This window comes from Scomber scombrus, chromosome 1 (assembly GCF_963691925.1).
Source record: "Scomber scombrus chromosome 1, fScoSco1.1, whole genome shotgun sequence".
Classification (NCBI taxonomy): domain Eukaryota; kingdom Metazoa; phylum Chordata; class Actinopteri; order Scombriformes; family Scombridae; genus Scomber; species Scomber scombrus.
In genome coordinates, this window is record NC_084970.1 from 13,776,282 (window position 1) to 13,898,877 (window position 122,596).

General features: G+C 39.9%; 5 protein-coding genes and 1 pseudogene across 11 annotated transcripts in view; 3 read left to right on the plus strand and 3 right to left on the minus strand.

The window, feature by feature from the left end:
* Positions 1–4,298, minus strand: part of gnpnat1 (glucosamine-phosphate N-acetyltransferase 1) — a 5,961-nt gene extending 1,663 nt beyond the window's left edge. The window contains exons 1-7 of one of the 2 annotated variants that reach the window (XR_009925315.1): positions 4,014–4,298; positions 2,204–2,367; positions 1,978–2,040; positions 1,699–1,826; positions 1,329–1,390; positions 691–1,152; positions 1–215 (exon numbers count right to left, since the gene is read on the minus strand). The exon at positions 1–215 is cut by the window's left edge and continues 1,663 nt beyond it. Coding sequence is in view for 1 of the 2 variants with exons in the window: in XM_062420924.1 (XP_062276908.1) it covers positions 1,005–1,152; positions 1,329–1,390; positions 1,699–1,826; positions 1,978–2,040; positions 2,204–2,357 (555 nt within the window). In the remaining variant the exon portion in view is untranslated. Of the gene's footprint in view, positions 216–253; positions 1,153–1,328; positions 1,391–1,698; positions 1,827–1,977; positions 2,041–2,203; positions 2,368–4,013 lie in introns of those variants that run through there. The other variant, XM_062420924.1, reaches the window with a different exon arrangement.
* Positions 4,299–6,501: 2,203 nt separating this feature from the next.
* On the minus strand, positions 6,502–18,307 carry LOC133982037 (E3 ubiquitin-protein ligase AMFR-like). The gene is made up of 14 exons (XM_062420936.1): positions 18,164–18,307; positions 17,337–17,643; positions 17,143–17,235; positions 16,844–17,008; positions 12,869–13,021; positions 12,055–12,095; positions 11,287–11,419; positions 11,036–11,169; positions 10,808–10,918; positions 10,181–10,380; positions 9,980–10,083; positions 9,338–9,472; positions 8,802–8,995; positions 6,502–8,587 (listed from the first exon to the last, which is right to left on the minus strand). The coding sequence occupies exons 2-14, from the start codon at positions 17,589–17,591 to the stop codon at positions 8,437–8,439; spliced, it is 1,869 nt and encodes a 622-aa protein (XP_062276920.1). The 5' UTR covers positions 17,592–17,643; positions 18,164–18,307; the 3' UTR covers positions 6,502–8,436.
* A 5,469-nt stretch (positions 18,308–23,776) lies between these two features.
* LOC133979724 (leukotriene B4 receptor 1-like) lies at positions 23,777–24,687 on the plus strand (annotated as a pseudogene).
* Positions 24,688–26,118: 1,431 nt separating this feature from the next.
* On the plus strand, positions 26,119–27,825 carry si:dkey-148a17.6 (uncharacterized protein LOC108190685 homolog). The gene has a single exon (XM_062418373.1). The coding sequence runs from the start codon at positions 26,119–26,121 to the stop codon at positions 27,199–27,201; it is 1,083 nt and encodes a 360-aa protein (XP_062274357.1). The 3' UTR covers positions 27,202–27,825.
* A 3,448-nt stretch (positions 27,826–31,273) lies between these two features.
* On the plus strand, positions 31,274–54,117 carry esrp2 (epithelial splicing regulatory protein 2). 6 transcript variants are annotated; one of them, XM_062420986.1, is made up of 17 exons: positions 31,274–31,406; positions 31,591–31,743; positions 32,208–32,336; positions 39,743–39,856; positions 40,260–40,374; positions 40,650–40,745; positions 41,396–41,450; positions 41,943–42,053; positions 42,671–42,803; positions 43,201–43,243; positions 45,074–45,375; positions 46,347–46,580; positions 47,119–47,317; positions 48,520–48,724; positions 48,872–49,067; positions 50,500–50,600; positions 52,539–54,117. In XM_062420986.1, exons 2-16 carry the CDS (start codon positions 31,612–31,614, stop codon positions 50,584–50,586), a joined length of 2,151 nt encoding a protein of 716 aa, XP_062276970.1. In that variant the 5' UTR covers positions 31,274–31,406; positions 31,591–31,611; the 3' UTR covers positions 50,587–50,600; positions 52,539–54,117. The 6 variants fall into 6 exon arrangements, with proteins under 6 accessions (XP_062276970.1, XP_062276985.1, XP_062276944.1 ...); XM_062421001.1 differs by lacking the exon at positions 50,500–50,600; XM_062420960.1 differs by lacking the exons at positions 50,500–50,600; positions 52,539–54,117 and having other exon boundaries at positions 48,872–50,492.
* Positions 54,118–54,500: 383 nt separating this feature from the next.
* On the minus strand, positions 54,501–117,134 carry nfatc3a (nuclear factor of activated T cells 3a). Its single transcript, XM_062421037.1, has 10 exons — positions 116,656–117,134; positions 95,851–97,030; positions 91,185–91,347; positions 78,055–78,254; positions 77,383–77,555; positions 76,656–76,796; positions 71,899–71,954; positions 71,595–71,721; positions 68,408–69,490; positions 54,501–57,839 (listed from the first exon to the last, which is right to left on the minus strand). Exons 1-10 carry the CDS (start codon positions 116,744–116,746, stop codon positions 57,763–57,765), a joined length of 3,291 nt encoding a protein of 1,096 aa, XP_062277021.1. The 5' UTR covers positions 116,747–117,134; the 3' UTR covers positions 54,501–57,762.
* Between the last annotated feature and the right edge of the window lie 5,462 nt (positions 117,135–122,596).

The window sequence follows — 122,596 nt, forward strand, 5'->3', positions numbered from 1 at the left end:
CATTAAATCCATCAAGCATAGTTGTTATTGGAGTAAACTTGAGCTGTCATCTATTGTACATTTTTTCAATTGTTTAGATGCTTTTGTAATTTAACTTCATTTGGTATCATCTTGATTTCTCAAGCAGTTATATTTACTACAGCTGCAGGTATAATTTGTATTTTCTCTGTCAGAACACAGCAGTTGACTAATTCACAATGTAACAAAAATTGGCGCTTTTCCACTATACAGTTCTAGCACGACTCGACTCGTTTTTTTTGCATTTCCATCAGGGATAGTACCTGGTACTTTTTTAGTACCTGTTCTGGTGAGGTTCCAAGCGAGCCGAGCCGATACTAAATGTGACGTAAACAGACTGCCGGCCACTGATTGGTCAGAAAAAGTTGTGGCTGGACGAGTCATGAGCTGTCCCACACAAGAATCAAACCCGGCATTTTTAAATACAACATTTTAAATGCAACAGCGTTAAAGTCATTCGGCAATTTTCTTGGTTTGTGTGTGACAAAAAGCCCCATACAGCAGCAAGTACACCGCTGCCTCAATGTGCTCCATTGTTTATGTGTTTTGTGTCGCGGAGCCGTGCTATGACAACCCCGCCCACGTTGAGTAGGTACTTTTTTGTAATGGAAAAGGTCGAGTCGAGCCGAGTAGTGCTAGAACTGTATAGTGGAAAAGCGCCAAAAGTAAGACATTACATTTACAGTATCTGACATTGCTTTCTTCCGATGGTTGGGGAAGAGGACAGCAGAGCTCCACCTTGGTGAGATAGCCTTGGTTACCAAAGGGGCGGAGAGCTTCAACATATTTTTATGTTTACTAAAGTGCTCTGAAATCCAGATGAGTATACAGGAACTGTTTGACAGACATAATCCAAACCACAAACTGATCCTTGGGCAGCTCTCCAAGTTCTTAAGACACTTTTGTCAATGCGAGTTCTGATGTCAGTGGGTGTATAAAGGTGTGGTCCATGTCCTCAAAACTGCGATTTAAAACCGCTTTTGTCCTCAGTCGAAGAACCGGCACTGCATGTATGCCTCATCCGAAGTGTTATAGCCAAACTTTTGGTAGAAAGCCACATTTTTGGGTGCACATTCCAGTGTGATCTTATAGCAATTCAGTTTTTTGCTGAGAAGAGTGAGTGTTGAAACTAACCTACAGGGAGAAGAGAGAGAAAGGAAGAAATCAGCACAAATCACAAGAAGTCACTGCTTCAAATAATTTCATGTCTGTGTTGGGAATTTAGGAGCTTACATAAGGTCCCACTTGTTAGAATTAAAAACGAGCTATAACAAAATGTCTTTGTTTTAGGCTCACACAAGTCTACTCACAGTTTACCCAGCTGCTTCCCCCTGCACACGTCACTGACTACTACCTCCTCCACCCGGCCTCTCTGCAAACAAAACAGAATAAAGAGGGTCTTCATTTCAGGCTGTTGAGTAATATAATTAATTTCAATCAATTTCAGTATCAATACATATGTATGTTTACCGTGCAATATTATAAAACGATCAATGTAACTTCCTTTTTCTTTTTTTTTTGGTTTATGGTGGTGAACTTATAATTACCCTGCTACCTAATAAACACCATATTAATGAGTAACTACTTTATGGGATTTGTCTTCTCAAAAGAACATGGAGAGAAATTACAGTTGCATTCATTGTTAAATACACACAAACTACCAGCTGGAATGTAATATACCTTAGCACACGAGTGAATGAATTTGTGCTCTGTGATCAACGTGGCAGTGGCAACAATCTGTCTCAGTTCTGTGTCTTCCACCACCACTACGTAGTAGTCTCCTGTCTTCTTCATATGCTCAAACTTCTCTGAAAGCCAACAGACAAAAACATCTTTGTTGATCTGTATTTATATTGGTTTGTATTTAACATTTTGTTTTTAATGGAACTGTTAAATGGTAAATGCTCTAAATCTCAGTTTTGTCTTTTATCAAATTAGCACCATGCAACCATAACTTACTTGTGAACTGCTCCTGTGGGACTTCACCTGCCTGAGTTAGTTGAGATAAAACCTTGAAGAATCCTGCAACACAAAAACAACACAAGTGTAAATGAAGATGATTAGAGTTTTTTTATTGTGAATTCTTGATTTCCTCCTGACAGCTTTTGTGGTCATGTTTTTATCTTCACATTCTGTCAAAAAATATATGTACTGGAATATGTTAGTCGTCCTGTCTATAACTCACCCCTGCTGTAGTCTGCCACACAGAGCGGCCTGAGCACCAGGCCTTCCCCTGGGCTGGAGGGGGAGATGTGAGGAGAGAAGGACACAGTGTTGCTACTCCAGTCCAGCTCCTGAAGCAGGGAGGGCTCAAAAAGCGGAGTCTCATCCTGCTGCATTCCACAATCTCTGCCAAGGAAACACACAGGCGGATAGACAGGTAAGATCACCGGCGCATACACATATAAATGAAAGCAAACTACTGAAAGTATGACACAGGGAAGATTGTATCTGTACAGTGAGGTAATAATGTCCTCAACCTGGATCGGGAGTGCCCTTGTTCTTATAGTCACACAGAACTTTGACCTGACAAATACAAATTCACTTCATTAAAAGTTAACTGCCATAATTCATTGGTTGACATGCAGGGGCTCACCCACATATGAATCATGATGCAACCCCGCCTTAAAAAACAGTGTATTATGGTGTTGCAATTCTTAACCATTCATTAACGATTTTCTTTCCAGGATATAGTCCGGGTCCAACCAGGAGATGTAATGTGACAAGGTAACATAGTGCTGCTGTTAATACAGGATGGTTTGTAACACATGAACCTGGCCAAAGTTGCATCCGCATGCAGCATAACACAATTACAATTCACTGCTGTTATCACTTCCCCGATCACCAAGCCACACAAATAAGAATAAAACTTTGTGAAGAATACAACTGTTTCATTTCATATGTATTTAGTTTAAACAGAAAAGGGTTAAGGGGGGAATAGGAATAGGGGGGGGATATTTATTTTTTCATGTCTCTTCAGATAAAGCCTAGACATTGAAACTATGGTGAAGGAGGTCAGTTATGTCATGTTGCTGGTTTGGTGTCAATATGAAAATCCACAGATCATTTTCACTGTTTATTTTTGCTGAGAACCGCGCAAAGGAAACAGGCTCAGCATAGACACCGTAGATGACGCATGACTGCCCAACCTGTGAACAGGTAGGAAAGAAGAGCAAGGCAAACGGCGGGTAAGCGGTGTGGCTCGAATAGTCCCGACGTCTGGTCTACACAACACACACATACTCTATTACAAATGACAGAGGTCTGCTAAAAATACGCGCCAAGTCTACTTTTGACCCGAGACAGAGTAGCTCGAGTCGGCCACGAAGTCAGACACAGGAACGGCATAGAGCACCCGGTCAATTTTCAAAATAAAACACCCTGTGCCAACGAGGGACATGAGTCTATCCGAAAATACTTAGCTGGCACATTTACATATTTGTCAGGTGTGTCAGAGAGCGAGAAACGAGCACACACCCACACACACAGGTGGAGGCTTGGGCTATAGGTTAGCCTAGGCCACTCAAATGTCAAACTGATAAGATTATTACGAATCCATGACAAAGAGCAGCGAAAGAGCTGAAAAATGAGCCCCTGGTGTAAGCAACCAGGCCCCTACTCGCGCGAAGTTTGACAACTAGCAAAGCTTCCGTATCCAAACTATCACTTTTCTTTATCTGAAAGTATTGAAAAAAACAGAATCATTATTTATGTGTCCCTTAACTTTCCCACTCCGGGTCGGAGGCTAACTTCAGTGTCATGGTAACGGTTGGTTTCACATATAACGTCCAGTAACCGAGGTAACGTTAGCCATATAACTTCATTATGTAAAAGTATTTCCTCTTGTCTCGTAAAAGATACATGAGATTGCCTTCAGTCACTCAAGCAAACTTTTAGCGGCCCAGCTAGCGTCAGAGCTCTCATTAACTTGTCACTTTACTTTAAATATTTAGCCTTCCATGCTAAGCAGTTAGCCGGATAGCTATACTACTCACCGGTAAAACACCACGCACAAACAGAAGGTCCAGCTGAATTTCCCAGAGTGAGATAACGTACTGTGACAGTCGTTTTATGGTCTGTCTTTCAGTGAGGTTGGGCTTCATCATCTGTCTGAACAGCGTCGGCGTTTTCTGCTGCTGTTTCCGCCTTGTAGCTGATGTGAGTCACACATGCGCAGTCGCGTCCGCCATCGTGGGCCATCTTGGACAGCTACTTACGGCAACACCACTTGGACAAACTACTGTTATAGGTTGGATAGATGTATTTCATACACGTTTCAGCAGTTGGATGCGAGTCCGCGCAAAGTATAGAAACAATAAAAGTTCAACACAAGTTTGTTCCATGTGTATGTAACCGAGGAAGTATTAATACACGAGCCGTTTTTCGCGCATGCGCAATGTCGGTACTCAACTTCGCATGTGTGATTCACATCGGGTAGCGACCATAGGTAGGCTGACCAAACGTCCTCTTTTCCCCGGACATGTCCACTTTTTACGTCCCGTCCGGGGCGTTCGGGTTTTTTTTATTAATTGATGATAATGTCCGGTTTTCCTTCTGTGTGTGTATATGTGTGTGCCCCCTGTACCCCGGTTGTCATTGTTTGGGTTAGCGTGTGTGACGTAATCCCCGAGAGGTTGCCCTGTGTCCAAAACTCACAACAAGAAAGCAGCAGACACCGGCGGTGCAGCTGAAGCGTTCAAGATGCCAAAGCGCAAATGCACGTTCACAGATGAACTGCGAAAAAAAATCCCAGTTTACTACCCGGTCGGGACTGGCTGAGTGCACCGTGTGCGAAGCTGGTACATATGTGTCTGTGTCCAATAAAGGTGCCGGGGACCTCACAGTTCATATGGACACGGAGAAACATGAAAAAGCAGTGCGAAGTGAGAGTAGTTCAGCAAAGTTGACTGAGTTCTTTGTGAAACCCGGAAAAACAGAGGATGCTGTAAATGCAGCGGAGGGTGCGTTGGCATTTCATACTGTGAAACACCACCACAGCTACAGGTTTTTCTAATACAGAAGAGGTATTATTTAGAACATTATTTCATATCATTTATTTGTCCACTGAGACTTGAAAAGAGAGTTATTATTTTACAAGTTGATTTTTCTAACACAGAAGAGACATTATTTCTATCATTATTTTATTCCAGAGATTCTACATTTATTTTACATTTTTATATATATATATTTTACAATTGAGGCATAATAAAGAAAGTTCAGTTACCTATGGGAAGCCTATCTGAATTTTGTCTTTGGGAGATATTATTTTGTAATATATCAAAATATTCTATCCATACATATAAACTTTAAATATATTAAAATTATAAGGAATCTTTGAGTAAACTGCGAGTATCATTTAAGTAGGCTATCTCGTGACCGGGCTGAGTGTCCTCTTTTTTGGAAATCAAAATATGGTCACCACATCGGGTGACGTGGCAGAGATGCTCGAGGTGATACTGTTCTACTGGAAAATGATGTTCACTCACAACTTCACACCGCATAGCTCCACCTTGTGGAACAATAGTCTGTCAAAGAAGATGTCCAAAATGGTAAACATAATTTTAAAATATCATATACATACGAATAAATGGAAGAACAGCAAACCCTCCATAGTCTGTTAAAAATGAAATCAAAAACTACATGACATCTTTAAAGGTACTTACGGAAGAAAAACAGTCCATAAATGATTTATATGAAATTATGTCAAAGTCTCTTGTTCTTTAAGTTACAATCCTGTTTTGTTTTAATACGCTTAAAGCATTTTTGTTAAAATGTCAACCCCTATGTTTATGTACTTTTATTTTGTTTATTATTTTTGTCATGTTATCTTGTCCTGTTGCTAATTGCAAATGTTGTTTGTTGAGATGTATACAATGATTCTACAAGCTTAAATGGAAATTTATATGTATACATATACTTTTATGGGTTGTAGGCTTGTAATGTTTCAGTATGCAAGTTAAATGTTTCCTCCAAGGAGTTTTGTAAATTGAAATGTGAAATAAAGTTGGAAAAAAAAAAAGATGCTCGAGGTGACAGGTGCGGCCAAGTGACGCCAGACAACTAGTCCCTGTATGTATTATATGCTCTGCCTCTATATTTACATGTATTGAAAATTTATAGATTTGCCTTTGTTATTTTAGTAAAATATCTTTTTACCGTACTTAACAAAATCCATTCCCCAATATATAAAGAGTGTCTGTTTTGTGAAATGTATATTTTAGTTTATAAGTGGCTAAATATAACAATTATTTCCTTCTCGTATAACTCAGTCCAGCACAAATACATTTATTGGCCTAATAAACTCAAAGGTCAAGAGTACTGGATATTTACACAACCTATTAGGCTGGGTTCTCCAACAGTATTGATTTTAGGAAGGGTATTAGCAGGTGCACAGCAGTATCTGTGTTTGAAAAATAGAGACTGGAGGGTTTTTCCATCTACACAAAAACAAACAAACAAAAAAAACAAGCAAGAGTCCATTCAGTGTTTTGTTAAAAAGCTGTAGAAGCTCTGTTTATTGAGTGAGTCTTTTGTATTAACATATTTTACAAAAACTAGATTTACAGAAATTATCCATAACTGAACCATTCTTGATTTAGGCACAAAATACAGGAAAGCTCAGTCCAAAAAGTTTTTCAGTTTTGATTAAATAATGGTTATGAAAGATAAGCCATGAATATGAAAATATATCATGGATTTTAAACGTTGTTAAATAACTGAATGTCAAACTGAGAATGAAAACTGTCGGATTTCTCTTTTTACATTTTGACTAATTGAAATCTAAATCCTATATTGTATCTTCTTACAACACCCCCAAACAAAGTTTGAGCATTAAAGTAACACACAGTAAAGATCACAACACTTCAGCTTTGAGTGGAAGTTTGTGGGCTGTTCTTTGGGATAAAGTGAAAGGATACAAAAGCACTTGCTAGATTCATGCACATCTCTCCTTGCACTGTAATCACAAGAAATCAAACACTTATAATACAGTCTCCATCTTTGTGTCCGTTGATATGTCTCAACCAGCTACAGATTCAGTGAAATTTGTATACCCCCCAAAAAACTTCATAGGCCGGGTCAATGCTGCACATTGCCGTACATTATTGAAATAAGATCTTTGAGCAGAGAATGATTATGTTCCTCACTGGTATGATTTTTCAATTAGAACTCCTCAATGTGAGCAGAAAAAGGCCGCACAAAAAAACCCAAAAAAATTCTCCATTAAGATTCTCAGTCATCCAGTTCAAAGAATATATAGAAGTATTATGTCGAAAGCAACTGGATTCAATGTTAATACTTGACAATGTTTTGCTTCTCATGCCAGACGTTTCATCACTACTACTGGAATGAGTGGCAAAGACAGTCCAGTGAGTCCAGCTGCCGCAAATGTAACTATTTCTATAAACCCTAAACATTTGTAAATGTTGGAAACTGATGACCTAGGACTCCAATACTAATGTATTCCCAGTAGAAAACAATGTTTTCTTATTCAGAAAGAAGTGCTCATGAGCAGAGGGTAATTTAAGAAAAGACTGAGAGGATGAGACCCATTGTACTTGAACAGAACATAATACGTCCCCTTTGTTGCCCTCACATCTCAAGGGAACATTATTAGAGAACAAAAATGTACATGCCCACCCCCCTTGTTAAATAACAAAATGCTAACTGTTTGCCATGGGTGATATTACATAAATACAGCACCCACATGGGTCAAAAACACTTTGTTTGCAGCATTATTTTGATCGAACATTCATGTTTGACAGAAAGGCTGAAAACAATACTAAAGTGACGTTCTCTTACTCCAATGTAAGAAGTAAAAATGTGTTGTCATTTTGCCTATGCTTAATTCACAGTTGAAACTCATAAAATAATAAAACACAAATACATCAGATGAGTTTCTCCATCCACAAGAAAGAGCTTCCCCCCACAAGTAAAACAAATGGAAAAAAAAGTCACATAAAAGGAAAAACAAATAAGGACGCAAAATAACTTTACTAACAGCGAAAACTTTAAACCCCTCTGATAAAAGACTTGAATCTTATGAATGCAAAGCATGCTCATTTTTGACAGCCAGTCCTTATCATTGCTTACTCTCTACTGAAGCTGGTGGTTGCAATGTGTGGCACGTAAATAGAGGGCACTGCAACCTTGCATTTCTTGACTTGCACTCATTGATTTATGTAATGCTCCAGGTAGTCAGGCTGGAATCAGTAATGCAGAGAACGTTCACAATTGCTCCATCTTATTATTTAGGCAGCCCAAAACAGTCCAAGGCCATGTTTGCGATGTGTTTTAATTATTGTTTTGAATAGGTGATGACCACTGACTGTACACCAAATGGGGGAAGATTTAAAAATCTCTGTCGTGCCTCTTGGGAAGATGACATGGTAGACTCTTTTGCTAATGCCAATCTGTGTATCAGGGTGCAGGGTCTTGTTGCAAGCGTCTCTCTGCAGCTGCTGCCATGGTTCTACGTCTCAGCACAGTAGAGTCTAATTCTGGGACCATGTCCTCCTCCAGTCCAGGCAAATCCTCATCCTGATCCTCTGGACTCTTGTTTAGATATCTCCTACAAATAACCAAAGACAAACATTTAAAAAGGTGTGATCATAGCAACAGAAAGTGAAAGATATTGGGAAAACACACCCAGAAATGAACACAAACCACAAAAAAGAATACAAAAATATATATAAGCAAGACAAAAAACAATTCCTGTTGAATATAAAACACATCAGAGCACCCTTATCTATTAGGCAGAAAACTTCAACTGGCATTGTACCAACCTGCGTGCATGCTGGATCATTTCCTCTTTCCTCTGCTTTAACATCTTCTGCCTCTCCTCAGCCGACTTAGAGAAACGACCACCTCTGACCTCCATGTTGTCTGGCTCACCGAGGCTTTCCTCAGCTGCTCCACTGGGCCCTGCCTGCTCTCCCTCTGGTCCAGCGGCCCCCTGTAAAGGGGAGCGCTCAATTGCCTGAAGAATGAACACAACCATAGTATCAAAATGACAGATTGTTATATCCGCCCGGCTTAAGCCCAGGGGGATCATGCCTTTGGTAGTATGTGTGTGCATATGCCTGTGTGTATCTGTCCTGAGCTCATCTTGCATACTACTGGACCCATCAGCCTAATATTTTTGGTGCATTTATGACTGTATGTTTAAGAAACTCTCTTGGTTGTGGTGATTTACAATATTTGAAAAAAGTGTTTATAACACTATTCCCTATGAGTGTTACTAAAAAAAAATCCCACATTTCACAGGCACCAATTGAAAAAAGAAAAAAAAATATACACATGAACCCTCAATTTAACAAACCTGTGTAGGGAAAGGCACCTGGATGCGTCCCTCCAGGATGTTGTCAGTGGTGACCTCCACAGAGCGGGTCAGCTGCAGGTCCTGCATTACCAGGTAGGAGGGCACCTGTGGGAACATCTCCTGGATCTGATGGGCCTGATGACATGAAGGTATGTCAAAATCAAACAGAGCAATAAGAAAAGGATTTAGAGAAAGACAGTTTGATAAGGAAAAGAGCAGAATATAATTAGTAGAAGTTCACATAAGAAGTTTTATAATATAAGCAAGTCTCAAACGTATACTATTAGTAAATGAGGAGTACAAAACTGTTTGTACAAAGCTTTTTGCTTAAATATACATGCCATTTTCTGTAACAACCTGTTTCTGCTAAATGTCTTGGTTAAATAAAGAGTTATCACTAAGTCAACAGACATTTACGAGGAATACAAATACCATATGAGCAACATGATGAAATTCAGAGCATTTGGACCATGTTACACACACACAGGCTATAGTCCGAGGGAACTGACACTGGCTACTACTAAACTCCAAGCAATGTCTAGAGTCTAGACAAAACTATTCCATTTCTGCCGTCAAATTGATATCATCGCATCATCTCAGAAAAAAAAACAAGAATTTCATCAGCTGTAAACACAAACTCACCATGGCCATGAGCTGAGAGTTGTTGGCTTGAGCGATCCCTAAGATATTGGTAGTATGCATCACTTCCACTGAGAAGCTGGGCAGCCAGCTGGCAATACGGGATCCTGTTGAAAAATTCATGGATATAATTCATTATCAGGAACAGACTCTGTGTAAAGTAACTCTGCCTTTAGACTGTCTTCAGATTTGCAATAGACTTACCATCAAAGTGGAAGAAATGGTTGTGTTGGTTGATATGTGGTCTAGCATCAGCAGCAGCTCCTACAGGACCAATGTTGTCTTCCAAGCCCCCACCCTGCTGCTGGCCTCTCGTCTGGCTGCTGCTGTCCCCACTGATGTTCAGGGATGTACGACATGTGGGACAGGAGGTGTCCTGCTCTAGCCAGGAGCGCAAACAAGAGCTGGAAATTCACAATGACACACATTCACACACACACACATAAGTTACAAATGTTATGTCAAATTATATTATATTGATGATATTATATGGTTATCATTATATATTAATATTTATATCATTTGTGCTGGGTGCTTCTTAGGCTGCCCTTTTTTTTCTTCTTTGGCTTAACTTGTGCTCAGACTCATACTGTAAATGCCTTGTGAATTTCAAACAGTAAAATGCAGGATGTTGGGCAACAACCAAACAAATTATACTGAATTCAAGCACAGCATGTTTAGCTATCTAGTTTCTGGGAAGGAAAGATAAACTCGTACTTGACTGTAGAGATGACTACAAGTTACAGGTCAAGGGCACATCTAAATCCGTCCCTGTGTACACTGAATTATGCATATAAACAACTCTTGCTGAATGATAAAACCACTCTTTACTTGTGGAAGAGGTGACCGCAGGGAAGTTTGCGTGCTGTCAACATGGTATCCCAACAGATGGCACAATCATCATCATTAGCTGCCAATTCCTCTGCAGTAGCAACAGCAAATCTGCATGAGAAAGTTAACATTACATACAATGGTGAACAAGTAAAGATTGGATGGCAACGAGTAGAAATAACAGATCTTTCATTAGAAACAACAAAAGAGCCCCACACCCGCAATTACCTGGCTTCCATGTTGTTGATGACACGAAGGTAGTTCTTGTGTCTGCGGACGCGGCGTTGGACCTCATGAAAGAGATACCGCAACTGCATGAAGATGACCAAGCTTGCCATGGACAGCCAGATGTTACCAAAAAGCTAGTGAGAGAAATATTATGGACAGAAAAATGTGGAAGTTTAGGAAAAAGAAACAGGAACAGACTTCATTCTTATAACAACACATGCCTGCCTACACCTGTCCACTCTGTGTCTTACCAGCATGTGGATATGGTGCATGAGATCCAAAAAGAGCATAGCCAGTTCCATGATGAAGTCTGTGTAGTAGACATAGGTTCCCTTACTCTCCCATGTCCCTGGGTGGTTCAGATCCCACAGATGGATGGAGTACCTGAGGGCGGAAACAGAGTTCTTTAAGGCCATGAAACACAGGTTAGATTTAGCATGGTGGCTGATGTAGCCCTCTTTTTGAATGAGAATTGGAAAACTAAATAAATAAATGAAACGAAGATAATGCTAAAAGTATATATGGTACAATAACAGCAGAAAGAGATAGCAAAACATTGACAAAAGGAACTAAATCTATCTGGATAAACATAATGAAAGAGTAGTGGAAATAGTGCTTTGCTGCTTAGCTCTTTATCTGTGTAATTACAAAAGCCAAACATAAACTGAGGTAACAATGTAAAATATATACATTTTTTACTTAAAAAGTCAAGTTAGTCGGCACAAAAAATATTTTGCCATGTACAAAGCAACATGATTGCACCTGAAAAAGTTTAAAACATTAGACTAAGTGTCTATGAGTGCCTCTGCTGATAAGAGCTGTTTCTGCTGTTTGTACAATCCTAACCACTCTCTGTGGGACAAAGGAGGCCTTCACATTGACGCTAATGAAACCAGAGGAAAACAAATGGCATTGCTAACATTAGCCCCTGATTCTAAATCTGCAGAGGCGATGTCATCTGTGCTGCTGCGGTGTGTGCACATGTATGCATGCCTTAAGGAAGCTTTAAAGGGACTTACCGCATAATGACATGCCCTGTGCGTACAGTCACCAGCAGACACTAAAGACAGAAGTACACATATTAACATGATATAGTTCTTGCAGTCTAATTTCCATATAAACCAATGCCAAATGTGACATTACAGTTGTGGCTTAAATAGTTAATATCTGACATAAATTATAAAGAATTGTGTTGTTATTTAAATGATAACATGATTGTTTGTGTGGTAAATCTTTTAAAATATGCATATCCCTTTAAAAGACAGTCTGCCTCCAAAAAAGCAACATCATTATTATTATTTAGCTTTTTTCTTGCTATAATGGCTAATTTTCTGCTGTAAAAAAGGCATGTCGTGTACAACATGGTGGACAAGTACAACCACTCAAAGTGAGTGTTCACAAAGACAGCAGTGATACAGCTAAATATAATCACTCACTGAAAAAAATTTCATGCAATGGAGGAACTTCATCGAACATGACTTGGCATTCCCTGCATGGTTTGAGAATGCAGTGCATCTTGAGTCTTTGTTGTTACCCAAAAAAAGTAATAATGCTGCGCACATAATATATCAAGAATATGAACCAGGATGCAGTAAGAACCAGAACTGATGAGAAAAACTGAAATCACAAAATCAATTTAAACCATTTGAGCCCCATTAAACACATTAGCTATTAAATAAAATTATACAACTTTAGGAAATACTAAGAGCTAAGAGAGAATGATAAAAAAAAGAGTCCATAATCATATGTGGTGCACAGTTGTCAAAATGCTTCTTTTTCTTTCTTTACAAAGCAAGCCTCCATTTTTATACAATTGTAGTTCCAGGATCTCACCTCGGCTGCCATAAAGGAGAGAGTGTGCATGCCATGAGAAGCTCCCAGCAGACCACAAACCACAGCCAGGCCACAGCAGTCCAGTAGCAGGGAAACCAGCAGACACAGCACTCGCACATGACTGTTCATGGGAGTGGAGGGGGAGAATGACAGCTGTAACAGAGAAAATGTAAGTTAGAAGTGGATTGTGCCTCACTCAAAGTGTCTCTTTCTTGGTCTTCTAGGAGAGCTTATGTTAGTTCAGGATCGGTTGCTCATGTGGCCCTGGCAACAAATAAAGTTGATTATTTGGGATCTTAAAGTGGACTTATGTAGGTAAATCATTTAGAGTATTTCACTATAATGCTCATCACTGTGAGTGAGAATTACATTTTTCATAATAGTGAAAAACCTGGCAAGAAGATGACAACATCTGGATGCAAATGTTAAGAAAATTGAATAGCAAAAGCTAAATAAAAAAAGAAATACATTTTAAAAAGGGAGAATACTGTTTAAAAAAACAAAAAAAACAAAAACACTAAATGTGTTCATTTTACAAGAGCATAAACCACTAATGTCCCCACACCTATCCATGCTCTAAATGGAAAACTAATTGACACAGTACAGCACTATAAATACTTAGGATTTATGTTAGACAGCAGATTGTCCTACAGAACTCAACTAAAAATTCAAATTGGATTCTTGTATGAGAGCAGAGCTTGTTTCTCTTTTCAAGACATAAAACAAATAAGGCTGAAGAACAATAGTAATAATAAATCTACTTTGTACATCTGCTCACAGACAGGCAATCATGCACTACTGGCCGCTGAAATAAGAATGTTTCAGTATTGGACTCAATTAGGGCCGGGACTCGATTAAAAAAAATTAATCTAATTAATTAGAGGCTTTATAATAAATTAATCGTATTTTAACCGCATATAAATATTTGACCTGAGAACAGTGAGAAGTAATTTTTTTTACATGGATTTTTAGTATCATTGAATAATGAATGAATACATAAGCTTAAGCAACACAAATATTGTTTATTTTTGTTCAAGTCCAACAGACCAGTGCAATTTCTGCCATTAAGTGTAGCAATAGCATATTTAGAAATATAGTACATTTCAGAAATTAGCTAGCTACCACACTAGCGTCCATGCTAGCTGCTATATGTTTTGCATTGAGGTGATACTTGAGGCTCGATGTGCTGCGGTGATATGCGAATTCCTTGTTGCATAGCTTGCACACAACCATGCTCTTATCCACACTCCCATCCACGGGGCCAACCAAAGCGGTCTCATCAGCTACTTTCATGTTCACTGTGGTTTGTTGTTGTCTGAACTACGCTTGTTAGAAAGCCCACATTGTTTTGAGTGATATTTACCTGTTTATAGTCTGTTTGCATTATAGGTTTCATTTGTCCTACGTTATTGAATGCAGCTGAGTTTTACCAACGTTCTTGAACGCACCACACCTGTGCAATTCTCCTTCTCCATGCGCTAGAGAGCTGACGTTTTTTCCCTTGCCTTTTTGCATCTTGCATCCTTATTGCCCTGATTTCCTGCTGTGTGTGAATGTATAAGGACCACAGCTGTAATAAAGCAGATAACTCCGTACATCTGTATCCGTGTTCTTTAATCGGGACACACTCACCATACCTTGCCACTCTAAACCAGTTAACTTCCTGGAGACCCCCACTATCTCCTTTTTAAAGCTAGTTGGTGCTCCAGTATAATCGGTCCGCCTGAAACTCATCCAGTGAGAAACGTTCCGCGGTGCAAAAATAAGTGTGATTAAAATGCGTCCATTTTTTTAACGCGGTAATTATTGTGTAATTAATTAATCTTAATTAACGCGTTAAAGTCCCGGCCCTAAACTCAATATCACATTCAAAGGACAATTCTACTGTAGCAACTGGGAGCATGAATCAAACTTTACACAACTCGTTTAAATCATAAACCCCTCACACACAACCCCTTTAAATCCATGTATGCGTAAAACACTGCTTTGGTCTATTAACTGACAGTTAACTCTGTCTGGTGTATAGAATACATCTAAGGACCTTATTACAAACATTAAAACAGCTCAGATGAAAAAAATAAAAGGAGATTTTATCAATTCTATGATACGTAAATACCACAAGTTTTCCCCCACACACTGACAACATGTTAAACCTATCATCATGAGCAGATTAATCTGGATGTGTGATCTTCACCCCAAAGCTAGAACCCACAGAAATAGGGACACATGAAGGAAGACAGCTGTGCTAACACAACCGACAGACTTAACCGTTCAACGAACTAAGAACAAAGAAATACACACATGCACATGTATAGTCAAAGCTGAGAGACCGATACAAAGTCAAACAGACAAATATAAAGCCATGTGTAGCACAAGATGTTCATATTCACACGCTAAAAGGTAAATATTTTACAGTAGAGCACACAGAAATAACCTTCTGATACATTAATACAGTCAGGCATTACATCACCATAACAACTTAGTGTCCATTTTAAATGTCATTGCTTGCAAGGAGGTGACTATTATGATATTTAGTTCTCTCCAACGTGCAAAAGCACAATCTGATACAGGGACGTTTCAATGTAGCGCCTGAAACTGTATCAGTGGCCTAACATGCCACTAAGTACTATTAATAGATCCAGAGCTTAAAAGAGTACAGTCACTCCCAGACTTTTGGGGACATTCACCACACCTTTAAAAAGACCCCTTTATAAAATATGAAGGTGCATTCATCAGGTGTCATCAAATGCCAGACTTTTTTCTACCTTACATTTTCTCTCAGTCCTTATGAAAAAAACAAGACCACCAAGAATGAAGATCTAGACCTATCATGTTTCCTGTATAGACTAAAAATGAACAGGTTTCATACAAGGTTGTTTAGATTATCTAGTAAACTCTATAGTGACTCATTACAAATAAATATAAGCGTTATAGCAATAATAACATTTGGTGCAAATGTTACATTTTTCCCAATAAGCCCTAGAGTTATTTGTGTTTGTTGTGATGATCCCTTTACTTGCTCAGTGACATACTGGTAATTTCCAGCGTCCTCAAGTGTTACTCAAATTTCATTACATCTCCTACTTGGATGAACTTAAGAATGGTAATGTGGTATTCACTTTGGAACTGACATTAGTGAAGTATTGTGTAGCCTACTGTAACAACTACGAGCTAAAAGACCTTGGAGGCTCTACAACCAAAAAGCAAATGATAACCATGACAACAGTGTCCTTTTCTTGACTTCAGGAGTTTCCTTTCATGGAGGACAAGCTTCTAAAAGAGTCTCATGGTCTGTCGCTTAAAATGACCAAACTCTAAATCATCTTTACATTTAGTGACCCATCCAGCAATATTATGTGTTTAAGGCTGCAACTAACAATTAATGTCATTATCGATTCTGTTGTTTTCTAGATTAATCGATTAGTTGTCTGATTGCTTGTTATGGTCTAAAAATTATGAAAAATATATATTGCTACTTTCTAAAGCCCAAGATCACGTCCTCAGATGTCTTGATTTAACCAAAAGACATTCAGTTTAATGTCACAGAGGACTAAAGAAACCAGAAAATATAGCTTCCAGGTAGCTGTAATCAGAAATTTTATTTTTTTGTTCTTTATATAAAAACAGATGAATCAATGATCAAAATGGTGAAATAATTATTAATTTATTGGTTGACAACAAATCAATTAATTGCTGCAGTGGCACATATATTTCAGATATATTCAAATTGATTAATTTTTATACAACCCATGAAAGATTCTAGACATTTGTTTTGTATTGTAAGCCGGTTGGTTGGTCTGGTCCAATATCATTAGCCGATAAAAGCAGATTCATAATGCTGATAATTTAGTACGCTTGGTTTATTGTCCAACCCTAGATTACCATGCAAGGTCAACCTAAACAAAAATCTGGCTTTTGGATACAAGAAGAGGTTCAAAAGGGGGGGAAAAAGTTGGTGTAGTTTATAATACTTACATATTCAAATCTGTCCTTGCAGAGCTGCACCATGAGGTGAAGAAAGACCAGGGCAGAGAACCACAAACACCACATGACCACCTCCTCCACTGTCTGTACGTTCAGTACGCCAAAGATGAAAATGAATTTGTAGAATATGAAGTTCCAAAACTTATCTTTTAGGTGCTGGGGGGGGGGGGGGGAGAGAAAACAAGATGAAGACAATGTTGGGTGGGCTCCCGATGGACATTTAATTTGGGCCTTTTTTAGGGAGGCTAAAATGTGAATAAAAAGTGGAAGCATTCATGTTCAGGTCTTACCTGCTTCTCACTGACTCTAAGTGGGCCAAACACCACATACTGAATCATTTTAGCGATCAGCATCAACGAGCAGCAGAAGGTGTTGACTAACACCTAGAGAGACACAAAAGAATAGCATGACAATAAATGTTTTGGTAATGACAACATCAACATCATATCAAGAAATGCAAAGTCCTATACTGAAAGACACTCACCCATACAAAAAGACTGTCAGTGACCAAGTACCACAAAACAGTGGTTGCCAATTCTGTGTTACTAATATCATTGTTTAGATGTTCAAGGTCCACTTCAGAGGGGGCTGGTGTGTCATCAGTTTCCAGGGCCCCAAATCCAGGGTCAGTCACAGTAGTGTAGGCGCTGAAGATGCTGCCAGCAAGCAAAGCCACACTCAGTGCTGTGTACGTCTGCAGGCTGGGCCAGGGAAACCTCTCCAGAAACAGCAGAGGCATCACTCTTAGCTTGTGAAAACGGTGTTAGTCCCGATCCAACAACTCAACAAACCTGTTAGGGCAGAAGTTTGTTAGCTAATATTGTCCAAACTTGACTAACCTCAGCGTAAACATAACAAACACTGCGTTGATTATAGAGGTTGTTTACTTGGGTTAATAACCAAGTGTTATGTGACATCGGGATGATTTGGAAATAAGTTAGCCAGCTGGGACACGACTTCGAGAGTTTTTTGGTAGTTTCCAGGATGTTAGCTGTCTATTCTCAGCTTCCTAGCGAGGCTAACTTAACGATAGCTCAATATAGTTGGTGAAGATGCAAATTACTCACGCATTATACTATTTAGCTCAATGTAATGATTACAATACACATATAAAAGGTAAAAACTGTAGGCCACCGACCAAACTGGCTAGTTCAGCTAACGCTAAATGAAAGCTCACGCCCCTAACATTAGCCATTTACCTGCCTACGTTTCCTAACACTGAGCTAGCTTTCAGGTTAGCTCATATTAGCTACGTAGCTAGCCACTATTAGCCACCAGTAGACACCAACCGCGTATTAAACCGGCACTTACTGCTTCTCAAAATATCTGTTATACTCAATATCCAGCGTCCCCTGTTGTATACAGTGGTGTACTTTTAATGCTGTTGCATGGCGAACATCGTAATTGACAACATCGTCTTGTTTATTTCACCGAGGAGGCAGCAGGCTGGGGGAGGCTTCCTCTGTTGCGCACTGTAACAACGTCATCGTTACAACTTTAAAGTCATAGTGATGAAAAATATCCTTTCATATTTTTCTGCACAGACAACGAACAATAAATGATCTAAAATATATGTTTTTTCTTGAATATGTAACGTTAATTAAAGCTTTATGGAAACTATGTGGGTGACCCTCTCAGTGTTTTTAATCACCTGACCTGCATCAGACTGCTTCTCTGCTTGTTCATACATGCATGAATCTATGAGGGGCCGTCAGGGACATAATTCAGAATTCCCTCTCACATACACATATGAAACCAAAAATACTCACATACTATACTGAAATTCATACACAGATACAAGTGAAATGCTTTCACATACACAACTGAAATGCTCTCACACAAACAACTGAAAAATTATATGCTTACACACAGTACTGAAACACTCACACACACTACTGAAACACTCTTACACACTACTGAAATGCTCTCACACACACTACTGAAACGCTCTCAGTATGTATACACAGTATACATATTGTCGTCATCAGAGTTTCATAACTCTTTCAAATGCGACAACAATCGGGCAGCAACTAACTGCTGCTAACCGGTGACATGCTGGACATCGCTATTCACCTCCTGCCAGCGTAGCACGTCACTACCCACAGCAGCTCCAGTCAGGAGAGGAGGCACACTGCGTTATTAAGCGCAGCAGTGCTTCAGCACATGGACATCATCACAAGAAAAAGAAGGTAATTATAAATTGTTGGGAGTTTTGAATTTACTTTAGATAACGTTACATTTCAGTATCTGAATACTTGTGTAATTGCAGCCGTTTTTTGAATTTATTTTGAAATTCATGCTTTTATTTTGAAATGATACAAACCAGAAGCGGTTCCTGTTAGCTCCGTAAACTTCACACTTAGACTGAAGAGCACCTGTAGCAGACTAGCAGTGGTATTACCTTGCAAGTTTGTTTTATCTTTTTTATTATCACTCCAAGTTTTGTGGTGTTTGCTACAGCTATGTGAACGTGGTTTATGTTGAAGATTTGTCAAATACTGCAGTTGCAAATTGCAATATGATTTGCGGTAAGTGTGCGATAAGTTTTACATTAATTTTCTTTGTAAAACATAACATGATTATGGGGTGATTTTTTGCAGGGATCTATAATATACAAAGATGTTTTCTTAGTCTGTAGAATATGATGAGTAGGCCTGGACATCTCTGTAGCACTATTTTTAATAATAATATTAAAGTAATATTTAATTTAAAATAGTACTTTGAAACAAATTTTGTCTTCAACAAATATTACACTTACTGTGATTGTGATTACATTTTAATTTAGCCCCATAGATATCTGTCTTCTGATGCATAATGGTACAGATTTGCATGATGCTCTACTGCTGTGATCCATGGCAGCATGTCTTAACTTGCACTGGCTGTTTTCATTTAGTCTAATGGTTACATTCTTATTTCAGAACTACGTCACAGCAGCACGGCAACCATGGCATGAGTGGTCAAGATGGAGGCTGAAATATGTTTATTAGGAACCTAGTTAAATTCTGAAAAATAAATACAATTGTTTTGTATTCTTCTTACAGATTCTGTGACGGACTGAAAAGTTCTGTGGTTCTGTAGAAAATTTGAAGGCCCGAAGTTCCTGCGGTGGAAACAGGGCTATTCAGACAGCTTTTGCTATGAGCCAAGCACACTGACTGCTGACCAGGTGGATGATCCCTTCAGCATTAGTCTGTTCCCAGAAAGGAGCAACAAGAGAGCTGCTGAGATGGTGGTTTCCTTCTGGAGAGACTATCTCTGCATAAGATAATTGAAAGTACAACGTACAGGAAACTGATGCATCAATTTATATATTAATACTACTATTTTTTTGTTTTATTTAAAAACAAAACATACATATATTAGAAAATGACTGAAGCCATCAACACAACCATGAAAGACCATCCACCACCTAACCAGCTTGTGGTTGCTGTCAAAATGCCTGCAAGGAGATATTACAGGAAAAAAATCACACAAAAAAAAAAATCCTCTTCATTGTCTCTTAGCTCAAAGAATAAAGTTTGGATTTGAGACACAACTATTATAGGTCAAACATGCATTGTGGTTTAAACCTCCTGTTGTGGTTTTCGTTTATAAAGCATAAAGTATAAATTATCTCCCAACTTCATTCTAATTTATTACCACAGGTTTTACACATATTTTTGGTCAATTATGGTCAACAGACCTCATTTAAATGAAACTATACCTCATTTTTGAGTTAACGCCTGTTGTCATCCTAGAAGAAGTCTTCCTTTTTAACTAAAATTGTCATATTCACCACTGAATTGTTATATTTCACAATATTATGAGAGGGTTTCAGTTGTATATGTGAGAGCGTTTCAGTAGTGTGCGTGAGAGTGTTTCAGTAGTGTGTGTGAGAGCGTTTCAGTAGTGTGTGAGAGAGCGTTTCAGTAGTGTGTGTGAGTACGTTTCAGTAATGGGTAAGAGCGTTTCAGTAGTGTGTGTGAGAGCGTTTCAGTAGTGTGTATGAGAGCATTTCAGTAGTGTGTGTGAGAGCGTTTCAGTAGTGTGTGTGAGGGCGTTTCAATAGTGTGTGTGAGAGCGTTTCAGTAGTGTGTAAGAGCGTTTCAGTAGTGTGTGTGAGAGCGTTTCAGTAGTGTGTGTGAGAGCGTTTCAGTACTGTGTGTGAGAGCATTTCAGTACCGTGTGTGAGAGCATTTCAGTAGTGTGTGAGAGGTAATTCTGAATTATGTCCCTAACGGCCCCTCATATGATTCTTCCAGTAACTGACTGAACTGAATTACATGCACTTACACTTATGTATACTTGTATACATAGATATGCTGACTCAAGTAACTAAGGAGACGCTACTTTAGAGGAATATGAATATTATGTTATACTGCACTTGTTGCTTTAGTTAAGTATTAAAGGACCCAACTGTGACCTGATCTCTTCCACTGCTGGTCAGCTTTTTCGTGCTGCTGAAGAATGTAGGTTACTGTAGTACAGTAGTCCTTCAATAAATATCATCAATTACCTTTTTCCCCACAACAGATAATTAGGGCCCGAGCACTGACCAGTGTGAAAATATTGTTATTGCCCGGATTATCATTATTATTATTATTTACGTCCTTAGTCTCCGTAATGAATTGCTTTTTTACATACATACCTCAAAACTCATGAAATTTCATATGCCTGGGGTTGCTGTATTTCTACATTCAAAAACGTAGCTGTTTCCAACTTTGGAACAATCAGATTTAAATGAGCTCCACATGGTGTGTCTTTTGCACATCATAAACATGACTTATGATTGGTGGCTGTGCGTGTCATTTAGTGGCTGTTTTCTACCTTCACATAGTGGACACAGACAGTGACAATTAACCCCATCACACAAAGTTCAATTAAAGGCGCAGGAGCAAAGACATCTACATGCCAGCTGTGACCGCCCTGCGACTTCGACATGCACCGACATGCATGTACGGCACGTATCGTGGTGTGGGGGCACACTGGGAAGTGTGAGGGCCCGTAGACGCTGCTTGCAACTTTAATTTGACTTGTAATTGCCGGAAAGACACAGCTTGGATAACATTAATGGTTGTATGTGTTGTAGGTCCAGTGCTTTTATTATGCATGCTGTCTCGCTTACTGGGACACTTAAAATGGATGTAGCTGATACATTTACAATACATAGTTACACCTGTGACTTTGCTGCCTTGATAAGTCAAGATGCCTGCTGTGAGTGGTTTAGGACTTAAAAGAGAGATGTGGATGAAATTGTTGGGTTGATATATTAGATTTCTTTATCTATTTCTATCTATTTTTCAGTGCCTTGTCTTATTTTGTTCTGATGGACTATTACTCCACTGCTCACCCTGAAATGATTACATATCTGTCAAGTTAACTTTTTTTTTCACTCAACATTAAATTACATAAATAAGACTTGAAAAAAGTGCCACAGCAAATGTTTTTGTCAGCCATCAAAGGCAGAACACCTGCTGTGACGTCACTAACAGGGTTGTGGGCTGATAGGAAACATGCTTGGAGGTTTCACATCTCAGAAAGCAGTGCAGGGGCAACTTGTGATTCAGTGTTGATTTCCTCTTTAATAGGCACAGCGAAAGTGCAGTGAAAGGTTTGTAAATCATTCAGTAGTCTGTTTTAGCCATATACTCAGCTACCCAGGGAAATTCATAAATAACTTGAATAAATTAGGTTTAAATTTATTTTTCAGAAAAGCAAACAGCATTCCAGTGTAAATAATGTACAATGTGAACAATAGCCTAGACGGAGCTCACAGACACAAATTTCTGCCCTAAAGAACAGACATCATCAAAATGAAAGTGAAAGTATAAACAGCTTTTATGCCTTAATCTTTAATCTTTACCTAAATGAATGGGAAATCACAGGGAAAACACTTCACACATATTCAAATCAATTTTATGTTTTTTCTCAATTTGCTAAATGCATTGCGACTGTGAATATGGAGCATTATCAGCAATGGCATAAGACATTGGCAGGAAGTGGTCACCCAGTCACCTTTGTCCTTGCTATTTTTATTTGTGGTATTTGTCTTACAGTGCAAAGGAAGGAGCTTATTAGAAGTATACCAATACTTAAAACATCCTTCGAACATTTCCTTTCACAAAGTTAAAGACAATGTAGGACAATAGGTTGTTCAACATACTGTATTTTATATAAATTATTCCATTCAGCATACTGGGATCAGGAGTTGTTCTGACTGTGTCAGTTATGGTTACATGATATGGTAATAATTAACCATTCAAATAGTTGCCATCCATGCAATAGTTGGAGTTTACAAGTCCAAAATGAAGGTGTGTGAGAGTGTTATGAATGCAAATGTAAAGGTTGTAATGTATGCATTCTGGAGTAGGAGTTGGCAGAAATGGAAGAGACACTAGATGACAACCTTCATAAAACTACTAAAGTAAAACAGCACATTCTGTCAGGATACTGAGACATCAGTGAAGCCCGTGATTTGGATTAGATAGAAACTTTATAAGGGAAACGTGAAAGATCTTTGACTTCTTGACTTCTTGCCATTGAATCATTGCAAGGCAATCAAATCTATTTATGTACTTAGATGTTCTGATCTATTCTGTTTTCTAAAAGACAGTGTTATTAAACCGAAAGCTCCAGACATCCCTTGAATACCTCCAGCTCACAAAACAACCTGCAATAGGCTTAATTAGGTGTTTCCAATAGGTTGACACGTTTCCTGGGCTTGTCCTTCCCGATAGTGATTGACATGTGATACATCCAAAAATCACACTGAAGTCTCATTTGACTCTCAACTGGTCCTGTGAGAAACCATCTTCCTGTTCAATTTATCCATAAAGGGAAGTTAAGACTTGCTTGTACAGCATTTTTTTTCTCTTCATGCAGACACCTGTGTCAGCATACACTTGCATCATGAATCACTCAACTGAGCTTTCTTCTGTAGACAATATGGATCTTAAAGAGTTCGATGGTGGGACAGCAGTGGCTTGTGTCATCCTGGGCCCATCCTTCCTGATTGGGGCTCCTGGGAACCTGCTGGCGATCTGGAATATCCTGAGACACGCCAAGCAGCGCTCCCACACTTTGGTGCTTCTTCTGCACTTGGCAGCTGCAGATCTGCTGGTCCTCATCACCCTGCCTCTGTGGATCTACTCTCTGGTGTACACCTGGGTGTTTGGAGAGACATTCTGCAAAGTCTTAGTGTACATTGTCATTGTGTGCATGTTCAGCAGCATCTTCTTCATCATCCTTATGAGTGTGGAGCGTTATCTAGCCATTTGTCACCCATTTTTGATGATGTGTGGGAATATCACAAGCTATATGAACCATTGTCCTGTGTTTTTATGGCTCCTTGTTTTGCTTCTAGGACTGTCTTCATTACTGATCCAGCCTTTGGATGAAACTGATGGAGCTGATCAGTGCTTTTACAGGGAGTATAGCTCTGCGACCCAAGCAATCATCCTTTTATGCCTGGAGACACTGGGAGGCTTTGTTGTCCCTTTTATCATTCTTAGTATATGTTACTGTCTAGTAGCTGCGCAGCTCAGAAAAATGGATTTCAAATCCAAACAGAAATCTATGGTTCTTGTCCACGCTGTGGTGATAGCCTTTGCTCTGTGCTGGTTGCCTTACCATATTATCAACATTGCTGATCTGGGTTGCATCTTAGTGACAGGCACAGAACATGAGTGTTATACGTATTCTTTGCAAGGAATTTACGAGGGAGTCTCGAGGAATCCAGCCTGGTCAAGCTGTTCCAGGAAATGGCCACTCAGACTAACAAACTCAGGGAGCTGGTAATACAACATCAGATCGGCAAGAGGGCAGCAAATACACAGGTAGAGCTGATGTCTTTGTGAAAACAAAAGTGAAATATTGAAACAGTGCTGAGGTGAAAATGTAAATAAAGTAAACAAAAGGAACAGGGAGGCAAATAAATCTTGTTTATTCTCACTCAGCTTTACCTCAGTGAAATACTTACAAAAACCTTTTATGTTGTAAAATAGTTGTGACAACAGAGATTTAGTTATGTGTTACAATTCATATCATTCACACACCGTTCCTTCCCACCCTTGTTTCATTTTACCTTGGATGTCAATGCAAGTAAATGTATGATCATTATGGTATTGTTATGCTGATAATAAGCTATTGTTGTAGTTTAAAATATTGAGAAGTTTAAAATGTTTTGCTTCAGTATTGTGTGTTGTGTTTTGTAGATGATATAGACCTGTAACAATTAGATTAATCAACCAGTCAATCTACAGAAAATTTATCTTTTAACACTTTTGATAATCAGTTTATTGTATAAGTCAACATTTGATGGTTACAGCATCTCACATGTGACATTTCTTTGCTTTTAATTGTCTAACATTATTTTAAATGGACTATTTATCCGTTGTTAATTGTCGGGCTGACAAAAAAAGCAATGTGAATGCAATACTTTGGTTTCTCATAAATTAGGACAGATGTTTTTCACTGTTTGGTGACCTTTTCTAGACCAAATGATTTATCAAAAAAGACATGACAGATAAATCAATAATGGAAATAGTTATTTGTTGTGGCCCTATGTTATTTTATCAGTGTTGATTAAAACTTGGTATTGTGTAACATGTGATTTATGTGATTTATTATTTCTTGTCTTTCTGTGTCTGCCTTCACAAAACTTGTAAACAGTTAAATAGCATTCACCCCAAAAAGATTCATCTCCTGGAACAAAGGGTTAGGGTTATTATTATGTTCTTCCAGGTTCCTAAAAGTGCCTCTTTTCATAATAGATCTTTGACCCTCTGTGAATATAGTAAAATCAAATTTAATTTTCACAATTTCAGCCATTTTGACTTTGAAGTACCTTAATGATAAGAATGTTGATGGACAATCCCATTTCAGTTTATTTAAAGAATTTAAAACCTGGAAATTGCACATTTTGTTCTTTTTCCATCTAACATGAATTCACAGTTTGATATAAGTTCCACAAATTTTCTTCAGATGCATATGTTCATTAAATTTCCTGGTAACATTATTGTATGCATTATGTTGTCATTCATTTATTCTACTTGGTAGATATTTCTTTAACTTATTTTAATTCATTTTCCAAACCACTCAGTTTTTACCCTAAACTATAACCTGAGATGAAAAATGAACTCATGGAGCATGTATGAATCACCTCCCTGACTCTCAAATAGCCATGTGAGGAAACCACGTCTATTCTTAAAGGGAAGTAAAGACTTGCTTGTACAGCACTTTGTTTTTCTTTTAATGCAGACACCACTGTCAGCACATACACTTGCACCATGAACCACTCAGCTGAGCTGTCTTCTTCAGAGGAAATGGCTCCTGAGGAGTTTGACGGTGGGACAGCAGTGGCTTGTGTGATCCTGGGTCTATCCTTCCTGGTTGGGGCTCCGGGGAACCTGTTGGTGATCTGGACTATCCTGAGACATGTCAAGCAGCGTTCCCACACTGTGGTGCTCATCCTGCATCTGTCTATTGCAGACCTGCTCGTTCTTATCACCCTGCCTTTGTGGATCTACTCCCTGGCCCAATCATGGGTGTTTGGGGAAGCCTCCTGCAAAGCCATGGTGTACATGATCAACGCCTGTATGTACAGCAGCGTATTTTTCATTACTCTCATGAGTGTGGAGCGTTTTGTTGCGGTGCGTTATCCCTTTGCCTCAGCTGACTGGAAGAGGAAAAAAGCACTGAGTAAAGTACTGCTGGCCTTGTGGACTGCAGCCTTCTTGTTCAGCATACCTGTCATCCCAACCCAGATTGTAGGTAATGATTCTGGTGAGGAGCATTGTCTGTACAGGCTGTACACCTCGCCGACCCAGGAGTGGGTGTGTGTGCTGCTCGAGACACTGGTTGGCTATGTCTTACCCTTCTCCATCCTAGTGGTCTGCTACGGCTGCCTGTGCAGCCGGATTACTCAGATGACCTTCAAGTCCAAGCGCAAGTCTACAGTCCTGATCGCCAGTGTGGTCGTGGTGTTTGCCATTTGTTGGACGCCTCATCACATAGGAAATATCCTCTCACTCATCATCCTGGCCCTTGAGGACTCCCCCAATGTAGCAGAGAGGTTGGAGAGTGCCAGGGTTACCATGACCTTCATCGCTGGAGCCATGGTCTTCATCAGCAGCACTGTTAACCCCCTTCTCTACATGTTTGCAGCTCGCTCCTTCCGGAGCTCCCTGCGGGACACCGGCATCCAGAAGCTCTTCCGCCATATCTCCAGCACCTCCCCAGGTGAGGGCAACAGAGAGTTGACCTTTGTGTCCAAGAGACAGAGCAATCAGACCAACAGTTCTCAGTGTGTTACTGAATCAAAAGACCAAATGGACATATTAATAAAAATGTGTGAAAATAACCCATCCTAATACTGAAAATCAATTGTGTTTGCATGTATATATACAGTATATTCTTGTGTAAATTGTATGTATTTTTGGTTTTATTGAGAATATTATTTTGTATCAAATTACAACACAGATGAATGTGATGTCAGAGTTTATCTGTGAGGTATTTGTTCAAGTCTGTAAAATGTGTTTTTTTAAAGATGATAATACATAATCTATTTATAAATATATCTACTTTACTCTTACTTTACAACATATAGTGTTGATAAGTTGTACAACAAATAATAACATGCACAAGACATGTCTCCATGAAAGGTTTTTGTAAAAATACAGTTGATGCCAAAAAAGAGAATTTGGATATATTTGGTTATTGACTGTTCTCTAGATCAAGTGTGGGTATGTATTATTAGAGAGAGCACAGTATGTCGAACCTACTATTTAGATTTAGTGGTATATATGATCTATACTTTCGTGTCATTGTCTGTCATGATGGAAATGAGACTGTTTCAATCTTGCTGTTGATTGTGGAATCATTAAGTCAGCTAAAAAAACTAAAAAAAATATGTTCAACTCACAGAATGCATTTTTGTATCTTTTATAAAATGTTTAAAAAATACTACTGCTGTAAAATGTTTTTCACCCATGACAAATTAGCTATGGTAACAATTGTCTTGGTTATCTCACTACAGACAACAGTCATGCTTTCAACTTCCTCTCGATGGGAAGATTGCAAAATGAAAAGCTGCGTGTTCCCTCTGTTGAGCAGCAAAAAGCGGAATTATGTCTTAATGTTTGTCACAGTCTTATAAAACTCAAATCTGCACATGTAAGCGAGAGAGTTTCGTGTCAGCTTATTCGCTGATATTTTTAAATGCATAAGTCAGTAAGGTATTTATCAAATACTACTATCATGGCATACTGAGTTTGCATGTTGCCATATAAACACAATAGTCTTCAGTAATTGACACAACCTGTAGAAAAGCAGTATCAGCACTTTCAACTACAAGTGATTATTTCACTTTTCCATTGAATGGCTTAATTCTTTTTTTTATATATCCACGCACATCTTTTATCATCATTGCCTGGCTTCCTATTCCTTACAAACATTTATGATCTGAGTGTTGACACTGAAGATTTGCACTGGACCCTTTGAGGTTTTAGTGTCATGTTATGCTCAAAAGCATTTGCGGAAGAAAAACAAACTATTCCAGCAGACTATTTTCATACATCTCACAAATTTGACCCAATGTTTAATCCATGAATGGATCACTGTGAATGGATCTTGTGACAATACGAGAATTTGACAGAGTAATTCCCAAGTGGGTTCCTAATAGGTGTGCTGCTGCTAACATTCCACTTTTTGGCAGACAGTGTTATGGATTATCACACAATACTTTGTAATTTGTGGTTATGTTTGTTTCTTTTAACATATATGTTATACCATTAACTACTATCACATTGCCATAGCTATGCAATCGATTTGAATGTATGTGCATGTAGGTCTTAATATGCATAGGCAAGGCAGTTCAAATGTCCAGCAGTCTTAAAAATCTAGAAGAAATGTCCATAGAGTTGACATTCCCACGGTATGTCATTTATATGTCGTATGTTAAATACTAGGAGATGGCTCATTGTGATAATGATTCAGAGTATTGAATAAATGCATTGTGACACTGCAGTTCACCTTGTTGAAGACTTTGCATGTTAGTGACTAACTCACTAAGTGGAAAATTACAGAGAGCAAAGGGTGTGACAAAAAAATTACGTGTCAGACGAGATCACACAAGAAACCATAGCTGACTCTGGGACATGCTAAACTTCTCACAGAATGAGGAAGCACTGTGTATATGAGACAACATCAGCAATGTGGTATGAGCTAAATGTGCCCACTGCCTTTCATAATGCGTATATTCAAACAAAAGGCTTATTAACTTTTTCAAAGTCATATGCTCTATTAACACATTGTCTTTTATGGTTATTGAATGGGTTTTAGATTTTGTTAAATATTTTAAAATGTGGTAAATATATGAATATATTGAGGAATAGAAAATGAACCACAAACTTGAAAAGGCCATTTAGAATAGTTTATATCAGTAACATGCCGCTTTGTTATATTCACCCAAAAGAAAATATGATGTAAATGTATTTGAGAAAAGCAATAAATACTTCTCCTTACATGAAGATGTGCATATTGATAACATTATCTTGCAATGTAAATCGGCAATTTTCTGCATTTAGAAAACTGTAATCAATTATTTGTCAAAGCCCTAGCTAGGATGAGACCTGTTAAGAGGATAATTGAACCACAAATCTTAGCCTGAAGTTCACTGAGAAGTTTTGGTTGTCATTTTTGCTTCTACCTCAGGGGATGAACTGCAAATATCTCACACAATGCATAAAGTAACCACTTGCGGTTGCACCAAAGCAAGTTTTTACGGGTACAGTGGTGGATTGCAGTGGCTGCTACCTCAATTGTACAACTTTTACAAATTACACCTGTTGAAATGAGGACTAAGGTTATCAGTATAGTGCCACAGACAGACAACATGTGTAAATATGCCATAAGTGATGTCATGAAGATACATTTTTTTTTTGCTATTGTTGTGGTGGTAGAATGTCATTATGTGTCTAGGATTTCAGTCTAAGTATTTGCCAGTGTGTCCTTCACTACTCAGATTGGTTCAGCTGAGAAGAGACACTGGGAATTACTTTTAAGATTGGGGGTTTTAAATGAGTGAAGGGAGGTGAAGAGACAAAACCATTGAAATTCACTAATGCTCACAGTGAGCAGAGATGGGAGTTTCAGGAGCAACAAAACATGGTATTCTGGGAACAGTGCCAAAGACTAGAGAAACCTCCACCAGGCTAGTAAGGACCTGTGAAAACTCTATGTTGTATTGTTTCTCCTTTGAAATGCCTTTTTTTCTATATGAAGGCTGCTGTCTCTCTCTCTCTCTCTCTCTCTCTCTCTCTCTCTCTCTCTCTCTCTCTCTCTCTCTCTCTCTCTCTCTCTCTCTCTCTCTCTCACACCCACACCCACACACACACACACACACACGTGTGTACAGTGGCCCTAGTTATGCACCATATAGAGTGAGTGTAACAAATTGTTTTACAGGAATGACAAAGGATTACTAGAGAAAACAAAGAAGATATACTGAATGAATGTGTGTGTGCTGATTCCACTGTACCTCATTTGTTTCTGACTATATTGTTTTTCTCTGTCTTTGCTCCCTTCCCTTCCTTCTTTAATTTCCTTCTAACTCTTACCCCAAACTGTCACCCTGTTAACAAAACTATAGAAACTTTGCCAGGTAGATTTAATTTAAAAGGCAAATCGTCCGAATGGCAGTACTATCTCTTGCAACTTCAAACTCTTGGTGAATATTACCTTTATGTAGTGCAGACGTACAATATTGTATGAGCATCATATCAGTGGTCAGTGTCCTGACCATCATAGTTTTTCCTACATGCAAGTTCTGTCAAAAAGTATTTACAATCAATAGAAGATGGAGAAGTAGTCACACACGCAGTAGCCTACTATAAACATGCAAAAAATATTTTGTGCAAAATTTTTACTGATCCTTTACGTTGTACAGCAGTCAAAAACGTGGGACAAGAGTTTAAGGGCAGGCAACACATATTAATAGGCTACAGAAATGTCACGTTTCACTCCCACACATCAGTTCAATATTTTCAGAAACTCTGATTTCAACTCTTTTTTAGAAAATCATGTACACACTGTCACATTTCTGAAGACAATTCTTTGACAGAGATTTAATTTTAGCATGGTTGAACTAATATAAGACTTCTTTGGATGGGAACATAAAACATAAAAAACTTGCGCCATAAATGCAGGCGTCTATGTGAGAGTGGCACATTCAGCATTTCATTTATTCTTCTGTATCACTTCGAAATACACAGTATATGCCTCGTGGAGGTATCACAGCTCTGTTTTGTGAGACTGCTTGCTGATTCAACCGTCCTGACCAATGAGATTACAGCACACACCCGAACGTCCCGCCCTCACCTTTGCAAACCAGTCAATCGGCGACGCCTCTGGGAGTCAGAGGCCGAGCCACACAGGTAACTCAGAAAAAAATAGAAGGGGGAGGGAAAAAAACTCCAGGGCTTGTTATGGAGTGCGTGTGAAAGAAACACGGATTTCCACCCTTCTCTACCAGTTAAACCAGTATCTCTGGATAGAGCACACTCAAGTACTTCAACAGGTAGAGTTTCTGACCGCAAAACTCTTTCGTAGCTCTTCTGAAAATAATCCCCCCCTTCTCTCTCTCTGTCTCTCCCTCCGTTTACCTCAATTGAGTTTCCAGACCTTTTGTTCGCTCTTCTTATCACTTGGAAAAAGGTGAACCCTCGTGTTATTTTTATTTTGAATCTTTGCTTTAATTGTAGTTTTTACCCTTGTGGTCCCTGATGGCTTCGCACAGTGATACTCTGGTGGTGTTCTTTGGGGCAACAGCTGGTGCAAATGGGGGTAAACTGGGTTCGGATGAGAGGGAAATAATTCTCTTGGTGTGGCAAATTGTGGATCTACATGAGAAAAAGGTACGGACCTTTCTGACCCGCTCGTTGTACGGTTTCTTATTTACCTTGTGGCACAGTGTCTACCTGTAGTGGAACAATATATTGTATGACATTTAAACCAACATGGTGTGTGCTCTCTGCTGAAACCGTCTGTAGCCTGCTTTTCTCTCACGTTAGCTTAGCGCCGCATCAATCCTCTTGTCTTGTTAGCTCACCTTTTTACAGGTGTGCGACCAATTTTTTTTAAACAAGCAGGTGAAGGAGTGTAATTTCACCAAATGGAGAGTACACACACCTTTTTGGTTTGGCATGTCAGCTTCTCCATATATGAACAACGCTTTATTGACAATTAAAAGCTCTGTGCAACTACATTGTCAACTGTTTGTTTGACTTTATCAAGAGTTTATTTCCTGAATGTTGGGGTTGTAGTTTGTTAATTTTTCCACGCTGTATTCTGCGCCATGAAATGCTGAATCCTTCCGCAGGTGGGGAAGCTTCATAGATGTCTTGTCAAGCCTGATACTTTGGAGCTGACAGACCAGTGTAAAGAAGAGACTGGGCTGACTCTGGACGACCTTATCAAAGCTGAACCCTTGGACAAAGCTCTGCAACAGGTGAGTCTCTCAGGATATTTCATAATGAGGGGGGGATGTCAATCACCAAGGTGAATCTTTAAATGTTTTTTCCACTAAGGAACCTTTGACTTAAAAAAGGCCTTTTCACACCAAGTTTGAAATCCCTCACTGGGGCTCTTAATTCATACAGTACATACATGATGAGAAATTCCCAAGCTAATTAATTTGAGACAACTTTCCACAGTTTTTTCGCCCAGAGCGAGATGTGACATGACAAGTCTGACTTGGTATTAAGCTGAGGAGTGTCAAATTTCCCTGTTGACCTTTTAAGAAAAATCGTCTTCCACCTGGTTGAGATATGTCATTGGCTTTGCCCTGACGGTTTAACTGTGCTGACAGTTTGTTAAAGCTCAGGAGCCGGGGGGGGGGGGGGGGGGGGGGGTAGAAGAGCCCGGGGTGTGTGGAGATAAGAGTCGTCGCAGGTCTAGTCTTGTCTTGGCCTGATGCACGCTGAAGACATCTGGAAGGCGGAATGTTTACCTGGGACCGCACCTCTGTTTTAGGCTGGAGGACAGAGAGGAGGGGAGGCTTTCAGATCTTGGGCCTCATCCACAGCAGCTTGTTACAGCACTTCTTTATGACCAGGACATGAATTTGTTCTCTGGTTTCCCTCCTGTCAGTAGGTGTGTTTTGACAAAAGCGCTTATGTTGCCAAACATGTTTTTCAGCCATCCTTGCAGGATTGTTTGCACCCGGTGCACCTCTCCCACCCCTCCAGTATTTTGTAGTTTTAAAAACCACCAGTCATTATCATGTTGGAGCAGTGTGTTAGGGCTGATATTATTGCTGCTGTGTTCTGAATACCATGTATTCATACGAAGAGTGGTTGGGGTAGTCTGTTAAAAATGGGGTTGCATTCTTTTAAATTCTCTCTCAGGTTTTATAGCAATGAAGCAGCCATAGTTATGTCACTCAAACAAGAGACTTAACATTTCATGTGAGTCTAACTACTGAAGTATTTTGTGCCTCAAACAGGCCTGGTAAGACTTCAGTTCCACTGGAGGTTAGTTTGTGTGCTGAACCTTCAAATATTAACCTAAGCAATCAGTTGGTTCTTTTCATGGCTTTGTCTCTCGGTTACTCTCTCTTACTATGGGCCATTCTAAGTTTGATTTTTATTCTTGTTGAAGCACGAAAGAAAACGAAAATGGCCATTTTTCTAGATAATTTGGCTGTTGCTGTTTTTTTTTTTTTTTAGATGAAGTAGCCATTCCAGCATATTCAGTGATAGACAGGAGGAAATAAGCAGCAGCCTCTTATTGGTGGGCTTGTATTGACCTGTGTGGCCAGAGCCCCCGAGGGCATCTGTTAGTTTTTCTTTGGTGAAAGATTTATAAAGGAATAGATTAGGGCTTTAACACTTGACTTTTTTGCAAACTGCCAGCTACATTTCATGATGTTATTGTGAGTGTGTAACATTCAGTAGGATAAGCTCCTGGTACACTTGAACTTCAATGTGTAAATATTTTGGCAGTTTTACATGTTCGAAATGGAGCCACTGTGTGTTTTTCCATTAAAGTTAGTCAGTTCGCAGTTTGCCTACTCAGTATATGTAGGCATCTTTTTCATGATGCTTTGCCCTCCACACAGACTGATCCAGAACAAAGTAAGACAAGTGTAAACACTGACCCCTGTATGAAATACTATAAATGAGCTAATCTTAAATTATACAAGAGACATGAGCGTATGATGTTCAGCAAACATAATTCCATAGTTTACAATAGTTCTGCCATCAGTGAGTTGAAAAATAACATCTCTGGAACGATTGTTTCTGATTTCAGCACACTTTTAGGAATAAAAAAAACCCCCTTGTATTAATACCAACAAACCCCACCTCCACAATATTAACATTTTATTTGAGTAAATAACCTGATTTCCTCACATCCAGTTGAGTCTTCAGACCTTCAGCATGAGGGCTCCATCAGAGCAGATCGATGTGTAATGATGATACTATAGACAACATGTGATTACTTGTGTGTGCATTTTATGACTTCATCTGTGGTACTTTTATCACAATATGATGTGAACTTGTCACACTTGCGGTGCAGTGTGGGATTCTGGGATTGGGCTGGTGTAGTGGTAGTCAGGCTGTTGCTACACAGGGTTTGTTTTAGTCTGGGACATTGACGGCATGTCACGGCCTGTGTGGAGTTGCATCTGATGTGTGGATTGACACACTTTGTTGTTGTTGTTGTCATTATTATCATTGTGGAACTGTAACTGTGGATTCTTTTACTCACCACACCGTTTTTTAAAAACCATTTTAGATCACATCCAGAAATGCTGACTTTTGGTTTTGACTTTTTAGTTATAAACATTTTGTGCTTGATTATAAAAGTAGTCATATTTTGATATGACTTAAAATGTTGAGTCACATCCTACAGTAATTCACCCAACCTGGATTTTAAGGCTATGCCAACAGGCTGCATGAAGATGACATGCAAAAATGACTTTGATTTGGTTCAGCTCAAGCGTATGATGATGATGATTGCGTTATTGCAGCTCACCATTAACACTCTCACATTGCTGCTGGGTGTGTCTAAAGATTCCTAAGACCAAACTGTCAAATTAATCCCACTATAAAAGGCAGGTCTTAAAAGAGTTTTGGTCTTGAGTTTTGTGCCTGTCGCTGCAATGACTACATTTGCATAAACACCGGAGACATCAAGTTAAGACATGAAGTTGGAGAATATACTTACATGCAGTGCAATAACCTGATTACTTTAAAGTAACCTCTCCAGGCGTGTCTCCATTAACCTTGTAAGTGTATTAAAGATTAATGTTATGCAAGAAAACGTGGAGGTATATGACACTGTAGCCTGCAGAGATTTCTTTGGAGACTGATAGTACAGTGAGTGAACAGGCTCTGCAGTGGGAGACATGTTTTCCTGACTTTTGTACCTTATACTGTTCACACTGGTAACTGTTTTTTTTCCATTGGTTTGTTTCAGATGAAGTTCTAGATCGACCTTTATTTAAGCTGTTTTGGTCTTTCCTTTACCTTATCCAACTGTGTGTTTCCAGTGCTTGGTCTTGTGATATGCAATTTCTAAACCTTTTTTATAAAATGAGTTAAACATGCACAAATGGCCAAAGAATAAAATAGTGACACTTGAATTGTTGTAAAAATGTTAACCCCATCACACACAATTTTGTCTGTGTTTGTTTTTCCCCAGTTTCAAATTTCCATCCTGAATGTAAGCAATGCTACAACTCTTGATGCGTCACAAATTGTGCTATGGTGGCAGTGTGTGTTTTCACTTTAGGCTCCTTGAACAGCTAGGGACTGGCCTGACACTCCTTGCTGCTCTTATCAGAGTTTGCTTCAGTCACCACCACCCTACCTCACCTCTGCATACAAACAGTCCAGCTCCACTGGAGAACAAACTCTGATAGGACCATGTTCAAAGGCCACCTCCTCCCCCTCATCTGTGGAAATGCCTTTTATGGGGTATAGTCAGACCAAAAGTTATTTTTAAGAGGAACTATTGTGAGAAATACGTGTGAAGGCTGAAATAATTCTGAGAAACTGATGGTAATTTTGCATTAAACAAACGTCAGTGTCTTCTAATAGTAAGATAACATTGTCATATAGAAAGTGTGACCTGGCTGTCACATCCTATCTGGTAATCTGGAGTAGCCAATTTGTGGCCTCAGAGCCAAGTGTGCCAGTAAGGCATGACAAAAATGTGTGTATCATTGAGTTAAAAGCATTATCTGCTAAAATAGTGGTAGATTTGCACTTTAATCTTTTCTAGCAGCAAGTTGCAAAAATTACAGAACAAAAGAGCAAGAATAATGGGTGGATATGTTTTTATGTGACACGTTTCACATTAACCGTCCTTTCATGTTAAGGAGTCTGTGTTTTTTTTCTGTGAACTGTTCTTGATGTTGCCATGTCCACCAATCTGTTGTCAGTTCAAGATTTGTCTTCTGTTCAGCTTGTTTGCTCAGTTTAACTTGTGGGTTTTGACACAGAAGAGAAAGGGAGAGGGTGTGTCGTTACCTCTTCCAGAACATTTACTTTTCTCAGTAATCCGGCTTTAGTAATTGTGCAAGGTGGAGCTGCATGCACAGCTATGAGCAAACATTAGTATTGTAATGACTGTAAACATGAAATTGTGCCGTATGGCTATGCTTAAGATGTACCTCTGAATGAATCCATGTAATGTAACATCATTTTGGATTTTAGTATTTATTGTGAGAAAAATGAAAGCTTCAGGTATTACAATACATACAACCTCTCAAAAACAAAACAAAAACACAGTCCATGCATAGAAAATGGTCTTGCCTCATTCATTGAGTGAGCATATTCAACTGGAGGCAGCATGTGGGGTATTCTTTTAAAAGTCTTTTGCCTGTTATTTTTACACACATCTTTATTGTAACATAATCAAGAAGTCATTCACATTTGGTACTAGGATGTCAACCAATGCGGATCCTTTTATTTATATATGACCCTGTCAATTAATAACCCCTGAATAAGATCTGGGTCACCACACCTACACTGTAATCTCACATATTGAATTGCTCTTAGTGTCCATGCTGCACAGTACAGTTCATGCTGCAAGGGACATATTTTAACTTAATACTACTGTAGTACAGGCCGTAACCTCCTCTGAGTGAGTCTTGCATTTCCAAGTGCTGTCACTTCTTTCTTATCATGGTTTGATTTCCTGACGTGTAGCCTGCACATATAAGGCTGTTTGATGCTGTTTGGCAGTTGACTCAAAAACCCCAGATATTAGAGCTTCCCACCAACATCTGAACCTGTGTCTCATGTGAATGTGTATCTCCTGTGCCCTCACAATGACCCTCAATACTGCAGAGAAATGTACCAGGTAAAATGAAGGGGAACCTGTTTGAACTTGTTTTAAAGTATGGTATTAATTGAGTTGGGGTTAGCTCTGTTTTTCCTCACTTTTTCATAACAGCACAGATAAGTTAAGATCAGACAGATAAGCACAGAATCACAACAATAATTTTCACATAAAGTTCAATGAATAGTGATTTTATAGTTCTACTGGGGTTCATGGGCCCCAATGAAACTCTACAGTAAATACCCCGAGGCATTTTTGTCAGGTTTTATTTTTTGCTTTTTTGTCCATCTACCCCAAATTACTTAAATATAACCCTGAAGCATTTGTTCCTTTGTCAGCAGCTGGTTGGCGCTGCCAAATAGCCCTGCACTTCCCTCTGACTGTTGGGGAGCATGTTCAAACACGAAGCTGTAATACTCTCACTGTCTGAAGATCTGTCATATAGAGCCAGTGGCCATGTGAAACTTCTGCCTCTGTCAGTCACAGGGATTTTGGTGGTCTCACATGCAGACAGACTAATTTTTTCTCTCACAGACTGAGACTTTGAGGATTCATGGAAGAATAGGCAGTAAACAAACCCAAAACCTTAACTTTCTGAATTGGCCAATGACATACGCAAAACAGTCTCCATCTTGCATTTTAACATTGAGCAGCAAGTGAATACAAGTGATAACAATGACTTCAAAAGATTTCAATTTTTTTGCAAAGTAATATTTGTGGCATTTTAAGTAATGAATACTAACTCGCGGTATCCCAAATACTCTGTATGAACAACAAGAAGTGTATTTCAGAGGGTTAGGGTTAGTTCCATTGCACAGTACGGTGATCGGTGCTATGTGAAAGGGTTACAAGTACTGCCTTTAAAGACTTGTCATCAAAAAATCTGAAGAAAATTATTCAAAGCATTTCAGAAATGCAGCACTGTGACCTTGGATGTCATTAGCCTCAGTTTATGTTGATATTGAAGTGATGTTGACAGTTAAATGCTGCCAACAGGTTGACACAACACAAGGAATGGGGCTCATTGCGTGTTGGTAGTTCTAAATAAAACGTGCTTATGTGGGAGGCGCTGGTATTTAGTTTTGGGTGTTGTAGCATCAGAGTTTACACAAAGTGGAGATGGACAGGTTGAACTTGTATGGGTCGTTTTTCCTCTTGTCTGACTGCGTCTGTTGGTCATGATCCTGATAAGTGGTGTGATCATTCCTCTCTTTTTGTGTGCCCCAACCCCCCCTCACTAGGCAAACACTAAAACCTGTTAAACAAGCCTTGTTCCTGATGAGAAACGCACACAGACAGTCCAATGTAAAAACACAACACCACCTTCACTTTTCTCTTATACAGTATTGAGAGAAAGAGAGGTTAACTGTAGATGTGCATGGAAAAGATGTGTGGGGTTAAATGAATTAAATACGTAGAAATGAATGAGGGGAGAAAAATTACAATAAATGATTATGTGACAATAATAATGACAAAATGGCAAAAAGTGTGTATGGGTGTTAGTGTTTGTATATGTGTGTGAATATAAATGGATATTATTTGTTTGTGTCTGTTGTGGCACTAAAGCTCACCGGCTACTCAAGAGATTTAAGAAGTTTTGAATGCTTTTCATTGAATTGGTCACTAGTTCTGTTAGAAGATTGAACCACTGTGAGAGGATTAATTGTTTTCTGTTTTCCCAATTTGGTAAAAAATAGTTTTTTTGGTGATAGTTAGGGCTTTAAGTAGAGGTGTTGTGATTTGTTTCTGTGATATGTCAAGTATGTCTAAGCGTCCTAGTATGCACAGTGAGGGGGAAAGAGGGATGCTGCATCTACAGTGATGACTGACATTTGGAAATGTATTTATGTCCAGAAATTTTGCACCAGAGTGCATGGAAGTACTGGTCGGTTGTGTTAAGGGTACAGTGTGTGCGTATGTCTGATCTGGCAAGTCCCATTATGTCTAGTTTTATGCAATATACATGCTGTGAATGACTTCCTTCAATTTGGTGCCTATCATGGGTGATTTGTTAACAAGAAAGTCTGGGTTGGGTGTATGTGAGCGAGATGACATAGTGAAGTTTACTATTTCATTGACTTTCCAAAAGGCTGGCACATTTGTGGCTATAACAGTGTTATCAAAGCAGCATTTAAACAGTGTTGCTAAGACAGGGTGTACCCTTTATTACTATTTCATGGTATTCATTTGTTTTATATCGAGCCATGAGTAGTGATGATGATGATGATGATGATGGGTTTTGTGGATACTTTCAGTGCCATCTGTCCTTCAGTGTCCAGTGTGTTCACTGTGTTTTTGTCACTTTTCACATAGTGGATGGTGTTTGCACATCAGGTATTTGAACCAAATTTGACCCATATATTCTCATGTCACAAAATGTTTGTAAATTACTGAGAGTGGGGGAAGCTTAAAAAATTATTTCATTAGATGAATTGGGTATGTTCAGATTCAGTATTGATAGTCCTGTTTTCTTGTGATCGGGGGAATTTCTTTGATTGTTAGATATTGTAACAATTTCCATATTGAACTTTAAAAAAAATCCTTTTTCTCTGTTTCATCGTGCAGTTCCAGCAATCGGTGTCATCAGAAGTAAAATGTCTCGGCAGGAGTTCTTACACGCTGTGTGTCAACAGTCCCCTTATCATTCGACAGACCCTCCACCCCGAGGCTTCCAAAAAGGTAACTCATGTTTCTTCTTGTGTCTAGTTTGGAAAAGAGAATTAATTCCTTTGATAACTAAAAAAGTTTCCAGGTGTTTTTTGTTGTTGTTGCTAATTGCTGATAATTAACATGTCATGCTGTGCCTTGAAATACCAGAAACCCTACTAAACCAACTAGTTGTCTTTCATGGCTCCAGTGAACATGCCTTATGTTAGTGTTACCTTTTAATAAGTCATGAATTTCTTTTGAACTGTGTTCCTGGTTACGACTCTGACACTAGATTATGTAAACATGTACATACCCCTTTCTTCCAAATTCTCTCTTTGTCACCTCTTTGTCTTGTTAGCTTTTTGGTGCATCTGATATCATTATCTGCCGTGCTGCCATACTAAATCCTTTGTTTTTTTTCTATTCCTTTTAGAATCTCGTCCTTCCTGCATGTTTCTTTTCATTTGTGGACGTGACAAAAGAGTTTCACAAGTGCTGCCCCAATGCCGGCCCTGTGCAGAAGCTCACACTCCCCTCCATGCTGGAATGTATCCATTGCTAGCCTGTACATGTTGTTGTGTGACATTCACTTGAACTGCATCTGTAGTCACATCATGTTAATTCTGTATGCTACAAATACTCTTTTTAACTGTGTTTTTAATATAGATATATAGTTAAAAATGTACAGACTAATTTCTTTGCCAGTTCAGTTCAGTAAAAGGATGTAGACACAAATCACTAACAGCCAAAATCATCAACTAGTAGTACAAAGTTAGAATAACGGACAAGTAACACCGAACCACATCCTTGACTATGCATGCAGATGTCAGTCTTCCTGCTGAGTCAGAGCAGTTGATGGGGGTGAAAGAGGTGAGGAGCATGGTGCAGCTGACACTCTGCATCCTGGCTGAGCCGCACAGTAAGTAACCGCCAGACTTTGTACCTAAAATGAGTAGACGCAGAATGCCTACAAGCTTTTGTGCAGTAGCTGTCAGTAGCTGGCCCTAAACTCTGAAATACCTGTGCAGAGAAACCAGAAAAATACCTGGCCAATATGACGATCAGTGCACTGTTATCAAAAGCTCGTAGTGTATGTTAATCTACTTTGACTACCAACATTTTGGGTTTACATAATCAGCACTGTGACCGTGTCGTTGCTGTGTCTGACAGCCTGTCTGTCATATTTTTTAATTTTATGGAAACTGGAGCAAAGCAAAACACTTTTAACAAGAAAGAAGAGCTTTACATATCTATTTGATGTTTTTCACTGTAACCAGTTCTTGAAAAGGTGTTTTTAAAAGCAGCAAATCCACTTATTGTGTGAGATTACCATTACATGGTCTCATGCAGTACTATAGATGACTTGAAGGATGTCACAGTGCAAATAAGTCAGTATCTGATACTTTTCATCTTGACTGCGTCAGTCCCCTCTGGCCTTTCCCCCTAAATAACAGCCAAGTAGTCTTGTGTGTGATAAGCAAGAGGAATGCACAGTGTTCACTGCTCAAGAAAGAGAACTTTGTTTTGGACACATTTAACCATTTCCTTTTTTTTATTTTGCTTTTTCAGATCACACATTTTCCTGTGTTGAAACAGTGAAATACAAGTTTGATTCTGGCACATGGTATGTATGAACTTTTCAATAGATATACATCTTTGCGCATGCTCCTGTCACACCTGTTTGAGAGGACTGTTGTTTACAGACTAAAACCCCCTCAGTCGTGTTCAAACTTCAGGGCCCTTAGCATTGATTACAGCAACAAGGACACCACAAGTGTGTTATTAAAGCTGTCCAACTTTGCCATCAAGTACTTACCTGACTATCTAGTAGCAGAGCACCAAATCCTGCTCTTCTCAGACAGCCAAAAGCCCATCACCTTGACAACCCCCTGACATTTAATCATGGGAGTGTGTTACTGTGTTAAGCACTTACTGTGAGTGGCCTCTGTGTCTACAATCTGTGGACATTTTGTTCACATATAACAAATAGGCTGCATCTATTCTTTTTTTGTATCTGTGGAGATGTTAATAATATTGTGGAATATTATGTGCTAGTAATTGTTCCTTTCTCACTACTGTCAGAATTAATGTTTTTCGCACATGGTGTTTGTTGCAGCAGTAAGACCGAGCCGGTCGACAGTGAGACAGTCATCAGAGCACGGGGGCTTCCATGGCAGTCCTCAGACCAGGACATTGCTCGCTTCTTTAAAGGCCTCAATATTGCCAGGTATGTTGCACTTTATGGACATTTTCCAACAGCTTTGTTACTCCATTAAACTTTATTGAGCTTCTGTTACAGAAGAATGTTGTACACAGGGATATAAAGAGCAGATTTGTTGCATTTCTTTTATTTTTAAAATGGCTAGTGGTTTTTCATTGTTTTTGCAAAATTTGTTTTGAAATTTACAATGTTTGTAGGTCACATAAAACACTTTTCTTTCTTCTTTAAATACACAATGGAACCCCCAAAGGTCTGAATTAATTTTTAAAATTTTGTGTTTAAAGGTACTAATCATTTTTTATACTTAAGAGTGGAATAATCAACTCAGTAAAACTATTAAAAGCTCTTATTACAATATGTGGGTACTCTTCTATTATATTCAGTCCTTTTTTAAACATGGCAACAGGTGTGATCTTGTTAAAATGTCAAATAATCACAAACATTTTTGAAAATATTAACTGATGCTGGGTATCCCTGTTGAACCCCCTTTCAGTGACTATACTGTCATGAAGTAGGAGTGTGAATCTGGAGGTAGAGGGGAAGTTTCAGTTTTATACTTGGTTGTAGCTCATATCCTTATTTACTCTCATTGCGATGCATGTACCTATGCTCCTATGTTTCAGAGGTGGTGTTGCCCTGTGTCTCAACGCTCAGGGCAGGAGGAACGGCGAAGCCTTAGTTCGCTTCATCAACTCAGAACACAGGGACCTGGCGCTGGAGCGCCACAAGCACCACATGGGCAGCCGCTACATTGAGGTTAATCTCAGAATTTACCTCTTGTTCACTCATGTAACCAGGTTTTAATCATGATAGTTCAGTTTTGTTTATTTTAAACATGCTTAGCTGAACACTAGTTCCCTGTTTGTAAGACCTTCAACTGTGAGTCTGTAAAAATTTCTTCTAACTAAACGATCCATAAACCACCTCAGGGCCAGATTACAGTGACTAGTGAAGGTTCAAAAGCATTTCTGATGAGTTATTTAAATAATCAGGCTCAATATCAGTTAAAAGCTATGGCCCAGGTGTTTCAGTGCTGTGTTTTTACTGCTGTTTTTATTTTGTTTATTATAGTGAAAATCTGGCTTTTGTCACTTTTAGTTTAAATGTGATATCTCTGTTAGTTTATGGTTAAATCCATTTTCCATCTTTTCAGGTCTACAAGGCCACAGGAGAGGAATTCCTCAAGATTGCTGGAGGTCAGATTTCAGATTTTTTCCCCCACTGTATGTATTAGTCATTGTGAACAGCTTTCTGTTAGTATGTGGCACCATTTTTATTTATTTTATTTTATTTCTGAGGAAAAACAAAACCTTTCCACATCTGTAAAAGAGCAGCTCTTTAATGACTGGACTTATTTGTGGCCTGGCTCTCTCTCTCCTATTACCTGTGTCTTTCCCTCATCCCAGCAACTCTCCAGCGGCTTATCTTAGACTAATGAAAGACGCTTTGTGAGAAGCTTCCCCCTCCCTTCCTTACCTTCTCGTCCCCAGCCCAACTCTCTGAGGCCAGTTGGAGAGAGATTCTACTCTTGGCTAACAGGAGCTCACCTGTTCAGTTCAGCCTCGAGCTCCTCTCCCCTGTGGGAGAGGGGGCTGATGGCTGGTGAAAGGGCCGGCTCATTGATGATACAAAGGGGGTGTGAAGACACAAAGGCAGGGCACAGGGCCTCTGGACCATAGACAGGCAGCTGGCAGTTACACAGAACGGAGATAACTGACAAAGAAATACAGTCACTCATAGAAGATAACTTACAGTGGCTGCCAGTTTGACTGTGGACTTTACTCAGATGAGTTAAGATCAATACAGATTGACAGCACATTGGACTTTAAGCAAATAGTGCAAGCAGACAAGACATAGCTACATATTGAGAGAAATAATAGCAGTTCATAGTAGACATGTTAACAAAATGTGTATTCCAAAAACGTTAAGTGCACCAAAGAAAGGAAGACAGATTTCATAATCTACATTTTTCATTTTAATTTAAGGATTTGTTTGACCTTTTAACATTCAATACAAATAATCAGTATGAACCCTGAATGTCCTGTTTAGTAGTAGAAGAAACAGAGACACTAATCATAGTTCTGTTCAGATAAAGATTATTGCTGGTTAGTTTATAATACTGTTTTACCTGGGCTGTAACATTTAAACAATGAGCCACTTTATATTATTATATATATATATAGTATTGTTTGTTCCGTTCACCAAAATCACAAGCAAATCTTGTGATCAGTAATCAAAATGCAATTCTTTATCTGACTGGAGATGTAGTTTAATTTGCTTCATCAACTGGATACTTTCTACATGCAAAAAATGAAGTTGAAATAAAACTGCACTCAGCCTGACACTGTGAGCAAGGACAAAGTGTGAGATAGAAGACTTTTTGCTTTTACATCCCCTGTTTGCATGGTCATGAAGGTTTATATCCTCTCAGTTTTTGCAAGTCAAACCTCAAACGGATTTATCTTGAACTATGGAAGTCTAAAGAGAACATGGTTCATGTGATCAGTCCTGTGCACATACCGTTGCGCAAAGCCATTGTTACAAATTGGTTACAAACCAGCCTGTATGAACACTTTTTTGCTGCAGTCTGCCACTCTGCTGCCTAACCACTGGATGGTGACACTATAACATTTATGACTTGGTTCACTTGGTACTTTTTACAGAGGATGGAAGTGGTCACATCTTGCAATGGTAAAATAATGAAACCTGTTGATCTTAGAACTAAAAACTGAAAATATTTGTGGTGCAGACCCAAAAAAAGTCCCAGAATTGCAGCTCTAGTGTTTCATCATCAAGTTATTTGTTTGTAATATCTGGTTACAGTTCCTCATCAGATTTTCCTGTAAATACAACTATTTCATGATAAATACAGATAAAATACTATAAGAATAGATATATTCCTGAGGGAGAATGTTATACATATTGCCCACTCCACTCCAGTCCAAACTGATGAGCAACACTGGGATTGTCTTATTTGCTCATTAGCTGATGCCAGGTGTTTGACCGTTGCTGTCCTCTGACACCAGGTACATCCAATGAGGTGGCCCAGTTCCTGTCCAAAGAGAACCAGGTGATTGTCCGTATGCGAGGATTGCCATTCACCGCCACACACCAAGAAGTGCTGGCCTTCCTCGGTCCCGAGAGTCCAGTCACAGATGGTGCCGAGGGTCTGCTATTCGTCAAGTACCCTGACGGACGACCCACTGGTGATGCCTTTGTGCTCTTTTCTTGTGAAGAGTACGCCCAGAACGCCCTGAAGAGGCACAAGCAGATCCTGGGGAAGCGGTATATCGAGCTATTTCGGAGTACTGCGGCTGAGGTGCAACAGGTAAAGGTTTTAACTGGCTGGACTGAAAAAGTCTTGTAGCTGTAAGTTTTATAACAACCACAGATTTCAACAACAGTGGTCTACTATTTGAAATGGATGTCCTGTAAGAAAGCTAGAGGCTGTGGATGTGGATTCTGGAGCAGGCAGTGGTCCTTTAAATAAAATAATTGACTTTAACCCCCCATGTTTGGCAGCACTAAGTGTGCTGAGAAAGCTGAGTGCTTGGTAGCTGATGCTTTGCTCAGGCAACAACAAATTCCTCCTTCAGGGGTCAATAAAAGACAGGACAGTTACGTAGATTGGATACATACAGTCGTGTGTGTTCTTCCTGTTTCAAAAGAGCATTGAGACTTATTAATAAAAGGAGGGGAACTTGTGGTTTCGGCTTTCTATTTGAGACACAAACACACATGCCCATGTTTTTCTTAGTACTTTTTGTTGCGAAACAAACTAATCGCTATAAAAATCTGTGCATTTAATTTATTTATTACATTTTTTTGCAATTTAAGACTCTTGAGAAAGACACAGCCATCATTGGTAAATCAAAAAGGTTCCTTTTTTATAAGTGACAAAAATCAACATTGGCTGAGGTCCACATTTGGGGTCCACAGCCTCTGCTTCCCGTGCCAGAAACATTTCCCAAGAACTGATGTCATGACAACGTAGAGAAGTGAGCAAACACAGTATAAGAAATATGTGACGAAAAATCATTTCACAATGTATATGTTTTTAATCATCCTGGAAAGCTGCTTTAAACTTGTTTTCCTTCTCATTTGATCTTGTAGAATTTATTCAGTAATTGCAGTCATTACTGACACTGCAAAAATTGAGGTTTCATGTGAAGTTTGGTGTCAAATATACTTTGTTGACAATGTCTCATTAGAGTGTTTGACTCTAGAGTGTAAACATTACAAAAACTAACAGTAATATTTTTAAGTTCATCATTGCCATTCCTCTTTTGTGTTTGCCAGGTCCTGAACCGCTATATGTCCACACCACTGATCTCCACACTGCCCCCTTCACCCATCGTGCCTGTCCCTGTCCTCGCCTCTCCTTCCTTCCTTTCATCAGCCAGCAGCACTCGTGACTGTGTCCGCCTCCGTGGTCTACCTTACACTGCCGGAATTGAAGATATCCTGGAGTTCATGGGAGAGCACACTGTTGACATCAAACCCCACGGAGTCCACATGGTCCTCAACCAACAGGTCAGACTCGTGGAACACACACGTACATGTGAAGCTGCAGCTTTTAAAACTAAACATGGTAGGACAGAAAAAATCTCAACTCTGGGAGTGTTTGAGGTTAATCTGCTGTATGATTCCTGTTGTCCAAATATAGCAAAAATTTGAATGCAACATTTATTATAAAACGAAAATTGGATACTCAACCAAGACTAAGACCAGATCTATGATTTTTTTGCAAAGAGCTCTGTTTCGGATTGTATGATAAATACAAAAATAATAATGTGATAATCAGTGTTTACTAGCCCCTAACCAGGGATATCTTGTTTTTAAAATCAAATACTAAATGTTGTGTTAATCCCACTGGTTAAAATGTTTTAATTAATTAATTAGTTATACATTATTATATATATTATATAAAGTATTTAATATCTCTATCCTTGACAGATTTTGTTAGAATATAACTTGATATCGCCACATATTTTACAGTAATAATGTCAGAGAAATGTATTTGTTTTTAACTGTTTGTAATGTCCCTTTTCTTCGTCTCTCCTCTCTGCAGGGTAGACCCTCCGGTGATGCCTTCATCCAGATGAAATCACCCGACAGGGCATTTATGGTGTCCCAGAAGTGCCATAAAAAGACAATGAAGGACCGTTACGTGGAGGTGTTCCAGTGCTCCACAGAGGAGATGAGCATCGTTCTGATGGGAGGAACCCTGAACCGCAGCGGACTCTCCCCTCCACCCTGCAAACTTCCCTGTAAGATAATGAAGTCACCATCTTTTGATTATGCTGATAATTAATAATTGAAACAAATCAGTGTTTAAATCAGTGGGGTTTTTTATCTGTTGGGACACAGAAATGCTGCCTGATAAAGTACACACAGTTTTTTAAGGCTTTTTTTAGTTTTCATGGGGGAGGCATTTTAAGCCTTCAGAAGAGAGAGAGAGAGAGGAACAGGATATGTCATGTAACAGAGGAATAAACAAACAATATAAAGCTGTTACTCTTCCTCTGGAACAAGGATGGTAGTTTCGACTGGACTGAATGCAACTCACACTCTGTACTTTGCTCCGTGCTGCTCATATCTGCCTTTAGTGCTGGAGATTAGATTGGCAGCCATGAGACAGCACTTTCATTTTACTGTTTAGTACTTTACTTTTCAGTGTTTTTCTTCTTAATAGTCACTGATCAACTTCTCTTTTCACCTTAGACTCATGAAATAGTTGTCTGAGAAATGTGTTTATGATTTATCACCTGTATCTACATTAGAATTAGATTAAAGGTTAAAAAAAATCACCCTGACTAACCTGGAAACAATACAACATCAGCAGTGTTGTGTGTCACTGTGTTCCCTGGTTAGTGCTGAGGGTGACTACAGTCGCCCATAGCATCAAGCTGATAGTGGCTGTTTGTATATAAATACATCTGTACTGTCATGTGTTTGTTTACATTGTAAATATGACAGCCTGAAGGCCACAGTGAGCTTTGTAAATAAAATATCTGACTGCCATGCAGAAGACTTTAAAGTTGAATGTGTTGTTTAAAGGAAAAATCTGTAGGTTTTTGCTTTTGGTTGAGACATAAGTAGAGTGTTTAACCACTCCATCAAAATCACCTGTTTGACAGTGAAATTCAAGATGAATTTTTGAAGTTCTTATTACCTGGACTCTCTTTCTTGTACTAAATGTCCATTAAATCTTCCAGAAATACCTTACAGAGACTACAATTTTGCGATGGATTGTAGTAATGTAATGTTTGCTCACATGTACTTAAAACTAAGAGTTTCGGGTTCCACTGGGGTTTTGTACAGAGTTTTTGACATTTTGAAATGGAAATGCTGCATGTTTAAGCTATTCATATCATTCCTAATAGACTTCACAGCTGATAGGACGGCACTTGTGCTCTTAACAGGCATGTAAATGACTAGATTTTGTCAATATTTCTGTCTCCTTCTGTAGGTCTGTCTCCCCCAACAGCCTACGCTGCCTTCCCCACCCCACCTGCCCTTCTCTCAGAGGCTGCCCTCTACCAGCCCCCCCTGCTGGCTGCTCCCAGACCTCATCAAACCACCACACACAGCCCCGCTCATGCTCTGGCTTATTACCCCCCTCAGCCACATCTGTATATGAACATGAACATGAACTACACCGCTTATTACCCCAGGTTAGTGCCTCAGCAGCCACAGCTCAGTGGAAAAGAAATACGACACACAAGTGACACGTTCGCTTTGGCTGTTCCTCCCCTTCATTCACCTTGGCTCTCTTGTTCTCTCACTCTTCATCTCCTCTGTCTGCTATCCTTTCCCTCCAGCCCCCCAGTTTCTCCCTCCACAGTTAGCTACTTTGCAGCTCCACCTGGAGCAGTAGCAGCAGCAGTGGCAGCTCAACCCCACCCTGCTGCAGCCGCCTCTCCTGTGCTGCCCCAGCCTGGTGCCCTGGTCAGGATGCAGGGCCTGCCCTATAATACTGGAGTCAAGGACATCCTCAGCTTCTTCCAGGGATACCAGGTCAGTACTTCTGCAGATCTAGAAGCTGCCATGTATCAGTTAATAGGTGTTTGCAGGGATGAAGCCATCACCCAAAGCCTTTATATCACCCACTTGATAATGTAAGTGTATTTAAATGCTGACCAAGTTAACCAATGTCAGTGTTTTAATCATATTTTGTTGATTGTGAATTCTTCCCAAAGTCTGCTACTCCACATGAAGACATTTCTAGTAAAAAAAAAAAACAACACAGAACTTTTCCCCTTGCATCCAGTGATGCTTTTTATTGCTGAATCATACCACAGCAGTATTCAATTAAGAGACATGTGCGCACTTGTCGCCCCACCCCCTTATGTTTTTTTGTTTTTTGCTGCCAGGCCAAATTAGGTGGAACCCTCTGAAGCAGGTATGAACCCTGACAGGTGTGACTTTAGATGAGGAGGGAGATGAAAAGGGGTGGGGTTTGAGGTGGAGGGGTTGTTGTTTGCACAGAGTTTGGGTTCTGCTTTTGGTTTTTATGCCTCATAACATTTAGTACTGCTACAACCCATATATTATGAAGTGTGTGTCTAAGAAAGTTAAGTTTTCTCACTTTCTTAGACACACACTTCATAATATATGGGGGGCATAGCCAGCAGCAAATTCACACCAAAAACTTATTTTGAGTTGCAAACTGGAGACCTTTACATGCCGAAGGATAATTGCGTGGAGGGGGGGGGGGGGGTGACGCTGACGCTGACGCTGACGCTGACGCTGATGCTGACGCTGACGCTGACGCTGACGCTGACTCCACTTCTGACTGTTGGCTGAACTAGAGTAATTATATCCTTAATGGAGTGAGTTTGTGTTTCCTGGCTGCAGTAGGGTCTCTCACACTGGCCCTGGGTGAGAAAAGAATTCCCACAGCAGCACTGGTGTCCTTTAACCTTACAGTCCCACACTTAATCAATCTGCCTGACTCCTTTCCCCACTTATTTCTTCAGTTTTACTCAGAATATTTACAGCAACAAGAAGGTTCTCACAACCAGTATGCTGTCATTTGCTAATGATGAAACAGAATAATGAAAACGTAACATAAAATAATGATAGTAGCAAAAATATTGATGATAATTACAGAATATATTACATCAATAAGGGACAGGGTGAATAAAAGGAAAAATACAAGAGGAAAAAAGAAAGGAAAAAAGTAAATAATGATCGAGAGTTAGTGGTGTTAGTCAGTGGGAGACTCTACCATAAGGACTATGTAGAGGTTTCATCTCACAATATGTATGCACTCTGTGTGGTTCACATGAAGCCTGGACAGCCGTGTGTGTCTGTCTGTGTCTGTGTCATTGGTTTGGTGCATTAGTCAGAGTGTAAACTTCTGCATCTAATAATGTGTACTGACCTGTGTAAATCATCGTGGAGGCTCCCACCCCTGACTGTCCGTTCATTATCATGCTGTCTGTAGTATGCCCCTGATGAGTACAGCGGTGTGGTTCAGATGAACGAACAGGCCAGGAGTCTGATTCAGCCCAAAGAATGGCTTTGTCTTTAGGGACTCACCCCAAGGTAAGAAGAGCCTCCAGACCAGAGAACCAGAATGGACAGAAAGGGCATTTCCTGGACTATCATTAGGTTGTTTAGGCAATGAACTGCTGAGTTGGTGTTTTTCAGGTCAAGATGTCTAGAAGTCAAGCTTAAATTTGGGCTAAATTTGATCAAAGGTTGAAAACATTTCTAAATGTTTAGTTATATTTAAAAATCATTTAATGACAATTTAATAGTTTGGGGATGTGCTCTATATCAATGATATTTTAACGTCCAAACCAGCACAGTGTTTACTGCCTGACTAGTCAATTACCAAATCTCAGAAGTTTTGCCAAGAAAACGGTTTAATTTGGTTATTACATAATGTGTTGCAATCTACATATTACAGAAACATTGTAGTTTTCTAAATATGTCCAGCATGAAATTTCACAGATTATTGTGTCCACTATGGACAATTTGTGGGTCTCAAATTGCCACTGCAGTGGAGAAATGTTTATCTTATGAGAACCTAGCACTGTAACATGACCCGTCATCAACATAGCTACCAGATTATACATAAACAGGACCAATCTGAACAGGAATGCCCATTCTAGCCATTGCGGTTCTGAACTCCTGATCCGGCATGTCAGCCTGCCTGCTTCCCAGCCGAGTCTGCCTCATAAACTTCATCAGTCTGTCTCTCCTGGTAGGACTGATAGGAGTGCTGATTCTGGATTCCTGACCGACACTTTAAATATGGTGTACGCAGAATTAATGATATATCAGAGACACTTACTATTAATGTGTAGTTATTTCAGTCCTGTGAAATGACGTTATTATCAGTTCAGTTCAGTGCAGTACAAGGGTTTTGCTGTAATAAAAGGAAAATGCAATGATCCAGTTCAGAGTTAGTGTTCATTTCAGTGCATCTTTTTCAGTATATGTTAAGATTTGTTATATTAGGAAGATGTTATTAATAGATGTCTGTGTACGGACATCTATTAATGACATATGATCAACAGCAGGGACAAATCATCCTGTGGAGGGCTCACAGTCTGTGGGTTTTTCCTTCAAACCAAGAAACAGTGTACATAATTTCACTGCCTAAACTTGAACTTGAGGAGGAATTAAACAGTTAATTCACTCAGGTGTCCTGGTTGGAATGAGTTGCCTGCAGACTGCTGACACATGACAACCCATCCCTGATCTACAGCGATGGTGAAAACTATTTGTCTGCTTGTCCCCAGACAGAACTGAGACCTTCACACACCACTTTTGAGTAGTGATTAAGTGGTATACAACTTATTTAATATATTCATCGTCAATTACAACATTTAGTATGATGCAAACATGTTTCTTGATTTCCGTCGTTCATGTTGTTTTACCAAATTACTCTAACAATTGATAAAGCACTAAACATTGTATACTTTCAAATTGCTTCTGCTATCATACATATTGATTTAGGAACACTGACGACATAATGACTGCAGTATTAGTTGGTCTTAATTCAGCATTTCTACATTAAATTACTTTATGACTCAATCATTTCCATTGGGCATCATCCTGTGCGCAATATCAGACTAACACTGTCTACCTCTGTCATGCTCTGAAATGTGATTCTCTAACATGGAATGGAGTCTACTCATCGAGTTGTTTTGTATCAGCATGTCTTTCTTTTTTTGATGCAATACTTGGTTGCATGCAAACTAATGGTATATTAATGTCCCTGTTCTGTGGGTGTCCGATTCTGTGGGAACAGCATGTACTCTGCTTTTCCTCTTCAAGCTCTGCCCATTAATCTTTTTTTTCCTCCAACCTACCTGGACCAGTTTGACAAGACCAGTTTTCTCATGGCGTTGTTCCTCCTCAGCTTTATGGGCTCCCCCTGGTGTTTTCATGGTGCCGCTGCATGAAATGGAAGCGATAATTATTTTCTTTTCTTTGTTTTTGTCTTTCTTTTTTTATCTATTTTTTTTGTAGCTCCAGCCAGATGCCGTTCTCATTTTGTACAACTTCAGTGGCCAATGCAGCGGTGAGGCCTTGATCACTTTCCCCAGTGAGGAGATGGCTAGGCGGGCCGTAGCTGAACGCTCCAACCATCCCTTCTACGGCCAGCAGGTCCACTTGGTCTTCTGTAACTGACCACTAGTCCTTCATCTCTCTCCGTCACCCTCAATTTAACCTCCCACAGAAGAGCTCTCCAGCTCCACCTCTACAGCAACATTTTTTGCTTTCCCATCAGAACAGGTTCCAGTACATCTCAGCACTACAGAAAGCGGCTATTGAAACTCTCCCTCCTCCATGATCTGCCATAATGCTGGCCCTGACACTCCTGAAGCCGCTGTTGGAGTTCGGTATTGTTGCCATGTCAGCTTCACGATCCAGCTCCTCAGGTGAAGCAGCTGAGGTCATTCATGCGGGGCTCATGTTTTTGTGGATGTTTTTCGTAGCATCACTGTGTATCTGCTCTTACTGTAATAGCTGGTTGTTGAGACGAGATGGTGCGGAGCCTGGAATAGCCCATGTCAGTGGCTCTGCACAGCCACATCTACATGTATATTTATACACTCTATATTCAGTATGTGTCCCTCATAAAACTGTACAGATGTTCATCCTGAAATGCTTGACGCTGCTTCCACCTTACAAGCATTCTTCTGCACATGATCTTTTCTGATATTTCTGAAGTTTGACTTTTTACCACTACAAGATGTTTTTTTTTCTCCTTTGTGATCCTTTGTGTTAGCGCTATGCAAACACAGCTGTGTGTATGTTTATGCACAATGTTTATTGATTTAATGGCGTCCAGCAGTGTAGTGGTGCCATTTAAAAGAGAAAAAAAAGCCATAAAGACTTCGAGTACTGAAAACAAAGAGGCAATTTGAGACTGTTCTTCTGAATTTGAACTAGCATTGAGCTGCAGGGACTGTTGGTTAAAGAGCAATATCACAGATGTGCCACCTAATTTTGTATTTTTGTTCTTCTGTAAAAAGCATTTATGTTTGACGAATGTCATCTGTCTTCAAGCACTACAGATTTATTTTTGCTCTAATCAAAGCATTAAGGAACAGAGCATCTTTAACAGAGTAGCCTAATGAATTGATTCTATTTTTACCTATCCTATTTCCTTAAGAATTGGAGATTTTGTTAATAAATGTATAAGACCTGAGGCATGTCCTGATGCCTTTTGTAATTATCGACCTCAACTACTGTATCTTCTGTTCTTATTTCCAGACTCTTTATAGTGGTCAGTCTGTAGCGTGCTTTGATTTCTGCTTTTGAACAGAGTACTATGTAAAGCTTTTCCTGTGACAGGCCTGCTGACAGCTGGCTGAATTTGTTTCGTAATAACTGTGCCTACACTACCCAGAGTGCAATACTGGCCCAGATATTGTTTTTGTTTGAAACTGGTATGAATTTAGAAAAATGTGTATGACTGTAAACAATAAAAATATTGACAATGAGTCGTGTTTCATTTGGTGTCATTCAACGTGACTTAATGTAATGTGAATTTAAACATTCTGATAGGTCTGTCATCAAGTGCCCTGATGAGGGGTCGACCATTAGCCCCAACATCCCTGGTTCACATCTGGCTGAGAAGTTTTGTTGTATGTCATTCCCCCATTTTTTTGTTTCCTCATTTCCTGCCAGCTCTCTACTGTCATTGAATAAGGGCATCCTATATTAATTATTGCTTATTAGGAGGTGAGTTTTACACCCACACATACAATGAAAGGCATATTGTCAGTGAACACAATTCAACTATTTCTGTATCTCTTCCAAAGCATCCTTGAATGTATTTACGAAGAGTTGGTCTAACGTTGATGCATGTGCTTTACATGGAACAAAAAGCAATCATCTATAACTACAACTATTTTCTACAGTTGGGAAAGAAACAGCAGATTTTGTATTACTAACATGGAAATAAGTGACACAAAGCCATGGTTGAGTTTTCTGTTTTATTGATATACACTACTTTAGAGCCTACGGTATGATGCAAGGTATTCCCTTTGAATAACTTCAAAAAGCACTGCAGTCTTAAAAATTACAAAACATTTTAACATACAAAATATACAAGAAATGACAATACAAGGCTCGGTAAACATCAGCTAAACCTGTATTTCCCTTTTATTTTACAAAACATTTCATATAATATATATCTATATCTATATTTATATAGATATAGATATATACATATATTCAACACTCATACATGTCCCCAACCTCCTTTAGGAATGACATCCATTTCAAAGTATCAAAAATAGAGTTGTACAGTCTCTGTTGCTTTACCATAATGTAAAATGGGAACATATTGTTCGGTCTTTGGTTGTGACTGAAGAAGACGGCAGCCAGAGTTTACTGTGAATGCTGGTTTTGTTTTTGTTTTTTTTGTTGACAAGTCTTTCAAGCTGCAAAACCAGCTTTATATTCAAATATCCATCTCCCTTCTCGCACCCAACCTTCAATGTCCACACTGTGCCCCCCTCCCAAAAAAACAAACAAAAAATAATAATAGTTACTGACTTATGTCTTAGTCATGGACAAAAAAGAAAATCATCAACCCAGAACAGCATACAGACACACTGACAAATTGGTTGTCAAACAAGAGTTAAGGCATCCTAATAGTTTACATAGTGACATACTCTCACTATCTGAATGTTTATTTTTTTCTTTCCGCTCTGTGAAGTTCATAAGCAATATTACATTTATAATCTCATTTTGTCATATTTAAATGTTGTATCTCACATTTGCCGCTGTTACAGTTTGCATAGCCTAAATACACGTGTGCTTCTGTTGTTGAAAATAGGACTCTCAAAATTCTCGTCTTCTGTACAGAATATTTGGTACAAACACCATCCACACACACACACACACACATACACACATACACATACACATACACATACACATACACATACACATACACACACACATACACACACACATACACACACACATACACATACACACACAGACACACACACAGACACACACACAGACACACACACACACACACACACACACACACACACACACACACACACACATACACACACACACACACACACACACAGACACACACACACACACACACAGACACACACACACACACACACACACACACACACACACACACACACACAAAACCTATTAAGATGCTTGCACTGCGTCCTTGACAAGGCAGATTGGCTGATGGACAAATTCCGGATGCTAACACAAATCAATCAAGCATCTACAACAAGTCTACAGTCTACTTCTATAGGCATCGAGGTCTTTTTTGTCTTTTTTTCTCATTTTAAAGGCATCAGGCAGAACTTTAATGCATAGCAGAATCATTTTCACCTGGAAACTGACCTAAAACCGTCATAAGCAACATTCCTTCAGCTCTCACATGCAGGAGCATAAGGCAAACAAGCCAATGGAAATCTTCCAACCAGAATGACACAAACACACCTAAAAACACGTCACTGGGCCAACTTTCCTTGAGACTCTGTTATTGCTGCCATACAGGCACTGCATATCTGTCAGAATAGGACAAATACATCAATACATCCTCGTCTCTGATTGTGAACAGTGAACATTGATTACTGCAAAAAGGGGATGTGGAAAGTCCTGTTACATCCCAATGTGTGTGTGTGTGTGTTTGTGTGTGTGTGGGTGGGTGGGGGGGGCAATACGTAAGTGTAGCTGAAATGTATTGAAATGTATTGAAAACACTTTTAAACTATTTGTCAGATTATTTCCCAGTGCACGTCACCTAGGCTGGTGGCTGTCGGGAAATAGAAGGCACACAAGGGCCCCTGGGAGATTTGGGGGGTTATTGCATGAGAATTGAAGAGGCACAGAGTTGTCTGTCTCTGTAGATCAATAAAAACACTTCTTTGTAACATAGAATTAACGGGGCGTCTTCACATATATCTTTGAATGAAAATGATCAGGAGGGCCGTCTCAGTCCTGAATCCTGCACGTCCCACTTGCATCTAAACCACGAGGATTCATGAAATCCCGTCCACATGACCCAAGTCACTCATCTGTTTCCTTAAAAAAAAGTCAAACTCAAAGCCAGCTGTGCAAAACAACAACAAAAAGCTTTTGCTACCATTCAAAGCTGCTAAATGTTAATAAGGCATTTGTTCAACTTGAAGAAGATAAAGAAGCACAGTAGAAGGAGCACAAACAGATAAAAGAGAGGAGAGAAGAGAAGAGAGCAAGTTCATGTACAGATATCTACACGGCTGCAAGGTTACTAAAAGTTGTGGAATGTTGCAGGTTGCGGATCCCAGACCAGCACCAGAGGAGCGTCTCCTCCTTGCCAGGACAATGCGCTCCAGACCTGAATGGTTTTTAAATTTAAAGGGGGAAAAAAACAAGGAGTGGACAGTGACTTCATCACTGAGCCATGAACGAAAAAACAGGGAGATGATGTTTTTTTTTCTGTGTTAGCATGACAGGAAAGTTCACTCTAAACTTTTCTGAAAGATTTTACTGAAAATTTAGATTCTGATCATTCAGGAGGGTTTGATTTGAATTTGGTACACACTTTTACAAACCCACTGCTTATTAAATGACCACAGAGTAGTGAAACAACCTTTTTCTCGCTATCTGTGAGAGCACTGTGCACTCCTTAGTCTCTCCTAATCCTACATGTCTCGAGAGGTCTTCATTCATGAAGGTCAATGCTGGTGAGAAGGGGGAGGACAATACACTGTTGAATTGTCTCCGCTACAAAAAACGTTATTCAAAACATGAGCGCTCCAGACTCACAGAGAGAGCTGATTGGTCAGGAAGACAGCAGTGCTTTTAGGCGTCACCTATAAGGTTGTGAGTCCCATCTTAACATGTGAGCACAGGCCTGAGAACTAACAGACAGCTCTAATCAGCGGAGAGAGAGAAAGCAACATGGAATTCTCCTGCTCGCTTTTCAATTTCATTTGCGTGAAGTTGTGAAATTTGGTTCTATATCTCTACAAAAGATGTTCCGCTTTGTAAAGAGACAAATGCGGGCGTCGTCTTGTCAGGTTGTGTGGGGGTCTAGCAGATCCACTTTTACAGAATCTCAAACTGTATTCTGTCTTCAGACCACAGTCTATTCTCTTCCTACCCTCTTGTCACGTTACACAGGACCAGGACCTGGAGCGCGGTCTGTGACACAGCCGTGGTGGGAGTACAGAGCTGGAAGGGGCAGCCGGCCTGAGTGAGGGCTGAGCTACGACTGGTTCTGTGCTGACGGAGGACCGTGAGCACTGGGGGACTGGGACATGTCTCTGCCGATGATCTCATTCACTGTGAGGAGGAAAGCAAACAGAAAAAAAACTCATTAGTATTTATTCAGAGCAGAAATTCTTGCATCTTTACTCTGTGGCCGCACATAGAAATGTGGCTAGATGGAGATTCACGTTTCTGGCCAGCAGAGGGCAGTCGTGTTCCACACTTGAGTTTCTCACGAAACTAAAAGATCAAACTGACAAAAGCTCAAGGTAGAAAAAATTCAAACAGATTGGCAAACCCAAAGGTCGTAAGGTCAGGCTCTGACATGAGACATAATCACTCCTGACAGAAGAACTGAGAGAAACTATTCCATTAAATCACTCAAATTTTACCACATCAACGCCCACAAACACAGTCCTGCACGGCCGGCCAACCAGCAGTCTGACTGTTACTTCATTAAAGCTTTAATGGTAGCTGAGTAAATGTCCTCAGGCCTGTTAGTGAGGTTTGTAAGAATGACAAAAGAGTTGTGTAAATCCAATCCATTGTTAAAACATGTTGTCGAGCCCGGCAAGGCGTTCAGGCACAGCAAGGTTAATTACTCCAGCAAGTCTGTAAGAGCCTGATTTTAAATAAATAACAGATAGCACTTTTTCTGCTTTCAGCCAGCGTGCGTGATTGTTTTACATCTGCTGCCTCAATTCACTACTCACACCGGGACCACAAGAAACACAGCAGCAGCCAGTAAAAACTGCAGCCATGAAGTAAATCAAATACTTTGACGAGGTGAAGACGACACAAGGACGTAGAGAGAGAGAGAGCGAGAGAGAGAGAGAGAGAGAGAGAGAGAAAGCGAGCATGAAAAAGGGAAGATTTTCCTGTTTGTTTGGAATTCACGGAAAATGTGATGTGAATGGGTTTTTTTTCTTCCCTCAGTAGCAACAGTATTTGTACCATGACTTCTTCATATGCTTTCCGTTTGTGTTTTAAAAGGTGCTGATCATGGGTCAGAAAGACGGAGTGCAGCAATCAGGCTGGGCAGACTGGTTTGGGTGCAGCAGAGACCTCTGGCCCAGTTTAAAAGTGGGAGTTTCATGAGCAAGACGTGTCTGTGCATGACAGTCAAAATGCAGCTCTTCTGCTCTCCATCTTCCTCCGTCCAGTTGTGCAACTGTACTCTAAAATCATACATTCCCCTCAGCTACGATAAACAAATGTGTTACTGTAAGTCAATCTTTTTTTCTTTTTACAAAGGTGGCAGGAGAGTGACTCAAACATGAGCAAGAAACCGAGACCTGCTTCATGAGAAAAATGAAAATGGATTGAAATTCTGATGAACTATTTAAATTTGATGACACACAGAGTGAACTCTGTAAAATGAAAACAAAAGTTACAATTAACGAAACACAACCTTGCTCAATTCAGTTAAATATTTGCGGCCTTGCATTTAAATCTGCTTCACATTATCGTTGCTTCCTCCTCAGACTACAGGACGCTCTACGGCGTTTTTTTCCTGTGTGTTGACTGCATGTTTCACCGTTGTTTGGTTTACACTTGTAATTTTGAGCCTCGTTAAACGTTCTGTTGTTTTATTTGTGTTTTCTGCTGCTTGCTTTTGTGTCTGGCCACCATCACTCACATCATCCTGTTAGCGTGGGAGGCTCTTCCTTTCCCATGTCAACCATGCTCACACACATACATACTCACACTACCACCACATACTTCTGAGACTACACTGTGACTATCAAAGCAAACATTGCCTTTGTGTGTGTATGTATATATAAAACACTGAGGTATAATACACAACAGTTGGGCCACTTTATCAATTGTTACATTAGTTCCATCTGTGAAATAATACTGTGATGGAGGACGACAGATTTCCTTTAAAGGGCACGACCTTACAAAACACAAATGGTGCAACGGTGCTAAGAATAAACAACATCTTACAGCTGTTAAAGGATCATCAGACAAGAAGAGAAACTAACTATATGGATGTAATAAAAACAGCACATGCCAGACTCCACACTGACATAGCTGAGACATGTTTTACACTTCACTCAACACTTTGCACACTGTAAGTCAAACACTACATAGTAGTTCACCGGCCTCCTGCACAGCTCAAATATTGTGTGGTAAACTCTGTCACTTTGTTGATTGATGGGAGAGAATCTGCTCTATCACCACAGGAATATGAGCAACATGGTGAGAAGTGCGACAGACCGACATCAAGTGGGCGTCTGCAGAAACATTTTACTTTCCGCTGTACTGATCAGATTGTTGCAGAGGCAAACGTTAACCTATCAACTGATGAATATGTGAGGAGAGGCACCGAGGGCAACTTGCATAAAACTATCTGGAAAAAAACACGACTTTATCGAGTGCAACATTACACTGATTCCCCGTAATATGATTCACTCAATTTTTTAAAAAGGCGGAAGAGGGTTCCCGATCTGACACAAACTCTTTTTTTGTTTTTGCGAGGCTTCACTCTCAATATTACAGCTGCGCTCTGAGTAAATCTTAACGATTTGATGATGAAGAAAAAAGAACTTTCAAGGTGAATTTCAATCTCAGTCTCAGAGCAAACTTAAAACCTTAAGTCACTAATACCCGCTCATCTATTTTTTCCATCACATTTTTCAGCTGCTCCATAAGGAAAGTTATTTTCCTTTGTGTTCGCTATAAACTGCACATTTATAAGATTAACCTCAATGTTCCTCTCAAAGGGAAAATATAGAATAGAAAGCCTTTATTGTCATTGTACAAGAATATACAATGAGATTTGGAGTGCTACATCTGAAACAAATGCTCAGTAGCCAACAACACAAACAATAAAAACAACCAGTAGGACAGACAACATAAACAATCACACAAGGGGGAATAAATAGTTTAAGAAAAGGTGTCAAAAAAACTAGAGACTGGTGTAAAAAATGAAATAAATAGTATTAAAACCACAGAACAAGTTTTGATTCAATCACTGGACAAAAAAAGGGAGAGTTACAAATATATTACACAACTGAAGGTTTGTTTTCTCATATCAATGTTCAGTAGAGAATCTATGCTTCAGATACAATCATTCAATTTGTAAAAGGAGCTCCACACATCAATAATCCAGAAGTGAAAGAGAGGTATGAGTCGAGCGCAGCCTCTGACGAGTTTCATTTGCTGATAGTGTTCTCTCAGATTTACTGGTATGGTTCATGACAGGGCAGCAGAAAGATGATTCAATGCAGTCCGCTGTAGTAAAAGTGGCTCTAAATGGCTCAGCCGTAGGGAGATCCTCTGCAGATGACTGGGAGGGGGGCTCCCTCGTCAAAATATACATCTACAGTCAGCCGACTGCTGCTACTACTACTGCTGCTGCTGCTGCTGCTCTAAAGTAGGCTTAATTCAGATGGTTGCTTCTCCTATGTGCTGATGACTTTAATCCTTCCTGCAATTCATTTCTTTTTGAAAAGGGATTTTAAAAAAACACCTAATTAAAAGAGTGCACGCTAACATTCATTTTCATCTCTAACCATTCATTCCTGCCCATTCAAAATCAGTTCAAATCTGAGTAGAAATACCAACTCTTCTCCTCAAATCCATCAACTATGCTACATGATTTAAAACATTGCTTTGGGAGTGTCCTGCAGCCATCAGTCAGTGCTGAACATTTCCTTTATAACACTTGTTAATTGTGTTTCTTTCAGAAGAAGAATGATACATTTTCATATGCTAATGTTCTTTCTTTTCTGAGTGCCAGAGAAACTTCCGCCTCTCTGTGCTGGGGAACAAGGGGAAGATTTAAAACACTGTGTACTAGACTAGTTACCGTAATCTGTTGAATTAATCACCTCTGTTGACTGGCAGTGGGCCTCAGAAAGAGTCAAGAATGAGCAGGATTTATCACACTTAAATGTGCCAGAGAAAGATATAACACATTGCACCCTTAAAAACATATCAATATGTGGCAAACAATGTCACATAGTCACTGTTTTTACAGCTTTTCAAGATAAATTGTTACACTAGAGACAGAACTAATACTAACAAATTTAACATATGTTGAATAAAAATGGAATCAGGAGATTCTTTAAACTCCTAAAACTTTCCCAGATGAGTTTCACATCTAGCAGGAGACCACTGTGTTTGGGTAATTCTGTGTCTCTGTTTCTAACATGCATGTCAAATGAAATGCATTAAAGAGATTTCCATAATGCAAAACACAAGTGATGGACATTCAGTACGATAAACATGTCTACTGTCGAAATGGAAAATGGGTAATTATCATAACCCTCTGTGACACATTCAAAAAAGTTCCCCGACCCAAGCATAAAAACATTACTCTGGCAGAGCAGCTTAAGCAAATAACTCAGAGATTGACTGAATCTTTGCTCCAGCAAATGAAGACAACATGCCACAATGGAAAACATTTGTGCAAAGGGAACAGAAAGAGGCAAGACTTGGTTTGCCTGCAAAAGGGAATATCAAAGCACACAATTTCCACTTGCAGCGCCCTGTAATGACATGAACACAGTATGAGAAAAAAACAGTGAAGCAAAAGATCCACTGAGCAATCACACTCATAGGAAATAGATGGTCAGTTGATGGAACATGTAATGAAATCTTCCAGGTCTACTCAGTAAAGCTCTGCTTCACCACTTTATCGCCCGCTGCCGCTGCTCTTTGCTCTTTTCTGTTGTATTCTAATTTCACTTGAGTGAGTGAGCGTGTGTGAGTGTGGGTGAGGGTACAGAGTGCACCGGAGAGGCTCGTTTAAAAGTCAGTTTCTCAAAGTCACTCATCAATCACCAGTGGATTTCCCATTTGATCTGACTGTAAGTGATTCACAAGACTCCTCCCACCTTTGATGGAGGGCCGCAGAGTAGTAGCTACACTCAGCAGATGACCACAGGACCCGGCTTCATGAAGGAAACCACTGGAGCCTAAGTGGTCTCTCAGGGACATCGACAAAACCCTATACAATGCTTAATAGTAGTTACTGTTGGACTTAATGGCAGAGAGCAAAGGGTTTTTTCCCTGTTTCATAAGGACAATGTACTACAGTAGGGGCAACTAACAACTATTTTAATTATTGATTAATCTGTCAATTACTTTGTTTTAAAATAATCTGAACGGTTCAGTCTATAAAATGTGAAAAAAACCCCAAAACAAAACAGAAATGTTGTTAAAATCTCGTAAAAAAGTTAAATCCTTACAATTGTGAAGGATTTCTGCTTTAAAAATGACATTAATAATTCATTGATTATCAATAAAAGTTGCTGATTAATTTTCTGCCTGTAAACTAAAGGTCTGCAACTAAACAGCAACATGTTCAGGTGACTCACCCAAAAAAACTGTGACACACACACTTGCGTGCACACATTTCAGCAGCTCAACATTTACTAACGGGAGTGAAAGCTACTTTACTGCCTCTGTCAAGTCCTCACATGCGCGCGCAAATCAACACCGACAATCAGGAAGAGCAATGACAGCAGCCAACAAAATGCAGCAAACTAAATCTAGGTAAAACTCATGTGATTATTAATGCACAGACTCATAATTTTAGGTATGTTCACAAACACAAACTAAAACTCAGTATGTTGTTATCCTGACAAGAGGGAATTCTAGGCTTCTGTCTAAAGAAAAGAGGCTGCACTGGCACCATATCCACACACTAGCCTTCAACATTTGCCAAGCTCTCTGCATTACACTTTCTAAGACCTTAATTATATGGAAAGATGACACAGAAAGTCCGTTTCCACTTGTTTCAGGGGAAAAGACCAGCAAATGTTTGCCATTGTTTTTAACGAGCAGCAGCGTTTGATTGAAATGTATTTTCTTTCCACTGTTGTTTTTTCCTGCCGTCCAATCAGGAGTTCTGTGTTACTACTCTGTTATGGTTGGTTAATGGCAGCACGAAGCCTCTGACTGAGAGGTCCCATACACACACACACACACACACACACGGATGATTTATTTCTGGTTGCTTCATACAAATAATCATAATTAAAAGAAGCAGATATATTTACATTTCTCTGTGGATATGTACACGTTTCATGTAAAAAAAAAAAACAGAAGTTAACAATTATGAAAAATCCTGTTAACTTAAGTCAAAGGCTTTCTCTTCAATGGCTTTTATTTCCACTGTTGTGGAATTATGGCTGTTGATCTTTCTGAGTGAAACTTAATGAGACCTCTGCTCTTTTATAGTACAAAAAATATTACAAAGTTCTAATGAATTTTTCAGGTCTTTCAAAGAAAAAAAAAAAAGTGAATCAAGATAATTGATAACGGTAGCCAAAAAAAGGTTGTTTCCAAGTCTAATTTCATGAATAATTTCATTTGGGATACAAATCGTATTTCTTGCCACCTGTCAAGGGTAAATCCAATATGCACTGGCGCTTTATCCCTTGTCTAGTTGGCCAATTATGGAGAAAAATATCCAAGTCTTTTTTGGACCTCATTTATCTTACTCATTAATGTCTCTCATTCAGGAAACATACAGTTAAAGTGTGGGCAAAGAGCAGCCGCCCATGAGCTGAAGGAGACTTAAAACTGAGCAGACTGGGATGATGCTGTTGATTCTCACAGGGGTTAGCAGCACTGACAAGACTCTAATAACAAACGGTTACTTGTTTTGATGGTGAAAATGTTTCTTATGGATCTTGTTAGATAAAAGTTTGACTATGAAGGATTCAAATGTGATGATATCATAATTAAAAACAATATATGTGAGGAACTATTGAGCTGTATATGGGAAATATTTTTAGCACCAGCTGCTGGAAGCTTTAGTAAAGACAGAAAAACAGAGCAATAAAAACACATTTAAAAGATGTGTTCACTGCACGGACACTGTCTTGTGTATTTGGTTACATACACAATACAAGGGATAATGTGTGTCACTCTGTGTGTGTACATTTGTGTCATTACTGCGTCACTGTCTCTCAAGGAGTGCAGGCAGCCGTCCTCTGCCTATTATTAACCCTCAAAACTGTGCTCGCAGTGTGAGACAGCTGTGCATTTGGGCAGGGCAGGACGAACAAAAGAGTGGGTTTTGTTTTGAACACACTGCTCGCTCTACCGACACTAACTGCTTACACGCACACATAGACACATATACACACACACACACACACACACACACACGTGCTCTCCCTTCCCATCCACGCTCTGTAAACATAGCGATCGTCACATGCTGATTAATTTGTTAAATGCATGACTCGGCAGCACAAGAGATTCAGATTGTGTCACCATGACTGCTGTAATCGTCCCATTCTTCAAGCCACTACTTTGTTGACGGAGTAGCCAAACAAACAAGTGTAACCAGGGTTTGGCAAATCTGGCTGAGAGTCACAGCGAGGACTAACGAGAGACATTTAGAGTGTTATAACTTCTACGACTATAACCTGTGTTTGTTTTTTTGTTGAAGTGCTTACACACCGTGGTCTCTACACCGAATGTACTGAACAGTGACCGTGGAAAACCTCTTCTGGATAATATTTCATAATGGCAGCACCAAACTTTACTCTGCTCTGTTTTGATTCAGACATCAAAGCAGTAGAAATATACAAAGCTGCACATTTTAGTGACACTGAGTTATGTCCTGTGCTGCCTTGTTGAGAGTTCAGGCTTTGCTTTTCCAGTTCATTGCCTCTGCACAACTCTTTTTCCTTTTTTTATTGCACAACCTAATAAAAATAAATCCTTACTGTCGGCAGGCTGTAATATCAAACCAGCCATTTAATATAAACATACATATTCTACCATTATTTTTGGATTGATTCCAATATACTTTAAATGAGAATATACTGTAAGTAGAAAAAAGGCAGTAAATTATCCAGTGTACGCTTTACTTTAATCTCAGATACCAAGTATATTTCAGATCGAATGTCTCAGCTGAGTGATCCTGCCGTGGGATTGGACCCTGAACTTGTCGATCCATCTGTCTGTCAGTCTGTCTTTATCACCTCCTGTGTGTCCTGCATCGCACACACACACCCATACACCCAAAAACACACGCGCACACTCACACAAACTCACACGTCTACAACATCAAACAGATACACACACACACACACACAATACACTATTTCTCTCTGTCTTTCTCTCGCTATCTCTCTCACACACACACACACACACACACACACACACACACACACACACACACACACACACACACACACACACACACACACACACACACACACACACACACACACACACACACACACAACAAAACACACATCTCAAGCATGCTTTGGTGTGCGTCACGAGGGCCATCTGCTTGCTAACCAGAGCAGTTTTCGACACGCTCACATTCAGATTCCCTCTCATGCCACTTAAACAAGTCTGTGATACTACTGCAATAATTCATTTCATGTATGAACAAATGATATTGACCATTTTTCTCAAGAAAATTGAATGTTTTAAGAAAAAAGGACTTGATGCTACGTCTAAACTAGCAGGAAAAACAGTGGAGGATGAGAAAAAATATAACAGCTGTCAAAGGAGTAACATAATGATGGCAGCTTGTTACTTAACTGTAGATCAGAGGGTTGATTTGCTTATTCTAGCCGCATTAATCATGCAGTCAGCCATAGTGCTTATATACACTCCTTAAAATTTTAATTATGCATAATCGCTTTAGAGCATCATTCTGGATTATTTTTGTGTGCATAAACAGATTTAACTATTTAAAAACAGCAAGCATATAGTCGTGAATGTACGCTACTCTGTATATATTTTTTGCCTTTGTGTCCATCCTGATCCGTCTGTCACAAACAGATTCACTGGGGTGAATGTGATCTACTTAAGAGTGTGCTGCGACCTCTTAAAACGCAGAGCTGGGTGAAGCTCCACGTTGCTTCAAAACATGGCCTACAGAGCTGGGCTGGCACAGAAAGCTATTTTTAGCCACAGGCTCAGAGTTTGAGCTTACATTCCCAGCTGAACCGTGTCACTCACAAACTTTTCTCACACTTTTTTGAAAAAAGTGCGATCGCAGCCAGCTACTGTAGTTCCAGAGTGGCTGTTTGTCTGTCTGGAGACATTTTTCTGTGAGTAAATACCTTTTATGTGTGCATGAGTATGCATATAAACAGGACTGTAAACAGGACAAAGAGAAAAAGATGAAAAGCTTCGTCATCAGGCTATTTTTCAAGGATTACATGTTTTATTGTGTGTAAGTGTGTGTATGCATAAGTATTACACACTTATGAGCCTCACTGATTGCTGGTTTTCACACATGACTTATTGACAATGGCTCTGTGTTAATTAGGCTGACCCTTGCTAGCACACAATATCACACCTCCCCGACACAGCCTCACCAGGCTATTTATTAACCCCAAACCTTTTGGACCTTCATCTGAATATGGCACTGAGGTTAACAAAACCAGGTGAGACTCTGAATGGCAGATAAGGAGGTGGATGATTTAGAGCAATTTAGAGACACATATTTTAGGTAAAGAAGTAGAGTTCATGGATGAGATAACAAAAGCTGCTAAATGCATGTGCTGACTTCACGGTCAATTGTTAAGTCAACAAGTTCTCCTGAGCATCCTAATTAGAGTTGTTAACGCACGTACGCACACTCTCACACACACAGGATGTAATTACTGCAGCAGCACAAAAGTGTAGTCTCTGTGCTCCGGCTACAGTCTCGGTGACTGTGCTTTGCAAGTAGCACAAAATGATGCAATCCTCTCGCTCTCTCCAGTCCCAAGTAGCCAAAAAAAAACAAAGTGTAATTAATCTCCAATCTGCTGCCAGAGACACAGAAGCTTAGCGGTTTACAATTAGACACTTTCATATGATACTATTGTTATCAGTCCTATTGTGTCTATGTTACCCAATACTTAGTCACAGGACCCCTCAGTAATGAACCTGTGTACACGACTGTGCGCTGCAGTGACAGATGAAACGTTATCACTATAATCAGGCATCAAGGTTTCAGACCCTTGAAAATACAACTGGTGCTCTGTATTGTTTTACATCATCAGATACAAATTTATCTTGCGCGTCACATATTCTAGGGTAAATTTAATCCCTCAGCGGTCCCTTGTTTTAGACTGAAAATGAGATTGATCACAGATGGGTGTGCTCTAAATATCTCATGTAAAAGGACAGGGTGAGGAGGGAAAATGTGATAATGAGAGCAGAAAGGCTGGACTGATAGAAAATTGGAGAAAGAGTCAGGTCAAAAAAAGACACACACACACACACACACACACACACACACACACACACATATAGACACAAAGAGCAGCAAAGACACACATAAATGAAAAGAAAAGAAACTATAGAAAACAAAGTGAAAAGTAGATGGAGGAAGGATGGGTTTCTAATTAATGTATTTTTCTGAGGGCCATCAGTTGTTTTGCCACCAACAGGGTCAACTTCTGAGGGCTTTGCCTTTGCTGTGTGACTGTCTCTGTTAGCTTCAGCTTAAAATAAACTAATCTCTCTGTGGACATACTGTGCTCTTTTCTGTATTTTCATGTACTGACCAATCATAACAGAGATGGCAGGTAGTTCTACACTGCCTGATGACATTTATCTCAGTGTTTTTACTGCTTGTTAAAGACGTCAGGTGGGTACTGAGCATGAGAAGATAAATCCAAAACAATGTGTAGTTGCAGATGTAAATATGATAAATATCTCACCATCATCCAGTGTGATGTCCTGCAGGCCAATGGAGCGGAAAGTGGGCTCCCTATCCTCCGGTTCCTGTTTGATGTTCAGCCTCTCCCCGTCTGAGGGGAAGGGCCGCTGTGGGCTTAGAGGGTGAACCAAAGGCCCTGCTGCTACCGGGGACAGGCTGACCATGACAGGGCTTGTGGCCTGGGGAGAAGGCTGTCCTGAATGCTGCTGTTGGAGGGGCCCGAGAGGACTGCCGCCTGAGGTGGGGGAGGATGAGGTGGGAGACTGGTAGGGCAGCGAGTGGAGCTGAGGGGAGGAAGGCCCAGAGTGGGGAGAGGGGATCATCCGTGGAGGAGGGGCGCTGGATGGTGTGGGGCAGGAGGCTGACCTTTGACTTACCGGGTGGTAGCCCATGGCCCTCTGCAGCTGGGTGGGGTGCTGCCCTACAAGTGGGTGGCCACCGGGAGAGGGCATCTGGGTGGGATTTGGGGAACAGTGGAAACCTCCAAGTGTATGAAGGTGTGGGGATGAGGGGGCGAGCAGGGGTTGCTGGCTCTGGGGAGATCCAACAATGGGGTTGGTGGCTGAAGAGGAGGGAGCTGATGGTGAGGAGCAAGGGGAGCTGGGGTACATCATCCCCATGGTCATCGGGTGTGACGCTGCACTGGGGCTCTGCTGAAAGGGTATCCTCTCATAGCCCTGAGGAGGAAAGTTGGACTGGCTGTTGAAGGGCAGGCTATGGCCGTGACTCTGGCTGTGCTGCATAGGCTGGTAGGAGGGCCTGGAAGGAGCAGGAGCAGAGCTCGGGTGGAACGTCATGTGGCAATCTGCAGGGGGGTGGTGCAAACTGTGACCCTGGAGGTGAGGCAGGTGCTGGAAAGACGGGGAGCCCAGGGAGGGGCAAGGGGCCTGCAGGGGTAGCAGGCCAGGTCCGGAGCCCGTGGCCAGGCCGTGAGGGGAGCTGGACAGAAGGTTGTCCGATGGGTGGCCCTGCTCAGGAGAAGGCAGCTGGGTGCGCACCAGACTGGCAGCATGTGCCAGGGGCATGGACATAGGGGGTACTGCAGCAAGGTCCAGCTCTTCTCTGTGCTCCTGTTTTACCATGACTAAAAGGAGAGTATTCAAAGAGAAAGGAAGGAAGAAAGATGTGACAAAAGAGGAAAGACAGAATGAAAGAGAAAAACCACACTGTCAGTTAGGTCTATCATACCCATACACTACAACAAAAACGACAAATGAAGCACACATAATTTATACAATTGTCAAGTCAATGCATTGCAACACCAACAGTGTCAGTGCTATTTTTACTCCAGGTACATTAGTCTTGTGACTTTTACCAGCTAAAAAAAATGCAGACGCTGTTTCAGGTTTTTCCACAATCTCAACCTCCAAAAATTTACCTCAGGTTTTAAAGTTGAAAAATGTTTAAATGAAGCCTGCAAAACTAAACCACTCAAAGAGGTGAGCTTAGTCTCTGAAATGTATGGATTATGAAATGAGTCTATTTCCAGATGAAAAAAAGCCTTTCAAAATACAAGTGACATTTTGATAGCAAATGGGGCCATTCCCTTTACCGTGACAGCTCACAGCACTGCTATGCCAATCGGTAACCTATTTCCCAATCTGCTGCCTTGTGACAGTGAGTTTTATTTTTATCCAGCTCGGAATCAGAGGGAGAGCATATGTTGTCAGTCTGGGTACCATCATGTGAAATGCTATGTGGGAAGAGGAGCTGAATGCCCCCCAGCCCAGATCAGACCAACAGAACAAACGAGTTTGCTGATCGTGCCCTCTTCTCACCCCATCATGCCTCTGGGATTGAGAGGCAAGGGGCACCAAAAGGCCAAATTTGTTTTATTCTGACTGGAGCTAGAGGGATGTCAAGGGTAAGGGAAGGGTAACGTACTGTATATTTAAAATATTTTCTGTCAGGGTGCTTTCATTATTCTACCTGATACAAATGCAGCCACAAAACTGAGAATACCCATGAAAGGTTTAGTAAATAATCTGAAAAATACTGATGCTTGTTTGCATATAAATACATATGAAGATAAAAAGCAAGAGCAAAGGCCTTTTTTCCAGTTTTCAGTGTAAATATATTGTGATACTAACATATCAACAATTTTTTTCCTCACTGTTTTCTGAGAATTAATCCTTAAATTAGGCCACGGCCTCTGCAGCCTAGCCCAAGATCAAACATGTAACATGACTGATTGGAAGAGCAGATTTCTTTTTTTTTTTTAAACCACAATAAAGCAGGCGGAGTCCGTGGTGACATTAGTGGTGTCAGCACACCAGCTTGACTGACAGAGCAGGGTTACTATGCTCTGCTTTCATTGGCTGATCTAATTCGTCAACGGGGAAAACAGGAACTGCTCGCCGAGTGGGCGTGCTTGCAAACAGAAAGGCCGGGTGGGTGGAGGGGCAAGGCAGCTTATACTCACACACACACATACACACACTATTGTGGTAAAACTCGGGGTTTGGATATGTTGCACATATCAGCAATGCTCACATGTCAATATATTCCGCCAACGGTGTTTTCAGTTTGACTGGCTTCAAGAGGAAAAAAACATTAACAATATCAAATAATAAAGAGGAATTTTGCTTTAATTAAAAAAACACTGGGGAAACTTTAGGATAAAAATATCATGAACATTGAGTTTCCTTGCTGCTAAAATAATTATATCAAACCACAACTCATGGTTAATAGATGGCAAGAATTTCCTGGATAGCAAAAGATTTGCATAATAAAACCCCATGCAAATATAGTACAGAGTAAAAAGTACAAAAACAGGTTGGCTTGGGTGCTGGAGGAGGCTTTACAAAATAAACAGTTGGCAGGTGTTAATGTTATTGTTAGTGGAAGAGCCCCCTCTAAACCACAGCAATGCTTTCTTTGGAGAGAGAAAGAGAGAAATGGGGTTAGTGAAGCCTCTGTAGAGAAGTGTGCAAAACAAAGAGCATGTTATAACTGTATCTGCTATCATTACCATTTGGGGATTAACTACTGCAGAAGGCAATACAAAGGAATGCAAAGTAAAGCTAAAGAGCATCACTTTGGTTAAATGTGAGTAAAAGGAGTCGCAGGGAATTTACAAAATATTATTGTGCCTAGTTTTGTTCCCTCAGGAAAGTTTTAAATTGATTTCTAAAACCATTCCGTTGTCTTAAATTCACTCTAAAAGTCATAAAAACCTGTCATCTCACCTGAAAGGTAAGTGAAGCGTTGCGATTGGCTCCTTTTCCGCTTGCCATTGCAGACATAAAAGTGCACCTGCACAGCTGAGCCCACAGTCTTACTGTGGTAAGGAGGAACCTCCACCACAATACACGACTACAAAAAAATGTTTAACATTAATTGGATACACTTATTACCAATAAAACACAGCACCATTTGCATACACGAAAAGGCAAAAACTAGTACAAAAATGTACAACAAAAAAGTGTATTTAAGTGTAAATATGAAAGGCAAAGTGGAGAACAACTGATATGTAAATAAATGGCTACTTACTCCTTGAGTTTTCTCACGGATTATTTTTGCCTCCACTTCCCATTGTGGACGTCCATCTACAAGAAATGAATAAAACCAAAATAAAACAGGTTATATGCATAAACCAGTGTATTCCTGTTGCCATAAACAGGCAAAGACACCTATAAAACAATTTAAGAATCTTAAGTGTATCTGAAACCCTTATTAGATAGTCTAGTTACCATTAGTTACCTCAAATTAAACCATGTACATTCACATTTAGACCATTATATTAAAAAAGACTGAAATAACTTTTTTAGAGCAGTCTCAGGAAAAGTCAACAGAGTGATGTCTGGCTTTTCAATGAAGAGTTGACTGAGAGCTCCATAAGTGCAAACTTGTGATGTAGAGTTGTGGTGTACAGTTTTTTCATATCTTCACAAATCTGCCAGTTTTTGGATGAACACAACCTAAATTATTTAGCCCGGCAACTTCAAAATGCAGTTAAAACAGGGAGAAAAACAACATCATTTTAGTGGAGTGAAAAACAAAATTAATCTAATTTGAATTGATAACAATCACACAAGTGGTCATAAACCCAGGCTGCACATTATCACTAATGACTACAGCTTTAAAATGTAAACCCTTTTGAAGTGTAGTGTGATATTTATCAAAGTAACTTTCTCCATCTGGTGTGGTTCTCTCTCTTTTCCTAAAGATGATGTCAGTGAACAGTGCTTTCTCAAACAGACAGGGCTTAAGAACCACAAGAGGCTTCAGAAAGCACACGATTTCAATTTGTTCTGGGGAACCAAGAGACATCAAAATGATGTCATTTTTAAAGGCTCAGAAGCCCCATAATCTTAGCAGCTATTAAATAGTAATCAAATGTCCAAATATCCTGCTGTTTGTCTTGCCTGGCTAAAATTATGGAGAGAGTAGTGGAATTGTATTTATTTTAAAATGCCTTCACACACTGCCAGGTTTCTGGCCAGAAAACATCCTCTCCAGTTTTCCTATGAAGGATCTAATTATTTGGCCAGACATCTTAGGAGCAGCTGCTTGAAGGGAAGCAGTTGGGGTGAAAACACTGACAGGCTTGCCGTGTGGCTGGAAGAAATCACAGTCATCACAACATTGAGAAGAATAAAAACTTATTTGACAACCAAGTTAACACCAAATAGCTTCTGAGCTGAGGCAAATTTAGTCAACTGTTTCGTGGCGCTCACATGGTGCAAGTATACTCTGCACCTGCATGGCCTCTTCCTCAAAACCCAAAGGATTCCCCCAAGTACCACTTTAAGGCATCTGCAGCATGTCTGCAGAGAGGACTGGCCTATATGCGCATTCTAACAAAGTGAGCACTCAACTATAAGCCCTGTAACATTTAAACTATTCAGTTTTCTACCAAAATCCACCCTTTACTGTAGCTTTAAGATGCCGATTAACCTGTTGTGATCTAACCCTAACATTAATGTACTCGAAGCCTTTGTTGTAGTAATCCATGTGCACATTAGGCAGTCATAACCCTATTGAGGTTCTCTCTGTTGTGAAGGAAGAGCTTAACTTGTGGATGACAGAGAGTCGTTTTTTCCAATGAGCAAATGACCTTGAACGTCTTTGCAGCTGACAGCAGTGCATTATTGCAGTGCGGCTTGTTGACATTCAACAGGCAGGAGCAAGGGCCCCACATGCTCTGTCAGACAACAAGCACCAACAGGAACCTCACACCACGTTAAGACAATGAGTCGGATCATCCAGATACTCTACGCACCCCGGTCAGAGGGGAAAAGAACAAAAACAAAGAGGGTGATTACTGTTTGTGTTGTAACAGGGTTTGAAATCTTTGCAAAAAAATCCACAGTTGTTTGCTTTTTACAACAGGAACAACACAATAACTGTAAAGTACACATGTTGTAGCCTTAAAAGTCCAGTCATTTATATAAAAATGTATCCTTGTAAAGTTGAAATATTACCAAATTATGGGCCTGTTTTAAACTCCAAGTCAACACGACTCTTCATCTGGTTCAGGGTTTTTACTCCGTAACGCACGCACGCACGCACGCACGCACGCACGCACGCACGCACGCACGAACACACACACAGCCCCGCCCGCAGTGAAACAGAGGAGAGCTGCAGACTGTTTATTTATGTTATTTACCTAACTTATGTGCACTTGTTTCATTTCAGCTCAGCGCGAGACTCTACTACATTTCCCTGTCAGTTATAGTCATGCTGTGTCTCTCTCCTCCCCTCTGTTTCACCGCAGGTGGAGCTGCCCCTCCGCACACATATGAAGCTCAGCGGAGCAGAAGAGGAACGGTTGAAGTAGTTGAGTTGACGAAAACACTCATAATGTTACTGTTCCTCAGTTGTTGGTTAACTTGGCCTACTTTGGAGCCACTGTGTTCGAAATGATCGCTGTGTCTGTGATTTTTTGCACCATCTGTTGTTGTGAATATATATTGACATTTAAAAGTAACTCCAATATACTGACCCCACTTTTTCCAAATGCATTACCAAGAAAAAAAAAACATCTTATATTCGTACCAATATGTCACTAATCTCATTTTTAAACGATGTATATATATACACATAATAATTGTATGTATAACCTCCATTAAACAAAAATAATGTTTGAACTATTTTATATATAAATACTGTGATAGTAACTCCTCTGGCCCAATAAGTAAATAAGTACATTTTTTAACTTTCTCTTTCTAAGGGTATATAACAGGACAGTGCTAAAAGCATTAAGAAACAAGAGAAAGTGAGAAAAACACCAAGGTCTTCACAGAAATTAAAAATGTCTTAGTAAAGATTCTCCACTGTGTGGGCTTGTAGCATATCATCCACTTTCCATGAGAATGAAATAAATATGTACTTTGATAGTTTGTACAAACGTAGCAAAACAAAATATTTTTATTTTTCAAAATAGGATCTGACATGAACAACTAGGATCTGTTTCTGTTTATATTTAAGTAATCTATAGTACCATCCCATACTGTCTGTGTACTAGCAACAACAGGCCAGTCTCTCTGCTTCTTCATGAATCTACTAATGTCTTTCAATTATGAAAGATGATGGAAAAATATCTGTCACTGACTCTTTCTTCCTTTTCTTCCATTCCCATACTTACTTCAATCAGTGGCTTTCTGCACTAAAGCAGGCAGATTAGTCATGATGAGGGGGATCATTTAAACAAACCTAATCAACATCATCATCCCCCCGCCCAACCATTCATATTCTTTCAGTCTGCTTCCACAGTCCACTGCTTTTATGCACCATGGGGCCCTGCTTTCCTTCTTACCCAGGATGCACCACGCTGATATTTCCATTTGCTGTAGTGTTATAATAAAGACGTGACCATCAGTGAGTTGCTTCAACCGTGGTACTTTTCTATGCCATGCTTCACCTGATACACCTCAAAGAGCTAAAGACATTCCACCGGGCTACTTTTTTTCCCTCTAGTAAATCTTAGAGAATGGCTCTCACTCACAAAAACAACACCACTCAACTTGCTGCCATGTGTGAACTTGATTTTGCGGCTCTACATCACAAAGGTACCTCAGGCAGGCACGGACTGGCTCAACGAATGTTCTCTTTTTAAAATTTCCATCTCAGGGAACAGCCATTACATGTGTTTTGATTACAGAGTGGCGCACAAAGGAGAGAAAAAATAATATATAAAAAGGCGAGTGACTTAAAAGAAACTACATGATCTTTTTCATCTAGGCATTTGTCAAATAGAGTAGTTTTAGGAAAAGAGCAACACATTCCTCCGAACAGACTCATTCTACATCAATCCTGAACCCTGAGCTCGGCGGAGTGATCCCTCACATAGCTTCCCAACAGCAAACACCGTTATGGATGCAGCATCTTGCCAATGAATGCCTAGATTCACAATTACATGTAATTGCGAGAAACAAAGCATGTATTGCTTTTGTGTAATTATTATAAAATGTATTATATCACCATATTGTTCTGTCCCATCGAGTGTCTGTGTGTGTTCTTTAGCTAGCAATGGCATGAAATTATTATCACAAGAATGAATACAAATAAAAATGTTTTCATTTTCTTAAAGGCAGTGTGTAAACCTAACAGTAAAAAAAAATGATGCTTTTACATTTTTGTGAAATATATAACTATATATAGCAGTTTGATCTTGATATATAAAAGTAATTAGTGCAGCATTTGCCGTTTTAGAGTTTGTAAACATTTTGCATAAGACCATACAAGCAACACTATTATTACATTATCATAAATACTAAACAATGAGGTTGGGTCTGCTATTCACCAAACAAACTTTTGTTGCATTTCTATATCACAGGAGACCAGATTTATATTTTCTTCCAGTTGCACTGTGAACTGAACAGACTGTCTAACAGTGGACACAAGTACAACAGGTCACTGTACATGCTATTAATTAATTTAATTAATCACTCTCAAACACACAGACACATATTTTCTCTCTATAGAGTTTAGTGATTAATTTGTACATTCTATTATTGACGTCAGACTCACTCTGTATGGATAAGGAAGCAAACTGTTAGCATACACAGGGTGGTACATGCGCTCAGTTTCTGATTCACAACTTTTTCAGTTCTTAAATACAATTTCAAATTGACTCAATGCAACACTGAGGAATATGATTGTCTCCCTCTAAAACATTTTACTCATGGTGGCTTCTCTAAGAAAGTCTATCTGACAACCATGAAATACGATTTCTTACACATGTAATTGGCACAAGCTGTTTTTGGAGTGGTGATTCTACGCTGCTGTGCAGACACAACTCTTACCAGGGCCTTTCTCCAGGAAGATGACCTTGGACTCTGGGAAGAAGTTTGACCCAGTGATGGCCATCTCTTCTCCCCCACTGACCAGACAGCTGCTCAGGCTGGATTTCTCCACCTGGGGCAGCTCTTGAGCTGAACGCTGGGCTGGGAGAGATGCAGCAGGGGTTGCAGAGAAAAGAGGACGATTATTTGCTCATTCATACTGCAGTTAATTTTTCAGTGCAGACTGTATACGGTGTATGTACTGTAAGTGGACAAACTAATAGCAACACCTTATAATATCGAGCAATCCAATTGTGTGTGTGGACATGTGCATGTGCTGCTAGTGTGTGAAGCTTCTTAGGTAACTGCTCAGCTAAAAGGGAACAGGCATATTTACTTTTTAAACATTTATCAGATGTTCTTATCTAAAGTGACTTTCAATAAGTGCAAACAGTAGATTAAATCAACATCCTAAATCAGCAAGTAAAAAGTGAGTCTGTGTGTGCACTGGTCTGTGTGTGTTTGAATGTGTGTTTTTCTGAATGAATATGTTGGTGTCCATGTGTATGAGAGAGAGAGAGAGAGAGAGAGAGAGAGAGAGAGAGAGAGAGAGAGAGAGAGAGAGAGAGAGAGAGAGAGAGAGAGAGAGAGAGAGAGAGAGAGAGAGAGAGAGAGAGAGAGAGAGAGAGAGAGAGAGAGAGAGAGAGAGAGAGAGAGAGAGAGAGAGACACTCAGGCTTGACACTCACAGCACTCTACAGGAATGGAGGCAGCCTGCAGCGACAGCACCTTCCCATTGGGTTGAGGGATGTGAACTCTGAACACCACACGGACCCGTGTGTTCTTTCTTCCTATATCCGTCTCCCCTTTCCGCAGCTCAATGTCTGAGTTCCGTAGCTTAAGGATGCCAGCACAGTCAATACTGCAAGGTACAGGGAAAATAGTTGGCTCCACAGAGCTCCATAACGATGGCAATCATCTAAAAAATATTTAAGCAGTGAAGTGCCCAGGAGTGATAAAACCAACCACAAGCCCAGCAGGGCATTGGCAATGGGAGGAAAATGAAGTGTTAAATCACAAATTAAAAATGCCTGTGAATATAATTTATTACAACAGTAGATGAGAAAATGCCTACCAAATCCCTTCCTATAAATGAAACCAGACCTTATATAAATATAATCTTTCAGGTGATGCAGAATCATAAATAGTTGCATAAAGTTTTCTCTACTCCATGGGAAACCTTCACATTTTCCTTCTGTGCTCGACACCTTTGTTGGTTTAAATTAATCTGAAAAATCCCCTTTGGCCCATGTTACAACCCTTTATGATCATAAATGTGTTTTTTTCATTCGGCGGGGTTTCCTTCATGGTGGTAAGCTCATAACTAAGTAATGTAAACCTGAAGTGCTTCTGACACCTACCTGGCTGACATGTTGTTTTCGGGCAGGAGAGGAATTTCGAGAACTTTGGTGCTGGAGATCAAAACTTCTTGGCTGGCCGTGGCTACGGTTTTCCCGGTGATCCTGTGCACCTGGTAGAAGGCGTGCGGCCTCAAGTAACGGTCATCTGCTGTTCCAATGAACATCTGCAGGTTGACAGGCTTCTCACTGTAGCCAATGAGCTGAGACATGACAGAGAGATAGAAAAACAGAATAAAAACAGATGTGAGCTCTTGAGATCCAGATGAGAGGTGTGAACAAAGGAATACTCTATTCATTTCCACTGCCTTCGGAAGGCCACCTTTTTTGGAGGGAATCTAAATGTCAGGTTGAGGGTGTTGTGATATTTCTGGCAGGGCCAATGGAGATTCATCTGGCGCTTTGGCCTCCAACCAGTTTGAACCTGATGTTTTCAACTAATAGACCTATAATTTTTTCCCCTTGCTCGCCTGCCCCTCAACAGGATTCCGTACAGGACACTGTTACTTCCAAAATCCTTACCAAAACCTTGAAACCTGGTCAATCGTTCCAAGAAAAAACTAATTTGAGTGTAGCTAGAGTGGCTACCACAGAAAAGATTAGTAAAAGAAAGCAAGGACACTGAATTGGCTTTAAGAGATTATGAGATTATGAACAGGCAGTGTAATATACAATTATACCAATTAATAAAAACATTGATAAATATATGCTACAAGTCAATTCATTGTTTTAAGTTGTTAAAATAAAGTAAAATAATAAAGATAGACAGAAATATGAAATAGAACTGAGTTTATGTGCTGTAGGTAATGTTAAATATAACATAACAGTATACAATAGGCATCTTTCACATGACCCAAGACTCATTCTGTGAGGTCTTGCGCATATAAAAAGCCTTTTAATGGTTACACTGTGGTTAAACGGGGGGAGGGGGAAATTGCCAGTAAAAATGTCAATGGCCTTTTTTTAAAACCAGTGGCTCATGCGTGCCATCCTGGTTGGCATGGGGCAGTGAGCTGCCTTCTATATTAGCCCCTGAGAGCTGGCACCCCGCTTTCACTCAGACAGGTGAGTTAAGATCTTCAGTGAAGGAAAAGTGTTGTGCGTCAGGTATAGACAAGGGAAGATGGAAAGGAAAGCAGGACCTTTCCTCCTCAGGGGCAGAGAACAAACACAGAGGCCACACAATCCCACTACTGTTGTAATGTTGTACTTGGCAGACTCCGTGACGGCAGGATGGTACTTCCCCCCCCCACTGCCCTCATAGCCCACACCTCCAGCTCAGATGGAGGACAGACCATTCAGGTTAACAGAGAAGAACAAGGCCTTTCATTGCTGCTTCACCTCAGGAACTGCCAAGCCTCAACCTCACCACAGCTGGCTACTGACCCTTTCCTCTCTTTAGGTTTGCTGCACACACTGCTGTGTCAATGTTTAGTACAACAGTGTGGTGGGTGGAAGGAGAGAAAATGGGTGTAGTTTGGGATCTGTCATGTGCTGTTCCAAAACCAGCTGAAATGAAAAGGCTTAAATTGGTCACAATCAGGCTCTGGAAACATACGTGCCTGAGAAAAAACAGTGAGCAGGTGATAGCAGAGAAATGCATGGTAGGTATCATAATATTAACTTTCTCTGAAGCCAATTAGTAAACTACATTGGTTTGCAGTAGTATTATTAAACTTAACTTATTTCGAGCTTTGGTAAAAGGTGTGTTGGAATCTGTGTTCATAAAAACAGCTGTCTTTACATTTACTAGGGGAGTGCTCACTTTTGTATTTCCCCCTCTCTCGCTCACTACTTCTGAGGCAGTGAATGAAGTCGAGGTATGGGGGCAGCTAGGTTGAAACAAGCTGTGGAAAATATGAAATATGCTGCTGTGTTTACAGCAGGTTTTGTGAGAGGACGAGCCTCCAGAGGCACATGCTCAGTAGGCAGTGTGATGGAGCTTAAATCTCCATAAAGTTATCCTGTTCTGAGCTCAATAAAAACCTTGCAACTAAAGGTTTTGCTATTGAATTCAAGGAGCGATGACAAGACGAAGAAAATGAATTCAAGGGAATGACAACATTTCTGGAAAGAAAAAAAGCTCACCACTACTGCCAACAAGTTTTTGAGTAGATGAACAACTGTTGCTTTAACCTCACTTCAGTATGAATAACTTTTGTACACAGGGGGCAGTGAGGAAAAATGTTTTCAAAAAGCAAAAATACATTTCTCTGCAGTGCATCCTCTACTTCCAGTGTAGCTATCCCAGTGTCCCAGGTTGATTTGGAGCACAAAAGCCAAAGGCTGAGCTCAAGCATGGGCTGCTAAGTGAAAGCCCAGGCTGGCGTAACTAATGCAGATTCAGGGTGAGCTGAGGAAAAAGTAATTCAACTCGTGGACCCGCCCAGTTCAGACAAGTCATATCACTTGATGTTTATCTGCCAACTGAGTGAAGATAAGTAGTGTCTGCAGACACTTGGTTAAAGAAAAATGGCACTGGCACACCATGCAAAAATAAAACAGCAAGGGTTGCACAGAAAAAATATTTTATTTCTCATTGTTATACTATTTTAAAAAATGAAACACAGAACTTATTTCACACTAGACAGGGTAAGACTTAACTGACTGGTGATTTGGAGATTCTAGATTTTCAAGATATCCCTACAACTTTTACTTGACCATAAATCTCTTGAAAGCACAGCTGGAAACTGCAGTTAGTTTATCCCTCAAATCTATGAACCTTTCTCGTTTTACAGACCTCATTCACAGTAGTCTGAAGTCAAATTGTTACTCTTCCACTGCAAATGCTGTGTTATATCAGTTGGTATGTTGTTGGGTGCCACTAAATCAGTGAACTGAATTTCCAGCTCCTACACTTTGTTTTGAAGAAAAAAAATCCCGTCTCCTCCACCACATCCTCTGAATGCATTTCAACTGCTCAGTGATGGAGTCATGTCTGAGTTTGAGTGAATGACTAAACGGATCAGTCATTCAGGTTGTTTTTGGGTGTGTCTGTGCGTTGTATACAAGCTTGAGCTTGCTGTTGATGCTTGCAGTGCAGAGGGTGCTGCAGCAGACATTGCATGACATTTCTGGGAGACTGACCACAGGGATGATGACCAGTGAAGGCAGCTTCCAGCTTGCACAAAACCGCATGTGAACTCTACATGCACAGACAGCATAGATTTCTGAAATCAAATGTCTAAAGTTGAACTGACAGCGACAGCAAATGGTTGCTTTCATCACCCATGTCAAACTGGAATCGACCTACCGAAACATTAAAAACGACCGTATGTTCCACACAAAAAATTTATTCGGAAGTAAGTTGCACCAGGGAAACATGAGGCCCCTATAATGGGTTCATCTTTGGAAGCCACATTGGATCTTAAGAACCACATGAAAGTATAGATCTTGCTAGTAACAAGCTAATAGGTAATTATGCATCCCAGTCTGAATGGATCCACGGCTGTAAATGACACCACCATTCAGGATTCAAAGAAACACAGAGTCACAGGGATCAACAGTTCTGTGGCTTTATGTTCCTTGTTTTATGATCATGTCTGCACACTGGGGAAGTGAGCACAGACGGGTAGCGTTTGCATGTGTATGTGTGCATGCAATAGTGCGCACTGTATGTGTGTGTCCATAAATGAGGGTATGTTTATTTGCAGCACCATGTGTGTTCCAGACAGTATAAAATGAGTTAACAGTGTCTGGGGAAATGTGCATGTGTGAGAGGATAGACGGATGTAAAAAAACAACAACACTGGGAACATGTAATCTGAATGTAAGAATACTACTAAAAGCACAGATATTGGTGTTAAAAAATACAGAGCTAATATCAAAAATATTATCCATCACCTTAAATTGCTGAGGTTAAAAATGTTTAAGGTTTTAGAAAGTTGATTTTTTTTCAGTTTATCCACTTTGAACTGTCCCTATGAAACAGAAAATCCCCTCTTTTTTTTCTTTCCTTCTATTTGCCCTCTTCTTCCCTGCATCTTTCTATATCCTCTCCTTTCTCCGTCTCTGCACATGAGGGATTTGGTGTGGAGCCAGAGTGTTGACAAACATACACTTAGCAGGCCAGGGGTTCTTTCCAAATCAAATAATCAACCAGGAAAACCTGATTAGAGGGCCAGAAAGAAAGGGCTCACTTCAGCAGTCCCAGTGAATAGACACTCCGGCCAAACAGAAACATACCGCACAGCCAGGCTAATTTAATCACCCTGCCACATTCACAAATGTTTCTAAAAACACAATTATTTTCTGTTTTGCTTTTCCTTGATTCAATTCAGTTTGACTAATTTAGGAAAAAATACATCAACCGTATGAATATAAACTGTAAAAAGTAGCAAAACTGATTCAGACAACGATAATTTAACACATGAAAGCCTTAAACTGTGGCGCTAGTTCAAAGAATAACATTTACTTTAACAACAAGAGCTCAAGTACTGATACACGGTACTGGTACATGGGGGATGAAAACTAAACATGGAAAAAACATGTCAGCTCAGGTGAGAAGTTGTTAATAGCAATGTTCCAAAGAAAAGGACCCAACAATACAACTATTAATTATTTTTCATTGATCTTTTTCAACCTTTCCAACATCAACATGTTTTTACATCTCTACAATATAATGAGCTCCTCAAAAAACAGTCCTTACACACTTTAGGGGATCTATTTGCACCTTCAGATCAGAAAATGAGTAAAGCACCACCTGCAAACAGCAGGACATGTAAACAAGCACACATGGATAGTACCATGGTCTTGGCGAAGGAGGCTTCTCGGCAGTGAAATGCACACGACACACACCCTTGACTTGTTTGACATTCCTGAGTCACCCCTCCGCCACCCCCTAAATCTATGCTTGAGTGTGAAATACCACAGGAGGGTGGTCTCTGCACTTTTAACTCCTCACCTTTCTGCCTGACCAGAGTGCACTGGGCCTTGCTGGTCAGTCAGCAAGTAACTGGGGTCTGATAGAGATCGGTTCTTATATTAAACGACACTGACATTAACACCAGTCACATGTCCCCAGGGCCTGTGCTTGTTGAAGCCTGTAACTAACTCACCGCTGCTATTGCTGACTGTGGATCGAGTTTAGGATGAACTCCCTAAAAAAAAACTGGATTACGGTTACATACTCACCTCCCACTAAATAAAGTCCCCATTTATTTTTGGCCTTCATCTGTTCCTCTGGTCCAGTAATAAGGCTAGCAAGCTGTCTGGAAAAACGTCTCCCATCACTACATACACACATAAACAGATTTGAAGTTTTGTTTAATAAGATGTTTATACGGGCAAAGATGAGAATATCATCTACTTACTGCTGCAAAAAACACGGCCTCTCCACACATACCAACTACCTGCAAATATTACTGAAGCCATTCATTTTGTTTTTTCATCTCATTTTATTGTCTTCTTTGTGCTTTTATTTCCTCTTTCCTGTACACTTTATCTCTTACCATCTCCCATCCTGTCTTTCCTTCCTCCTCTCATCTCTCCTCACTCCTTTTCCCTTTGTCACTCTCTTCTCTCAGTCTCTGTCCTCGCCTCTCACCTACCTCAGCTCTAGCCCACTACCGTAACTCGACACTTTCTCACAGCGAGCGCCTGACTCTGCCAAGTTGTTTCCCTGTGTTGCTCTGCTGTTGCCATGGTGAGAGTCTCTATGTGTGTGTGCAGGAGTGTGTGTGTATATGAGCGACAGGCTACGTAGACTCAAACTGGTGTACACTGCAGCCGTGTAGCTTGTGTCGGAGAGAGGAGGGTGTGTGTGTGTGTGTGTGTGCGTGTTAGAATGTGTGGATTTAAGCACACTGACTTTGGTGTAAACTGTGCTCCTTGGAAAGGTTTGCGTGTGTGTGTGTGTGTGTGTGTGTGTGTGTGTGTGTGTGTGTGTGTGTGTGTGTGTGTGTGTGTGTGTGTGTGTGTGTGTGTGTGTGGATTAAATGTGTATGCGGCAGATGTAGAAACAGGAGCAATGGTGGTCAAGGTCACGACTGGGACCATTTTATCTGGCAGTGGTTTCCCTACTGTGGCACCACGACCTGGGATCTATGGACACACACACACACACACTGTTTGCCCAGCACACTAGGGAGGGCAGAGAGAGCCAGGGGGCCGGTTGACTGTTTGTTTAAACAAGGTCAATACATATGCGCGCACACACACACACACACACACACACACACACACACACACACACACACACACACACACACACACACACACACACACACACACACACACACACACACACACACACACACACACACACACACACACACACACACACACACACACACTGTGCACTGTATACTGCATGAGGGCTGTATATGGCCTTGCTAGACTGGTCCAAGCTCAATTCCTCTTATTCCCCATTCTATCCTCCCCCACTCTCTCACTCTCACTCTCTCACTCACACACACACACACCTCTCTTTCTCTTTCTCCCCCTCTCACTGACTGTTTTCTCACTGTGCGCTAAGCCTGATTACAACAAATGAGAGCCAAGCTTCCAACATGTTTACATCAAATACAGCCCTGGGGCAAAGCAACACTAGCTCCAGCCAGTTCACACAGTGCAAACCGCATGGCTCTGCCTTGTTGTCTGTTTGTCCCTCAATGATGGCAGCTAGTCTATTGAGAGAGAGTCAGCAGAGTGGAAGAGAGAGAGCTGTCAAGGTATGGCAGAAGCTTCACGGCAGAACGAAGCAAGAGAGAAATGGATAAAGATAGATGGAGTAAGAGGTTAGAGTCACTGGAAATGTGTGAGCGAATGAGAGAGATAGACAGAGAGACAGTGAGCAAGGGGGTCCTGGCCTTGCATTTAAGAACTGGGATCTATCAATCAAAATCATCCAAGCCAATGGATATATAAGGCGGTCTTAAACTGCTTTGTCATATTCTCTTTTAAATCCTTGTTACTAGAGATCATGGCTTCATTAAGATTTATCAACTGTGGCAACACGTTTACAGATGGCCATGATATGTTTTTTCAACTGTTTGTTTTTTCTCTCTTTTTTTTGTCCTGACTTGTGTTTGTGTGCACTGGTTTTGTGTTTATGTGCTGTGTATTGTATGTTTGAGTGAGTGTGATTGTTTCTTCACTATCTAACAGCCTTTTTCTGTTGTGTCTGCCTTCCTAATGCGTAGCCCAGCAGGTAATACCAGAGGGGCTCCTTATATTTGTGTGGGTGCAGCAGCACTCAATTAAGCTGGTTAAATACGCACAAAGATACCTCAGCCAGCCAGAGAGGCTTTGGACTTAAATGTCTCCTAGCAACAGGTGTACCGATTATGGTCTGCAGCTAGCCCCAGAGGAATTGCTAAAACAGCCAGTCAGCCAGGCACAGACGTAGCCATCCTGCGAAGTATTATTCTAAAAAACAGCAGGTGGTCAACAATATTGGAACATATTAAGAACTATTTGGATCTTGCATCATGTTTCAAACAACTTCAAACATTTCCTAACACTGCTAGTTTTGAAGAATGCTATATATTCAGTATGGTTATATATTATATGGTGGATGCTTTACAGGTTTTTTGCAAAACATATTATATTCTACAAATTACCTTTCAAGCTTTCAATCACCAGAAGGTGCAGATATTTTTGGCAACCAGTAGACGAAGATGAGTAAGACATTTGTTGCAGGGTTTCTATTTTGTTGTGCTTCACAATTGAAAAAAGTGGATGTAGTTAAACTACAAAAGAAGTTCACCAACAACATGGACAATGCTGCGCTTTCTTTGCATAGGAATACTCTGCATTCCTCACAGAACCCAGTGCTATAAATCATGCCTGTCAAAATGATTCAATGTAAATACTGTCATACTCTGTGGCCTCAGTTTGTCTGGCTACCGTGCATACAGACAAGAAAGGAGCTGACTATTAATGACCAAGGCTTTATGAAACCCCTACCTCTCTTTAGATCAATGATCAACAGTTGGTTAACACCCTCATGTCTTTCAGACCAAGTTGGTGTCAAACTGCAAACATGCTGAAGTGCCATGTTTTAGTCCCTGAGTGAGTAAACTCTATTAGCTGTGTTAGTTATTGCTAAGAATAACGTACAATGCAATATACTTCTTGAAATGTCACAAAATAACACAAGTGGCAGAGTACACACAAAGCACTAGCTCACAACACCAGCTTGTTAGACCACATGGCCATAAACTAAATCAAAACAATTTTGACTTTAGCTCTACAATAAGATTTCTGGAGTGTTTCATTTACTTTGTAGTTTCTTTGCCTTTGCTTCTTTATAGCTCCTACATCCTGTGTCTGGGGCCCAAAACCGCAGGTTAGAAATCACTGACCTAAAACTGCTTTTCAACTGAGGCATTAAATTGAACACAGACATGCAGAAAAATTAACACAAACAGTTTATAGAGACAAAATGATTGAGAGTCACTCAATGAGCGACAATCTAAAGAATCTAACTAGATGTCCTAAACATTTCCTTTATTTTAGGTCTAAAGTAAACTGGAATATAATTCAAAAGTTCCTTGCCAAAAAAGAGACTGAACAACATAAGGCCAAACCTGGATTACGAAAAGAGAACCAAACACATGGTCTGCAATACAGTAACTTGTCAGATAAAAAAGTATTTTGTTACTGTGAGCCAGTAATCCACCTGTTTGATGAGTATTTGGAGTTTCAAAGTGGACTATAAACACCCTTTCAAAACTGCAATCCACCAATGATGGCCTTCTTGACATGGCCTTCAAGACCAGAAACATCAACAGTGACATTGATGTATTATTTAAAACCAGAGCAGCGGTGGTAACAGGACAATCAACCAACATCTCCATAGTCGAAGGCAAGGAGTCCAAGAAGAGCCTTTCAACTACTATCATGGACAAACATGCAGCTGAACCATAGCTGCAGTTTAATCTACACAAAGTTGTTGGTGACAAAGGTGCTGATCCCCTGGACAGGTGGACAGTTAATGAGGTCTGAGCAAACTGATGAAAAATAATTCAAGCACAGGAGGAAACCTGGTTACATGCCACAGAGCGGCCCTCAAGCCATATGGATAAGCTTATTTACCACCTGGCAAGTGTAAAGATGCACAGGCGAGATCAGATGGTTGGTTTATGAATATTTCTACTGGCCACCATCACACCATCTACCAACCTTTATCCAGCCGTAGTCCACGCAGAAGGCTTGTATTCTACTACGTTGCAAAAATCTGCATGCATTTTATTGCATGTAAGAGAACATAATCCTGATTGATGCTGTCACCTATGATTCTCTTGGTCTGTTTTTTTGACACTTGAAGATATACATTGGCCTTCCCTGCTGCTGTGGGCCCAACCTGCTCCAGCTCTTTATTGCAGTATGTGAACTCTTGGTCCCGGAATACAGATTTACAGAAATCCTACTTTCCAGACTTCTGACATACTGTACGAAGAAACTAAATGTATCCAGAGATTAACAGATACAGCCTCACTGCTCTTTTCCTCAGTCATTGTCTTGTTTTTCTGTTGACGCAGCAGCTCAGTGGTGCATTGATCTGGGGAACGGCGTAGACACGAAAGGGAAGTCATCACCATGTCCAGATGGCAGCTATGGCGTCATCTGGTGACATCACGCCACCAGAGTCAAGACCCAAGGAGAATGAGAAGTCCCGCAGGGCACAGGGGACTGAGAAGTACAATCTGTAGTGGGGCCAGTTGCTGCAGTATCTTAGTATTTTAAATAGATAAATTAAACCTTGGAAGTAAAAATGTACTTTGTATGCCTTCAATAGCATAAAAATAAAATCATCAATACAGCGGCCAAATAGTCATTCACTCAAATTAGACCTTTGCGGCACCAACACATCTGTTTTATTATTCCTTTCACTCTACACTAATGTTTGCTATCATATCAAGAAAAGCTCCTTTTTTAAATGGTGCCCACCAAAGTTTTTAATTTTTGTAACTACATACTCAAATTCTATGGCAGAATAACTGCGATCACACATGCTGGCACCAGAGTCGCTCTGACCCCTGGGAATAGCTTGCTTCACACCTACAGTACAGTGCACCTGGGAAACATGATATGTGCAAGCTTGTTAACGGTTTCAAGTGCTCTGACCCCCTTACAACCAATATATACTGGGTCACAACAGTGTCTGAATGACTTCTAGTTTGTCCACAATAACATCTCAAGAGTACAGCGAAAACAAATGTACTTCTGTGTGTTTTTGTTGTTGTTGTTTATGCTTTTTAGGATCGATTTTAACATAGGTCGACCTTATATCCAACATGTTATTGCGTGTTCAAACAATAACACAGAGCATAATGAGTGTGTGTTTTTAAGTAAATGTGTTTCTGTAAAAACAATAATGACATCATGGGGTAAAGACATGACCTTTCAATATGGTACTTTTTTGCACAGTGCATGAAAAAGAGCATCAGAAGACTAGCAATAGAGGAGTGGGTGTTTAGTAAACAGAGACTGACTGTTAGACCTGCTGGACAAGTGCTGATACTATATATTACATACTACATCACATAGCACGAGCAGATGTTAATTTTATGTTGTCCTTTTTTTTAGTCTCGACTGGAAGTCTGGACACAAAGGTGGGTTGTGTGAAGACTGAAATGTATTCTAAAATTATACTGGAAGCAACTGTTGACATGTTTTAAGAGTATTACATTTTCTTTAAAAGGTAAGTAATGTTAATTACTTGATAATTCTAGATCAAAAATGTACAGTTTTATTTCAATAAAATATCTACATTGAAAACTGCTACTATGTAGAATTGAAACAAAGGATGAGGGTTAGGTACATTAGCCGAATACAGTTTGATTTCTTAGATACAAAACAAAACACTTAATTTAACTCAATTTAAAGCACCCGCAAATGCACCCCTAACTCCGCTGCCAAGCAAACTCCGCCTTCACATTATAATAAAACTGACTGCACTGACAGTCAGGGCTGAGTGTGTAGTTACCGTAGACCAGTCTCCAGCTGGGCATTGCCTCGTCTGACCTAAGATATATGGGCTCTATTCACTAGCTATTGCAAGGAAACTGCTACAGCCAAACAATTCCCTCTCGGCATGAGGAATGAGGGCAAGCATGGCAAACGCTCTGCTGAAAAAAATTTGACCACTAAATTATGCATCGTCACATATGGCAGGATAGAATCTTCGTCTCGCTGAGGTTGAAATGGTTAATGATTGGCCTGGAGGGAGCCTGCATGACTGAATGAATGTATAAGAACATAGTAACAACCACAGTACAATAGTAGTGTGAGCTTCCTTGTTTTAATGTGAGGATATTTTGTGCCCACAGCTGTTACAATGTTGTATCTTAATTGTTAACTATATCTTGTATATATTTTGCATGATGAGCATTGACTGAGTTAGCCTGAGGACTAACATACTTCTTGATTAGTCCTGAGAAATGACAACACATGTTGCTCACACCCAATAACAACAAACTACAAAATATAATAAATACAGAATCCATTGACTTCCAGTACGTTTTTTACATTTTACTACTGATAGAACATATTTTTCCTACTTTTTCCACATGGGGTGTTACTGTAGTTGAGTTTGGACACACCTTCCCATTCCAATGAATGAGAAAATGTGTCCAAAGTTTTGACTGGTACTGCATAATGTATACATATAAATATAAAACTGATAGCTTAAGAGGATCAGTTCAACATTTCAAAAATAGAAAAGGAAAATGTTACAGGAACAATTATAACATTAATAGAACAGATGCAGATGTGCAATATACACTAAATTGGACTGTATGTAGTGACCCTGTATGGCTGATAGGACAGCTGAGTGAGCCGTCAGCCTGATCCCGACCATTGTTGGGTTCCACAACAATGGTCATGGCCTAGCTCTACGGCTCTACCTTAATCATACGCACAAAGGAAGCTTGTCACTGCAGCCCTGAATTTTTAATGGGACTGACATCGTCTGCTATTGCTCTCTCTCCATCTTTCTCTCTATGTCTCCGGGAGGGAAAAGCGTCCCGGCTCTATGTAGGATCAGCTCGTCTCTCGCAGGTGCTATCAAATGACAGAACAGCTGACCAGGCAGACAGCTCTGTTGTCAACAGGTTGACTGACAGTCTCTCTGTGGGACAGGATCCATGTGACAATCCACACATGCAAATACGTAAAATAAAACCCTAAATATAATGCTCACTCACAACAATCAGCAGATGTTCCAGCTTTATGACTGTAAAATTACTAATTTAGTCCTGTGACACAGCCTTAGTCTTCGTCTAATAACTAGTGATACATTACTGGTGTCGCAAGCATCGTGGGAGGAAGACGAGAATATTTCAACAGGATACTGCAACTTTGGAGGAGGCAGAAGCTGTTCCATTCGATTTTTTAATCTTTTAAATACTGATATCTGGGGCGCGAAGGTGGTCGAGTGGTTAGAGCGCATGCCACATACGCAGCTGACCCTGGTTCGAATTCCAGCCGGAGGTCCTTTGCTCCATGTCACACCACCCTCTCTCTCTCCTGTTTCATGTCTGTCTACTGTTAAATAAAGGCGTCTGTGCCGAAAAAATCTTTTTAAAATTTTAAAAAAAAAATACTGATATCTGTACTTGAAGTGTGAAGAGGGTTTCCACGTAAACTGTGAGGGCTCAATTTTTCAGTCAAAAGCAGAAGGCAATCCCTGCTACGAAGAGAACTCGCAGGAAGTGGTTGCTAAATTCAGCAAATACGTTTGGCTCAGCCTATTTCTCTTTCTTTCATGTTCGATTTCATCACTGGAAGCTGCGTGAGTTGACATCTTGGCTATGTGGTTACCGCAGTGGGACCTAGATGATACGTGCTCAGTGCACAGGGTTGACCTGAACTAAAACGTGGCGAGCATAATGTTAACATAGAGGGTAAATCAGTCATGAACTCAGAGGGAAATATAATCCTCAGTATGGTGGAGACATCAGTGCTTTTACTTTGTTTAACGGAGCAAAATACCAAGTGTATGTGTTGTAATTGGAGCTTTTGGTCATTTTTAAGTGCAATATGTCAGGGCAAATGTTTTTCACCAAGCTTGTTAGTCTTTTGGTCTTTCAGCTTTAAACTACAGAAAAGTGAGGGTTTATGTCAGTGCTGATGGCTGAGAAGCCTTAAGTGCCCCAAGTGTGTGGTTAAATGCCAAAATATGTTACCTTGACGACTGGGTGGCCACCTGATGATGCTTTGACAGCTCCTCGGCTGCCCTCAGTCTCATAGTGTGCTCGATGGTGGGCTTTGGGTTGAAGCTCTATCTTCAGATCATACTGGCCAAACTGACTTGGCAGCGGCCAATCTAGAGGAGGAAGCGAGGAGGTCCTGAGGAGGGAATATCACATATATAAACAAAAAGGAAGAGTATAGTACAACTTTGTTATGAAACTAAACTATGATGTGCTCAAAGATTAATTGAAAGCATTCAGCGGAAATGTCTGAGGTGGTGGTAATTAGTGAGTGTAAATATGAACAACCTGTCCTGAAGATGACCTGAGTAGGATGGGGCAGAATCTAATCAGTGATGTGATAAAAATTTCCCTCATAAAATCTGTTGGCTGCCCACACCTTCACATTTTCCATCTATCAACTTATTCGGTACAGATATTCTAATCCCTCTGATATCTCTTACTATACTTCATGGCAGATGACAAAAAGCTGTCTAAAGTCCGAAAAGTAAAAAAAAAAAAAAAAGAAAACAGGTGGTTTTCCCCTTTCATGGTCTGAGACAGATGTGGGTATAATATGCCGTCTACTCACCACCAGACAGTGAATCACTGGAATGTCCACATACAATAATCTTGTTCTTAAACATAATGTGTGTAATAGGTCATGTTAAGACTTTAAGGGTGAATCATTTTCTACGGGGGACTTTTCTTTGTGTGTCTTAACCTGTATTCTCTGCGTGGCTCAGGGAATGGATGGTAGCATGAGTGTATGTCAGTGAGTGAGTAAATTAGTGTGTTTCTGTGTGTATGCTGTAAGTTTATACTTGATGTGCAGTGCACCACAGGGGCTGGCAGTATGTGTTTTTCCTCCCTGCCTCTTTCTTTTTTCTTTTTTTATCTGTGGAGGCCACAATCATATTTGAACAGCTGCACTCGAAAATAAAACACTCAATGGCCTTCTCCACAGAGAAACTGTGTCTCCTCATCTGAGTCCATTAGATCAGTTTATCCTCAAAACACTTCGTAAAACACTGCCATTGACCATTACCATCAACCAAGCCTTAAAATGTTCTACTTGTTGTTGTATTCATGGTTGTTGTTGTTGATTATTATTTATTTAATATTATTAATGTACAATCCACTAAAATTGAATATATTACAGACTACAGCGTGTCATGTTCAAACTCCCAAAAAAAGTTAATCTGGACCATGATGTATTTCAGTGGAGATGTATCTAAAATAAACCATTTACATCAATTGTCTGTGTAATATGGCACAATATAAAACTCTAAGTTTACTTAAGTTTAGTTTGCATTTTTTTCTTCTATTTAGTTATCATAGTACCTTTTTACTTTTGTCGTGCTCTGTAATATCTACACTGTAATAAAGCTATTAAATTTGATAAGCTTAATGCGTTGTTATGCAAGACGCTATGTAAAACCTTGTCACATCTTGACAATGCACATAATTAATTATTCACCAGCGAACAAGGCCGCTGTAAGGCTGCACATACAATATGCGTTTCATCCAGGTGTTCTTGTCTGGCAGCAGTTACAATGTGCTGTTGTTTTTGAGCACAGCAGTATGCAATCATACAATAAACTGTGTGTGTGTGTCTCTCTGTATCTGCACACTAGCAGTATGTCCATGAATTTGTGTGTGTGTCTGTATTTATATGGCTGTGTATGTTAGGCATGAGTGGGTGAAATGGCACTGTACTGTGGCAGCTGCTAGTATGTGTTGTTTCATGGGCCAAGCAGAAACTACACACTGATCTCTACCTCAGTGATGATCACTGTATGGTCTTTGTGCACACTGTCACATGGTGGCATAAACTTTTATTTGGCTCTTTCCGAGACCATACAAGCTTCTCGCATACAAGCATAGTGAGTATACACTGCATGACAGAAAAAAATGATTTTTAGGGGGAAAGTTTGTAACGTTTTAGCCAGCATAGCCGACTCCTTTAATTCTTCCCTGTCCAAATGCCTGTCAAGTACTGGCTTACGTGCAGACCAATCTGATCAGTCTGAATTAAAGACATGTGAGTTAGGCTTTCAGTGGAGTCATTTCACTTCATAAACTGCCTAACAGAATGGCACCAAAAATCTAAATCTAAAGGAAAGACCGAATTTTGGAATCAAAAGACAAGTTCCTGATATTTTCTAGACTTTTGTGCAGCTCAGTGTAGCTTTGTGGTTAGAAATCTAACTGAGCTACCTACTGCAAATACTCCTACCACATATGGCATGGAAACCACTTAAGGTTTTAACGTATAACTTAAAGAATAACCAGTCAGGTTGAGCAAATTACATGCAATGATAGTTGTCTATTTTCAAGAAAATACCTATTTTGGTTTATAGCGTATGGTAATCATGTGCTGAGCAATTGCCATAATGGATGTATAGTCTGTTATGATATGTTGTAATTTTAAAACCAAGAGTTGCTCTAATTCTAATAATAAAAAAAGTAAGATTTTCAAACAAGGTTTTCACCTGATGGCAGCTCTGTCTAAGATTTAACCTTTATGTTTTCCTCCCTGGCAGCCTGACATAACCACCCAGGAAGTGCGGCTTTGCATGGCTGCTACGGTAACAGGAGTAGAAGAGGACAGAGGAAATACGAGCTACGTGACGGAGCAGAGCGGGAGCCACAGCCTATGGACTGACATCACATAACCTTTCTCAAATGTCTAAGTCATAGTGTGTCATTCCCACAACCTAGTCTTGTCTATAGTCTCCATCATCACACTCGTATCCTTTCCTTAAAATGACAAATTACATGATAATTTTGCATCTACAAAATTTAGTCACATTTTAAATAACAAAGAAATGGCATGTTGACTAATTTTCTTCTGCAATATACACCTTATAATATATATCAAACACTTTTTTGTTTTCTTTTTGTTTATAAAAGCTCATTAAAATACTTTTTCAACCAGTGGATCTTCACTGGTAGTCTCATGGTGTATCAGTAGGTGTATATAAAACTTCCAACCAGTAATACCATCAGATTTTTGAACAGTTCCCTCAGCTGCTGCCATCGAGTATAACTGTATTTAAGTTAAATTGGGAAAGTACTAATATTTCATTAATTCAATCCAGTGACGAAGTGTACTGACTGAAGTGTACATATTGTATTGACACAATGTAATACTGGCCTTTTTACTGACTCATAAGAGTGCCATTTATATATCAATATAAGGGAGGATGCTGTGAGAAAACACTCATTTCTGTCAAAGAAAGTGTCTGAAAATCTCCCCAATATCCCAACCACTCTGACCCAATCCCACCCATTTCACCTGGACCATGTGTTCAAAACTACACTAACACACATGTGCATGCACAGACAACCCAGTGACCTCCTATCTCGTGGCAGACAGGAGCTCACACCACCCGACTCTCTGGTGTAGAAGTCACATCTGACAACGGAAATTTATGTTAGGCCATCGTAAGCAACTGTTGAAGGTTTGAGCAGCTTTAGCAAGAATGATAATAGCAAAACACACCGCTTCAATTTGGCAACATGACGTGACAAGACGTGACCTTCATATTAAAACTTAAAACAAATTGTGTGGCTATCACATTATTTTGGACATTATTCTGTTACTGTCTTGATGAGGAAATTACACTTTCCTTTTACTTACACTAGAAGAGCAACGATGAAAAGAAGTTGACTCATCATAGAGATGACCCTGTTATTGTCTAGAGGGTATTTAGGTCTATGTTAGCATGCATGTGTGTTATGTCTATGCATGTGTTTGTTTATTTATGTATATATGTGTGTATGTGTGTGCGTGTGTGTGGTGGCCCCCTTGCCATATGTGCCCTGTGCTGATTTACAGTGCTAGGGGCCAGTGCACACAAACAAGGTCTTCATCTGCTTCACACATTGGAGAACAGACAGCAGACTCGTCTCCTAAAAAAAAAAACTGCATCGTGAGCCTTTGATTGCACCCATCACTCTTTAAGTGTTTTTGGAAGAGCTGGTGTGTGTTCTGTATGTGTTTCCCTCCACACACTAATAAACTTGGCATCACTGTATGGTTTAACTGTGTGTGACTTATACTGCTGATACAAAGCTCAAAGCTCCCGTTACTGAACATTGATCTTTTCCATCAACATGTCTATTATTTATCTTACGTGCTATTTGATGCTAATTTACTGCACTGCCCAGTTTATATTTCTCTCCAAGATCAAAAAGGGTTTTCAATCTTTATGACAGCTTACAACACTCTCTTGACAAAATGTCCCATATCAAGTGGTGACCGCATTAATCATTCACAAAAATACTGATAACAAGGCAGTTATCTCAACACCACCATTTTTTTGGGTCATAAGTTAAAAACATTTTAAGCTAAACCATCCATCAAGACAATATTCCATATTCCATAAAACTAGCTAAAACTAAAGTGTTTCTCAAATTCAAACAGGAAGTAGAATACAACAAACAGATTGCAACAGAGAGGAATAGGTTGAGAAATTAGACCCTGCTGACATTTGTAAAGATAAAACATCAGAATTTTCCAAACACTTCCTCTCGCACTGAGTTTTCATCATCTGCATGAATCATTTGTTTGAGCTGTTTTAGTTTTAGCTGTTTGACTGCAAAACAGTGAAGTGTGGGGCTGGATTTGAAACTTAAAAATGAGTAAACTTACCTGAATATAGGTGTATGACCAGGCTTGGGTTTATTCCATGAGAAATGGGAGGGCACAGAGAGGAACTGTTCCCCAGGCCCGTCCTTCTTCAGGCTGTGCATGGCCTCATCTGAAGGAGAGTCTAGATTAGGGGACATATTCCCTTGGTCATCTAGCCCCAGGTCACCTTTCCCAGTCTGCATAGCTGTTCTGTCTTGTGAGGTCTTCCTGGTCTTAGATGGGATGTCTGCTTCAGATGGGCAGCACTGGAAGGGCGACATGCCTACAGAGGGACTACCAGCCCAGGTGTCCTCTGTCACGCTGCCCCTGGGTGAAGGTCCTGGCGTGGGTGTGGGTGAGTGATGTGGTGACACAGAGCCTGGGTAACAGATGTCGGCACTAGAGTGGCGCCTCTTCCCGCAGGGTGATGTGGGACGTGAGGAGGGCCTGGAAGGTGGCCGTGGGCTAAGCCAATTTTCATCAGTGACACTGGTGCGTGGCGAGTGGCAGGGAGACTGTCGGGGTGACAGGCTGATGGAGTGGGAGTGGTGGATGAAGGCGGGGTGATGGTGCTGCCAGTGGGGCTGTTCCTCCAAAACCCCACCACCGGTTTGAGGGGAGGCACAGCCTGGAGAAGTAAGTGGGGAGCCCAGGGTGAAGCGGGCAGCAGCTTCGTTTAGCTCGGAGTCAACATCGTCATATACGTGTGAGAAGGATTCACAGGAAGATGCGTCAGAGAACCAGCTCCTAGAGGAGAGGCTGCTGCACGGGCTGGGGCTGAGCGAAGAGTCCCGGTATGAGTGGTCCAGGCGTAAATACAGGTGGTCTCTGGACAAGGGTCTGTCGCTGTGGTAGTCCCCATCAGGGCCATTTGCCCTCAGATCTTCCTCGTTGCCATCCATCTCCTGCTGGCAGCTAGGGGAGATAGAGGTGATCTGAATACTGGGGCACTCAAAGGCTTTTGGTGCCTCCACGGGAGCAGAGGGCAGCAGGGGGGAGGTGCCATACTTGTGTTGTGCCTCATAGCTCGGGGGCTCAGATCCTGGTTTGTGTGACTGAAGGCGTGGGGAAGTGCTGATGACTTGGGAGTGGGACTGCATGCCATGACGAGGCAGGCCAATAGACTGGTGGTTAGTAACCATAGACTGGGACTGGCCCACATTTAGGATATAGAACGATGTGTTGTCATCAGGCTCCAGATCTAGGAGATGAAAAGGAAGAGGAGATTAAGATACAGCCACCGTCTTGAGATCTCATATGATTCCAAGGAATGGAGTGACACATCTAGGGTTGTGTTTATGCAGATCAGGCAAAAACAATACTAGGCTTCTAACCAACACATTAGCTTTTTGCATCTAAAACATCACAAGTATAACAGGCAAGAAAGGATTAATGACATAATCTCCACACTATGTCAGAAAAACTCCCTCCAGCTCTTACACATTGCAGTTTGCAAGCATTAAGACAGCGACACATCTGTCTGCTGTCATGATTCTTCAATTCAGCAAACCAGATCCCGACTAAAGCAATGATTATGATAAACCCATTATTTAATGATATTTACAGAGCATATTTAAGATGGATATTACAGTTTGTGTTGCAGTATTACAGTATTTGTGTCTTATGACTGTGCCCTAGAGCAGTTTCAGCCTCAGATAAGTGGTCTAAGATCTCCTCCTAACTCATTAAACAGTTTATTAAAAAAGAAAAAAAGGATCAGATGTGATTTGCCATTACTGAAGTTTGGCCTAACTCCACTTGCTGATATTACATTCCTCCAACTAATAATTCATCCTCCTCCAGCCTTTATGTCACATAGCACTGCACCACACCAGAGCTGCACTTGAGCCTCTGGTCAGCAAAATTGTGAAAAAATAATTTGGTCACAGACCCATGTGCAGTTGTGGCCTGAGTTTGCACTGGCGATTGAGCCCAGTTTCAGGAAATTAGAGGCAAGAGTGTTGCTGGGTAGCAGGCAGTCATACAGGCATTGTTCCAAGAGGGATAACCGATGAACAGCACTACTCAGGAAACAAATTCACACAACGGTGCGTGCTGTCGGCTGTCATCACAGCTAGCGCCGGCAGGCTATTTATACCAAAGGTCATCCGGCACAGGCAGCATGTACACACACAAATATACACACCCACACACAAATAAATAGACAAGAGCCCATTGTCCGTATTGGCTCTACTCTGTTAGAGGTTATTGATAAACTTCCACTGGATGTGCTCTCTGCTGCTACAACTGAGACCACTGCAATAAATTCACATGCAGAGAAATGTTCACATTTGAAAAGTAGATATTGAGAATTTTTAACATAAAACAATAATGTGTCAAAAAACATCAGTATTGCTTCACTTCACAAGTACACATTTCATTTGCAATAAATAAAACTTTTAGTTGTACTTTATGAATTGTGTATTAACAGGGGCAACAGTCCCTAACCAAGAATAAACATTTAAACAGAAAACTCAACACAAAACAAAGCAAGCATCAGTTTTTCTGTCCTGTCTTTGGCCTCCTGAGCAATGATGAACACAACTTTTACTTTATTGTGATAGGAAAAGACAAAAATGATTAATATTCTTCAGAACATTACAAAAATGAGAGTATTCATAAAACATCTAGCCTAGCTAAAAACCACAGTGTAGCCTGTACAGGATAAGGTTGAGAAATCATTACACAACACTTCCCCATATTCCTAAATATAAGAGACATTTTGCATTTTGTTACATTTAACATTTAAGTTATTCTCACAAAATGCAAAACTTTTTTTGAAGCACAAACAAATAATAATAATAATTAAAGCCGCAAGCGGCGATGGCGGGCCCTCGCTCACCCATGCCACCGCGGGGCCTGAGGCATGGCGGGGCTGTGGCATGAAGCAGAAAGTGAGAAAAAACCTGGAAGGAGGCCAAAAATGCAATGTTTCGTTCATCCAGTAGGGGGCAGTCACAGGTAGTTACACATATGGTCTGGTGTGGTCTGGTGTGTTCAGGGCGGCCACTCATCAGTCATGTGAAGTTTGGAGTGAATTGGACAAAGCATGAAGGAGTTATGAGAGATTGATGGTTCATCCACCAGGGGGCAGTAGAGTGTAACAAAACACAAGCGGTTGCGTTCAGGGTGGGACAGTGATTACACATGTGAAGTTTTGTGGAAATCGCACAATGATGATGTAAAATATGGCACTTCCTGTTTCCACTAGGGGGCGACACGAGTGAGATCGCCTATGAGCGAATGGAGACGTTGAGGTCGGCACCCTGGACCTGTGTACCAATTTTCATGATGATACGAGTTCAATAAAGCCATCAAAAAGCCAAACGTATTTTCATGGCGAGGAATTGATGGTCGCCGCGTCGCCACACGGACGCCATTACTCGTAGCTTCACAGTCTTCATAATGTAGCTTCACCAACTGGTTCTGAATGAAGTTGATGGGGCAAAGTATGTAATTTTAATGAATCTTAGTTAACTTCCTGTTACCACCGGGGGGCGCTATGAGTTACGTGGGAAGTTAATATATCGGGACGTTCAGGGCGGAGCCATCATCATGTCCAGCAAGTTTGAAGCTGATTGGATGAAGTATGTGGGCGTGAGAGCCACTCGTATGTACATGGCGAGCACGCCAAAGTTAGTTGAGCCCTGGCAGACACGCCCTTTGACCTACGGATGCGCAGAGCACAACTTAAGCTCAGCTAGGTCTGGAGATGTTGCGTACCTAATTTGAACTTGATCGGGCGAACGCTGTGGGAGGAGTTAATTTTAGGCGGGAAAAATCTAAACCAAAATGGCCGACTTCCTGTTGGGTTGAGGTCATGAGGTGAAGAGGCTTTTTTGCATATGTGGGTATAATACATATGTGTACCGAATTTTGTGAGCATAGGACAAAGTTAGCAAAATTCCCTATGGGCATTTTTGGACTTTGTAGGGGGCGCTATTCCGCCATTCTGCGTCGACCATGTGCGACCACCCAAAAATATCGAATTTCGGATGAGGCCGGACGTCCGTGCAAAAGTATAAGCATTTTCGCATTTGGGAAAGGGGCGAAATTGGGGCACGAAATGTCGGAAGAATAATAATAATAATAATAAACATTACAATTTCAATAGGGCTTTCGCCAGGCGACTTGCAGCCGCCGCTCGGGCCCTAATAATAATAATAATGCAGAATATAAACTTATGAGTTAGTCAAGTTCCTGTATTTATTTATTTCAGCTTAAACTGATGAATACATAACAGGAATCATACAGTTTTGTCAAATCAGACACTAGGGTATAGAAGTCTGTAAAAAGGATTTGGAAAAGGAGTGTGTTTCTATGGGCCCTTTAACGTAGGAATGTTGCACCAATATCCCGCCGTTCTGTGCAAAAGGTATGAACAGGAATGTTCTTCCACCAATAAAGTGGTACGACTGTGTAAAAAGGACAGCCGGCATGGCGGGACAACACACACTAGACACTGACATCACACCTATCTGAAATCACACGGGGCGGCATTATGGCAGCTATGATTGGTTGTGTGTTAAATAAAAGCCAAGCCGGCATAATGACGGGTCTTCTTTACAGCAATATTGCAGTATCTCAGTATAAAAAGGACTTATGTTTCTGTCCTCACTCTCTCTCTAACAGCAGCAACAGCAGCAGTGGCGACAAGCTCTTTATTTATAGCTGCTCAGCTTCGCACTGGCCCTGCCTGCCTGTCACAAGACCCAGCAGTGGATCGTCTGACGACAGCATCTGACTGACTGACAGGGAGCAAGAGAAGGACAACAGAGTGGAGAGGAAGAGAATAAGGCAGTGAGGAAAGGAAAAAGCTGCAAATTGCTTCACTCAATGATAGCCTGAATGGAAAGATAACATGAACAGAGAATGAACAGAGGCAGATAAAAGGACAGAAAAAGTGAGGGAGAAACAGAAAGCAGCAGTTAAAACAGACACACTTTAAGTACGGGAAGCATCACCGTCTTCTAATAGAGCACACTGCCAAACACTGTTAACACGCTTACAGAAAACATCACCTCTAATTAATCTTCCATCCAAATTATTTATCGCTGTTTAAGTCTTGTCTAGTTTGCAAAATGCTCCCTATCTAGATAACAATGATAACACAAACCCATCTCATGAGTGTCCTTCCTTCTTCCTCAATAAATAAAAAAATCAAAAGCAATATCTGCAAAAAAACTAACAATTACAATTTTAAAAAAGTAGAAAAAAGGGGGAGCACACTGCATTATTTTTTCTCGCTAAAAGCCCACATACTAAAGACTGAGTTAGAGAGAAATAAATTAAAATTAAAATTAAATAAAATATCTGTGCATTATAATAGAGATCCTCTCTCTTAAGAGTTTATATATTTCTTGAAAAACCCTCCCCTGCTGTTGAGTGCATGTTTACATTTTGTCCTCATTGAGATGCTTTTCTAAATGGGTGAAATGCGCAAACCGTCAATCCGCCACAGGATTTGACTTAATTAGCAGCGTCTGATGAGCTGTTGTTGCTAACATCACGTATCCCAAGAGAGGACAGATATTAAGGGAAATTATTCTGAAAGAAGCACAGGCGTTTGATTATGTTAAACAACCCAGCAACAGTCTGTCTTTATTACTATACAGAAAACCATTAGCAGCATGAACTTATTATGCTGTTGTAGAGGTGTCCACAGTGAGGACATTAATGTGGTTTAATTTTGTTTTCACAGTGAAATGTCAGTCTTAACTGATTAAAACTCTTTATAGACGCTTAAAGCTTCCAAATGGGCAAAAATGGGGGAGTTATCCACATTGGACTCAACACAATGAATGGCAGAATGTGTAGTACGAGAGAAGATCATTTTAATTTCAGCAGATATAGCTGTAATTGGCAGTGTAAAATCAGTATTCAAACAACCTAGAGACTAACTGAACTGCTGCTTTAATTAATTAGGTGCTAATTACACACACAAATTGAATGAAAGTCACAGTAAAATTTGCCCAGTGCCTTAACGTTGGTAAATCTATTTATCTATTTAGATACAGATTTTTCTTTTTCTGTGGCCTGATATGTGCACTGTGTTGTTTTATTGAGAAACTCGCTTAAAGGGTTGGTTGATTACAACTGGATAAGATAGCTAAATCATTGGCTGATTGGTAGCCAATCTGTTCAAAACATCTTACAGTATGACTAAAAAACAAAACAACAAGAAAGTTTCAATTGCTGCATCATACTGAGTTCAATTTTGTCTTTGTCATGTTATTTGATATAATGTTGTCTCTTTGTTCTTTCTATGTTGCCTCAAGTTAGGGTAAATGCCACAAAAAGTCCATCTACTCTTCTACTTTTGCTCATTTGTACCCATCATAACACATGTTGGAGACAGTTTAGTTGTAGTGTTGCTCAGATGAGGGTCAGAAGGGGGTTGTTACCTGGCCCACAGCCCTCTCCCTGCCCCAAGATAAGATTAGCCTGCTACCTAAAACCCTCCAGAGTGAGGAAAGGGGTGGGTGGTGGGAAACCCCCCTGTCAGAGCCAAATCCCAGTCACCTTAAGTAAGGAGGTCATGGAGGAGAGAGGAGATGAGAGGACATGGGAGGAGAGGAGAGGAGAGGAGAGGAGAGGAGAGGAGAGGAGAGGAGAGGTACTGTTGTTTTATCAATGGCCTTGGATGTAAAGCCCCTGCACTGTTCCTGAAAGCACAGTGCGTCACACACTCCTCAAGTGTCCATACATCAGACAGCCAATCCGGTTAAATAAAGATCTCTAAGAGGCTTTGCTGTACCAAAGCTAATAATAGCGCCGCCTCACTGGGAGATGTTTCAGTGAAGCACGGATTGCTAGATGTTTGTGAAACACTGCAAAGACAGTTGTGTTCTCATGGTAACCACAGGGAACGGACTGACCCATTGGTGATGGTCGCATCCACTTTGGCTCCTTGACACAAAGCTCAACAGACCTCTGGCTGACTGTAACACTGCCTGGGAATTGTCGCTTAGGGGATAAGCCGCAGAGACTTTGTTCCTCCCTCCTCCTACTCTCACTGCACACAAAGTGTGTCAGGATCCTGTGACCAGCAGTGACACACAGGCCCACATTCTGAGAAAGCCCAGTCTACTACTGAGGGAGGGAAGGATTTGTCTCTCCCAGAGAGGACGGCTCATTGCTGCTGCAGGTTCCTGCTGGTGCGCCCACGATCTTTCTGTCTATGTATGTGTATATGTGCATGTGTATGGGCATAGAAGTGTGGGTGGTGTACGAATATGTGTATGTTCCTGTGTGTCTGTGGTTGTGTCTCTGTGCCTTCCTGTGTCACATACTGTATAAGTATATGTGAGTGCATCTTAGTGTGTATATGTGTGAGTGTGTGTGTGTGTGTGTGTGTGTGTGTGTGTGTGTGTGTGTGTGTGTGTGTGCGTGCGCCTGTTTGTGTAAGTGCGTACACCCCAACACATATTACTGTCTAAGGTTACCCACTAGTCCCAACACCATGTGGTGCTGGAGCTAGAGGGTAACCTAAGCCAGGGTTCCCTTTGTGGTGGGAAAGCAGTCCGATTAGAACAGGCTCTGCTTACATCCCCTGTACAGAAGGCTTTGTGTTCAGCCCTGTCTCCGCTTTCAGCTCTTCTCTAGAGCTGCTGACCAACAGACCACAGCAACATTGTGCCAACACACCATGTACCATTATGGGATAAACGGCATAAAACTCAGATAATTAGTCATAACACATTTAGGGCTGCAACTAACTGTCATTTTCATTTGCAAATAATCTGTAGATTGTTTTCTCGATTAATCAGTTAGTTGTTTGGTCCATAAAATGTCAGAAAATGCTGGTTATTCTTGGACACATTTTCCCAAAGTGCAAGCTGAGGTCCTTGAATGTCTTCTTTTGTCCAGATTCATTCATCACCATTCATAGATCCATCAACCAATTATTGCAGCTCTAAACACAATTGAAAACAGTAAACAGTATTTTTGAATTATGTGGTCTGGACAACAAGTGCAAAATGAAAATGCTTTAAAAATGTTTCTTAAAGCATCTACATCTATGTTGTCCTTCTCACAGAAGACACACTTCTATATCTACAAATGTATCGGTCCACATAGAACTACGAGAGATACCGCATCTCATGGTTTTTGCAGATACAGATTACCAAACTGTTACCACTGCTGTTTGTCTCAAATATGAATATATAAACCTCACTGTGTGGAACTCTTTGAGATTATTTTTATGTAATGTAACTACATGGCAGTTGGTGGCATTGCGACTTAATGTTATTGATGGAGACGACCCTGAATGGTTATTATCACCTTGATGAAGAGTGTATACTTTTAACAAATCAAATAATTTACAATAACTCAGTAACAGTAACTTCAAATTTGAATCAAATAAAGCTCTTGTCTTTTTCTAAACCTTTTTAGAATTAAATAATTTATTTCACATTTTCAACATAGGGGTTCATATAGATATTTGCAGAGATTCCCAGCAGAGCCTTCAAAGGCAAATTTAATTCCTTCCCCCTGGGTTTTCCAAGAACTCTGCAGCTGGCTGGTTGCCGACATTTCTAAACACAGAGTTTGTGACGCACATGCAGACACTTATTGTACGGGTTGGCCTACACCTGTGGCTTTAAACCTTGCTGACTGGATTTGTGCCAAACCGACTGGTGATCCCTGTAAGTGCAGATGGTCAGGATTGTGTACATATAAAATTCAGTTAGAGCGATGAGAGAGAAATCCAAATGTTAGTGAGGATAAGACACACCAGATCTATCTACAGTCGTGAGGTACAGAGCACATTTACAGTAGAGTCCTGAGGTTTAGTTCTCAGTTTAATCTGGCATCAACAAAACCTTGTTATGGTCTTGTCCTGTAATGTTATGTTTGCCTTGCATCAAAAAGCCTTCCTGTCAGAGCAGACTCACCAGCCAGCATAGGCTTAACAATTGCAGTCTAAGCCAATGTTAACATATGCCTGCAGCTAAATTAAGCTCCTAATTAACCATCTCATGCCGAGATAACATTATGGGATAAATATAGAGTGCCAAGTAACCACCTGAACTAAATACCCACTAACGCACAAAGATCCCTTTCAAACACTATCACTAATTGCATTTAGGGTGCATTCAATTGGTACTCTGAAAAAGCAAAGGTTCATAAACTTGTTTTTAAATAATTCAACAGAAATATAATAGTAAAAACAAACACTGAAAGAGAGTAAAAGGAAGTTTTTAAAAAAGGCAAATAATTCAAAATTTGCTGATGAACTGCCCAGACTTGAGTTACAGTTTTTAAAGCTGCTAATGCTAGATCTAATTTTCAATCATTGTATTGGATGAAATCCGGTGACATCCAGCACTCAATATCAGACCAACACTGAATAACACAGGATAAAATTATATAAAGAATAAGAGGGGTTTTTGGGACACACAGCTCAATGTCATCAGAAATTAAATTCAGTGTGTGTGTGTGTGTGTGTGTGTGTGTGTGTGTGTGTGTGTGTGTGTGTGTGTGTGTGTGTGTGTGTGTGTGTGTGTGTGTGTTTCATATACCCCACAGGAAGTATCTAAAATAAGAAAAACGAAATGGACCCACGACAGAGCCCTGGGGGACCCGACAAAAGCTGAGTTAGCTGGAGCAGGAGGAGGCTCCTCCTCTCACTACACAGAATGACATATTTGACAGGTAAAACCAAACTGGAGCCACATCACTGACTGCAACAAAGCTTTAAATAATGTTGGTTAAAAAATTTTGTCTACCGCATCAGGAGTTAATGCCAACAAAAGGTTTGGGAAACCAAGTGAGCACAGCTGGATTTCTGCTGGGAAAAACTGGTTTATGGTTTTATATACATGTGCTCCACCAGGTTTCAAAGTTTTCTCATTCATGTGTTTGCATGACAAATTCAAGAACAGGTGAGGTACTGATATACAAGTAGCATGATTGGATGACAGAAAATATCATTACTCTGAGCTGTATTTAAAATAGTGTCAGTCACAGTACAATTAAACCTAAGTAGTTTTGAAAGCTGAACAACTACAAAACCTATGGGAAAACTAAAGAGCCTTTCAGCTGCAGCACTATATCACTCTTGCACTCATTAATACATTAAAATACTCAAAAAATATAGAAGGTTGGGGGTGTATCTGGTTACTAACCAGTTGCATGTTATTCTGCTGCATCTTAATGCATGCTCCAACTCTCCCCCTTAACTTGGTTTCTTCCAATAACCCAGTTTCATGTGTGCATGTAAACACAAAACTTGTTGGACAGTTCATGTATATCTTTGTTTTCAGTGAAGCAGGATGAGTAGAGAGCTACAGCACATTAGGAGATTGGCCTTCAAGGCGCACACAGGCGGCCTGATGGCCTGCAATAACCCAGAGCAGATAACATCAGAGGCTACTGATAGCAGGGGTGACATTTAAACAATCTGCCAGGGCTGACCGTGCATGTGCCTGAAAAAGTCAGCCAGGGAGAGAGAGAAAGAAAGAGAGAGGGGGGGACGGATAGGGAAACAGAGCTTTTGTGTGCCTGTATGTGTGAGAGAGAAGAGAAGTGGGAGAGACAGAGTGTGTGAGGGGGAGTTACAGAGCGGAGAGAAGTTGACATTTGCAAAGTATGGGTCTTAGAAAGCATAGTGAGACTACAGTATATGCACAAATGATGAAGTGTATTAACCAGTAACCTCCAACAAAGTTCATAACAAATCACGTAGATTATGAGGCTTTATGTTCCTGGTATACCTAAGCATCAACAAGATAATGCTAGGTATATAAATAAGTGTATATCTATATATATATATATATATATATATACACACCTGGGGATATCCCTAATGGACGATGAGACATATTCTCATATGTGGCTATAAGAAAGGCAGTCTCCTCAAGTGCAGGCTCCATGTGCTCTACTTGGGAGGATAGTCTCATAATGGTTGTGTTACTCTGTATCATGCTTGTAATCAGGTCAAAACAAAACAACAGAAAAAAAACTAGCAGGAAATAATCAAGGAGAAAACAGGAAGACAACAATTTCCCCTTCAAAAACATTATTGTAAGGTGTTTATATCCACAACAAAACCTAAACCAAGAAGCCCTTTCTATGAATCTTTTTTTACAGCTCTGCAAGTCATGTTTAACAAGATGACCCAATTCAGGTTTTAATCTTTTGAGTTTAATAACTACTATGTGCAACATTTACAAGTGTAAATAAATCACATTTTTAAATCACTTTTCAATACAGCCATACTGTTCACAATTGGTGTGTAATACCCTTTTCGCCCAGCTGTCATAGTCCACATGGTCCACATTCCAACTGTGACCCACGTAGTAGGGTCCACTCAACCACATGGGCCCCTGTTGGAATGTGGACTATCATCCTCTGTAAATCTAACTGGTGCATCACAAGTTTAAAAATGAATAATGAAGTCCTTGTGAACACTTCATTAAAAAATGTTAGAATAGTTTAGAATATGTCACATTTGATCAGCGGGCACATAATAGGAGTGGGACTACAAAAACTGCATGCGGTAGAGGTGCCAATACCCAGCATTAGCCTGACTGAAGTATGGCTTTGAGGGGTAGCCTAAAATAAAATGGGATTCAAACCACCCTAATCCCTGTGTAGCAAGCCGCACCTCATAGTAAAACAGGACTGGAGAGAGAAAGAAAAAAAAATGCAACTAGATGCAGGAGTTCAACAGCTTTCTCTCTGGTGTAATGCAGCCTCTGACATGTTGATACAGCGCAGCCAGCGGTAGCTTCAGTTACACTAAATTTAAACTAGACAGATGCCACACATAGTTACTCATGCCTCGCCCCAGGAAACAAACGTCTCATTCATCACACTGGGTGCTGGGACCCCTTTGGTTCAGTAAGGTTAGGGGGCACCCACATGGTGATCTGGCCCCACATGTGGACCTCATGCATGACTGTCTGACCGTCTTTTACATTTTATAAATAACATATAAGTCCATTAACTCTCTTTTTTCCACACATGCAACCTCCCATCTGTAACTATACACATTTACAAAGTGTATAGATAATTGATTGGGTAAATGCCAAACACCTCTGTCCTTGTTCTTCTTCCTTTAAAAAAAACAAAAAAACTTTAAATTCGTTTGTTTTTTGTTGGGGGGTTTTTTGGGTTGGTTTTGTTTTTTTTATATTTTCTCTTTTTTCTGTTTTTTATATAATATCTATTAGCATTAACAAAAAAAAAATATACAAGAAAACAAAAGTGCTAAGCTAACTACATTAGTGAAGTGGGCGTTCAGTGCAATGAATGCAAAAATAAAACATATCAGGAAAATTCAACATTTGACATTAAACATATTTTAACCTTAGACCTGTCACTAAATAAGCAAACAGTAACATTTTTGTATCTTCTGTTACTTTAGGGGAGGTTTAATATTATTTCTGAAAAAACTTAAGGACGGCTTGTACTCTAATGACAGCTGTTTGTTAGAGTTGTGGCTCCCACCCCTCAACCTAAAAGCCTAGACAGACACACGCACAAAACACACCTGGCTAGAGTCTGGGAGTGCCGACACACTCACCTGGCGATGTGGCACACAGCATTCTTCCACTCCTCTCCTCGTTAAGATCGCGCTAAGATCGAGTGCTTGAGCAGTAAAAAGTTGAAGGCAGCAGAGTGCAGACGTGCTGGGGCGAGAGGGGTTCTCCTGCACTAAGAGAGAACGAGTCACCAGAACCTGCCGCCTGCCCTCTGCCACTCTCTTTGGGAGCTCAAAATAGTCCACCATGAGAGCGATGTAATTTCAGTCTTTCCCACGACAAGGACTGAGAGGATTGTGCTCTACGTTCAGAGCAGCAGAGCAATGACAACAACATAGACAAGGGCAAAATAGCTTTCTCCACTTGCCACACTCAATATGATAATTTCATTATCATAACAAATGTGCTTTGATATGTCATCATATGGAAGCATTACAAAGGCAATCCCACAGGTGCAGGAAATGTCACTGCATATTAACAGGACCAAATCAAACCTGACTAGTTACTAAGTGGTTGTGGTGAGTGGTGGCATCTGGAGATTTCATTAGCCCAGATTAGTCTCTCTGATGTCACTGGTGGTCTCTTTCATATCTTGACAAAGCAGTGAGAGAGGAGAGAAACCTCCTTCGTCCTGAGTAGTGGGTCTACAATGCTCTGTTCTGTTATGGTGGCAACCGACAAACCACAAAAAAAAAAAAAAACTTCTTTCAATATATGAAATCAGAAAAAAAAGCTGTATGTGGAATGAATGCAACAACAAAAAAGAATGATCTAGAGAAGAAGTGTGAACAAAAATGCTGATCATGCTCCCCTTACCAGCAGCTACAGAGTGGAGTGTGCCCCCTCTCCTTTCATTCCAGGCTGCCATCTGAACCCCACATGGCATGTCTGGGCAGAGAGCCAGACACCTCCGCTATGGATCTACTACTCTGCCACCCATAAAGGGCACTTCTGCCTCCCTCCCCACCTCATACCACCTCTAACACCCAATGAGGCAACTGCTCGTGACCTGCATAACCTTAATTCACCAAAACCTATTTCTACCACTTCACAACAGACACTCTCTCAGAACGTGGGTAAGTGGTACTCCAAGAGCCCGAATGCATGTTGAAACATAAGATGGATGGTGTTATTTTCACAGTGGAGGGGAAATATGTTCTAGAATTAGTATGTACAACCAGGCTTTCCCTGTTTGATACTATAGATGAAAGCAAGTTGGAGGCTACTGTCTGCAGCAAGTGAAACCATCACACACAGGCGTGTAATACTGCCACTCTCAGTGCACTTTTTTCACAATGACAGTTAGCTGTAAGCTACAAAATAAAAATGCCCGCCGCTGACGGATGTTTACTCAAAACATAACAAATATACCATTTAACACATGGTTTTCCCTGCCTATGGAAATCTACAGCAGCTCTTGCAAGTGTTTTTTTGGCTGCCTAAAATGACAAATGAAAAAAACAAACAAACAAAAACCTCAACCATCTTGGAAAAAAGTGCTGCAGAAAATGAATGAAACAGGAGCAAGCAATGGTAACATGCTATTAATGGAAACTCAACACCAAATTTAGCTTTGGTTTTGAGTAGCGAGGTACTGTTATAGTCAGTTGATGAAGTTGCATTCATGAAAAAGGGCTTTGATGTACCCAAGATACTTTTAACAAAGTTTAACTGAAAACAAAATATGACAAAATGAATAAAACATACATTTTATTCCTCTTTGGGCGTCAAGTGTGCAGAGGCAGTGTTTATACTTTGATGGTTCTTAACTTTTTTTAATCGTTTTTATTGTAATTGTAATCACAAAAAAAAGCATTTTTCAAATTATTTAGATAATTTCTGATTTACAATTTCAGGCCTCACCCACATTTATTCAATTAAATGACTGATCACTTATTAAACCTCATCGTCTACAAATGTCAGAAAATGTTGAAAAGTGCTCGCAACAATTTCCCAGGGCTCAAAATGACTTCAAATTGCTTGTTTTTGTACCAACACATCAAAAGCAGATATGCTAAATATAAATATAATAGAGAACCAGTGAATGTTTTGTATTTTTCGCTGTAAATAGCTTAAATGATTAGTTGATATATCAGAAGCGACAATCACAATTGCTGTCAGTTTAATTTCTGACGATTGATTTATCAAGTGCCTAATGATTGCAGCACTGAGTTTCAGTCAATGAAATGTAATTTCTGGTGCACAATAGATTAAAAAATTACATTTAAAGTCAACAGCAACACAAAACGTCTCTGGTACTCAAGAAGATCCACAGACCTCAATCCAAACGGCTACCATCTACTGAATGAATAGTCACTATGAAAACTTTTGACAGACTATCCACAGTAAATGAAAAGACACTTTGCTGAAAAGTTTTTCAAATGTAATTTTCAATGCTTTGAAGGGCACAAATTACATTCCATTAATCTCGTTAGTATTTAGATGGGGCAAAAGTTTAGAGTGTATATCTGCAAAAAAAAAAAAAGAAATTATCTGTACAGCTAGATACTACTAGTGGTTGGGATAATACTTTCCAAACACCTTAATTGGCAAAAATCAGAAGTGCTGAATGCTGACACTCAGATACATTTTACAAACAAGATTTGGAGGCCTGACTGAAAATGTCAATGGAATGATGTAAATGGAGAACAGAAGCAGATTTTCAAGTACAAACGACTTAGAAGATACACTCGCTCAAGTTGAAAATGATACAATTTGAAATGACTGAACTGAAAGGTTTATGGAGTTGTATCATTTGATGATTTTACAGAAACATGGTCATAAGGTGAAGGGTCTATATGAAAAAAAGAGATGTTCCTGCTAAGTTTGTCTGAGCTGTCATGCAGAGTAGCTCCTTGTTATGAACATAAGTCAGGAGAACTCGTCCATTTGCTGTTTGTGGCCAAAAGACAAAAGCCACACCACACAAGAGGTCAAAACAAGCTAAAAATTCACCTCACTTTGAATCTAAATGCAGATTGCTGAAGTGAGACAAAACACCAGTGCTAAGATTTTGGTCAGCGCATCTACAGTTTTTTTTTGGTTTTCCACTTATGTGTAACATCGTCTTTTTGAATAACAAATTATCATTGCACAAGACATTTTTTTATTTGAACTACTTTTTAAACTACTTGCTTCTGCAGTAGCTTTAAAAAGTTGTTTAGTGTCTTATTGAGGTAAAAATGACAGTTGGGAGGGGACTATCTTCTCTGTGTTAAGCTAATATCAGCCAATAATTTTAGCACATTGATTTATCATTTTGGCTCTACTGCACACCCAAAAAAGTGTAATGACAAAACATCAGCAGTATTTAGCAACAATACCTCTGTAGCCGATCACATCTGATACATAATATGTATTCCACATTTTAATTGATATGACCACACCCAAATTCTGTACTAATTTGCTTTGTTAATAATTGTAAGTATTATTTAGCCTAACTTAACAGTCAGGTATTATAAAACCAGTTCATCAAGTGAACTATTTAGTTCATAATTGAGACCATCTCCTGAGGGGTATTTCATCAATGCAGCTACACTTGCCTGGAAAAGTCTTGTTCGAATTAACGTCAACTTTAAATACAGGTTGAAACTGTTCCACTAACACAATTAAACTATTACTAGTCAATGTTAACTCTAACCAGGCTTGAATAAGCATGTGTTATGCATGTGGACAGAGTACATCAGCAGCCCAGAACAGTCAATTGATGAAAACATGATACACTTTGCACAAAAAAGCAAAAACTCAGCACTGGAACAAACTCAGCTGATGAAATTATGCGAATAATATAAAGGAGTCATCACCAAAAACACTGCCAAAATTAAAAAGGTGAAGGAGATGGCCTGGCAGAACATTGTTGACCGAATAAATGCGTAAACTATACAGTTCTACTTGTGTGAGCAGTGGTGGCCTAAAGGTTAGAGAAGTGAGCGTATGATTAGAAAATCATTGGTTCGATCACATGGAGCAGCTGGATAAACCAGGGTGTGTGTGAAAAGCAGTGCAATCTCCCATATATTGTTTAATCATTATTTATTAATTAACATTTAGATCAATTACTGTGGCTATATTATCAATGTAGGTAACTTAGGAGAACCAACTCACCATTACCACCTATATAATCTACTCTTTGACAAATTGTTGTCTTCTTCAGATTGTCCATTTACAAGCATCACTGAAAATTTAAAATTAAGAAGTTGCAGTTGGAGATGATGGAACTGGAGAAGAATATAAGCACAGTGGAAACTGCTTATAGTGATCACATCTCTCCGGGTCAAACACACATAAATATAAAGCTATAATAGCTTCGCTATTAACTGCATTCTAAATTAAGGAGGCTTAAAATAATAGATGAAGTTTTCCTTTATGCAGTTTGATGGGATACTCCTCTGGATGTACACTAAAACAAATGCAAACAATACCAACATGTCACCAGGTATATTTGTCCTACTAAAGGTGCCTTTAGATGGTAATACAACAACAACAATCTTCTACATTTATTGCATGTCACACTGTGCAAGATGGCTGTAATAAAATCTTGGTCAGACTGTATGATATGAATTTGAGTCATGTCAAACTATAAGATGAACGCATGGTGAATCATAGTGCTGATATGATGTAAATAGAAAATAAGTATATGAAAACACGTCGTCATCAGTTCATGTGATCCATCTGTCCCCCTTTCGTTTGTTTTTTTTTTTCCCCTGTTGCCTTTACTCAAAAAGCCCACTCACGAAATGTCACACTGGCCAGTGTATTTTGTGTCATTTCATATCGTATTCTGATTGGTTGGTTGGTTTGTGGACGCAGGTCATAGCAGCTTTCACAATGGAAGGATTTGATCTTAAATTTCTGACCATATTCCCCTCAAGAATTGTCTCTACAGTCCAAAATCACCCAGTGGAAAGGGGACGGTTTTAATGATTATTTATCAGTGAATTTTTTTTGAATTTTGAATTATCCTATCTCACTCCTCACAGCTGATCCACAGAGGGATTTCTTCTTCTATTCAGCTGACACTGTACATAATGAGGGGAAAACCCTTACAGTACATTTGGCGATGTTTCTGAATAGAACGGTGGAATATTTCACCTCAAAGAGGTGACTGTTTCCTGAGCAACAAGAAAACACTCAGAGAGCGCAAGAGAAAGAAAAGACAGACACCCATACAACGAAAATAAAGAAGCGCAGACCAAAAAGACCAGAAAGTCAGTAAAATAACCAGTGGCTGCACTGAAAGCAAAACTGTAAACAAAACCAAAATTTACTAGTCAGCTCCATAAAAGAATAAGTTGAGGAGAAAATATTCAAAACAAAGATTATAGAGGAGATAGCTCACAAACCTCAGCATCAAACTCTCATAACAGCACCCTTTTCATAAAGTTACGTACACTATGATGACACATTATAACTTTTGGTGCAGCTGCTACAACAGATATAAAAAATATGGTACTGTTGATTTGTTTTTCTTTTGGGAGACATAACCTATCCTTTTTACAACACTTTACAACCCTTTACAACACAAGTCTGAAGAACTGGCTGCCTGGATACCGAAATGACAAAAATCATGGCCCAGTTTAAGCAACATGCAACAATACAATGCTTATTGGAGTAGAAACCTGTCACATATGCACAGTGGAGCTTCTCCAGGTTGTTACAAAAACAAGCCCTGACTTGAGCCTTGCCTTGAGAGAAGGAGACCAACTCAGGAGTGTGCAACTCCCTGTTAGTCTGGCTGTGTGATCCTGTATTACACTCCATTTATTAATTTGGACAGGCACCCCCCTTTTGGGCCAAGTTATACAGTCCGAACCAGATTAAAACCACTTGCACAGTGGTGCTTTTATTCCTACACTTATTCCAACTGAAGTTTTTCCCCTCGTACCATCTCCAAATCAAACTGCTTTTTTAATCTAAGGAAAATTTGATTTTGCAGATTGTGCAAGCCAAACCTTCATGGAGTCATTACTTTGCCAGAGTTTCATGAAAAGGACACAGCCAGAGCATTGACTGGTTCCAGTGGTTTCGGCCCAAAGACAGAAACAAATTAAGAATCTGAACAGACCGAGGTAAATGCCACAAATTCATCATTTTCTGGGTTCAAATCCAGCTCTCAACCTTTGTTAACTCACTCAGCCTTTGTACAAACATACATTCCCAAATATTAACTGAATAAATAACCTCAACCCGAAAAAGGCAACAACCTCTGTCATTCATATGATGCACTGTGAATTTCCAGCCACTTCAACTCATTAAAATGCTTAAACTGTTCTGCTTACTGCCGATGCTACTACTTTTGTGGATACACTGACTTTGAGATATTCAACTTCATCACTTCCATTTTATGGCTGCAACATTACATCATCTGGAAAAATGGTCTTGCACATCATTTTAGACACATATTTCTATAATTCAGTCTGAAATATATGGCACCTTGAGATGCTTTGGGATCTTGATTATATTTCAAAATGTCTGAATACGTGATGATGGATTTGCCAAATGCTCTGTGATGCTTCTGTACGCAAAGTTTCACAGTTAAGTAGAGCCGCAACTAATGATTAATTTCATTTTCTGTCAATTAATTTCTCAAATAATTGAATCCTATTATCTACAAAATATCAATTAATCAACTAATCATTGCAGCATTACAGTTTAATTTCCATTTACAATGTTTACAAAAGTCTAATCCATAATATCTGCTTTATCAAATAAGGTCAACAATTCTCCACATACCTTCTTTCCCCGCTATAAAGCTGATCACTTGTTTGTAATGTTGTTTTAATAACTTCATGATTTCTGTAATTAATAATTAATCAATAAACCCAGGCACTGCATAACCGATAAAGTTCTGTTCCTCTCTATGTTGGTTTTATTCTCAAGGATAGTATACTAAACGAAAAATAACATCCCCTGAGTGTGGTAACTTTGTAAGGCATAGTTTAGCCTGGGGGAGAAAGAGAGGGAACAGCATCATGCTGCAAAGACCCACGTTTAGGTTCAGCAGGTTTCAAGTTTTGGTATTGACATATTGTGACTTTAGTCTATTAATTTACCATCTAAAAAGGCAGATTACAAAAGATTTGTTCCAAGGTTAGGGGAGGTCTTTTTGTCTATAATGTTTGAAGCAACATGATTAGGAACAAATTCAGCATCAATAGTGGAGAACACATCATCACACATGGAAAAGTAATTTCAGTGGCAAAAATTCAAGGATTGGTTTAGTTTACAGATCAATACTACTACAAGACAACAAAGTCCTGCTCACTGACTTACTGCACTACCTACCACCTTGATAAAAAGTCAAACATTATCATCATTTATGACAGACGCACAGCATTAAAACTGCACCCAATAGGAAAATATTCCTGAGTATGTATGTATGTATTTAAGCCTGGTCCTTTTAAAATCTACTTTTGAGGTCATGGCTCCCTACACGAGAGAACCCACTGACCATAATTAGTGTTTAGGTTTACTTTTATTTTTTTTTTAAATATTATTTTTATCTGTGGCTTTTATTATTATAATATTAAATCTGTTCTTTTGAATACATGTTTTTCTCAATTAGACTTCATTTATTTTTGGACATGATGGAAGCATACTGTAGTTAACTGTGCATTAACACAGTTGTCTTTGCTGCTGAAATAAATATCTTTAGATGTGCAAATATCAACAATAATTAATATCTTGCGTTTTTTCCTAAATTGAGTCAATGCACTAACCCTAAGACTGTCCTACTTTTAACTCATTTTGTAAACAGCACCTGAATAAAAGTTGACAGTATTTACATGTGATGCTTTGCAGAAACGTGTCTCATTGACATTCAAGCTGTTCCCTCTCTCAGCCATACTACTGACACCACTGTATCAACCAAACTACTGTACATCTCTGCTGCACACTCCTGCCACACTTTTACACGGCGTCCACGGCAAAAGTGACGAGCTATCTGTTTTGCAGGACTTGTGGGACACATTTTAAAAGTTATACAGGAGTCTACACAATGCATGGCAATAACGAGTGGGCTAACATGCTAGCACGTCAAGCTAATGACAGCTGGTGTTGTGGACATTAGCTTGACGGACGCAATAAGAAAAGCGCGAGATATTGAACTTAAATATCTCCATTTCTTAAACAAAAAAAACCCTCTTGTTTGGGTCGGTTCCTCTTTCACATGGCAAACAGTATCAACTGTGGTCAAAAGTTGCCTGGGTAAATGAAGCAAGCGCTGAGTGAGCTAGGTGAGTAAGTTAACATTAGGTTACAACACATTGTGCCGTTAAGTTTAGTAGCGGTGCTTTGACTATGAAACATGCCACCGGGCACCGGGACACACACGGACCTGTGGGGCCTAGCGGCTGCTGCTGCTCGTCCTCTCCGAAGATCAGTCTGAAGTCCAGCTCCTCATTCCCGGGGCAGTTTGCAGTAGTCATCGGGGTTTGACAGCTCGGGTTTTACCCCGCCACTCGACCGTCGACCGCTGGAGCAATTTATGCTCTCCTAAAATGTCACAACATTTACCGACTGCCACGACGCCGAACTTCAACTTTTGTTCATTTAAGGTTAACTCGGGAGCTTCTGACCATACACGTAACCCGTGTATGTGTTCCCCCTCTCGTTTGACAAATCCAAAAAAAGAGTTGTCGGCTCCTCTCTTCCTCTGGCAGTTAAACTGGCGAAATTGTGGCTTCAACTTCAGAGAAAGTCGCCTGCCCCCCTCTGTGGCTCCTTCTCTCACTCTGTTGCTCTGCCTCCCGACTTAGTGAACGACAAAGCAGCGCTTTCCCTGTCAGTGTTTAATGTGCGTTTAACAAAGCCGATGAATTGTCGTAAAATAGTCCCTCTATCTCTATCTCCCTCCTGTCTGTTTCTCTCGTTCTCTCTGCGGAGCTCCTATCCCAACTTTTACTAAACCCCGCGTGACAAGCCAGCTCCAGCGGTGACGTCAGCAGACACAACACAACACAGGACAGACACACACACACATACACACACACACACATACACACAGCTCCTCGGCTATGGACTTAATAAACTGTTTATTAAAGACTCACCAGGTTGTCAGCCTAACGTATATTGTTTAATATATATTGTGACCAGAGTGACATTTTGGTGCATGTAAAGTAGAATAATGCACAGAGTAACCAGGAAACATGTAGCCTAAACATTAAAAAAAATCTATAATCATATTTTCAATTATGTGTAATTATTGTGTGCTTTCTTTATGAACTAAATGTATCATCATTTTTCTCTATCTAATTGATGTTCCATTCCCTTCCACCCACCACTAGATTATATCCACTTGTGCCTATCCCTCAGCCATGCCTCTTTGTGTAGTTCTAGTCCAAGCCAGGATTGGTAAGTATAATGACATTATGTGCTTTTTACCTTTTGAGCCTCAAGCCTGTCAGGACATGGGCCCATTAATTTCCAATCAGCTAATTTAGGCTTGTGAATGGGATGAATAGACATCTTGATCATGGGTTTTGGATCGTATTCAGGATGTAGGTGGTGCAACCTAAATGGTATTCCAAAATTAGTATCACTGAAAACATTCCCTTCATACCTGCATTTACAGGCCACTGTTTGTCCTGATTTTCGTCTGCTCAGATGGAGATTTTGCACAGTGCTTGACATCAAGTGGGACCCTGCAAGATACTACATACTAAGACATCCCACTAAAATGGTGACCAAAAGTGCAGTAATGTCATTTAGATAAACACAATATGAGCCAACCATTTGGAAATGGCCAGTCAAAGCGATGTGTGTAGTACACCTATATTTCAAATGAGCACTTTGTTCAATTTAAATCTGACAAGCCAATGAATAGTTTTCTCTTCATCCTTCACATTTATCTTAAGTATAATAATATAAAGAAAATTGTGATACCACACAAACTCCTCACAAACTGCGTCCTGTGCTGTACATTTCCAATCAGAAGAATGGCCTTGTTTGCATGGAGGGCTTGCACTGGTTTATTTTGATCACTTAATCATTTACTAAAGATAGGGAAAGAGTAAATCTGCAGCTCGAATAAAGCAATAGCAAATTGATCTGTGTATGGGCTGTTCCACTCCCTTTAACCCATGTGCCTCCATCTAGCCCATCAATCAACTCATATTAATCTTTGTTGGGTAAACAACACAGAGGCTGATGCACTCAGAGGCTTTAATGTCTTGTGGCTTTGATGCTGTTCTTGTCTGATAACATCTGTATTAGTATATTATTTCCTGCATTAGTTGTCATACATAACCAAACAACTTTTTTGTCTATAAAAGTAATACGTGAATTATGTATGTGTATGTTAATTCATATTTAACATATTCCATTAAAGATACTGAGGTTTGGTTGAGTTTGGTTGAGTTTGGTTGAGTTTGGTTGTTTGATGTGTCAGGTAAATGTGTGTTTCCGTGGTATGTTATGTTTTGTATTTCTCCCTTGTTTTGCTTTGTGGTTAAGATTATGAGTCTTTGTTTTGTTGATGTGGGCTATGTATATTGAATTTATTGAAAAATCTCAATAAAGTCTTATAATAAATTGCTTTCTGGGCAGCATATAGGCAGTAATTATTGTTGCAATGGCTTCCACTTGTATTACTCCCACACACACACTCACACATACACACACTTGCAGCTGATCTACTGCATCTGCCTCTATCAAGAAAGTTTTTAATTTTTCACCAAAGCTTTTTGCAACACTGATAAGTAGAGTTATAAAACATCTCAAGTTTTATCACGTGTATCACAACTACTTGTATTCATAGATCCATTAAAATGACATAACACAAGGTCGCCCATAAAGTTGGAATAATTTTGTTTTCAGACACATACCTCTTTTTATTTTCTATTTATACAGTATCAGTAATCAGTAATCACCTTTGACCAGGTGCAATGAGATTGATCAATACAATGTTAAGAATATATACACTTTATCTATCAAGAATAAATCACATTGTCACAATCATTTCATGAGAAGAAGTAAAAAATATTTTATTCCAACTTTATGGGCGACCGTGTATTTTGTTTCTTGTATGATCAATGTGTAATAAAAGAAACAAATGAGTACATTTATATATTCCTTTTGAGAACATAATAATGTCCATGTTTGTGTTTTACTATATTCATACATACAAAGTATTAAGAACAAAAAATCACCAAAGATCACTTACTGAAAAAAAAACCTCTGCAAGATGCATATTTTGATGTAAATCAATCCATTCTCAAGACAAATTGCATGCACAGCAGACAACACCCTCTTATTTTTCTGACACAGACTCACAACATGTACCTATGCTAGATGCATGTGGGCGTAAAGACAGGCGCTCGGCTCACAAATGCATCTGAAAGCATCAATATCACATTTCCTGTGGTCTTTATTTCCAAGCAAAAGCACAAAGTTGAACCCTTTTTGACTTGTATGCCATCTTCTGAGGTAATTCCTCCCCAACGGACAAGTTCAGCCTAACAGAAACTTTGTTTCCCACAAAATTGGTTGGTGTGATTATAATCTTCAATCAATACATTTTCAGTTTCCCTTCAAAACTTCACACCAAGTAATGCTATCCAGCCATTTCAGACTGCTATCCAGACTTAAAATAGGTCTGCATACTGTAGCTACAGATTAAACTACAAATTCAGTTAACATGTTTCACTAAAATGTTTTGCAAAAAGGAATGGGTAGAGATAGCACAGAAACACTTTACTCTGATAAGTGCATAGTTACATTACTTCAACATGACTTATAGTTACTTTGAAGACAACTCTGAGAAACAGTTGCATCTAATTACTGTAAATGTACCAGCATTTCCAGTACACATTCAGTGAAGCTCTCCATAAAGGAGACCATATAAATGTTTATGGCAAATCATTCCATGAGGCTTCCTTACAAGCAAAAAGAGAATCTAAACCATACTAAAAGGACTGTCCTTCTTATTAAGTCATCCACTTGTCAGCTACTCTGTGATTCTTGCCTTTTCTCAAAAAGAATGGAGTTCAATACATAAAAACCTGAAAGAACAGAATAAAAGTGAAGTTACTGGTGAAAAAAGTACAGGGACATTTAAGTTTTATCCTGCTCTGCTCAAATACAATAACTAGACTGAGTGTTAACAATGTGTATGAAGAGGTGACACAAACAAAGGTTTCGGTTGTAATGAACTTGATTTTTAAAAAATACTTAATTTCCTCACCCCACAGTCATCTTTGCCATAAATGGCATCTCATACAGTTTAATTATAAAGTGATCATATTACTTGGCAGTCACACTGACTGAACTTTCTCCTGTGCAGCAGACGTGTCTCCAGACCCACCCGAGTCTAATTCAGGTTACCTGCGTCTCTTATCTTCGCAGATGACCTTTGAAGGGAGAAGATAAAGAAAACAAATTGTGTGGGAGGCTGTAGATGTGGTTTGTGATATTATGTTCTTGTAAAAGAAAGTTATGGAGGAAAAAAAACAGCATCTGCCCCCACACTGGTCCTATTTTAGAGGTGTCACTCTTTCAAGGATTGGGGTTTGTACATGCTGCACAAATGCAACGTAGCACCTAGGCAACAGGCACGATACACACTAAATGTCAACAAATATCAAATTGCACAAAATCCTGTATCAGAATGTCAACTGATAAGTAATTATGGGCTCACTGGGAGAATGATGCTGTTTTGTAGAATAACATTTGTGATTTATGTAAATTCTCCAGCATTCAAAATGTAAAATGTGGAATATTTACTTGTATATGTCAGATTTCTGTAATTTATTTGTACATTTACAGTATATCTTCATTTTTGTGCAGTTTACAATAGACTGCCAATATTGTGGCAGAATGAAATGGTGAAAATATGCTAAATACAGTTCATATAATAAATAATGTTAGAGGGCCATGTAAAAGTATTGCAGACTTGAAAGACTTGAAGAAATACAAAGCCTTAATGTCACAACCCTGATTGGGATTTCAGGTGACTTGAACGCTTCCCTGTTGATTTATGCTGCCCTCTTTTGTTCATTCTGTAAAACTGAAATTGATGGAGTGAGTCCAGCAGTTGCCTCCAGTCTGTCAATCATAAACCTAGAGTCTGGACATTAGATGCAGAAGAAATGAGCTTATAAGATGTGTATTAAACAAATAGGTTTAGATATAATGTATTTTTATTATCTACACCAAGCTCAGTTCTCTCTTTCTCTTTCTTCCTCTGAAACATGCACCTAAGACTGTAGTATATAGGGATTCGGGCTATCACAGCATTGGTTTGGCCAACATGTGACAAACTGTCTATTGGTGAAAGTGTGCCTGATGTTCTGGACCTTCTGTAAATCAATCAGCGTGCTGATTCATTCAGCACATGGGAAGGGCTGTACATCAGCTGATGTACAATCAATGCTAGATGTGACAGCAGCACTGATGCAGACAGCTATTTTTCTTTTTTGATGCCTGGTATAAACACAACTGTCCTGTACAGAAAACAACATGATTGGAATATAAAATATATGAAGCAAAATACATGAATGAATCATTCATGTATCAGACTTCTGTCCCCCCTCTGGATGCATGCCTGGTGAGATTGGTCTACTTTTTATTAGTTTACACGGCCAGTGGCAAAGCAGCAATGCTGAATGCTACCCCGGGACAGGAATACAAATTACCTTTGGCAATGTAACAATTTTTTAGATTAATAAAGTGTGTTTTGTTCAGGCTCAGCCTTTGCTGATGAGGATTGACCAGAACTCAGAGTCACGTTGACAGTTATTGACAGTTGCCGTGGTGTCAATGAACTCTTTCTCACCCATGCCTAATCTATCACAATCTCTGACATGATTATACTGCAGGAAGTGCTGATTCACTCAGCTAGCGATCAGTTCATTGATTCACTGTTAGAACAGGCGTACCACAACTAACAGTCCCCAAATAAGGAGACAATACTTGTCCAAAGATGGTTAATTAGTCTTTCTTCAATTCAGACCATTGAGGAAATAATTAAGAAGTCATCAGGCTAAACAAAACATGTGTGCTTGGAGCATATTATAATACCCATTTTACATGTGTGTGTGTGTGTGTGTGTGTGTGTGTGTGTGGGGGGGGGGGGGGGGGTCCTATCAAGGATAAAGGTTTTAGCCTTTAAATGTAATCATGTTATAAGCCAAATTTCAGGCTGGATGCATGATCTGGAATAAAACCTCAGGCGTTTTCAAGAAATGCAAACATTAAGAAAAAATGTGATGATGTCCTGATAATGAAAACCTTTTCATTATAACCTGTTTATAAAAAATTGTTGCAGTGTAGCAACTCAG

Coding starts and splice junctions, on each gene's coding strand:
- LOC133982037 (XM_062420936.1), bottom strand. CDS start 17,591: ATGCCTCTGCTGTTTCTGGAGAGGTTTCCCTGGCCCAGCCTGCAGACG. Junction 11,420..12,054: donor ACAGGGCATGTCATTATGCG/GTAAGTCCCTTT, acceptor TTCCGCCCTCAG/GTACTCCATCCATCTGTGGG. Junction 10,919..11,035: donor ATCAACAACATGGAAGCCAG/GTAATTGCGGGT, acceptor TTTCTCATGCAG/ATTTGCTGTTGCTACTGCAG.
- si:dkey-148a17.6 (XM_062418373.1), top strand. CDS start 26,119: ATGAACCACTCAGCTGAGCTGTCTTCTTCAGAGGAAATGGCTCCTGAG.
- esrp2 (XM_062421001.1), top strand. CDS start 31,612: ATGGCTTCGCACAGTGATACTCTGGTGGTGTTCTTTGGGGCAACAGCT. Junction 42,054..42,670: donor AAAGGCCTCAATATTGCCAG/GTATGTTGCACT, acceptor CCTATGTTTCAG/AGGTGGTGTTGCCCTGTGTC. Junction 49,068..52,538: donor GCTTCTTCCAGGGATACCAG/GTCAGTACTTCT, acceptor TTTTTTTTGTAG/CTCCAGCCAGATGCCGTTCT.
- nfatc3a (XM_062421037.1), bottom strand. CDS start 116,746: ATGACTACTGCAAACTGCCCCGGGAATGAGGAGCTGGACTTCAGACTG. Junction 76,797..77,382: donor CTCCATTCCTGTAGAGTGCT/GTGAGTGTCAAG, acceptor CATCTCTCCCAG/CCCAGCGTTCAGCTCAAGAG. Junction 57,840..68,407: donor GGACATCACACTGGATGATG/GTGAGATATTTA, acceptor TCCTCCTCACAG/TGAATGAGATCATCGGCAGA.